This window comes from Malus sylvestris, chromosome 17 (genome assembly GCF_916048215.2).
Source record: "Malus sylvestris chromosome 17, drMalSylv7.2, whole genome shotgun sequence".
Lineage (NCBI taxonomy): Eukaryota > Viridiplantae > Streptophyta > Magnoliopsida > Rosales > Rosaceae > Malus > Malus sylvestris.
The window spans coordinates 23,232,244-23,343,526 of record NC_062276.1 but is presented as its reverse complement, the minus strand read 5'-3'; the positions used below and the strand labels follow the sequence as shown (position 1 = coordinate 23,343,526).

General features: G+C 37.4%; 10 protein-coding genes, 2 long non-coding RNA genes and 1 other non-coding gene across 14 annotated transcripts; 6 read left to right on the top strand and 7 right to left on the bottom strand.

Moving 5' to 3' along the window:
- Positions 1-341: 341 nt before the first annotated feature.
- LOC126611389 (trihelix transcription factor ASIL2-like) lies at positions 342-2,409 on the top strand. 2 transcript variants are annotated; one of them, XM_050279626.1, is made up of 2 exons: positions 342-563; positions 797-2,409. In XM_050279626.1, exon 2 carries the CDS (start codon positions 1,061-1,063, stop codon positions 2,252-2,254), a length of 1,194 nt encoding a protein of 397 aa, XP_050135583.1. In that variant the 5' UTR covers positions 342-563; positions 797-1,060; the 3' UTR covers positions 2,255-2,409. The 2 variants fall into 2 exon arrangements, with proteins under 2 accessions (XP_050135583.1, XP_050135582.1); XM_050279625.1 differs by having other exon boundaries at positions 343-563; positions 1,059-2,409.
- A 1,810-nt stretch (positions 2,410-4,219) lies between these two features.
- On the bottom strand, positions 4,220-7,499 carry LOC126612434 (pentatricopeptide repeat-containing protein At3g16010-like). Its single transcript, XM_050280831.1, has 3 exons — positions 7,069-7,499; positions 4,936-6,783; positions 4,220-4,621 (listed from the first exon to the last, which is right to left on the bottom strand). The coding sequence occupies exons 1-3, from the start codon at positions 7,151-7,153 to the stop codon at positions 4,605-4,607; spliced, it is 1,950 nt and encodes a 649-aa protein (XP_050136788.1). The 5' UTR covers positions 7,154-7,499; the 3' UTR covers positions 4,220-4,604.
- A 2,503-nt stretch (positions 7,500-10,002) lies between these two features.
- Positions 10,003-10,815, top strand: LOC126611895 (uncharacterized). Its single transcript, XM_050280213.1, has one exon. The coding sequence runs from the start codon at positions 10,003-10,005 to the stop codon at positions 10,813-10,815; it is 813 nt and encodes a 270-aa protein (XP_050136170.1).
- Positions 10,816-26,441: 15,626 nt separating this feature from the next.
- LOC126611894 (heat shock 70 kDa protein 15) lies at positions 26,442-27,573 on the bottom strand. The gene is given in 4 exon segments (XM_050280212.1): positions 26,442-26,591; positions 26,669-26,863; positions 27,360-27,431; positions 27,433-27,573. Coding segments are annotated over 4 exon segments (558 nt in total).
- A 4,961-nt stretch (positions 27,574-32,534) lies between these two features.
- LOC126609934 (uncharacterized) lies at positions 32,535-33,855 on the bottom strand. Its single transcript, XR_007618326.1, has 2 exons — positions 33,680-33,855; positions 32,535-33,270 (listed from the first exon to the last, which is right to left on the bottom strand). It is a non-coding gene; the product is annotated as an uncharacterized LOC126609934 (long non-coding RNA).
- A 12,859-nt stretch (positions 33,856-46,714) lies between these two features.
- Positions 46,715-47,468, top strand: LOC126611706 (uncharacterized). The gene is made up of 2 exons (XR_007618927.1): positions 46,715-46,843; positions 46,957-47,468. It is a non-coding gene; the product is annotated as an uncharacterized LOC126611706 (long non-coding RNA).
- Positions 47,469-47,645: 177 nt separating this feature from the next.
- Positions 47,646-48,074, bottom strand: LOC126611892 (uncharacterized). The gene has a single exon (XM_050280211.1). The coding sequence runs from the start codon at positions 48,072-48,074 to the stop codon at positions 47,646-47,648; it is 429 nt and encodes a 142-aa protein (XP_050136168.1).
- A 2,533-nt stretch (positions 48,075-50,607) lies between these two features.
- LOC126611891 (uncharacterized) lies at positions 50,608-53,058 on the bottom strand. The gene is made up of 4 exons (XM_050280210.1): positions 52,869-53,058; positions 51,865-52,013; positions 51,274-51,774; positions 50,608-51,105 (listed from the first exon to the last, which is right to left on the bottom strand). The coding sequence occupies exons 1-4, from the start codon at positions 53,056-53,058 to the stop codon at positions 50,608-50,610; spliced, it is 1,338 nt and encodes a 445-aa protein (XP_050136167.1).
- LOC126612705 (small nucleolar RNA R71) lies at positions 52,402-52,506 on the top strand. The gene has a single exon (XR_007619272.1). It is a non-coding gene; the product is annotated as a small nucleolar RNA R71 (small nucleolar RNA).
- Positions 53,059-56,912: 3,854 nt separating the features above from the next.
- Positions 56,913-72,678, top strand: LOC126612639 (regulator of telomere elongation helicase 1 homolog). Its single transcript, XM_050281098.1, has 25 exons — positions 56,913-57,142; positions 57,689-57,945; positions 58,806-58,963; positions 59,653-59,734; positions 59,891-60,038; positions 60,270-60,426; positions 60,722-61,005; positions 61,188-61,233; positions 62,157-62,298; positions 62,388-62,542; positions 63,061-63,152; positions 63,233-63,331; positions 63,424-63,492; positions 64,335-64,421; positions 65,137-65,196; positions 65,297-65,418; positions 66,523-66,580; positions 66,788-66,884; positions 67,374-67,457; positions 68,719-68,795; positions 68,899-69,495; positions 70,382-70,527; positions 70,894-70,976; positions 71,780-71,860; positions 71,979-72,678. Exons 1-24 carry the CDS (start codon positions 57,041-57,043, stop codon positions 71,785-71,787), a joined length of 3,210 nt encoding a protein of 1,069 aa, XP_050137055.1. The 5' UTR covers positions 56,913-57,040; the 3' UTR covers positions 71,788-71,860; positions 71,979-72,678.
- Positions 72,679-74,272: 1,594 nt separating this feature from the next.
- On the bottom strand, positions 74,273-75,388 carry LOC126610128 (transcription repressor OFP14). Its single transcript, XM_050278109.1, has one exon. The coding sequence runs from the start codon at positions 75,340-75,342 to the stop codon at positions 74,479-74,481; it is 864 nt and encodes a 287-aa protein (XP_050134066.1). The 5' UTR covers positions 75,343-75,388; the 3' UTR covers positions 74,273-74,478.
- Positions 75,389-94,171: 18,783 nt separating this feature from the next.
- On the top strand, positions 94,172-95,993 carry LOC126612625 (uncharacterized). Its single transcript, XM_050281090.1, has 2 exons — positions 94,172-94,430; positions 95,128-95,993. Exons 1-2 carry the CDS (start codon positions 94,280-94,282, stop codon positions 95,796-95,798), a joined length of 822 nt encoding a protein of 273 aa, XP_050137047.1. The 5' UTR covers positions 94,172-94,279; the 3' UTR covers positions 95,799-95,993.
- Positions 95,994-105,538: 9,545 nt separating this feature from the next.
- Positions 105,539-106,933, bottom strand: LOC126609960 (uncharacterized). Its single transcript, XM_050277888.1, has 3 exons — positions 106,183-106,933; positions 105,998-106,066; positions 105,539-105,689 (listed from the first exon to the last, which is right to left on the bottom strand). The coding sequence occupies exons 1-3, from the start codon at positions 106,750-106,752 to the stop codon at positions 105,687-105,689; spliced, it is 642 nt and encodes a 213-aa protein (XP_050133845.1). The 5' UTR covers positions 106,753-106,933; the 3' UTR covers positions 105,539-105,686.
- Positions 106,934-111,283: the final 4,350 nt, after the last annotated feature.

The following is a 111,283-nucleotide window of genomic DNA, read 5'->3' as shown; positions in this document are numbered from 1 at the left end:
CGAACAAAAGACACTAACCCGAAGAGCAAATTTAATACAAATAAAAGCCGCATTAACATCTGCAGAAACATGTCACAAAAGTTAAACCCAATCTATTGCCAATCTCACACTACTAAAAAGGGTGATGCTAAGAAGACTAAATTTATAGACTAAATTTTGTAAATTAAATGATATGAAAACTCTTTTTCTATTAGTGACATATTATTTAGTATGTAAATTTCCAGATCGCAAATTGGTCAAAATCGAAAATTCAGTAAGAAGGAAAAGAAGCCCAAACCCGGAGGGTCCAGCCCACCTGAATAACAACAATAACGCATCTGCACCGAAGAAAAAATAAAGTACCAGGCAGGCAGGCGTGCAGCGTTCAGATGCAGTGACCCTCTTCTTTTATCCTCTCTCTCTCTGTCTCTCTCTCTCTCTCTCTCTCTTCTTCCCGTCTCAGTTTCCTGATACGAGACACAATTGATTGCAAATTCTGAGCAGATGTCGAGTTAAACCTCTTTCGGAAGCTTCAATTTGGCTTTCGACCCAACAAGTTTTGTGGGAACGTTTCGAATTTTGAGGTAAGAGCTAAGGGTTTCGTTCATTTCTCGTTTTTGAAACTCCTGGAATATGAATTTAGCTCAAGAAATTTTTAAAATTGAATCGTGGGTTTGTTTTTAGTTTTTGGATTCATGCGTTTAGGAAGATAATTGGTAACTTTTAACTGAAGGGCTGATGGGGTTTAGGTTTACTTACCAATTCTGTTGACCTAAGTGTGTTATATTATCTGATTGTGATTTTCATTGGAAAATAGGTTGTTTTGAGGAAGATCTTGATGTGGGGTTTGCTGTTTTCGTGTATTTTTTTTTCCGAAACGAAATGCTGATTTGGAGGTAGTTTAGTCCTATGAAAGAGGAGAAGTTGTTGGTTGGATTAAGAAACCAGAGGGGAAAAAGAATAATGGGTGTGGATGGAGTTTAATCCTGCAACGGTGAAACCGGTGATTTTGAACTAGGAACTAGGGTCTTGCAGGATTATCTTCTTCGTTGTGGTTTGTTGATCTTGAGTTTGTGCAGGAATGGATGACACAGAAGATGATGCGAGGTATCCTCCTAACCTGTACGGTGGGAATCACCAGCAGGGTTATGGTTCTTCACAACGTCCCAAGCTTCCTGCTCGTGGTGGTGGTCCATATCCTAGGCCAGTCCGTAATGACTATGCTGATGATGATGAGGAAGATGAGACTGATGACGATGAAGAGTTGGGTGAGGAAGAAGAAGATAACAATGGTCGAAATGGTTTTCCTTCTGTTCACAAAGGTGTTGGGGATGATGATCACGAGGATGATAGTGATGATGAAGATGATGAGGATGATGAAGAGGATAATAAGATGATGGTTAGAAGGCTGGATGATGATGATTTGAAAACGCACCCTAAGAAGCGTAAGTTGAAGAGTTTGATTTCAAGTTATGAATTTGCTCCTCGTTTGCCGGCTCCTCCTCCTGCTGCTGCTGCACCCTCTGCTCCAAAACAATCAATTGGTGGCCGGAATGCGCTTACAGATTGGACTGAACATGAGACTTTTGTGTTACTAGATGCTTGGGGTGACCGGTTTCTTCAACGTGGAAAAAAGAGTCTTCGCTCTGAGGAGTGGCAAGAGGTTGCAGAGAAAGTATCAGAGGTGTCAAAAATTGAAAGGACAGACACACAGTGCCGCAATCGGTTGGATACCTTAAAGAAAAAGTACAAAAAGGAGAGGGCCAAGTTCACAGAGACTGGTGGTGCCACGAGCAAGTGGGTTTACTTCTCAAAGATGGATATGTTGATGTCATCGCTACAACAGCAAGCTGGCCTGTCTTGTGGCTTGGACTCAGGGGAGTATGTTTTCATGAACCCTAAAGTGTATTTGAACCGAGCAAATGGGTTGGATGAGATGAGGGATAGTCCAGGGAATTCAGAATCAGCTGAGGGAGGGGATGACGATTCAGATGGGCTACCACCCAAGAAGAGAAGGTACGGAAGGGAGAATGATGATCGGGGTTCCTTTAGATTGCTTGCTGATTCCATTCAAAAGTTCAGTGACATATATGAGAAGATTGAAAATAGTAAAAGGAAGCAGATGGCAGAACTAGAGAAGATGAGAATGGATTTCCACAGGGACTTGGAACTGCAGAAGAGGCAGATTATGGAGAGAGCGCAGGCTGAGATAGCGAAAATACAGCATGGCGATGATGAGGAGAATGATAACTCTGCCGAAAATGCGAGCGGGTGATATCGGTATCTATCTGTAATAGTAATTGGTTATGATAACTATTAGCTGTTGTTGTAACAATTGGGGGAGACTTTAACCCCTTTCTATTTCTTTTTTGGAAATAAGTTGTTGATTTTATATCAGATATGGTATTAGAAAATAGAAATTTCGAATTACTACTGTGTTGCCTCTAGAGATCTTCCCTTTTGTTCCATATTAAGGGCATATCTAATGCGTTGTGGAAGGGCTGGAGCTAGAGGCAAAATTTAGCCCCTCCAAATGATGATATTGCCTATCAATACTTTTTTTGGTTCTAATGGTGAAGGGTTAGAGATTAAGAATCTTGTACATGCACAAAATCAGGTCGATTTTGGATCAACGTAAATTTGATCGTAAATCACACTTCGCACAAGAATACGACGACATATCGTGGTTTACCCTAAGTTGGGGCTACTTTTACACTAGTGTCGGTTTCACCATGTAGATGCTGGTGACATTGTAAACAGAGGCTAGAGAGGCTAGGGTTTTCCTTTCTTATCATCCTTTTAAAGTGAGGGTGAATGATCTTTTTTATAGAATAAGGGTTTCGTTCCCCTCTTGTATACATCATCGGCTAAGTAGTGAAGCCTAATATATGGTACAACAAATCTATCTATTAAGTGGGCTTCACGCTGCTTAAGGCTTGAACTGGAGCTAGTTTGGCCTCGCAAGATGTCTAGGCTTCGATCTGACCAGGCAGATTTCTTGGGCTGGAAGTTATTTTTTCAATTTTGAGGCAAGATTAACAATTTTCCTTGGCCATAATGCTCCATTATATATACTCTAATAGTTTATTTTCTATATTGATTCCCCCCTGCCAGCATTTTGAGCTGGAAATCATGGCAGTGGACTTTGGAGTAATAAGATAAGATTCCATTCGAAAACAATTTTGTTTTTAATTTATAATTTTTAGTTTTCGTTTGTGTTATGGATAGAAAAAACTACATAGATGGAAAAATGTGAAGGGAACGTATATGTAACGACCAGTGTTTTAAAAATCAGCCTAGGCGGTAGGCGGTGAAGGTTCGCTGCGCTTTAGGGCAAATCGTTTTGAAAAATCAGTTTGAAGCTAGACGAGCTAGGTGGCCAGTTAGGCAGCTCCTAGGCAGTCCTAGGCGGCTCCTAGACGGCTTGGTTTTTTTCTTTAATTATTTGTGTGCTTTTTTCCTTTTTAGTTTCATGGTGGTATACTTATGGAAATGGTGTACCTAATTTGCAAAGGATGAATTGACTACAAGTTCATCCAATTGTGAAATGAATTTGAGGGGATACATACAAAGAAAAGAAATAAACTAGATACAACAAGGTTAAATAATTTAGTCTAAGTCCAATCTTATGCAAGGACCATGAATAAGAAGAATTTAGTCTATCATTCAAGAATATTCCTCATTATGATTATATGCTTACTGTTTTTTAAATATTGAACTTGTTGGATGGATGTACTTTATGTATTCTTCTACTTCTATTTTTGCATTTTATCATTATTTTATTATCCATACAAGTAAAGGTTTTTTTTTTTTTTTTTTTTTTTTTTTTTCCAAAGTGTAAATGGGTATTTACAAGATATATAATAAATGTACATAAATCCACCTAGATCGCCTAGGCGCCAGGCCACTACCTATCGCCCGACTAGCGCCTAACGTTTTTTAGAATCTTGGTAACGACACACAAAACAATTCACTTTCAAATGTTTGTTTTCATATAATTTCTTTAATTTCTCCCTCCTCCCTTCATCCTTCTATATTCTTCATTTCCTTCATCTATTATTTTACATCTTTAGCACAACAAATAAAAATAAATAAAAACTAGAAACAAAAAGTTGCAAATATTCAGTTTGGAGTGTAGATATCTCAAAGACGATAAATTATGATGTAAGATGGCTTGACGAGGAGCGTCAAAATCGCTACCCTGTTCAGCAGTAATGAATTATGGTTATAAGAAACAGAGTTATCAAAAACGTATCAGAATGAATTATTCCTTACAAAAATAGGTGGCGAAATGAACATTAGATTATAACATCCTTTTATATACTACAATTAAAAAGCTACTGCATTTCAGCACTGAATTTGTCCAGCTCCTGGATAAGTTAGGTGAGGCAACGCAAAGACTAAGAAGCCAAACCGCAACCCTCGTTCTAATCATATTTACAAAGTTAGCATTCGAATGGGGTTTTCTATCACTTCCAGGACCATCTTTTCCATTTTCGGTTTAGTAGCAAGTTCTAAAATTCATCACCTTTATAATTTCGTGTTTCTTTTCCTTTCGTTTTCAGCCAAGTTCCAACCTCGACGATACTAGAAATTTGTAGGATGTGATGCTGTTCAGCTGGCACTTAGTAGGGTGTATGACCTGCAGAAGAATTAGTCACTTCATGAGTGAGTTAATTACACAGCAGCAGGGATACAACAGCAACGATTAAAATTTGATTACTATGAAATAATGAGCTCAAATGAAATTACGAAAAGCAATCAATCATATGAATAGCCGATATAGCATCCTTTCACAAGTACATCTTTTTATTTTATGTTTTTTCTTATAAGCAAGTCTCCAACCATCTTAAATCTGAAACAATCATTAAAACCGTGCGTAGGTAGAGTGCAAGAGCCTCGACGCTAAATTATAAAATCAATTTTGCTAGTAAAAGATGAGAAACTACATCATACCAGATCCCCCTGAGGAAGACTTATGAATGTCATCAACCTTGCCGACTGCCTCAAGAATTGAAGAGTAAGTAATGAGATCATATTCAAAACCTTTTGAATCCATCTCTTTCATCAGCTTTGCAGCCTCTTCAAGCAAACCAGCTCGGCTTAGACAACCAAGAATAGTGTTATAAGTAACTGCATCTGGTTCAATCTTAGAATGCTTCATTTTGGAAAACATTTCCAAAGCCTGATTTGGGCCACCCGTCCTAGCCAAGCCGTTCAAAATAATGTTATGTGAGTTTAGGTCAGGAATGCAGCCGTTTTCTTCCATGACTTTAAGCAAGGAATGTGCTTCATCTATCATATCAGCCCTCACCATCCCTGACATGAGCGCATTATAAGCATACACATCTGGACTGCATCCAAGTTTCTTCATCTCGTTAAAAAGATCCACAGCATCATCGAGACGCCCACATTTCCCAAAATGTTTAATCATCACAGCATATACCCTAGCACTTGAACGACCACAATTTTCTTTCAATTCTTGGAATAACTCATTTGCAGCTTCGTACCGCTTTGCTTTTCCAAGACTGTTGATCAGGCTGCAATAGGCAGCTGGACAAGGAGGAAAACCCTTCTCATCCATCTCTTCGAGAAGCAACAAAGCTTTCTCTACTCTATTTGTTTTGCAAAAACCATCAATAAGAATTGAATAGGTAAATGAACTGGGAACAATGCCATTAACCTTCATCTTCTCATACCATGAAGCAGACTCGGAAGCTGGAGCTCTGGATTCAAATAACGCTTTGATTACAGTGTTATAAGTCACCACATTAGGTGTGCAATGCAAAGATGACATCTCGTTGAAAATCTTAATAGCATCTTCTATACGACCATCCTTTCCCAAAATGTTTATCAAATTGTTCATGAGCACAACATCAGGCTTACAACCCTCCTTCAGAAGGTTTTTGTATATAGCATAAGCATCGTCTACTCTCCCGGCTCTGCCAAGCCCCCTTATCAATTCAGTGTAAGTGAAAACAGTAGGCGGGCACCCCTTCTCTTTCATCTCCTGCGCTAAGCTTAAGGCTTGCTCAACCTTGCCTAACTTGAAAAAAATTGCCAATAAGGTAGTGTATATCTTTGCAGTTGGATGTAAACCATTATCCTTCATCTCATCAAACAACCTAATGGCAGAATCATCACGACCCAATTTCCCAAATGCGGATATCAGTGCACTGTATGTAACCGTGTCTGGGAAACAGTTACCCTCGTTACACATCTCATTGTAGAGCTCATGGACCTTGTCATGATGCCCTTCTTGCATCAGCATTAAGATCATGGAGTTGTAAGTATTTGCAGTTGGTTTGCACTTGTGGCCTTTGATCTGGTAAAACACAGATAATGCCTTGTTCACCAACTTAGCCCTGCCCAAGACTCTTATGATTTCGGATAATTCAGCTGGCTCAATAATGCGTGCACTCCGAGCCATTTCTTGGATTGTTCTCCACATTTCACCAAACGCACCAGCCTCGTCCAAGCAGCGGATCAATGCCATGTACGTGGTTGAATCGTGTTGGAAATTCCTTCTCTTCCCAGCCCACTTGAAAAACTGAACCTTAACATTGACATCTACATCAATCTTGAGAACCGCAACAACCAATCGATGATCGACTCTCAGCTTCAGAACTTCCAGTGCCTTTTCTGCATCAGGTCCCCACTTGAAAATTTTCAAAATCTTGGTGAATCTCTCATCCAACATCCTAACTGAAGGGTCCTTCTTTGACATGTTTCTACTCATGGGAAAGTTTCGCTCTTCCCCAGATGCTGCTCTAGGCAACTGGAACATTTTGACTATCTCACTTTCTGCTTAATCACAACACAGAAACAAGTAATCACACAACATTCACTAAGTATATTCAATCAAAACCCAGTTGCTAATATATAGATATATATGACTCCACACACACACATGTATGTATGTATGTATGTATGTAGCAATACAAGTTGTTCACATATATAGCATAATCTTATCAACCCCAAATCAAAAACACAAAAAAAGAGAGAAAACCCATTTGCAGAAAATTGAAAAGGAAGCAAATATTTTGCAAATAATTAAGCTGAAATGGAAGCATAGACAATGCAGATTACCTGTTTGATTAATTCTCCCAAAGAGCTGAGGAGAGGTTGATATGCACCGCTTTAAAGCAAACGAATTTGCAACCAATTTTACCATAATGCACGCTGTTTTTGCATCCGAATTCACACCTCGGGATCAGAGTGGACGAATCCACTCATGCTAATTTATGCAATAATTTGTGTTAACTTACAAATTGTTGTTCCGGCCGGCCTTCAAACGAAAATCTTGCGACAGGAGCTGCTGTTCCGGAGTCAGTTAGCTGATACAAGATACAGGGAAGTAGCAGTTACAAGATACAGGGAAGTAGCAGTCGCGCCGTTGTTCGAACAGGGATAAGAGAAGCACGGAGGACGTAGTAAGGGGAGAAAGCAGAGAACGGAAAGGACGGGAAGAGGGAGACTTTCGTTGCTGTTGCCCCTCTCTCTAATCTCTAATTATTGTTAAGAGTAATGTTATCCATGTTTTCTATCACATTTTTATACCACGTTAAGTGACATTTAAAGTGGATAGCCACTATCATTTGAATTAGAGTAATGTTATTCATACCATGTTTTGTACCACATTTTCATAGCACTTTATGTGACATTTAATATGGACAGCCATATCATTTGAATTAGAGTAATGTTATCCATACTGTGGATTCAAATTTCTTCCTCCTTGATCTTGGACAAGATTGCACCTACAAAACAATTAACACATTTGGTTAAGGTCAAAAGCTTCACGCTCTCACGATGAATGGGGGGGGCTTTGGCCAAAGAACCTTCGATGCCAAAGTTAGAATTTAGAGAGAAAAGTGTTTAGAGAGTTTTTGGAGTTTTGCAAGAGTATGGACTTAAGTTTTTAGAGAAAAATGAGTAGTATTTATAAGGCATGGCCGGTCCCCTTTGGAGAAAAGGTGGCCGGCCTTTGGGATGCTTTTTGTGTGCATTTTGTGGTTTAATGTGTGAGTTATTTGGCAATTAATCCATTAATTAGCCAATTAACACATTTTTGGAATAAATTTTTTGGAGGTTATATAATTTATGTGGAATATTTTGTAAGTTATGGAATGATAGCTAATTGATTAGCTAAAAGAGGGAAAAGAGGTAAAAAATATATGGAATGAAATAGGTTTTGAGAATTACCTTGTAAGAGAGATTTGATGAGATGATTTTTTGAATTGTTACATTTTTTTGGCACTTTTGACTTGGTTGATGGATGACTGCCCGCTGCTCGCGCGTAGGAATCCTATTGTACCTCAAGGGTACTTTTGTTCTCTTTTGTCTAGAAATCCACATGTTGCCTTGTGATTATTTTTGGCTCCACAAATGCCCCCACACCTGTTGGGCTACTCGCAGAAAATGGCAACAGGTGTAGAGATTTTCTTGCACTAGGAAACTTTGAATTGTTTCCTATTTTGATGTTGATTCTCTTTTTTAATAGGAAATTAGATCCTTCTAGGAAAAGGAAATAAATTTCTCTCAAAGCCTATTTAAGTCCACCTTAAGTGGATTATTAAATCAACTTTGGAGAGCAACTTATTCTACCTTACAAGAGAGAGAGTGCCTAGAGGATATTTGTTCCCCCTCCTCTAGCAATCTTCTACATCTTGCCCGTGCAAATGATCGTCTTTCGTTGCTTGCTTCGTCTTCTCGTTGCTTCTAGGTAAGAAAAAAAAATAATTTTCTTGTCTTCTTGAATTTTTGGAAGCCTCGGGCTTGAAATTTGGCTCGATGAGGGTCGAGGATTTGTGAGAGAGTGGCTTGGGAAACCACGTCAAGGTTATGCCTTGTGGGTCTTCTTCTGTCTTGGGTGCTGGGGCGCGAGTGTGAAAGAAAATTGGCTAGGCTGTGGCTCGTGGGGCCTGGCAGCTTTGCTGGGCTCCTACGGCTTTAGGCCTTTACATATTTTTTTTTTTGGGCGATAGGCCTGTTTTTTTTTAACATTAGGCCGTGTGGCTTGTTTGTGTCGAGATGAGAGAGGGAAACCAAGGTCTCTTTTTTGGGGCCACTAGGGCTGCTATGCTGTGGCCATTTTTTTCCCTTTTTTTTTTTTTTTGAACAACCCTCTAATGAATCTTATTTGTACTTTTGTAGAATTCCTTCAAGTATGTCTTCCTCGAGCTACAAGAATGATGATGGTGTGCCGCCGTTGTATCGTCAAGGCGGGTCTTTGAGCAAGGTTGGCTACTTCAAGGCTGCTCACTTCAAGATTAGCTCCGATGATTTGTTTAGAGACTTCCTTGAGGCATATTGGCATGCCATTCCGTCGGGAGTGCGTGTGAAACGAGTTAAGGATGGTAGCAGGTGTGAGCCATGCAATGGGGCTCGGAAAGCCATCAAGTTTCACCCCTATTATTTCGTGTTAGGGTTTACTTTTTATATGCCGCGTTTCTTCTCTGCTCCATTAAATGTGCCCCTGTTCAATGTTCTCCGAACGCGGTCCACGTGATGGTGGGATTCCATAATCTAAGCCAATTCTTCAACTTAGATCTAACTGTCAACGAATTTTGGTATTTTTTTGACATAGGTCACATCGATGGAGTTGGGCAGCTGCGATCTTATCATAGGCTTTTTGATAACTTGAGCAAGGGAGATCATGACTGGGCCAAGGAGACTTTAGAGATAAGTAGAGAATGGGAATCTAATTCTTCCCTTGAGTTGCGTGTACCAACGGTCTTCGTACTTGGTAAGTAGGCTGCTTAACCTTTTCAGCTGCTTTGTTTTAATGCTAAGCTGCTCTTCAATTTTTTGATTATCATCCGCTGCTTTTGTAGATTCAGAATTTGGCTTAACTCCTAAGGTTTCTCTGGACATGAAGAAAGTACATGTCACTATGGGTATCCTTTCCGAATATCGTGAGTGGCGTTGGCTGCTTAGTCCTCTTTGTAGGGAAAATGTGGGCTACCCCCGAAATAAGAGATAAAACGGATCAAGGCAGATGCGTTGGCTCGTCCTATCACTGTGATGGAGTCTGCTACCAATGAAGGTGGGAAGAAGAAACATTCCCCGCCTGCTCAAGAGACGTCTGCTGAAAAGAAATCGAGGACTGCTCGTGAGGGTTCTTTGGCTGCTCAAGAGATATTTGCTGAAAAGAAACCGAAGACTGCTTCCGTTGCTCGTGAGGGTTCATCAATTGCTCCTAAGTTTATGATTAACTTGACTTCCTCAAAGAACGAGAAAGAAAGGTTTGCTGGATCTGTGCTGGTGGTGCCTACCGTTTCGAAGGCTACTAGCTCTATTACTGATAGGATTGCCCAGTGTATAAGTTCTTCCTTACCTCTGGTTCCGAAGTTTGTATTAAAGCATCCATCTAGGGCTAAGTCTGGTTCACCTTTAGAGAGGCTTGCTACTATGAAGAGCGACAAGGTGTCCCTGTTTGCTAAAGTGGCGCCAAAGCTCATCCCCTCTGTTGCTGAGACCAACTCGTCTGCTGAGACGAAGGAGACTGCTTGTGCGGGCAGTCGTGAAAGATCCACCAAGTCTGTTTCTGGAGAAGTTACCGAGATTTGTGCGCTTTTGAAACCAGATTTGCTTGAGGACATGGATGTATGTGCCAAGTTTGTTGATGGCATCAAATGGATTGTTGGCCCGACTTCCTTCGCAAAGCACACGACCGAGCATATAAGGACTGCTATACTAGCCATGATGCAGAAAACAGCGATTCTGGCAGCCGAGTCCATGCTTCTTGATCAAGAGGATACCAAGGCTACCAAGAAGGTGGCAAGAACTGTGGTAACCGAAGCTTATTCTTCGGCCGAGAAAGTCAAGAAATTATAATCTGAGCTTGCTGCTTTGAATAGGTCTAATATCCCTGCCTCCACTTCTCTGCAGCTTGAGACCTCTTGCCAAAAGATTGTGGATTTGAAGACCATACTTGACGCAATCTAAGTAAAGTATGAAAGTGCAGAGAAGAAGATCGAGTGTTACATACCTCATATTCAAGATCTTGAACGATCCATCTCTGAACTTCGCTTCGATGCTTATGCAAAGGATGAAGAATTGATCGCTGCTTACAACCAAGTGATCCACTTCAAGAAAGTTGTTGATAGGCTTGAGCCTCAAGTGTTGGAACTCCAAGGTGCCCTGAAGATCAATGACAATATGAAGAAAGAAGTGGATAAGCTACAGCGGGTTCGTGCTTGTCTGCTCAAGGAGAATGAGCAGTTGAATAGTGAGAAAGCTAGGTTTGAGGGTTCGCTTACTCAGAACCAAACTGATTTCTACAAGTTGGGTTATGTAGATCATCTCTTTGGGTGGCCGTCTGACTTCGAGTTTTCTGGTAAAGACTTCGAGACCTTCTCTATTTCTCCGGAAGACTTGCTTGCCTTTACTTTTAAGTCTTTTATTGGTGAAGTAATCGGAGAAGTTGGTGCCCAGGCTGGGGCATCTGAGGGTGAAGTGCCGGATGATACCGCTGCTGAAGGGATCACGCCTGCTGAAAGTGTGGCGACCGAGTAGTCGTGGGATGTCCAAGTTGCTGAAGAGTAGCCTTTTAGATAGCCTCTAGGATTTTCTTTGTTTTTCCTTGTTGCTTTCACTTTGCTTGAACTCCTTCGATCTTTGTTTATCAATTTTGCTAGCAAATTTAATAAACTTGTCTTCTTCGCTTTTCTCCATTTTCGCTTCTTTTGTTCATGCCCCAACCTTTAAACTTTATAGACCAGTGGCAGGTGTGCTACTTTTTTATAAGCAGACAGGCTCGCGTAGCCTATGCAGCCGTAAGTGTTGGTGTAGAACTTTGCAAAGTTGTTAGCCATAGGGTTGGCAGCCGAATGCCTTACTTACAGAAATAGGTAAGTCCGCATAACCATTAGGCTGTTAACCTTGACTTTCTCCAATTCCATAAGTTGCGTAACAAGTATCACAACACTTTAGGACTTGGTATAGGTTGTTTTGCGCTTGGCAGAGGTGAAGCTTATCGACTACGTAGCATGTCAGTAGTGGATAAAACTTCATATATAACGCTAGTTTGTTTAACCTTTCACAAGAATGTGCAGTTGTATAAGTTTAGCATGGTTTTACTGCTTAAAGGGTAGGCCATAGGTAGTTTTCCGAAAATCGTAAGCTACCTCAGTGCACTCGATAGCAGTTTTAGATTTCCAGGGCAGCCGTCCATCGGATACCTTGCGTAATGTGCCCCCTCCGTCTCTAGGGCCCAGTTCCCTGCGGATTAGGCCTAAAGACCCAAAATCATTCAGTTAGCTAAGCCTTAAAAAGACTATTGTGGCTACTTCTACGAATCCCGGCGCAAGCCATCGTGCATCTAGTTACACTAGGGGGCAGCCAGGCTCATCCACGTATGGATATTCAGAGTGTAAAGTTTATCCTCCCATTTTGGAGAGCATGGTTGGTCCATCGGGGGAGGTGCAATTCCTACAGTAAGTTCCTAAGAATGGTGCAATCTTCTTTTGAAATGCAGGAAAGATAAGTTGTTGTAATCGAGCCAAGTTGTAAATTACTTCTGAATTCCTCATTGAAAAATGAATGAAATGAACGAATAACTTAGCTGTAAAAGCTGCATGACAACTGGATAGTCTTCGTCTTGCGAGGTGGTGCTCGTTGAGCCGCTTAAGTCTTCGGGTCTTGATATAATGGGAGGTCATACATGGTATTTCCTCAAATTGTAGGCGTTCTATTGCTTCTTGATCTATTTGTCATTCATGGTGGTGAGGGTGTAGTTACCATTACCGTTTATTCTGCTCATCTTGTACAAACCTTCCCATATGGGATCTATCTTTTTCGAGCCTTCTCTGTGGGCAGTGATGAAGGATTTTCTTAGGACTAGATATCCGGGTTAGAATTGCCAGATCTTGGCCCTTTTATTGTAGCTGGACAAAAGCTACTACAAGTAGGCTGCGATGCGGGTGATGGTCTGCTCACGTTTTCCTCTACCAAATCTAAGCTTGTGGCCATCTCTTTACTGTTTTGCTCTATGCTTGGTAGTAAAGAGTTGACGCTTGGCACAATAATGTTGGGATGAATGATTGCTTCTGTACCAAATGTCAAAGAGAAAGGAGTTTCACCGGTTGCTTGCCTTTTGGTGGTGCGATACGCCCATAGACATCTGGGGAACTCATCTGGCCATTTTCCCTTCTTATTGGTGAGGGATTTCTTGAGGCAGTCGATGATCGTCTTGTTGGATGCTTCGGCCTGCCCATTGCCTTGAGGATACCGTGGCGTGAACATGTGCTGCTTGATGCCGTACTTTTGGAATAACCTCACCAAATCTTTACCCACAAATTACGGGCCGTTGTCGGTGATGATGGACTGAGGGATGCCAAATCGGCAAATGATGTTCCTCCATATAAAGCGTTCTATGTCCGTTTGAGTCGTGGTTGTCATAGGCTCTACTTCTACCTATTTGGTGAAGTAGTCGGTTTGCACGATCATCATGCCTCTGCCCCCAGCAGTAGGCGACATTGGTCCTACTAGGTCGATTGCCCACTGCATGAATGGCCAATGACTCGTCTGCGGGTGTAGTTCGCTGGTGGGCAGTGCTGGTATCGGTTTGCAGCGTTGGCAGCGGCCTTATTTTTGTATTAACTCCTTTGCATCTTGGTGCATGGTAGGCCAGTAGTAGCTTGCGTTAAGAGCCTTTTGTGCTAAGGATCGGCCTCCGGAATGATTTCCATAAATGCCTTCGTGGATTGAGTTTAGAACCTTTAAGTCATCGAGATGTGCTAGGCAGCGGAGATGTGGTCCGGTGTAGAATCTTCGGATGTGCTAGGCAGCAGAGATATCGTTCCACATATAGTAGCGTGCTGCCTTGATTTGGAGCTTCTTAGACTCCAATCTTTCCGAAGGGAGCGTGTCGTTGACCAGGTAGTCTATAATAGAACTTTGCTAGTTGGGAGTTATATTAACTTGTGACACTTCGGTCGTTGGCTCCGCCTCTATGCTTAGCTTGTCTAAATATTCCACCATAATATAGTGTTTGAATTGGTGGTCGAGGGCGGAGCCTAGGCCAACTAACGCATCTGCGTGGGCGTTGTCTGCCCGCGGGACTAAGTTTGTAATGCCTCAAGCTACTTGCGTACCTTATCTAGGTATTACGCCATCCTTGGATGTTTTGCCTTGTATTCTCTAGTAGTCTGGCTAGTGATTAACTGGGAATCGGAATGAATTGCAAGTTTCTTCACTGCCAAATCTTTTGCCATTCGGATGCTTGCTAGTAGGGCCTCATACTCTGCTTCATTATTGGATGCTTTGAAACCTAAAGTGATTACCTGCTCGAGCATTGAGCCATCTAGGGTGACAAAGACCACGCTTACTCTCGAGCCTTTGTAGTTGGATGCGCCGTTGACATGTAAATGCTAGAAATCTTCATTTGGGGGAGCAGGCACGGCTGAGGTGTGCTTAGCTGCTTCTAGGGTACTGCTAGGCTGCTCTGTGGCGTTGCCTAGGCTAGGCGCGAATTCTGTTATAAAGTCTACTAAGGCCTGGGCCTTTATTACCGTGCGGGGTCGGAAAACTAAGCCGTATTGGCCAAGTTCCAACGCCCACTTCATCACTCGTTAAGATGTGTCCGGACCATGTAAGATTGATCGTAGAGGATACTAAGTCATAACAATGATTGTATGAGCTTGAAAGTATGGTTTGAGCTTGTCTCGTTGTGCCATCTTGATAGCTTTGAAAAAAGGCTTGCATCGATCGGTGGACTGCGAGAGGAAGCGGTTGAGAGCTGTTGCTCGTCCGGTCAAACTTTGGATCTCCTTCAAGGTGGTTAGAGACTTCATCTCTAGGATCACTTGGATTTGCTTGGGATGTGCTTCTATTCCTCGTTGGGTTACTAAGTACCCTAGGAATCGGCCTGAAGATACCCCAAATGTGCATTTAGTGGGGTTGAGCTTCATCTTGTACTTTCTGAGGATGCTGAAAGTTTCTGCCAAGTTGCGGATATGATCTGACCGCCGCTTGCCCTTTACCATTATGTTGTCGACATAGACTTCCATGGTTACCCTAATTTGCTTCTTAAACATGATATTTACTAACCTTTGGTAAGCCGCTCATGTATTCTTGAGGCTAAAAGGCATGACCTTATAGCAGTAGGTGCCCTGCTTAATCACGAACGCGGTTTTCTCCTTGTCGGGCTTATACATGGCTATTTAGTTATAGCCAGAGTATGCGTCTAAAAAGCTAAGTAGCTGGTTCCTAGAAGTTGAATCTACTAACAGATCGATCCGAGGGACAGGATAAAGATCTTTTAGGCATGCTTTGTTGAGATCAGTGTAATCTACACAAACCCTCAATTTGCCCTTCTCTTTCTTCATGACTAGTACGACATTGGTAAGCCATGCCGAATGTGCTACCTCTTATATGAATCCAGCCTCCAATAGCTTGTCCATTTCCACCTCAATGATCGTTACTCGTTCGAGTGCAAAATGTCTTCTCTTTTGGATCACCGGTTTGGCAGTGGGGTCGACATGCAGCTTGTGGCAGGCCACCTCGGGGTGAATGTCGGGCATGTCGGATGGTGAACATGCGAAGACGTCTCGATTTTCTCTAAGGAAAGTCGTGAGTTCTTCCTTCTTGGTTGGGCTTAGTCGTGAGCCAATTCTAGCCGTCTTTTGTTGGAAATGTGCCCTAAAGCCAATCATATGATGATACTTTACGGACATTTCACATGTTAAACTAATCTAGTTTAATATCAAGGGCAAAGATTATTGTTTGAGCCGTCTCATATAAATGTTATATGCTTAAACAATAAGTCCAAGGAATATGTGATTGGGAGAATGCAATCTAAAGAAGTTAGATTCATGAGACCATTCTTTCGTAGACACATCCTAAACGTTCCTGATCATAGGATTGCCAATTGGGCATTGACAGTCCGTTAAGATCAGTACGTGCTGTGTATTCTCTCAGGGAGAGTGACTAGTCTCGAGTCATTGGTGTGTGTGACATCAAGACAAGTACGTAGGTGCTCAATAGAGAATGAGTTCACTGAACACGATCAACGAAGAGTTCTCATATTCATGTCACATGAGAACTCATGGTTGGGATAATGCAAAGTAGTCCTTTGACCTGAGGCATCATAGTTGTCTTGTGGTTAAGTCTTTAATCTTTGATTATGTCAAAGTCACTCCATCAGGAGGGTGTCCACGACATAGTTTGGGTTAAGCCACTTAGCTATGGAGGCAAGTGAATGTGCAACAAGGGATCTCTAACCTTCAAACTATTTGAGGGATAATACTCTATGATATGATTAAGAATCTCTGGCCAGAGTATGAATGAGATTTAGGAAAGTCGTTCCAAATCACATTCAAGGTAATCATATAAGCACACGAATTACATTGGATAGTAGACATGAATAAACTATCAAACCAAACAATGTGGTCAAGAGTATTGTATTAGAGAAAGACCGTATTGCATTTGTAATCCTAAACTGAATAGGTTCTCTACCTCTTCTGATTAGCTTGGGTAACCATGATATGCTGCTAGGTGTCACTCTTAGTTTGTGGAAGCCCTAAACGTGTATAATCACTAAAGGGAGAATTGAAAGTAAGTTTCAATTCACAATCGATTTGAAAGAGTTCTAATCGCCCACTGCCTCGCTAAAAGGAACCTAATGGATTGTACACCGTGTAAGGTGGAGATTGAAGAAACAATGGAGATGAGTAAGAATAATTAAATGGTTTAATTGTTTACGGCAATGATTAATTAATATGTTAATTAATCAAACGAATAAGTTCGTTAAAGACCTCGGGATAGTTTTGGACCTTAAGGCCCAATGGGCTTCGAACGTCAAGCCCATTGACTTAAGTTGTATGACAATTTAATGAATAAAGATTCACAAAGGCCCAAAAGCCCAAATCCCTTATGTGGCCGGCCATGTGTGTTGAATTAGGGTTTTTGGTTCTTTAGGTCATTTAAAGAAGTGACTATATAAAGAACTTTATAGCCTAAAATTCAAAAAGGGTTTCTTTTGGAAATTGGAGAGAACACAAAGCTCTCTTTTTCTCTCTAGGAGGCCGGCCCCCTTGGAGGGTGTATCTAGCAATCCTACCACTCCAAGGTCACTCATTTCTTCTCCAATCTAACCTTGGTGTAGACACTTAGAGGTTCTCAATTTTGGGAACTTGGATAACCATATTCTTCCATCCAAATCCATGGATCTAAGAAGTAAGGAATGAAGGCCCTCTCTTTGGGTGATTAGCCTTTGCTTATGCAAAGAGGAATCTACAAAGGTATAAATTTCTCAACTCACTTTGATTTGAGTTGAGTCTTGGTTCACCAATCTACTAGACTTTGAATTTCATGGGTAATGTTTTGTTTTTGAATGCATGCAAGCATGATTCCGCCTTTTAATTTTTAAATGCATGCTATAGATGTTATTCAAATGAACATGTTTTCACAAAATAATCCTTCATCTTTTCTGGCTGCTAGGGATCCAGAATGATGTCTTCGGCGTCCTCTTCAGGTTTCCATCCTATCTCGTTTGCTTGGGCCCCATCTTCTCGATCTTTCTACTGTAATTGCTATTTGGCAACCTCTCCGTCCTTTTGGACTTCGGTAGCTTCTACGGGGGTATAAGTTTTTTTTTATTCTTTCAACATTTACACAGTGCATCATCGGGATGTGGCATGGTCAGACTTGATCTCTCCGACTCCTCATCCCTGGATGCGGAATCATATTTTTTGATACTTGACGGAAGTGACGGCATCCAGCTTAATCAACCAAGGTCTCCCAAGAATCCCATTGTAAAGAGACGAGTCACTTATGATCTTGAATGTCTGCTTAGAGACAACTGGCAGTGTTTTCACGTCAAATGTGATGTGACTGATGGCAGTTGAGGTGTGTCCGTTGAATCCGGTGAGTACCTCTACTTGGCGTATGATTGTGCTTTCCAGGCCCATCTTCTGAATGATTGAGAGTTGAAATAGATTGATTGCACTTCCATTATCAACCATTATCCTGTCAACTATAGCATGGGCTAGTTGGACAAATACTACTAGTACATCATCGTGTGGGAAATCGACATCTTCTGCATCTCACTCAGTGAAGCCGATGATAGGTCCAGGTTGGGTATCGACTGTTTGGACTTGCGAGATTAGTAAAGTCTGCTAGATCTTCCTCTTTTTAGAGTTATTAGTGGCCCCCAAGTGTTCGGATTCAGCAAAGATGCCATTGATTCGAATCGTCTTAGTTGGTGGCTTTTCATCATCATTTGCATTCCTTCTTGGCTACGCAGCTGACTTGTCCAAGTATCTATCAACCTTGTCTTCTTTCACGAGCTTCTCTAGATAGTTTTTCCAAGTATAGCAGTCGTCGGTTGTGTAACCAGGACCTCGGTGGAATGTGCAATACTTGGTGTGGTCCAACTTGAAAGTATCTCCTTTTGATTGTTTCTGTAGCTTGAACCATGGCTCGTTCTTGATATCACGAAGGATTTGATGGATCAGAATTGAGAACTTAGAATAGCTCTTAGTTATCGGACCTTTTTTGGTTGTGGGTTGGTCCCTACGTTTAGCCTAATGCCTGCTCTTGGTGGGCTGCTTCCTGTCTTTCTTCCTTTGAGTCGCTGCCAACTCTTTTCGAGGCTGTTCGGGCGCCTTTTCTGCTCATCAAGCCTCGTCCTAAAGTGCATGCTTCTTTGCCAAGGCAAAAGAATCTGCTAGAGTTAGGTCTTATTTCATGATTATTTCTTCAAACAATGGGTGGTCTGCTAGGAGTCCTTTTTGGAAAGCTGCACTTGCTATTGAGTCGTCACATCCGACGATCTTTGCCTTTTGTGCTTTGAACCTCTTCACATAGTTGCGGAGCGACTTCTTTGGGTTTTTCTTCGCGTTGAATAAGTGATCGGACTTTTTCTTTATCGAGCGGTAGGATGAGTATTCTTTGGTGAAAACCAAGGAAAGATCATCAAAATTTCGGATGGATCATGGTGGCAATGTGTGAAACCAATCTTGTGCCTTGCCTTGTAGAGTAGTGGTGAATACTTTGCACATAAGGGCATCGTTGTTCCGGTAAAGGACCATCGCGCTTCGGTAGTGCTTCAAGTGTCTCTCTGGATCTCCATATCCTTTGAAAGATGTGAAGTGCAACATGCAAAACTTGCGTGAAGGCTCTGCCTGCTCAATCTCGTCCGTGAAGGGTGATCTACTTAATTGGTCATGTCCCACCGTAGTGCCTCATCAGCCGCTTCGTTGTGTTGAAAATCACGCAATTATTCGTTGAATAGTCTCTCTACCTTTTCTTGGATTTACCTTTGCTAAGGTAGAGGAGCTCTTAGCTGCCATTGATCTTGTCCTACTAGTCTAAGCTACTCTTTCATGCTTCTGGCTTGTTCACGCCGAGGCGACAGTGCATGTGGCTCATCCCTAGCAAGCAAGGGAATTCTTTACAGGTTATAGGTTGAACTTGATTTGGATTGAGTGACTGGTTCTCTTTGTCCGTTATGCTGCTTGCTCCGATGTGATGTGAAGAATGCTCCTTGCGGACCTAACCGCAAATGAACGTTTTACTTAGAAGGCTACTCATGTTGATTATCGGAGCGTGGCCCTAACCGTGAATGTATACTTGCCCGTGGGCCTAATCGAGAGTGCACGCTCCTCCGCACGCTAAGACAGGAGTATACGTTATCTCAAGGACCCAATCGGAAGTGTACATTACCCGAATGCTCAGTTTATGGTTGGTTGAGTGGCTACTTACTAGGACGTTGCTGGAGAGGTTCATCATTACCCTTATCCTACTTCGGGACACCTCGTCCGGGGCACGTTGGATCTCGGTGCGTTGCAAAAGTTGATTCACCAAGGTCATCTGTTGTGTCAGGGCGCTCGTCAACTCCATGACTTGTCAGGACAAGTGTTGTTCACCATTCGGATTGGAAGAGCTTTGAAAGAATATGCCTCATTGAGCAGTGGAAGGGTGGTAGACTCCAAGCGCCAGATTTGAGTTGGGAAATGTCAAATCAGCCGAGAAATATGGTGAAAATGCCCCTGGCTCGATGATTGGTCCGGATGGTTGAGATAGTCTCGGACCAACTTGGGCTGCTTGGGAAACCACTGGAGCTGGCTGGGCTGCAGGAGTAGGCTGGGCCACGAGAGTGGGCTGCTCAGTGCATGATGCATGCGAATACAAGGCTTGGGCTCGGCTTGGTAGCACATTGAGCTTGTGTTGGGCTTGGAGTGACATAGCTTGGGTCATGGCCTTGGTGCAGTGGGCCTTGGATGGCATGGCTTAGGATTGCTTTGGTGGCACGGCTTGGGCCGTGGTAGTGGTGCCATGAACCTCGCTGCGGGTGGCTACTAAGGTAGCCACCGCAGTGGTTCCCGTGGTGGAAACTCGTCATGGTGGTGCCGCTCCACCAATTGTCACATTTAGCCTCGTGGATCGCCGTGGTCCCATCTCTTGAATATTAGAATTTTCACTTGTTGAATTTTCTAAGTTTCTAGCCATTGCACTTCTCTTTTACATTTTATCAAAGAATTTTTGCAAATAAAAAATTCTAATAATAAGAACGTACGAAAAACTACAAGTGGACTAGAAAATAAAGAAAAAACCTTTTTATGCGAGAGTCTTCTACGAGTGTGATTCTTCTCCTAATGAAAGCACCAATTTGTGGATGCAAATTATTTCCTCCTTGATCTTGGACAAGATTGCAACTACAAAACAATTAACACCTTTGGTTAAGGCCAAAAGCCTCACACGCCCACGATGAATGGGGGGGACTTTGGCCGAAGAACCTCCGATGCCAAAGTTAGAATTTAGAGAGCAAAATGTTTAGAGAGTTTTTGGAGTTCTACAAGAGTGTGGACTTAGGTTTTTAGAGAAAAAATGGGTAGTATTTATAAGGCATGGCCGGTCCCCTTTGGAGAAAAGGTGGCCAACCTTTGGGATGTTTTTTGTGTGCATTTTGTGGTTTAATGTGTGAGTTATTTGGCAATTAATGGATTAATTAGGTAATTAATCCATTAATTAGCCAATTAACACATTTTTGGAATGAATTTTTTGGAGGTTATGTAATTTATGTGGAATATTTTGTAAGTTATGGAATGATAGCTAATTGATTAGCTAAAAGAGTAAAAAAGAGGTAAAAAATATATGGAATGAAATAGGTTTTGGGAGTTACCTGAGATGGTTTTTGAATTGTTACATTTTTTGGGCACTTTTGACTTGGTTGAGGGATGACTGCCTGCTGCTCAAGCGTAGGAATCCCGTTGTACCTCAATGATACTTTTGTCCTCTTTTGTCTAGAAATCCACGTGTTGCCTTGTGATTATTTTTGGCTCCACACATACCATGTTTTTGTACCACATTTTCATACCACCTTAGGTGGCATTTGATATGGACATCCACATCATTTGAATTAATCAAATTTTTAAATTTAGTTCATTATTTAATAAACTAATCTACCCTTTAATGTATATCACATGTAAGTAACGTTACTTAACTTGACGAAAAATTGACTTTGGTAGCTTCGAAATTAATATTAGGGATGTAATTGGCAGATTTTTATAATTCAATGACTAATTTTTCTGAAAAAAAAAATAGCTTAGAGACCTAATTTTCACTCAAGTGATAATTCAGGGACTAAATTGGCAATTCACCTTATATGCATGTAGTTCACTTAAGTGATAATTCAGGGACTAAATTGGCAATTCACCTTATATGCATGTAGTACTTGGAATTGTAATACATTTGTGAATTATGATTGCGTAAATCCTAGTCAATGTATTAAAAAGCGTAGGCTAAGGAGAGGATAGCCTTGCCTAAGCGAAAGCCTTGAGATGTGAGGTTAAGCCTCATAGAACCTGTTTTAATACACACACACATACTATTTAGATGGGATATGTGGAGTCTAATAAAAGGTAATGTATAACGTTATATATGTCTTTTCAGTTTTTTTAGGTATATTAAATATATCAAAACGTATAAAAAATATAAAAACATTATATTTCTACTTATCTTTAGTTTTTTTCAATATTTATAAAATAATATGAAAAACAAAAACTTAAAAAATAATATTAAAAGAATATGTTGTAACAACGGTTAGTAAACTGAAGAAAAAAAAAAGATCAGCCGACAAGTTCGCATCTTCTTCATCTTCTTCAAACTACTTTGTAACTCAAAACAAAACCCAGATTTGAACAATTTTTATTTTTTATAATTTTCAGATTTCGACAACTTTTATACAAAACTAACGCCCAATCGAACGCTATGAGGCGCCCCCCGACGAAGTTAGGTGAGTTTTCCACCGACTCCCACAAAACCGAGCCGCAAGCTACCCTCCCGGCTTCCGATGTCGCCTAGGTGCGCCCCTAGGTGAGTATTTTAAAACACTAATCCTAGTAGACTATGTAATCTTATAAGATCTAGAAGATATTTCCTATTAGAGTTTGTAGTACTTTTGAAAACAAGTTTCTGTCTTCCAGTGCAATTCGTGAGGAAATCACACACAGAATTCCTCAAGCCCTTTCTCTCTTTACCGATTTCCCTCTCTCTAAATGTATGCCACAACACATTATCAACACATTCTTAACATCGCACTAAAGAGAGTTGTCCATCTTCAATCCAGTGAGTATTGTGTTTCAATCACTTTTTTGTGATGCACTTTTTATTTATGTTGAACTTGATACTAAGCACTAAAGAATTACAGGGTCTAATTCAAATAGTCCTAGACCACATAACAGCCTATCAATTTGAATGAGGTGTTCATTTTATGGATTGAAACAATATGGGTGGATATGGTTTACTTGTCTAAGTGATTATTTGATCAATTGGGAAATGAGAATAAACTATGCCCTTGCGTGTTAATTAAGAAGTCATATTCCAAATTTGTTAGAGTTGCAGTATATGTCGATGATATAAATCTCACTAAGACTCTGAAGTGCATCAGAAAATTCCCTCGCACTTGAATCAAAATTCGAGATGAAGGTTCTTGGAAAAACTCGTTTTGTATTGACCTAAAGTTTGATTGTTGCTCTGATGATATTATGGTCTACCAGTCGAACTACACCTAAAAGTGTTGCTTTGAGTACACCCATGATCACCCATACATTAGATGCAAATGAGACCCTTGAAGATGTTGTAGAACCTAAAGTTCAATTAGCGCTTTATTGTACTTAGCTCATTGCATTAGGCAAGACATCTCATTCCTAATCGATTTGTTGGTAAAGATAGAGAGCATTGCACGTACACGCCGCCATTAAATTGGCATTAAAGACATTTTTTCCATTGCTATGGATTTGGGCTTACCTCTACGCATCCCAAGTGGATCAAACTCCCCTTATCCTTGGAATGAAACTTGCCTATTTTGTATGCTGACGTAGGTTACTTATCAAATCCGCACAAAGCACGTTCTCAGGCGGTTATGTCTTTATTGTTAAGAATACCGTAATATTTTGAAGGTCCATGAAATAGACCTTGGTTACAAAATATTTGAATCATACCAAGCCTACTACACCTCCCCACGTCACAAGCGAGAGAGATGGTTGAGATTCGAAGTACCTGCGATTTTTCGTTGAGCATATTTGAAGTACTTGCGATTTTTCATTCGTCGTTGAGTCCCAAAGACGATCTAGGGAGACAACGTTGCATGTATTGACTAGATCAAGCAAGGATACATCAACAAAGTAAAAAATAAGCTTATTATGTCTACATCACTTCATGAAAGCATTAGAAGATTAAAGTCAAGCATATGTAATCCTAAGACAACCTTGTCGACATTTTCACGAAGTAACCGTCAAAGTCAACCTTCCAGAAGCTTGTCTGAGGCATTGGTATGCGTAACTAACTCATTTGCAACACTTGTAGTTCTCAAAGGGAGTTTTGTCGAACCCAGAGAGAGTGACTTGATGTATACTCACTTGACCTTAATATACTATTTTTCTCTTAGATCATGAGCATTTTTTCCACTGGATTTTTGCTAACCTGACAAGGTTTTTACTAGGCACCCACATTGGAAATGTCATACCCTTATGTGTGTTTTCTACTACTTGCATCAAGAAGATGTTAACTTACCTTTTTCTCATTGAACTGTGGATTTTGTCCCGTTGATTTTTACTATAGCCATGTTTTGATGGGACTTACGCTTATGTGCAATCCCTATACGAGACTCGTGTTTGCCACTTGTTCCTACTAGACGAGACAACTTCATCAACTATTGCTAATTTACATGAAGATCAGATGCGTTGCCTACTTGAGTATTTACACACTCAAAGGGGAGTGTTGTTAGAATTACAGCACATGTGTGGTTGTGTAATTTCTAGTAAATTACACTATTCTAAAAATCCCTAGCACCGCCTATGACCTGGTCCGCTTAGACGCTAGGCGGCTAGCCACCACCCCGATTAATTCCTAAGCGTTTGAAAATTAAGAAAGAGTGCCTAAACATGCTTAGGCGCTCGTCTAAACCGCTTAGGCACCCACCTAGGTTGCGACTCTCACTTAGACAGAAAAGAGATAACTTTCATTTTGCATTTTATAATTTTCAATAAATTGTACGAGACTTATTGAATATTTAGATGAACAAAAAATTTTTGTTTGATCTCCATGTTTGTATTATGTTTTATATGACATATATGTTTGTTTCTTATGTTTTCATTATGTTTGTTCCCCATGTTTTCATTTTATTCTATAATGTAGCTTTACTAGCACCACCCGTAGAATATGCACTCATTTAAAAGTGCTTTCCAAATGAATGAAGCCGTTTTTAGTGAAATATTTTTGGATTCCAAAAATACTTGAAGTGCTTCATGCAAGAAGCACCGATCATGTGCTTCTTTTAGGAAGCACTTAAAGTGTTTTTTCAAAATTCACCGACTCTATAAATGTTTTCATCAAAAAGCATTCAATCATTCTAAAAGCACTTCTAAACGATATCAAATTCCTTGCCATTTATAGGGTATTGTTTCCTATTGGTACACAAACCTTGTCAAGTTAATCGTCAAATCCGAGATTTTTCTCAACTGTATTCCATCTTCAGCGTTCCTCTTAAAATTCTAAGCTTGTCACTCGGCACTAAAGAAATCGACTTTTCCGCTGAGTGTTTGAAATCCAAACGCCAGGCTCCAAACAAATCCTACACTTCCACGCGGCAATAACGAAAATGCACTGAATGTTGCATCAAAAAGGAACCTTGATGCATATAATCGTATGCCAGAATCTACTACAAACTGTAGAACCCATCCAACAAAAGCATCAATGTGAAATTCACAGAGCAAAATTGTGCAACCTTCCCAAGTCAATAAAATTTTGGAGATAAATTCAAGACATAAGAAGAAAGAGTAGCAATGACTGACGCAAAACAAGACTAGGGAATAAATTCCGATCTCTTTCCCGTCATAAGATGGGAGAGGGACCCCAAATGGTACAATTTCTCTTTGAAACCCCTAACAAAAACTCCAGAATTCCAGAGACTGATCGTACCAATAGTTAAACACTGACAGACCACAAGCATATAAAAGGCTTTAAAGACAGACTCCTAGAAGTATATCATCCATTAAACACACCACGGGCCTCCACCTCGGCGTCCAAACTTTTAAGGCTCAAATTGGAACTGTTTCACGTTTACGAATCAAATCATGGCCATAAGAAAACCATAGAAACGCAGACACTCTACAGAACTACGCAGAACTTTGGGGAGCTTCTGGCTTGTCGATTTCCATTGGTTATGTAGAAGCCTGTGGAGAGGTAGCACTTGGTGCGATGTCAAGTGCCTTCGCCCATGACCGGTAGGTCTCGGGTTTGAGACTTGGGAGCAGCCTCTTCATAAATGGGGTAAGGCTAGCCGACATTCACCTCTCTCAGATCCTGCGTAAAACGGGAGCCTTATGCACTGGGTACGACCTTTTATGTAGAAGCCTGTGGAGCCTCATTGTTATTGTCAGCAGGATTCTTCGTGGGGCTAGCATCTCCGCCCTGAGGTTGCTCACTCTCCTGAGGAGGTGGGGTTGGTGGAGTTTCAAGGGCAGCTGGCTTGGCTAGTGCGGGTTTGCGTTTCGTCATTATCGATCTGCAGAACCTGTTAACAGGAGTGGATAAAAGAAAAGGTTACTAATCATGTTGCTGCTTATTCTCTGTTAACCAGGCCTCAGCTTCAACACACTCGTTCAATACCTAAATAACACAAAGAACATTGTGAGTTGGAATGGTCGAGAATGGAGGAAGGAGAAGAGAGCTCATCGAGACCCTCAACTTCTGTTTATCAGTAATATCAATGTGTTCAAATTTTGCGTCATTCAATGCTGCAGCTTTTCTGTAACTAATAACACAGTAAGCGAGTTGATCAATCACCGTTCCCCTCTCTGTGCGCTTCTTGACCCTCTTTTCAATGGGATCACCTTGCTGCAATTTGACAAAATCACCCATCAGCTCTAAACAATCAAAACCAACAACATCAAGTTCAATCGGTGCCCTCTCATAACAATTTGGAGAAAAACCACCAAAGAATTAAAAGAAAATCCTCATCTTATTGAGTTCCTCAAGCTTGGCAATGTAAACTCCTTTGGTTTCATCTTCACCATCTTCATACAGCCAGTCCTCCACCTCCTAAAGCTTAGCAATAAATGCTTCCCTCTCTGGTTCAATAACAAACTCCTGATACTTGTCATGAGCTAGATATGAAAGAGAAATTTAGTCATAAAATGGTAAAAAACAAGGGAAATGTTCCACGAACATATAAGCAAACTACCTTGTTTCTCATGTCATAGACATAGGCCTTGACAACATTTTTCTTGTCCTTTATTTCTTCCATAACACGGTCTTGTAAGGCCATCTCAAACTCCTTCTCAATTGCCTTTTGCACTTCGCTTGGAGGCATCCTTCCATAAACCAACTCTGTCAAACGAATATTTGTTTTCTTTACCTTTATCTTTTTAGCATCAGTCTGCATAAAAAAAACCAAGACATCAGGAGTGTAGCCCACAAATGGAACCAAACAAACCACTAGTAGCATTTACCATTCCAAAACAAAAAATTTAATTAACTTCTAGCACCGTCCATTATCTCTTCTTTATAATGACATTAAATGTAAATTGTCCTTTGAGTAAAAGATTATAAGGAGCGCAGAATTTAACAAGCTTTCTCTGTAGTTAACATAGCTGAACATGGGAAGATTGATCAGATATAAGCTTAGCACAATGGACTTTTAAGTATATCAAAGCACATCATAGAAACCTGGTCATCTTACACCATTTATCTCCCTTAGTCCAATAAAGTTCACTCAAATCAAGTAGCTAAACACTATAACCAAAATGCATTGTTTGCTAGGTTACTGCCCTCCGGCCCCTCCCCCAAGTTCCCCCAAGTTGCAGTCCAAGGAAAAAGAACAAATAATTCATGGAAAACCCGCATATGAGTATGATAGAGAGAAGACAACTGACCTTCGCATCAGTTTCCATTTGCACAGGCTTGTCCCTTGACTCAGGAACACAATTTTTAGCACCTGGAGCATTAAGCAGTGTCCTTAGCATCTTGCATGTTCACATCAGTCTCATTGGTACTTGGGGGAGCCGCATGAATGAGGGCCTCATTGGTACTTTGTTTGCTCTTTTGTGACAGGAACCTTAAATTCTTCTTCCAAAAGCTACAGCACATGAAGAAAAACAAATAGAATTAGAAAGAATAATCAACTAATAATAGCCAGAAGCACAAAATTCTTTTAACAAACTTATAGTTGCTAAGTCTACAGACACTATCCCATGCAGATTCAGGCGAGCTTTGACCTTTAGTTTTGCCCGCTCACTTTTAGTAGACTGGAAAGGACCAATCTGCACATGTAGTATAGTAGAACGTTAATAAATATCAGCATATAACCTACACGTATAATCATATAAATATTTTGTTTATATTCAAAGTCTGGCAACGTAGACATATATTTAAGAATACAAGTAACAGAAAGAGAGTATCATCTTTTATTCTCAAAGCTATGAATTATTAAGTTTTGACACGTGGCACTAGGGGTGCTCAAAATGATCCTAATACTCTTAGGGTGTGTTTGTTTCCCTTCACTAGGCCTCACTGGACTAGACTGGACTAACAATTAGTCCAATCCCTTGTTTGTTATTTGTGTGGACTAACTTAAGTGGGACTAAGTTTCGCTCGCCCGGATTGGAGGCCTCACTAAACGGTCTTAGCGAGACCCCCCGAAACCTATGGGATTGCTAAGACCGTCTCTCTCTCGCGTTCTCATCCTCACCTTTCGAAGCTACTCAACATCGTCGTCTTCCTAGAGTCCTCAACCTTTATCGGCCGCGATGACGACATCCAATAAATCAGAAACGCCTCTCTCTCAACGCACCTCCCCTTCACGATCTAGCAACCACCAAAAACCCTAAATCCCCAAATCAAATAATCCTTCGAATTACCACTCAATCCCTATCAGACCCTAACCAAATGGTCGAGCCCTAATGTTCAGATGGAATGGCCTCCGCCTATTCTTTCTCCGCATGGCCTCCGCCTATTCCTTCTCCGCTGGAATATCTAAATCTACAATTGGAGAAAAACTGATTTGCATCTAAACCAGAGTAGGAGGGAGAAGATGAGGGAGAGGGTTGATGGGCTCGAATCGGTGGTCGGGTAGACAAAAACGGATTGAAGATTAGATTTATAAATTGAAAATTAGAAGAAAAAAAGGCTTGGAGGAGGAGAGGGGAGTAACAACTCTCCTTTGTTGCTGATGCTTCTAATTTCCAACGAAGAAGAGAGAGTCATGCCTGATTTTGCTGTAAAATTTTGGTTTTGATTGTGGGTCAGTCATGTTGTTATAATTTCTTCTAGGTTCCTTGATTATTGTAGAGGAAGATGGTTCTAGAAAAATAGGACAAAAGATAAAGTAATACAAAATATTAATTGATATATTAAATAAAAAATAAAATATTAATAAATATAGATTAAATAATATAATATTATAGTCCTGCTTCTTAGTCCGACACTGCACCAAACGCTTCACTAAGTTAGTCCAGTTTAGTCTAGTCTAAGCCAGTCCAGCTTAATCCCTGAAGCTAGTCCAGTCCGAGATAGTCCGGTGCAACAAACGCACCCTTAGTGTGTAAGTTAAGCAAACTTTACTCTTCGGGGAGGGATTGCCTAATCCTAGATGGTCCAACATGGCCCGATGCGGTTGAAGGGCCGGTAATCAGAATCCTACGTATTGGTTTGGTATTGAGGTGCTTTTATAAAAAGTGGGTATAAAAAAAAAAACTGAGCTCAAAAATATGTTTGGTAAACACTTAAAAACAACTTAGTTTCGCAGTTTTGGGTGAAAAAAAAAAAAGCTGAAAACGTGAAACAGCAAAAATGAGCTTATTCTCACAGCACAGCAGAAACAGTTTTTTTTCAAAACACAACAATACCAAACTAGGATTGAAGATCCTCTCTTAGATTTTTTTTTTTTTTCCTAGATTCTTTCCTAATTTAGCAAAATTGCTTTCTTAACAAGGATTCTCTATGGATCATAAATATTTTCCCCATATAAGGTATGACAAAATATATGCTCTCAAGCTTACTGCATTAACTTATATAATCGTTTCCTAACTAGATCACCAGAGAGTCTTTGCTTGGTACTAAGGGGTTCGAGCCTAACTAGTTCATCTGATTCAAATAAAAAACTGAAATTCCTAAATTCGAAAAAATCTGGAGACAAAAAGGCTAGAAATTGGAATGTATTTAATATTAAGAATTCCATTCGAAATTCTGAAACTTGCATAACTCTATTACATACACTTAATTATGTAGTTATTGACTTGTAATTTGTAAACAATGTACTCACATATGTAAAATTCCAACTCTCTTAAATATAATATATACAAAAATGAGAATTTGAGGACTATAACATTTTATATTATGTAAAGAGAGCCATGGAGATGACATTTTTTTTTATCTTGGTATAGATGAACGTGGAGGAAAAATAATCCAGAAAATTCTGAAGCAGACTTGTGAACTTTTGTTCACCTTTGACTCATTTCTCCATGGTAAGGAGAAAAGGTATGGAGTTAAAGGGAGATTTAATAACTAATTCCTACATTTAAGCTTTCCTAATTGAAGACATGTTCCTTTATTCAAGAAACACAATCAAATCTAATCAAAGATTCTTAGAAGATAATTCTTAACTATTATTATTTAATTAATAATATCTCTAAGATTATTCTCAAGTATCATAAAGATACTTTCTTACTGCATCCAACGGCTAATTAGACGCCAACTCATAGCATGGAAACATACACATATGGTAGCCCTATACTCTATAAATACCTCATTCTGCACATTTCCCAAGTAAGTTGATTTTACACAGTTCAATATTAAATCACTCTTTTATCGAGTTTCTGACTTAGATATCGAAGTTTCAATGTGTTGGGGCTAGTATTAGTAAATAGGGACAAATAGGTACTTACTAGGTAGTAATGTCCGTGCGTTGCTGCGGGATTACAAATTGATTTTCTAGCAGTGTATAAAATTGAGTTAGTATCAGTGTAACATTAATTAATCTAAACAAAATTACCATAGCGAAGGAAGGATTTTTATTTGCTATAGAAAAAGTATAGTTTTGATACTTACAAACGTAACTTGCTTAAAACGATTGAAAGCCAGCGGCTTTTAATCTTGGCGAAGTGGGGAATGATACCTGGAGTACTAAGAGCATTCCTAATGGGGGCTTTATCCTTCATGAGGCTACTACATTTCCAACCTTAGTGAGAAATTTCATCCCCAATAAGCCGTAAAATGGGGCTAGCAACCTCCTTTATTGGGTAGCATAAAATCGGACTACATCTAATCCCAAAAATTAGTGGGTCCCCCAAAAAAAGTAGCAACCCATGTAAGCAAAATTCTATCAATCTCTCTCCACTTGCGAATACACTTATTTTAATTTTTTTTCTTACTTATTTTTCTTACAATTTGGCTAATTAATGATTGTTTTAAATTCCATAAGAATTAAATTTTCAAATTGATTTAACGTTCATGGGCATTGATGGGTGAAATTTTCAAATAATTTTTTTTCAAAATTGTATGATCCTAATTTACCAATTTGTGCTAGGTAAATTATTGTGTTATACGTGAAAATCAAATTATTTCAGAGGGCGAAGTGGGGGTTTGTTTCTTTCAAATGATGAGTTTGAGATAAGAGAATCTAATCCAACAAACGATTCATAAGTGATGAAATCTAACTTTGTCACAATTTGAACTTTTTAGGTTGAAGGGTTCATAAAAAAAAATTTAAGATAGCACGTCCAAAAATCAACTTAAGAAAAGCTAACACAAAAAAAATAAAAATAAAAATCATTGCTTAATCAAATTACTACATAAATATATATATATATATATATATATATATATATATATATATATATGTATAGCTCCATATAGAGCCCGAAAAATATAACCCCTCATTGGGAGAGATTCTTTTATAAAGCCCCAAAGATTCCTCAGAGCTCTAAAATGAGCTATATTCACTACTTTTACAGCCCGGTATAGATCCCCTCACTGGGGATGCTCTAAGAGAGAGAAAAAAGTAGTTTCATAAACTGCAACTCAGTAGAATTGAAGACAACGAAAATTGAATATTATTTACCATAAACTGACTTCAAAAATTAAATGCAAGAATGGAAATGAAGAGAATTCGTTTCATTGTTGTACATCCTACTAAACTAACAAATATAAGGGGAACACGTACGAGAGGCATGTTATACGACAACTGTAATATAAGAAAACATGCAAACAACACGTGTCCAACAGGATCATGGCCATATGATGTCATGATGGTGAAATGCTCAAGGTTAGAGAGCTCATGCATTACAAATTTATAAACTAAATAACCACCATTTAGAAGTCCATCGATAATGTATTTGCACGCTGTGCCAATATTCTATATATGACAAAAATAAGAGTTTCCAAACTAAAGCATGAAATAAGCCACCAGAGAATTAATTGTCAATGGTTACCTTTCTTGTCAAATATACGTATAAGTATTTTACGCTTAGCTCCAAACAACATACAAAGCAAACAAAAGAGTCAAAGAAACCAAAATCCACTCTATTTTTATGGTCAGATTGACCAAGGCATCAACAATACGAACCGAAAACAATTACAATACACATTTTATACCCCAAGCAATTATTTATTCTTAACAGGATTAATCGTTTTAAAACCAAGCATCTGGTTAAAAACCACCAACAATCATTTCATCCAGGTTGATATGAAGAAAAAAATACATTGGAAAATAAAAAACAACTTAGAGAATAACATGGATTTGCAAATGTTCACATGTCATCTATTTGTCTACAAAACAAAGGTTTCAACACTAACTGTGTAAATAACTGAAAATTACAATTAAGATCAATGTTTTCCTCCTTCTTCTCATTGCCATAAAACGCAAGAAAAACAAAGGTTTCTAAAACTCTAACCAGCCGTCTCATTTCTTTCCAAAAATAAACACATTTTAATCCAACATTCATAAATGTGTGATCAAACAGGGGGGGAAATTACATAAAATATACCCAAAAATAATAGCACCACCAGAGCTATTTGCAAATTTGTGATTGAGCAACTGAGCAACCAAAACGGAAAATATACTCTTTGCCAGGAAAATCCTAACGGAGGACCACAACTGTTGCAAAGGAAAATCATTAGAGTTTGATCCAAATTAACCACTCAAATCTCAATGAATAAAACTAAGCAATGATGCAAGAAATCAATTAGAAGCTTGAGATATACAAAAAATTAAATTAATTGAACAACAAAATTGGAGCTATTCCCCTAAGTTTAACCATTAAAAACGTAAAGAATTGAAAATTACAATTAACCATTATGTACTTGATAATCACAAATGGGGTCATAAGGTAAAAAAATTAACCACTCAAATCTTAATGAATAAAACTAAGCAATGATGCAGGAAATCAATTAGAAGCTTGAGATACACAAAAAATTAAATTAATTGACTAACAAAATTGGAGCCATTCCCCTAATTTTAACTACTAATAGCATAAAGAATTGAAAATTGCAATTAACCATTATGCACTTGATAATCACAAATGAGATCATAATGTCCAAAAAAATAACGACTCAACCCCAAACTATGAAATACCAAATTAAATACAGAAACATCACAACCTCAAACCCACCCCAAATCAATTTAAAAAAATGGCCCTTTCCCCTTCCCTTGTTCTGTCTTCCCACCTATTTGTCTCAGTGTATACTCTCTATGCCTCTGATGAAACCAAAACCATGAACCAACAGAAAACCTGCAAAATACCATAAACCTCCAACTATTTACACCTTGGCATATTCATTTTATTACACCTAGACCTGTAAACGGGTCGGTTCAACCCGACCCGTTAAGTTAACGGGTCACCCGAACCCAACCCGTTAAGCTAACGGGTCACCCGAACCCGACCCGTTAAGCTAACGGGTCACCCGTTATCACCCGTTAACAATTATTATTATTTATTTTTTTGCATAAAGTTTATTTTTTGTTATTAAGACTTTACTAAAATTACTAAAATATCCTCAACTAACGGGTGCTAACGGGTGTTAACGGGTCCTAACGGGTCTAACGGGTTGACCCAAAGTGACCCGTTATTTAACTGGTTGTTAACGGGTTCACCCGTTAGCGACCCGACCCGTTAAGCATCCACCCAAATACAAATATTAACGGGTTGGGTCGGGTTGGGTTAACGGGTTGGGTCCAAAATGCCAGGCCTAATTACACCTATCACTTCAACCAACAGATGGATTCATCTACTAACAGCATAAAAAAAACTTAAAATCACAATTAAACTTAATACTTTATGTCATCATCTCCCTCTATGCTTATGTAGAGGGTTCTAGAAATCAACATATATTACGGAAAATAACAAATAATTTGTGAAGCAGAGCAAAAGCGAGATTTACCTCGATGCTTATGTAGAGGGTTTGGACGATGTCTTCCTCGTAGTGGTCTGTGTGACCAATTTGATAATAAGTACTCTGAATCTTGTCAATCCCAGACGGATTCAAACGTAAAAAGGGCCAAATTTTTGCCCCTCCCGATCACAACTGTAAAAACAGAGACAAATTTTATGAAGCTGGACAAAACACCTATAACCCCACGTTTAAAAGGATCCAAAACCCTCCACAAATCAGATACCAGAAATAAGATCTCTTAAAATACGAAGAATTTTAGAATCGAAACACCACAATATTGAAGAAAAACAAACAATTCGAGAAAAACAGTGAGAATAAGGCACGGATCAGAGAAGAAGCAGAAGAAAGAAAGGTTTAAACGAAATAGAAAACTCTCGAACTCAAAGCTAACATATGAAAGATGAGAGACGCATGGAAAAAGGGCAAAACCGTAAATTTACTGTACAAAGCCGATCACATATGAGGAAAGCAAGGATAAACCGAGGGGCAAAACGGTTTTAGGGCTGGTTTGGTATTGCTGTGCTTTGAAAAAAAAGCTGTTGTGAGAATAAGCGGCTGTGAAATAAATCAGCAGAGTGTTTGGTAAACTTTTTTGTAAAAGTGCTTTTGGAAAAAAAAACAGTCCGATAGTGGGTCTTTTCATTAAATGAGCACTGTAGCAGCTCTGTGTGCTTTGAAAAAAAACCAGTTTTCCAAAGCTGCAAATAGCAGCTTCAGCTTTTTCCTTTGATTTCAGCTTATTCTCACAGCAGCTTCCAAAATAAGCCATTTTTTTCAGTTTACCAAACACCTAAAACCCTCACAGCTTTTTTTCATGGGTGCTTTTTTTTTTAAACACCTCACTCCCAAACCACCCCTTAGTATATATGATTTCTGCCCCTAATACATTTTCTGCCACGTAAGCAAATTTGGTGTGGAAAACAAATTAGGTGCGGATGTTTATAGAATTAGGGGTGATTACTAATACACCCCTCCCCCTACCCCCGGCTTCTATTATATGCATTTACATATACTATTTAATTATATTAATTTTTACTATTTGGTGCTGTAATACCTCGTATTTAAAAAAAAAGATTATATATTATATGTGTGTGTGTGTGGGGTAATTATTTTATGTAATGATTTTATTAGATTTGTTTTATACAAGAATCTATTTTCGATATGTAAAATAGTTTCAATGTAAAATCTTTTTTGCTACAAATTATTTTAAAAACTAGTTAGTAGTATTTTATGTTCATATGTAATTAGAGATATTATTTAGTTTGAATTGGAGAAGGGAATTATAATGAGTTTGGCTTGATTTTTTCTCACAAAAGCAAGGTGTCGTTTTGCCAACCATTAGAGAATAAAGAGGACGGGTTAGTCACTATTCTAGATAGGTTGAGGTGGGATTCTATATCTTATAGAGTATGGATGTGGCCTTTGGGTATTTGTCCACTTTTCATGATAATTTTTGTTTATGACTAACTTAACGCATGTTGCTTTGTCAAATGAACACATCCTATTATCAATGATTAACTTTACATTTGGTGTGTTTCTATTAGAACACATAATAGGACTAATGATTAGCTTAACATTTGTTGTTTTTCTATTGAACCACATTTCATTCTTAATGATTAGGACAACAATTGTTGCTTTGTTATTGGAACACATTTTATGGTAATGATTGGCACCATACTTGGTTTCTTTCTATTGGACACATGGGAGATTTTTTTGGAGAGGAAGATGTCATGCAATTTCTACAAAGGAAGGAGCAAGAACCAATGGAAGAGACATGGAGAGGAGAAAGGAAGAAGAAGAAAAAGAACAACTCCAACAAAAAGCCATCCCCCCTATCTTATTACCTCTTTATCTTTCTTTTACATACTGTTAAGGCTTTAAGCCATCTTTCATTGTATTTGTAAGTTTCTCATATATAGTGAAATACAATGAAAGCAAACCCCAGTGGATGTAGTCGATTTGGCGAACCACTTAAATTTTGTGTTGTTTATACTTTTACATTTTGAGATTATTGTTATGAGAGCACTCCCACCAAACCATCAAAAATATCCATTTACTTCCCTTGAGAATGTTGTAAAATAAGAGGGACAAATCCCAGAAAATGCATGAGAGCTTACCCAACAAAATTGCTCTATGAAACTCAAATGGAGTCATGCATCAATATCACCTAGAGAGAGATGAAGTAAAATGGTAAAGTAATATTTCTCAATTAGATTGTTGTGTGTTATCCATACTATATATTATTGATAATATAATACAATTTTGGCTACTAACAGTTTGATTAGTGTTGTAGATGTTATAGAGCATGCGATTATTGATATCCTTGTTCATGGCATATACATAAGCATTCTTGTATAGTAAGAAAAAGAGTTAAGTTGTGAGGATATTCAAGGGCTGAAGTTTGCCTTGAATATAAAGTAATGAACCTTGTACACGTCGGGAGAAAGGCTTGAGTATACAACCGGTTGGTTATAAAATAATGAAATCTTGTATATGTCAGGCGTCGGGGGAAGTGCATGTATAATAAAGTGGAAACTGAGAATTTAATTACAAATTTGGGTTTAAAGGTTGAATGGGAGTTAACTCATATTCTAAGGTATTTGGAGCCAAGTGGTATAAGCATGATATAAGATGTGAAGGCTTGGGTGCCTTAGGTATATGTTAGCAGGATTAGAAGGGAGTGAGTACATTCATGCATCTCACTTGCATATATGCATTTGAAATAATTTAATTAATGTAGTTTTTGTTGTGAATTAATTTGTACACTAGAGTTATTTCCGATGCATATTCAATCAATTATATGTGGTAAACTCAAGCTTTATCATGTAAAATTTTGTGATGTGATGTATTGTGTCTTGGTTATTAATTAATTTCATTTTAATTTTCCACCATATATTGGTTGTAGAATTTATTTCTATAGCTAAGATATGGGTCACATCCTAGCTCGTGTATAATCTTTATTCAGGGGTCAGGACATGACAGATGCATATTTATTCGCCTGAAATAAAATTTAAATTAAAAAACGTCAATATTATTTTAATTGATTTTAGTAACCACATTTAAATCATATTATTAAAGGTAAATTCATTACTACTGAAATTTAATATTAAATATATTACACAAAACAAATGTATCAAACTTGTCTTAAAATACATAACACAGAAGTTTCAACAAATAGGACATATATTATAAAAGTATCCAACATGTCCCAAAAAGTTAATAAAAACTTATTCAAGCACCACAAATAGTACGAAATCAAAAGCACTAACTCTGATTTGTTGATTTGTAGGAACTCTCTAATGTGTAGACATGACTTGTTGCAAAAAATTTGTATCATTAAGCATTCTTGTAAACTCTCTAGGATGTTGAGACACATGGTGGAACAATTATGACTAATATGGCTGGGGATGATAAAATTGTGTTGATGGTGTATATGGATATGGTGGAAAGTGTTGATAAAGTATATTTTGACGAGAAGTCGAAGTGTGTTGGGAAGGTGATTAGTGATGGGAGAATGATTGTTGCGGATAAGGAGATTGACGCTCAACGACTGTTGTGGAGAATGAGAATGATGCTTAGAGGGAGATTGTTATTGGGAAGAAGACTCATGTTGTGAGTGTGGAAAATGTTGCCCTAGTGAAGATATAACCTACTTCAAATTCTAAACCTCATTTCAATTTTGTTGAGACTCTTCACATTGTTGCGCATAATTTGCTTGAAGCTGTAAAATCTGAGATTCCAAACGGGCATAATCTTGTCCTTTACGTGATTGACAGTAAGAGATGAAGATGTTGGTTGAGTTTGTACAACCCAAGGCACCATATCCGGGGTTACCCGCGCTCCATAACCACGAACTCTGTCACATCTCTCAAATCTCATTGCCGATACATATGCTTTTTGCCTTAACTTTGGTGTCTCGTCGCCATTGGTAGTAACTAATTGTGTTAATTCCTAAGATATCTTATCCTAAAAAAAATAAAGTTATAATTATACATAATCTGCTTCTATATACATTGTCATGTAGTTACATAAAATATGCTTCTATATGCATGCCATGTAATTATACTTATACATAGTCTGTTTCTATATGCATGTCTTGTAGTTTATATAAAATCTGCCCAAATATGCATGCAAAATATGCATGCAATGTAGTTGTAATTATATATAATGTACTTGTATATGCATTGACGGGTATTCATCATCTGCTTCTATATGCATGCCATGTAGTTATATAAAATAAACGCAAACTTCTTATCATATATGTCACTAGACAATATCTAAATAGATAGATATATCTACATCGAATAAGATTCAAATTTCCTATGACGCCAAGCAGAATGCTATCTCCAGGTTTCTCTTCCTGCTTCTCCGAGTTTGTAGTGTAGGTGCTAGGTGTTATATTACCTCATACATTGTCGAAGAAATGTGAAAGGTAAAGGCAAAGTTTTAATTGGAAGCAAGGAAAACAGGATGCAAACGAAAACCTGGAACAAAGGCTAAATAAGTCATCTGACAGTTTAGTAAATAATATGCAATGCAGCAAACGTAAAACATACAAACATGTATTTTTTGCAATAAGCATGCTCGTTTTGTAAATATTTAAGCTCATCCAAGTTAGGAATACTATTTCTTAAGCAGAATGTAAAAAAAAAAAAAAAACATAAAAGTTTATACATTATTTCTACTAAAATACGTAAATTTAAAACTTACCGCCATTTGCTCTAATGCATTATCAACCCAACTCTTCTTTTCATCACGTCGACGACGTGCACTGTGGCGACCCGTCCCGAATAAATATATATTTTCTCCCCGAATGTATGTAAAATGACGTTTATGCCCTTGTGGGCTTGGTGATGTGGATGTACGTAAATAATTTTTAATTATTTTTCTAGCTGACGTAATTAAGTTGTACTCAACATCACGAGAGCATTGATGCGAGTTAGGGCTGAATTGGGTTCATAACGAAAATGTTATGAATAAACGAGTGTGTAATCGGGCTAAGGAAATGGTCCAATCACCATATCTCCTATTTTCTTGTGTCCAATTAGAAGCACTGGTTTGTTTTGATTTAATTGTTAGCCCTAAACCTTATGGCCCAATCAAGGCCCTATTCCTTCTATTTCTGCCCAATCCCGTGACCACATATACACCCATACACACGTGCACACCTTTCTCCCTCCTCTCTTCTCGATCTTTCCTTTTCGTCCGTACAACCAAGTCCTTCAACCTTCAAACACTACAGATCGAACTTGTAAGGACCACCTTTTAGTTCCTTGCAAGCCTACGAACCTAACCATACCAGTTGTTCAAAGGAAGGACGCCGGGAACTCGAGAACTTGCGAGCTTCGACGAGGTACTCTGTTACTCCGACGTGATTGTGGGCATTTCACCAGATTTTAAGGCTCAAAAGGGTCCTAAACGATTCTATGAGGATCCTAGGCTAATTTTGGAGTGGTTAGAACGTCGAAACACTTGGGTTGTCGAGTTTCAAGTTGGGCTGGTTATGTCGAGCCATTTTCCACTGTTTCTCGTGGGTTTTAGGACCTCTAAGAGGTAAGAGCATGTTCTACTCGTTCAGGGCTTCAAATTGATTAAAATTTGTGAAATTTGGTTGAAAAACGAAGGAGATATTCAAGTTTTAAATTTTTCCAGAAACCGGCGACGCAACGGCTACTGGCTCCAGATTCCGGCGAACCATCGGAGAAGGAAGGAGAATATTCCGTCAATTTTGACGGAGTATACTGACGGCATCAGACAAAGTTAACGGTATATGCTCCTATTTAATGGAATATACCCTAACGCCGTTAGAGATTCTATCAGTGTGCCAGGCACGTGCCTGAGCTTGACAGAAGCGTGGGACATCGGAAAATTATTTTAAAAATATGAGGATGCTCGTGGTGTTGAGTAGGCCATGATGGTATATTCAAACACCCCAATTGAGCAACGTATGAGAAGTTATTACACGGTTTTGGTTATGTGCTTAAAATTAATGTTAAAATAGTTGTTTCACATATAGGTGAGACGTTTTCGGAGGACGAGCGTAGCCAGGCGAGACTCGGGGGTTACGACCCTACTACATACTAGTGAGTGGGCTTTTGGTTTTCTATATATACGTATATATGCTTTGCGTTTTCCCCAGAAATTTGTTTTAAATGGATTTACGATTTTAAACGCCATGTCAATTGCATTATGCTTTAGAGTATACATTAGTATAGATATGCATATTGTTGTTTGATGCTCCGGATGCCCAGGTAAGCTTCAAGTGAGTATATATTGATGATAGTAGATGCATTGTTGTGATTATACGTAGAAGCATTTAGAGCTCATTATCCTGCACTGCGGTATTAGTGTTCCCGCCCGTGGTCAGGGCACAGTCTTTCACATGATGTTCACCTCCCGCACCGCACCGCACACTCACCTTGGATCCCAGTTTGGTGCACAACCCTGTCATATAGACCACAATAGGTGGTTCCGACTCGTAGGTGACTCGCAATTTATCTCACAGCCTTCACGTGATCATAGTACTTCAGCGTACTTATTTACACTCAGCCTTGTCTTACAGACCACAATAGGTGGTTACAACTCGTGTGCATGCATATTTGATGAGTTATAGGTTCAGTCGTACATGTCATGTTAGGTGACTCCGGCTGACATATTATTTATATTGATTTATTTCACCTGGCTTACTTATTTTATTGCTGAGATACTTGACATGGCATATACTTGGTTTTCATTACTCTTGAGCATGATTTCTACAAACGTACGTATTACTATTTTATGGGAAACTATAAGGGTTTTACGATGAGGGGTTATTACTCTTGGAAAGAGAAATGGTTTTGAAAAGCTTTGCTTTTGCCCACTCACGTTTTCTGTTTTGCGCCCCTCCAGGTTTTAGGTAGAAGTTCGTGTTGGTGACTTACAAGGATTCTACGACGGTTCTGATAGACTTCAAATAATGTAGGAACTTTCTTTCTTTCATGTCTTGTATAATCAATACTTAGCCTACTGGATTGCACTTAGGTTACCTATGCTCTGATTATGTGTAGCTATACTCTAAACATCTCTACTCGCACTTATTTACTTGTCTAGTGTGAATTAGCTAATTGGTTTTTAAATTACTCACATTTTCATATCACTGTCACTTCCGCACTGCTTATGGCTACGTCACCCTTACGTGACGGCCAACATGTCTCGATTCCGATCGGGGTGTGTCATGCACCATATAAAAATTCTCAATAGAATCAAGCTTTTGATCATGTTTTTTCTCTTAACATTATAATACATCAAATAAGAATAGTTTAATACATATAATCACATCTTGTTTATATTTTAACAGACTAAATAAGAATAAGCCATTTACTTACAACTATGTGTCAGGCGGAGCTCTTTGTGCCGTCGGTGTGATTAATCTTTTACTTCTTGCTATTTATAACATTCATCTCAACAATAATTTGTTATTAACAAAGTAATATATATATCATAAAATTAATATATTGTTTAGAAATAATAATACTTATTATTTTTATCATTGTAATTAACCATAGTCTACCACTGGCCCAGGTCTACAAGGTCATCTCACATGAAACGTTCTGGCATATGCCAACATATGGAGAGTAGTAATTTTCTTTTAATTTGGCCTTGTAATTACGCCACCTAGTAGCCACTTTATTCAACAATTTAAACGAATAATAGGAATATTAAGAATATCTTCTGGTCGCCAATAATTAGTTTAACGAGAAATCTCACTTATTAAGGAAGACGCAAAAAAGAACTTTAAGTTGAATAAATCAACTTACTCTAGAAAATGAGACAATTTAGGGCAATTGAACAAAACACATAGGTGACATTGTTCCAAAAAACTTCTTTGAATATCTACACAACTGCCTTTATATCACGAGGCGTAGAAATATCGACATTACGACCAAGTTGAGTACGACAATTATCGATATCTCGTAAGTACATTGATTAAAACAATGCAGCCTCATGAGTAAGATACCCTATGCAAATGCTTCCTTTGGGGTGATTCTTATTTCTAACATATCTTTTCAATGTTTGTAAGTACCTTGAGTGAAAGTAAGATTTAAATGAGTTTATGAAACATTTAGAATGGGGAAGCAAATTTAATGAAAAAAAATTATTTACCTTTCTTTGTATACATCTAACAATATTGAATTGGTTCTGCAATTGAGCCACATAAGCTAGATGAACGGATAGGTGAACAGTTGTATCAAAGAACGAAATAGGAAGCATTTTCTCCATTTGACAAAGAGCCAATACAATCCTATTTTCCAACTGCTTGAAAGATGCTACAGGTTCTTTTTTACTACATAACCGTCTTAAAATAGCACTCAACTCAAGAAAAATAAGGGTAATAGGTCTCGGTAATACTCTTTGTATCACAAGCCGGAGTAAATGTTGCTTTATAACATGGTCATGACTCTATAACCACATATCTTTCTATCCTTGACATTGACACATCGAAAAATGTTTGATGAATATCCATCAAGAACACGCACATTTGACAACGCTTGACAAAACAACACCTTTTCTTCTCTTGTCATATAAAATATAGGAGGTAAGTATTTCCTATTTCCTTGCCGAATAAGATGAAGGCTCTTCTTATTTTTAAACTTCAAGATCGGCACGAGCTTCAAGTTCATCCTTTATTTTCTTTCCAGCCCCCAACAATGTGGAATTTTTTCGTGAAATACATTTCTCAATGTGCATTAGATCTAAATTATGACGTATCAAACAAATGTTGTCAATATGGTAAAGAACAGAAAATGCTTTTTGATAGGATTTTTACTACTCATGTAAACGGGCTTAAATCTCCTATTTTACTTGTAAGAATCACAAGGTTATTGTAGTATAAACGGATCTTGCAAGGTCGTCTCCACATGGACTATTAAATAATTCGAAACTAATCAGAGTCCATTTAATTATTGTAAAATAGAAGTTGAGGTGATTGATTTTATAACCTAATTAAAATAAAAACGAAATTAATGAATTAAAATAAACAATCTGCAATATTAGAGCTAGAGAGAAGAAAACCGTTTTGGAAGAATAAAATTAAGAAAGCACTAGGGTTCCACCATCACCTCGCAATCCTATGAATTTTTACCAATTACTTACGATCTACACATGCTACTTTGAAGGTTAGATTTTCCTAATTCATATTCTACTTGGAATCTCCAACATAAAACGTATATCTAACATGCAACCCGTCCGGACTTTCGGATCAAATCTGAACATGAAAGACTCATTATGCTTTATGAAAATCCTTTAAAAAACCATGCAATCCTTAAGACGTGATATTCATCCTAAGTGAAATTACAATTATTAATCACAAGAAGCCAGTGTCAATTTCAGGGAACCTTCCAACCAAAATTGCATCAAATTACTTTTCTAAAGATCCTAATGGTGATCAGGCATTAAGACAATTAGATAGTTTTTATCCCGGTGATTAACAATTCAAAGTATGCATGCAATCAATCATAAGCAATTAAATAAAAATCACATATTCATGCTAAGGCTCAAGGTTTCACCCTAGCAAAAGAAATTAGTTCCGCATATTCATAATTGAAATCATAGAAAATATATTCAAGAAAAGGATTGAAAGCACCTTCAAGTAAAAAGTCTTCAAAACCCTAACAATTCTCTCTGTCTCCAAAGTTGCATAAAATAAAGCGTAGCAAAATATGGTAGACGGCCAAGCAATATATCTGCCAAGCCTCCCCCCAAACCCTAGGAAAACTCCAATTCATAAAAAACCAATAAAATAGGAGACATAACCCTAAATTAAATGGTAAAATTCGCCTAAAATCTGAACAGCCACGTTTTGGACCCATAAGCTGCTCCAAAACTGGCCCAATATAGCTGGATTTAATGTTTGGAATATTCTAAACACTTTTCCAGAAGGTCATGAATCCATCCGAGGTCATCTTGGGCTCCAAAAATGCAATTTAAGCCCAAAAACATCATTTTCCAGCACTGCGCACTGCTTCTTTATTTCATCGCCAGAAAATAACCGCTTGGTGGAAAAATCTCAAATTTTGATACGATCAAGCTAAGTGACTCACAAATGTCTTCCAACTGGAATTACTCCAAAATTCGTCCATTTGATCCTGTTTTGCTCCAGAGGAAGTCGAAAGTCCTATATTGAAAATACAATTCAAAGTATCAAAATTCTTCCAAAATATTTACCAAAATATACTAAGATTAGGGTAAAATATATAATATAAAATCTACTCATCAAATACCCCCAAACTTAGCTTTTTGCTTGTCCTCAAGCAAAACAAAAATAAAAAAATAAAAAAATAAAAAAAAACTTAACAAACTAGACAACTAGCTAAAAATAACTAACAAAAATTTTCACTTTCAAAGTTGCAATCCATAGAACATTTTAAAAACTAGAACATCTTTTCAAAAGTTCCAACCAATCCCACCACAGAGTCTAAGCCATTTAGAATCAATTAGAAAATAATTTACAAACTTCCTTTGGTGTAAAGTGAACCAACATAGTTAAGGAAACTCGACTAAAACCCTTACCTCTCGTCCTTCTTTATTTCACACATACTAACATTAAATATAACTATTTTTCTTTTTCTTTTTTTTTCTCTTTTTTTTTCTCATTTATAACAATTTTTTTTTCAGTAACAGTAGTGGTCGTGCAATGTTGGTTCACTTAAGCTTTCGATCCAATCCATGTAGCGAGCTTTAGGTCAATGACTCCCAAACCACTAGGGCTTTAGGGCACTAGGTGTAGAACACCCCTAAGGACTTATTAACCCGAGCTGAAAAGGCTACGAAACCAACTAACCACCCTGCCCCATGCCAAAACTCTACCGTTTGACGCGAGAATCACTGCTGATTAGGCAGGACTTGCCCAGTTACTAGGCAAAACCTCGGGTGAGACAATTATTACTTTTTTCACAATAATAATTGACTTTACTTAAAACAAAAATTAAAAATAAACTTCGACTAAAAGCAAGTGTTTCAATCTCACTCCCCACAAACCATGTTGGTGTGATGTGCAAAGTTCAAAGTATAATTCATGAATTAGTGTCTAAGCAACGATAAATAACAAAGACTCTAATGTGGGATTAATCTTCACCATGTCCATTTGTTCTAATGTTTAAAATAATATGTGGATATTAACTTAAGAAGAATGAAAATTTTAACCTGACACAAAAATTAAAAACCTAAAATGCTATTTCCCACCCCCAAACTTATTGCACACTTTGTCCTCAAGGTGTGGGAAATAAAAGAAAACTAAAAGAACAATAAAATAAAACACAAAAAATAAACAAAACCGATCACTAAAAAGAACCGACAAAACTAAAAGAAGAAAATAAAATGAAAATATAAAATAAAACAAAAATAAAAATGAGAAAAACATCTGGCTTTTGATTGGAAACCAGCATGGCATGTCGACGTTGGGCCTTGACAACCAACCCATGTGGCCGAGTAGACCCACTTAGCAAATCCTGGGCTGGAAGAAGAAACGTGTTGTTTGATAAATGGGTGGCCGAACAAAAAGCCACGAAGAGCCCATTCATTGAGAACCGGCCCACACACTAATTCCATGTACACGGCACATGTGCACCAACATTTGAAACATTGGATTCCCTGCTTTAAAAAGCATGCAGCAGGCATGCAATTGTTTTAAAATAAAAAAAAATGTCAGTCAAGCCAACCACGTGCCAAGTCCATGTGCAAAGCAGGCGTGCACCAAAAACCGAGCACCAGTATGTGGACATGGGAGTCTCTGCGAGTTTTGATGGGGAAAGTAATGGTGTGCAGTGGCCCATGACAAACACCACCAGTGGTCTAGGAAATCCACTTAGCAAATGCTAATTAAATATTGGATTCCCTGCGATAGGAATGGGATGCAGCTGGCATTCTCGAGCACCGAGCTGAACGGTTCTTCTCCCCCTTTAATTCAAACCGAGTCAATTGAACAGGCATAGGAAAAGTACACGTGGCGCGCATCACTACATTAAGCGTCTTAGGATGCCAAAAGAACGGTCAGATCACTCTCACTTTTCTGTAGGCTTGTAAACCGCATGGCTCTTGCATGTCAATAGAGACTAAAAGAAGTCTTTCATTTCGCTCGGCCCCCATTTCATCTTTGCTCTCTATCTGTTCGCTCAGACCCCATATCTCTCTAACATGAAAAATGGTCATCCGCCCCTCACATATTTCTCTCAGTGCTCTCAACCCTCGCAGCCCTTTCATTTCTCAAATCTTCTCTGCCTGCAACTGAACAACGTACCCCCCCCAGCAGTGTTTCAATAGCCCATACGTGGTAGAAATCGGAAAAACTGAAAGCCAAAGGTAAAATCATCCTCCAATCCTTTGGTTTCATTGTCAGACGTATTTGTTTTAGAGAAATGGAACACGGTCTAACACATGCATGTGGTTTTATCTGTGTGAGGACCCCCAATAGTTGCAAATCCGAGACAGACAACACAAGGAAAATACCCCAAGTCGCCATCTCTTCTCAACCAAACCATATTGCTCCCAAGCCTCACGCCATCACGGATTCGAGTTCTAAGCATGCAGATCGAGACCATTTCGCACATGCAACGGTAATCATCTCCCACTTGGTTCAATATACATGTCTCTCAGCTTGCGAAAAATCTCTCAAAGCTATATTGTCGTGATGAGTCTCTGTGCAAGCTTACACGGATGCGTTTCTGTATTAGGTACCCGAGATTGAGAAAGATACTGAAGAGACTAACTCAAAAAAAATTCCCAAACTCACGAATCTGCAAATTTTGAGGTAAAACCTATAACCCTTTTGATGGATTGACGATGATCTGATATTTGAAGAATAACCACTACTGTGACTGAAAAATAACACTCAAATCCAGCGTACAACCGAGAGGCAACAACCTTGAGCTTCCAGTCCAGTGGTCCCTGAAGGCAAAATGAACGACCAATGTCTTGGCCGCATCAAGCCATGAAGGTAAAGATCGCATTCTTCTGCAGTTGCTAAACTCAACATTTACATGTTCAACGACAGTTCATTATAATGCCATATTTAACCTGTATGTACTCATATTTTTGCTCTTTATGTAGGGGTATACGGATCCATGATAGAGCCAAGGAAACAGAAGTAAACACACAAGCTCAACGGATGAAAACAGCACAGGCTGTATGACCCAGATCGGTGCATCTGGGAGGTAAAATTCGAATCCCTGCAAGTGTAGTTGTTGTAGATCTGGTAATAATAGCTGTACTCAGTTCTGTGGTGTATGGATCTGTGATTTAATTGTGCTTCCTCCATGCATCGCAAAATTGAGCTGCAGAAAATTAACTGCTCTAAATTCTGTTTCTGTGCTGGATCTGCAACAATCACCCCCAAACTTGCATCTGTGAATGACTTTATGTTGACTGCTTTAAATTTCCAGCATAGGGTAGATGTGGTTGATGTGAACGTTAGACTTGCTGCTGGGTGCAGGATTCCAGCATAGGACGCGCTTTATTTTTCACGTTCGCAACCTGCAATTAACCAATATGCGTTAAAAAAATTAAAATAAAATTAAATAAACTGGGTAAATAAAATCAACCTGCAATTTTCCATTTTTGAATTTTTTTCGTTTTTTTTTATTATTATTATTTTTTTATTTTTTATTTTTTTTGTTTGTTTGTATTAAAGAGAAAATCAAACGAAAATTAAAATTAGGAAAAAGATTAGAAAAATTGGGTTGCCTCCCAATTAGCGCTTTATTTTAAGTCTGTAGCTAGACGTTGCAGAAGTCCGGTGGCTAGATCACTTGTTCCTTCAGAGTCAAAGACTCGTATGCAGTATCGAACGGTGACTCCACGTATGGTTTCAGCCTGTGACCATTCACCTTGAATGCGTTGTCTTGAGCCTCATTAGTTATTTCAACTGCCCCATGAGAATAGATTTTAGTAACCAAATATGGCCCAGTCCAGCGAGATTTCAATTTCCTTGGAAACAGCTTTAGCCGCGAACTGAATAGCAGAACCTTTTGCCCTGGTTGAAATTTTTTTCGTAAAATTTGACTATCATGAAACGCCTTAGTTCTTTCCTTGTAAATGCGAGAACTTTCATAAACAGCCTGACGAATTTCCTCCAGCTCATTGAGCTGCAATTTACGTTGTTCCCCAACTGAGTCATACGAAAAATTTAACTCTTTAATTGCCCAGTAAGCCTTATGTTCAAGCTCCATAGGTAGATGACATGTTTTCCCATAAACGAGTCGAAATGGTGACATCCCAATAGGAGTCTTATAAGCTGTCATGTAGGCCCACAATGCATCATTTAATTTTGAACTCCAATTTTTACGTGTTGAACCAACTGTTTTCTCCAAAATACGTTTTAATTCTCTGTTTGAAACTTCCACTTGACCAGATGTCTGTGGATGATAAGGTGTAGCCACACGATGATTAATCCCATATTTTGCCAACAAATTAGCAAATGGTTTATTAATAAAATGTTTCCCCCCATCACTAAGAATAACGCGTGGAATTCCAAAACGCGGAAATATCACCCCTTGGAGGAACTTCAGGACCACTGATCCCTGATTAGTTGGTGCTGCAATGGCCTCGACCCACTTAGAAACTTATTCCACAGCAACTAAAATATAGTGGTTCCCATGGAAAGATGGAAATGGTCCTAAGAAATCAATACCCCAAACGTCAAACAATTCAACAATCAAAATACTTTGTTGGGGCATCTTATTCCTTTTGGACTGGTTGCCGACTCTTTGACACCTATCACAAGCCTTGCACAAAATATGTGCATCTTTAAAAAGTGTTGGCCAAAATAACCCACTCTGCAAAATTTTCTCTGCGGTTCTTTTTTGGCCAAAATGTCCCCCGCAAGCAAAATGATGAGCAAACTTTAAAACACTTTCATGTTCGGCTTCAGGAATACACCTGCGAATAATCTGGTCTGGGCAATACTTAAATAGGTATGGTTCATCCCATAAATAATGCTTGACATCAGATAAAAACTTCTTTTTCTACTGAAACGTTAAATCTGAATGCACTACACCTTTAACCAAATAATTAACAATATCAGCAAACCATGGTGTACGGAATTGGACTGCAAATAGTTGTTCATCTGGAAAACTCTCCCTTAATGGTAGGGAATCATCTTCGGAAGCTGTGGGAATAATTAATCTAGATAAATGGTCAGTCACCACATTTTCACTACCCTTTTTATCTCTGATTTCTAAGTCAAACTCTTGCAATAAAAGAATCCAACGAATTAATCGAGGCTTAGCATCTTTTTTAGACAACAAATATTTCAATGCTGCATGATCTGTATAAACAATCACTTTAGCCCCAACTAAATACGAACGAAATTTTTCCAATGCAAAAACAACTGCCAACAATTCTTTCTCGGTGGTTGCATAGTTTAGTTGTGCATCATTGAGGGTTCGACTAGCATAATAAATAACTTGGGGAAGCCTATCTTTCCGCTGTCCAAGAACTGCTCCCACTGCATAATCTGATGCGTCACACATCAATTCAAAATGTAGGCTCCAATTAGGAGCTGCAATAATGGGTGTTGTAGTAAGGAGTGTCTTTAACTTCTTGAAGGCCTCCAAACAAGCCTCATCAAAAACGAAAAGAGCATCCTTAGCCAATAAATTACACAATAGTCGGCTAATCTTGGAAAAATCCTTGATGAACCGTCTGTAAAACCCGGCATGGCCAAGAAAAGATCGAACACTCTTAACAGTTGTTGGTGGTGGCAACTTCTCAATTGCATCAATTTTAGCCTTATCAACTTCAATACCCCTGTTAGAAATCAAGTGACCTAGGACAATTCCTTGCTTAACCATGAAATGACACTTTTCCCAATTTAAAACCAGGTTGGTCTTAATGCACCTTTCAAAAACTAGAGATAAATTCTGCAAACATTGGTCAAAAGAATCCCCAAAAACAGAAAAGTCATCCATAAATACCTCAACTACATGTTCAACTAACCCAGTAAATATGCTCATCATGCAACGCTGAAACGTGGCAGGTGCATTGCACAAACCAAAAGGCAATCTTCTATATGCGAAAGTGCCAAAAGGACAAGTAAAGGTTGTCTTTTCTTGATCCTCAGGGGCAACTGGAATCTGGTTATACCCTGAATAGCCATCCAAGAAACAATAGAAAGCACGACCAGCCAATCTTTCCAACATTTGATCAATGAATGGCAATGGAAAATGATCTTTTCGAGTTCCTGCATTGATCTTTCTATAATCAACACACATACGCCACCCAGTAGTCAAACGAGTAGGCACAAGTTCATTATTATCATTCTTCACAACTGTAATACCAGAACGCTTTGGCACCACTTGAGTTGGACTAATCCACTTACTATCTAAAATGGGATAGATCATCCCAGCATCTAAAAGCTTCATAACTTCATTACGAACAACTTCTTTCATAATTGGATTCAAACGACGTTGAGCATCAATGACAGGCTTTACTCCATCTTCCATCAAAATTTTGTGCATAAAAATTGTAGGGCTGATCCCTTTAATGTCAGCTATAGTCCAGCCAATTGCATCTTGATAACTCCTTAAAATGCGCAACAGTTTATCTTCTTCTGTTGATGATAAATCAACAGCAATAATAACTGGCAGCGAAGAATCTGCACCCAAATAAACATATTTCAAGTGCTCTGGAAGCACCTTTAACTCCAGTTTAGGTGGCTGTACCTTAGAAGGCTGCAACAGCTTTTTGGGTTCCCCCAAACTCTCAAAAACATGCCCCCCAACGTGGGGGTTGAAATGAAACACTTTCCAAAGCCGAAACATACTCAAAAACCTCTTCATCTTCTGTATTTTTCTTCTTAAACCCATGCAACACATTTAACAGTGGATCATATGTCAAACGTGGCATAATTTCAGCATGTAATATGCTGTCAAGCACATCAACACGCATACAGTCTTGCACATCACCTGGCCTTTTAGTAGCTTCAAATAAACTGAACATAACAGATTGATCTTGCACTCGAAGTGTAAGTGTTCTAGCCTCTACATCAATTAACGTTCGAGCAGTTGCCATGAAAGGACGTCCCAAAATAATCGATGTTTGCATATCTTCATCCATATCCAAAATTACAAAATCTGCAGGGAGATAGAGATTATCCACTTTAATAATTAGGTCTTCAATAATTCCCCTAGGATAAGCAACTGATCGGTCCGCAAGTTGTAGAATAACTGATGTAGGCTTGATTTCTCCTTGTCTTAGTCTCTGAAAAACAGAAAAAGGCATTAAATTAATACTAGCACCTAAATCAATTAAAGCACGTTTAAAATGAGAATTTCCAATTGTGCATGAAATTGTAAAACTCCCTGGATCTTGTTTCTTTGGGGGCAACTTGTGAAGCAGAACAGCGCTGCACTATTTTGTAAGAATCACTTTCTCAAAATCAACGAGCTTCTTTTTCTTTGTGCAAACATCCTTCAAAAACTTGACATAAGACAGAATGTTCTTGATGGCATCAATTAACGGTAAATTAATCTGAACCTTAGACAAAGTCTTCATAAAATCTGTCAATTGTTGATCTTTAACTTTAGGCTTCAACCGTTCGGGATAAGGCATAGGTGGCTCATAAACACGATCCACAACAATATCTGCACCATTTTTTGAACTGTTCAAATGTTGTTCAGAATCTTTCAAATTGGCTGAATTTTCAACATTTCCCGAATCTGTTTTTGGCTGTGAAGCCACCCGCGAATTTCGAACACAATTTTCAACTCTATTATCAAAACTTTTGCCAAAACGCAAAACTCTAACTGCCTTGCAATCTGCACCTCCCCTTGGATTTGGTTCGGTTTGGCTAGGAAATGTACCCGGTGCCATTCCAGAAACCTGCAAAGCAATCTGCCCCATCTGTTTTTCCATGTTTTTCACTGTTGCCTGTAGATTTTGAATTTCTTGAGTGGTAGTATTTGCCAATTTTTCAATTGCAACCTCCCAAGTAGCCTTAGGGGCAGCAGGTTGTTGTACCTGCTGTTGAAATTGAGGCCTAGTGTGCTGTTCCTTGTCCCACCTTAGATTAGGATGATCTCTCCAACCTGGGTTGTAGAAATTAGAATACGGGTCATATCGGGGGTGCTGGAAATTGTTAAATGCATTAACCTGCTCTGTTGTAAAATCTGGAGAAACATCTTTATGCGGGCAGTTCATAAAATCGTGAGTTATCATGTTGCAAATGCTGCAGGCAACTTGTAATGGCTGCTGTACATCAACCTGGGAACTTGGTATTCTCTATAATAACATGTCAAATTTTGCATCAAGCATTTTCTCCATTTTTTCAATTTGTGCTGTAACATACGGAGAGCCGTTAGACATCTCAAAAACAGACCTAGATTGTGGCTGCTCAACTGCCCACTGCTGTGTATCTGCTGCCATTTTTTCAAATAACAAACAAGCCTCTTGTGCATTTTTGTCTTTGTACGAACCTCCGCATGAAGCGTTGACAAGAGTTTTTGTAATCATATTCAACCCTCTGAAAAATATGTGCATTTGATTAGTAGTGTTAATACCCGAATGTGGACATTTTCTAATCAACTCTTTAAACCGCTCCCACGCCTCATGAAACTCCTCATTTGGTTTTTGGGCAAAAGATAAAATCTGAGTTCTCATATCAAGAGTCTTAGAAGCCGAATAATACTTGTTTAAAAAATTTTCACTGAGTTGGGCCCAAGTACTAATGCTTCCAGATGGGAGTGTGAGGAGCCATCTCCTTGCTTGATCTTTTAGTGTGTATGGAAATAAACGCAGCTTAATAGATTCGGCTGAAAATCCCCTCACCAAAATGTTTTTGCACCCCATTAAAAATTCTGCAATGTGCATGTTAGGATCATCAGATGATAACCCATGAAACGTAGGTAGAATATTCAACATGTGCTACTTTATTTCAAATGCAGACCCTTCCTCCACTGCCAGATAAGTAATGCAACTTGGTATATTTGTGGTATGGGCTGTCAGTGAATCACCTAGGGGCAGACCTGCCTCTGGAATTATAAATGCCATTTTTTCTTTGCTGTGCAGGTCCCCAGAAAAGAATGATTGCATAAAAGTCTCCTGTAGAGGACGAACCCTCTGCAACGTTTGCTCCCTGCGTTTCCTCCTTAAATTCTGCTTAATTTCTGGATCAAGTGGAATCAATTTCTGCACTGTTGAACGGGTGCTGACCATGCACAGATTTCCGAAATCTGCACTGCTGTACTGTTGTAATATGTAAAAATAAAATAAAAACGAAAATTAATTTTTTTTTTATATGTATGAACATCAATAACTAATTGAAAATCTGAATAGTAGGGATTATTTTAAATAGTCCCCGGCAACGGCGCCATTTTCTTGATATGATTTTTACTACTCATGTGAACGGGCTTAAATCTCCTATTTTACTTGCAAGAATCACAAGGTTATTGTAGTATAAACGGATCTTGCAAGGTCATTTCCATAGGGACTATTAAATAATTCGAAACTAATCAGATTCCATTTAATTATTGTAAAATAGAAGTTGAGGTGATTGATTTTATAACCTAATTAAAATAAAAACGAAATTAATGAATTAAAATAAACAATCTGCAATATTAGAGCTAGAGAGAAGAAAACCGTTTTGGGAGAATAAAATTAAGAAAGCATTAGGGTTCCACCATCACCTTGCAATTCTATGAATTTTTACCAATTACTTACGATCTACACATGCCACTTTGAAGGTTAGATTTTCCTAATTCATATTCTACTTAGAACCTCCAACATAAAACGTATATCTAACATGCAACCCATCCGGACGTTCGGATCAAATCTGAACATGAAATATTCATTATGCTTTATAAAAATCCTTTAAAAAACCATGCAATCCTTAAGACGTAATATTCATCCTAAGTGAAATTACAATTATTAATCACAAGAAGCCAACGTCAATTTCAAGGAACCTTCCGACTAAAATTGCATCAAATTACTTTTCTAAAGATCTTAATGGTGATCAGGCATTAAGACAATTAGATAGTTTTTATCCTGGTGATTAACAATTCAAAGTATGCATGCAATCAATCATAAGCAATTAAATAAAAATCACATATTCATGCTAAGGCTCAAGGTTTCGCCCTAGCAAAAGAAATTAGTTCCGCATATTCATAATTGAAATCATAGAAAATATAATCAAGAAAAGGATTGAAAGCACCTTCAAGTAAAAAGTCTTCAAAACCCTAACAATTCTCTCTGTCTCCAAAGTTGCATAAAATAAAGCGTAGCGAAATATGGTAGACGGCCAAGCAATATATCTGCCAAGCCTCCTCCTAAACCCTAGGAAAACTCCAATTCATAAAAAAACCAATAAAATAGGAGACATAACCCTAAATTAAATGGTAAAATTCGCCTAAAATCTGAACAGCCACGTTTTGGACCCATAAGCATCTCCAAAACTGGCCCAATATAGCTGCATTTAATGTTTGAAATATTCTGAACACTTTTCCAGAAGGCCACGAACCCATTTGAGGTCATCTTGGGCTCCAAAAACGCAATTTAAGCCCAAAAACGTCATTTTCCAGTACTGCACATTGCTTCTTTATTTCATCGCCAGAAAATAACCGCTTGGTGGAAAAATCCCAATTTTTGATACGATCAAGCTAAGTGACTCACGAACGTCCTCGAACTAGAATTACTCCAAAATTCGTCCATTTGGTCCTGTTTTGCTCCAGAGGAAGTCGAAAGTCCTATATTGAAAATACAATTCAAAGTATCAAAATTCTTCCAAAATATTTACCAAAATATACTAAGATTAGGGTAAAATATATAATATAAAATTTACTCATCACTTTTCTTTTTCTATAGATTAGTAGCACGAGTTCTTGATTCTTTTGGGACATTACAATGTTTTCTTTGCCTTTCCCTTGAATTATCGGTTTCGGGGTTGGTGTTTACCCCAAAAGTAAACGTCGAAGTAGACAATTGAGCTAAACACTCAGACCCTGTTGACATCCTTGGTGCTGCATTCCTCTCACAATTGCTATCAAATAATGTTGCCATGTTTCGAAATCTATGCGTAATAGAATTGTAGAGACTATTAAAATCTTTTAAAATTTATCATTTAAAAAAAATCTTTTGAAATCCTTTGAAATCCAAATTGATTACACCCTTATTGTTTTATTTTGTATAAGAAGTAGAATATTTTAATTTTTTTATCATTCTAAATATGTTTTAGGATAATTCTTACTTTACTACCCTACAAGTATCGTGATTTTCAAACTTCATACATTAAATTTTTTTTATCCCAATATCATACCTAAAGTGAGAATTGTGAAACACTTCCGTTAGTTTTCCATGAGAACCTCCATTAACTCGTGATGGGGCACCCACACCAACAATGATTGAGTGCCGTGGACATGTTAAAAAAAAAAAAAAAAATCAAACCCCAATCATCTCTCCAAACAACTATCAAACCCCCAAATCCTAATTCCTACAAAACCCCAACTCCCCTTTTATTATCATCGGCGAAGGACTCGCTAGCCTCTCCTTTGCCACCCACCTCAACTCCTAAAACACCCTTTTCCTCCTCCAGCCTTCGATGCAATCGACGCCCGTGTCCGAACTGACATTGTCGACGGTTCACTCTTGACTGCGGCTTCCAAATCTTCATCACCGCCTACCCTACTCTGAAGCTTAGAAACTTCTCGACTTATAATCCTTGACCTCCAGATATTCTACTTCGGCGCTTGTACATTGTATGGTGGTAGTTTCCACACTGTCGCCAATCCCCTCTGAGGGAACTCTGTCAAGTCCCTCACCTACCCGATCCGATCAATTCCATAATAGAGCTGCTGAGGGGAATCAGATTCTCCGATTCGATCGTCGCCCGATTATTTTAGCTTTTTTTGGATGACGTTTTCTTCGACAAAGAGCTCGAAACGACATCTTCAAGTGTCTTTCCCAATTTTATTTTTAATTTTTAATGTCCACTTGGGGCTTAAATTGACATGTGGCATCCAATCATTGTCCATGTGGGTTCCACATCACGAGTTAAAGACGATTGTCATGGAATATTTAACAGATGTATGAAAGCGTCTCACAATTCTCACTTGGATATATGACACTAGAATAAAAAAAAAAGCTCTTGATGTATGAAAGTTTGAAAACTACAATACTTCAAGTAGTAAAGTGAGAATTGCCATGTGTTTTTAATTGCCGATTCCTACCGATTCCAAATAGAAAAATTTTGAGTTTTCACCTGCAGAATCCCCCACTCGGGCCACCCTGCTTCGTTAGAGCAACTTCACCCTTGGTGGTTGCTCGGGGGATAGGTGAAGGGAAAGGGCCCGAGGGCCGGTGGATAGGGCTCCAGTGTTGGGTAGCCCGAGTGAAGGTGGGAGCCCGAGGGTCAGGCCCGTGGAGGATTGCCAGCCCTGCAGCCCAAGGTAGGTGTGACGTCAGGCTAACACCAAGCCTGGCGTCGGTCCTTTTTTTATTTTTTTTGTGTCAGGCGCATGCCCCTCACTCGCGAGTGGGGGTGCGTCAGTCGACAGCTTTATAGGGCACGAGGCCCGTGCGCTAGTTTCAGCAGGTGATCGTTGGGAAGCCACATGGCTTTCCACGGTCCGTTCGATCTCAATGGCTCTTTAATATGAGCCGTCCGATTTGAAACGGTAATAAAAAAAGACTGATTTAATATCAACCGTTCAATCTGAGACCAACTGTTGATATTAATCTGCTTTATAAATTAAAAAAAAAAGAAAAAATAGTTTTATAATATCTTATCCGAAATTACAAATAGTCGTTTTGGGTAAATGACGCGTGACGCAACGAGAACGATTTAAAATATCTTATCTGAAATTACAAATAAATTTATTTAGTATTATTTTGTAAAAAAAAAAAAATTTATTTTATTGCTTATTTCCAGGGTTATTCAAGTGCAACGATGAAGGTGCAAAATGTAGTTACTGTTCACATGAAGGGTGGAGTTGCTCTTATCCGTATCAATATCCCTCACGTGTCACGCACGTGAAGAGACCCGTTCACGCAAACAGAGCAAGATGGCGGGAAAATACGCAGTCCCTCGCTCTACCTGACTTACTATATTTCCCTCGCTTCTAGGGTTTGCAGATTTTACCTTTCCGACCGAAATTCTCATAAAAATCCCTCTTTTGTCTAGCGACTAGCGCCGGAGACGGAGGCGATGCCGACGTACAACATCAGAGGCATCGATGTCGATTTCCCATTTGAGGCGTACGATTGCCAGCTCGTTTACATGGAGAAAGTCATTCAATCTCTCCAAGAAGTAAGCTTCATTTCCAAAGTTCATTTCTTTCTATTGAAACCACAACTTGTTGTCTGTTTTTTTCAAATTTTGTTTTTTTTTTGGGGGGCATATTTTGATTTTCAGTGAAGTGTATAATAATATATTTGGACCGATTTAATGTCAAATTGAAGAATTTGGTAATGAGTGTAGCTCAAAATCATGTAAGATGCTCACCTAAGCATACAATTAGAGCATATTCGAGTCGATTAGGATAATGTGGTTACTGGGTAACAAGATTTTGGTACTCTAATAGCATGAATCCACTTGGTGCGGTGTTCTTTGTATCGATTTTGGTCATAATTACTTTTTGTTTGATACTTTTTAAGCCTTGTTGACATCATTATCATTGTTGTTTTCGTGGGAGTGCTTGCCCCAATTGACTTGGCAGTTGGGAACAACCTATCAGGAAACACGGGTAGGGCTGCTTATGGCCTACCCTTTCTAGACTCCGCACTGGTGGGAGCCTTGCCTTCTTCGAATAATTGGTATAGTTTGTGACTTGTTTGTGCATGTAACATGCTGCAGAAAAGTAATGCACTGCTGGAGAGTCCCACTGGAACTGGGAAGACCCTTTGTCTTCTGTGCGCCACATTGGCCTGGAGGAAGAGTTTGGGCCCTTTCTCAACTGGTCCTAATGTCAAGATGAGTGTGATCACAGGAGATGCATCAGGTGGTCCCTCGTCACAGTCTGTGACAAAAGGTTTTCCTACCATAGTATATACGTCCCGCACTCACAGCCAGATCCGGCAAGTAATTCAAGAGTTGAAAAGAAGCGCTTACAGGTCAGTCATATTATGGATTTACAATTACTCAATATCGGTTGACCTTGGTTATCATTATTACTTTTGTTATTGTTTTTATTGCTCACCTTATCTAGTTCTTGTATCTTTGCCACCTATTGATGCGCAGCTATAGTGTGATCTCCTGATATTAAGGAGCCTCGTAGATGAATGTACAATGTGCCTTCCACAATTTGTTTTCTACTCAATAGCAATACACCATTTTGCGATATACCTCACCTTTTGCTGGTCAAGACTTGCAATCCTACCCATGCTATTGTAGTTTTTATTTAATTGTATTTTCAGGTTTAAATAGTTAGTGCGGTCTCAACAATGCTACATGTATTTTTTATTATGTTGCTTGCTATGCTGATGTGCTGTGTGCACTGAAGCCTGTATTATTTGACATATCTTTGAGCTTCTGGAGCAACATAAACTTTCCTAAGCTGCATTGTATTTTACTTTCCACGAGTCACTTGTTTTTGTTGATGGGTACCTAAGGACTGCATATGATTTCTTGTCATGAAAGTTGCATTGGACTCAAGTTATGGTTAGTTTAACTTATTCATTAACATTTGGTTGCTTAAAAATAACATATACTACTATGGGATCAGTCTTCATACTGTAATTAGTTGAGTAAGAGTTGTTGTGATTACCAACTTATCCACTCCAATTATGAGCTGTTGAAATCAGTATTGAGTCATTGATACATTGTTGAGGATTTATTTGTTCTCAACTTTTTTGGGTAGGATTGAATTATTCTCTTTTTGCTTGACGAATTGTTGTTTGTACTAAGATTTCTCTGTTTTCCTTTTGAATTTTCAATATATTAGAAACTGAACTGAGTGTTTGACAATCTGCAGGCCAAAAATGGTAGTGTTGGGATCTCGAGAGCAATTATGCATTGATGAGGAAGTGAGTTTACTTCGCGGAAGAACACAGACAAAGGCTTGCCATGTCCTCTGCAGAAAGCGCACAAAGGATACAAAGCGTCGTTGTTCTCATTACTCTCGTGGTTCTGGTAAATTTTATGCTTGTTACTTTACTTAGACACGTATGTGGTGGCTTGAAAGAATAATTTGGTTGTCCTTTCTTATAATATTTAGTTGTCTCAACTTCAGTATATGTTAAGGCAATTTTAATACAGAACCTATTCTCTATGAGACTTGGAACATATTAGCCATTTCGAGTATTACCATTTACTCTCAAGAACTTTTGGGTTCGGCTGTAGCATTGCTTTAGATTTGACCCTGACACTTCTTCTGAAATTAGCTATATAAGATGACTATGAAGTTCTCCATTCTTCATACCAAAAGGAAGCTAACGGTGCCTCATTGCTTTAGTTTGTTGTGAACTTGTGATTAAAAGTACTTAATTATTTGTTTGGATTTACAATGGGCTAAATTTATGCTTGGTGTCTTTATCCTTGATTCATGATTTGTTTATACTTCTTTACTTGCTTGAGTGACTGAAGTGAACGTGAAGATGAGTTATTGAGTTATGAAATTGCTTAGCCTTATGAGCTCAACTAGGTTACTTATTAAAATAACCAGGAATGTTGTTGATGATTGATCTGCTCAGGAAGGTTGATAAGTTTATTTCTGTGTTATGTAACTGAAGTAACTTGACTGGTTCTTCTTAGGTTTTATTTTGATGCGATGAACATTTAAGAAAACTTAATTTTTATGTATGTTTGTGCTTCTGTTGTAGGTTTCTTGAAGAGTAATCCTCATCTTGGAGATGAACCTGTTGATATCGAGGATTTGGTCAATACTGGAAAAAAATTGGGGCCGTAGGTTCTTTTATCTGTGTTCTTTCACTATGTTAATGGCAACTTACACCCCCCATCTCTTTAGTATCCCTGGAAACCCATTGTTATGGTTGCTTAATGTGGTTAGCTTGCTTTTTTTTAATATTTTTCTAAAAACTTGTTAACACTTTCTTGTAGGTGTCCTTATTATTTATCGAGGGAGCTCCATAAGGTTGTTGATATATTATTTGCACCTTATAACTATCTCATTGATCCTGCATTTAGAAAATCGCTACAGGTTGATTGGAAAAACAGTATTCTGATATTTGATGAAGCTCACAACCTGGTAAGCAAAAGTGATAAGCTTTGCTATTATTTCTGACAAAGGAAACTCCAATTTTCTCAATTATCTGAAAACAGCATATGTTGGTTTTGAATTTTATTCCTTGTTCTCTCGTCCACTCTTAGGACTTAACACAACTTTGAAACAAATACGCATCTCATATTAATGCAGATTGGTAATTTGGATTATTATCTGAGTTTTTTGCTTATCCAACCGAACTTAAAAATGATGCAGGAAAGCATATGTGCAGATGCTGCTTCCTTTGACTTGCCCTCTTGGCTTCTTACAACTTGCATTTCTGAAGCAAAAAATTGTATTGACCTTTCTTCAAAAAGAAGGGAAGACTCAACTGATAAATCACAGAATCCAGATGACTTTGCTATCCTCAGAGGTAAACCTAATTGGTCTATTTTCAGGTTTGAATGTTTACCGAACTTGCCATTTCTAATCAATACTATTCCATCGCATAATCTCTATACTGGCGATATTTTGTTAAGGGCCACTTGGCTTTCAAAAGACAAAATCCCATTGAAGTGGCTTTTACAATTTGCTACCCCCCCCCCCCCCCAAAAAAAAAAAATTGACATTAAATATACCATATTTATACTTCGTGTTGAACCCTGCTGTTGAGCAATAAAATTTTATGTGGTCACACATTTTTCAAGTTAATGATGCATATCTTGCAGCGCTACTATTGAAGCTTGAGAAGCGTATTTCTGAAGTACCTATCGAATCCAAGGAATTGGGATACACAAAGCCTGGGCCTTATATCTATGAACTCCTGGCGGATTTAAACATCTCGCATGATACTGTCCCTAAGCTCATTGCAATACTTGAGGACGCTACTGTACTTATTGAGGAAGATAACCAGGACAAGGCGAATCGAAATGCCTGCCGGCTGGAAAGCATTAGTGACATGCTTAATATAATTTTCAGAGATAAAGACAATAATCATGCGAAATCCTATCGTGTAAGTTTGGATATTGGTTAGTCATGTGAAATCCTATCTGTATAATGTAGGTTTCGGTATTGATTTCCTAATTGTTATCACCCAGGATTAGCAAGAGCTTCCTTTTCCAGTTTTGTTTGTCTTGCTGCTTCAGATGTTAATTGTGGATGCTAGTTCATTATCCTTATTTTGGTTCATTATAGGTTCATGTACAAGAAGTTGAAGCCAGTGCAATAGATGGTTTAAAGGGTAAGTGGAGGCTTACGTTTCTCATATTTTGAAAGAAATTCATTGTTTCATCTATGTGACTACAGTAAATATGTTTTTGTGCTCTAATACTCCAATACGAGTTTAGTATCACACGCCATGTGTTTATTCAGAAAGATACGCATGAGGGCTACATCTCAGATGTTAAACTAAATTAGATCAAAATGGGTGGGTCTGGCCCTCTGGGCTTCAAATTTTAGGTCATTTCACAGGTCATACAACATGATTTCTCTAAATTGTTATGTCAAACTTGTCACTGAGTAGCTCAAGAACGTACCTTCTCATTACCTGAATATAGAACTGAGAGGTCTGGCCAAATCGAGTGTAGTAGGAAACATCAAAGGGAAGTGGAGGAGATGCCAATATTTTAAGATATGATAATGGAAAGAAGGTTCAAGTTGCGGTTTCTTTTGATTTTATGAGCCCTCTGCTGTAATTGGTGAACACAAAATTTGGTTCTGCAAGATCACTTTTTAGTGCTGTGAGATGTATTTGACGATTTTCTTGGTATGATGGTGAATCAATGTGGAGTAAATTAGTAATATCTCAGTAAATTTCAGTGAAGTGGAACTAGAGTTCGGGGCAAATCAAATGGATGATGCAAAAGAGGAGTTTTGTTTAGATCCATAGTTACCGTGGTTTTGTCTTCTAAGCAACAAAATAGAGCATTAGAGAGGTTGGTTTTCAATCGTTTAACGCTATTGTATTGTGTTTCAGAGTGGGAGAGCTGTGATGACCTGATTAGTTTGCTATTCAAGCTTTCTTTCTTATGAGGGGATCTAATCTGAACTCTGTATCAAGCCATGTTGCTTCACCTTTTTAGATTAATCTTTTCATATACTGATATACGATTGGTATTCTTTCCTATAATACTGACCATTATATTCCTACCCTTCCGTTTCCAGGGAAGGCTTCTAGGACACTTAGCTGGTGGTGTTTTCATCCTGGAATTGCAATGGAAGAATTTGCCAGGATAGGTGTGGGCTCTATTATACTGACATCTGGCACATTATCTCCCTTGGATTCGTTTGCACAGGAACTGAAACTGTAAGCTACTTTTGTGCTGTTTATTTTCCATTTGGTTTTAGTGTGGCTGACTTGAGTTCTAAAAAAGAGAATGGTTTATTGTGTCTCAGAGAGTTTCCTGTGCGGCTGGAAAATCCTCATGTTATTACCCCGAATCAGATATGGGCTGGAGTTGTACCAGCTGGCCCTTCTGGATTCTCTTTCAACTCCTCTTACAGAAATCGTGATTCTACGGAGTACAAGCAGGACCTTGGAAATGCTATTGGTATTTTACATTTTTTGGTTGCTATTTAAGCCACTGGTCTGGATAACACCTTTTGTTGATAAATTAATAGCTTCGTTGAACCCCAGTCCTTCAAAACACAAAATTTGCTTATTTCATATTTCAGACTGTTGGGAGGAATGATTTTCTAAATTCGTAATTCATGGGATTTCAGATTTGCCAAATACGTCAAAGTAGTGCAATGTAATATTGCCATTCAAATTTTCTTATATGCAGCTGATGTAAATAGGTATTCTATTAGGCTTAGGCATTGAATAGATTTGCTAGTTAGCAATTAAAATTTGGACGATTTGTAATTGATGTATTTGTGCTTTATTCCCTAAGATTTAAAAGTTATGTCCTCTTAATCTTGATCTTGTATAGCGTACTATTTTTTTGAGAATGGTAGAGCTTGGTACGCCGAGTCAAAAGACAAAGCAAATTGGAGTGTCCATATTGTATACTGGTTATTATTGAGTATCACTTAGAAAATCTATAATGTTCTGACTTTCTTGTTTCAGTCAATTTTGCTCGAATTGTTCCCAATGGATTGCTAGTATTCTTTCCGTCGTACTACATTCTGGACCAATGCATTGCCTGCTGGAAGAAAATGGTAAGGAATCAAGTAGATTCTGTGAAGAGGTCAAATTGGTTTGCTTTCGTCCCATGACACAGTATGTTCAATTTATGCAGAGCCATGCCAATTCAACTACAACATGGGAAAGAATCTCTAAACATAAGAAACCTGTTGTGGAACCTAGACAATCTTCGTTGTTTCTTTTGTCAATTGAGGTGATCAATATGACCTACAAACAGTTAGAAAATTTTCTTATTTATAAGAATGTGGTCTTTCTCATATGTTCCCTGGATTATATTTCTGGTAGGATTATATGGCAAAGCTGAAGGACACCTCAGCTTCTGGTGCAGTATTTTTTGCTGTTTGCCGTGGTAAAGTATGTCTGGTTCCTTTTCAGAATCACTCAAATTTTGTGCTCTGGAAGACTCCTTGTACTGATTTATTAAGACTAAAATAATCTATTGTGAACATTTGACTGTTATACAATAGGGGGTTTTATCCTACATATTTGCTTAATAAGTGGCTTTACAACTAAACCTTTTTGTGTTTGTCTCGTATCACTATCATGGATGCTTTATTATTTAATTTATTTGATAAGAGCATTTGAAGTGCTTGATTTTCGGTGGCGACACCTTTTTGGGTGGCTCCAAGAGGGGAAGTAGAAACTTAGAGATGGTGACAATATGAAAGTTTAGAGCATCAATATGTTGCACGAGGCATGATTATTGTATGACGCTATTTGGTCATATTTTATGAAAGGGCTCTCTTATCTCTATTCTGCCACAAAAAACCTTCCTTGAAATGTGTTATCATTTGGACTCTAGTTCAAAAGCAATACGTCTCTTGTGCTGAACACACTCTTTTATGGCCTTAATAGCACCGTACAACTTTTTTTTTCCTTTTTCTGACAAGCATTGTGAATGTACTGTTTATGAATAACATGTTTATTGGCGTTATTTACGTCTAGCAGCTCTAGAGTCGAGACTGCCTACGTTGCTTTAGAATTTAATGCTGCTGAATAGCTAAATTTCAGGATCTACCCTGATTTTAAGAGTCATACTGTATAGGTTCTTGGTTTATGCTTCCTATCATAATGTTAATGAAACTTTTGGGTGGCTATTGACACTGTTGTTCTACACTTCTACTATTTATTTGCTCTAGACCTTCTTGCTGAAATCTTAAGCTAGTGATCACAATTGATTGTCAATAATGTGTCAGGTAAGTGAAGGACTAGATTTTGCTGATCATGCTGGAAGAGCTGTAGTCATTACTGGTCTACCATTTGCCACAAGGAATGATCCTAAGGTGATAATTTCCCCCATTTTACCTTCAGAATATTTTTTCTATGTGTATATTATCAAGGTCTTGGCTGCTTAAAAAAGTTGAAATTGAGACCACTAACAAAGAAGTAGAAATGGAGAATGGTGATTTTATCAAGCACTTCTGATTCTGTTATTGACAGTAAGCCATGCTGATACTTTGTGATTTTATTTTTGACTGCTACCATGATTGACAGTTGTTGAAGATAGTACTATGAAAGCTAATATAAATGTTGATTTACCCGAAGCTACCTCTCACATGTGATGCTGATTGAGGAAATTGTTGATATTGAGGCATTAGATAGAAATCTTATGCACAACTCTATTTATGGAAATGAATATGGTGATTCGTGAACATTCACTGTGAATAATTATATATTAGTATACATACATGCATACAAACATATCTCAATTACATCGCTCGAATATGAATTTGTGAGTATGAACTTATGTTTCATGATAATGGCTAGTATTAATATAGATATAACCAGTTTGACAATCTCATTGTATATTTAATACATTACTTGGGTCTCTCAGTAACTTTTTACTTTCATATGGTGCTTTGGTTTGATGATGTAGAGATAATCAGAATGTCCCTTAAATTCTCTTTTAACGTTTTCCATTCGTTGGAATGCTTACTTGTATAGTTGCTGCATCTTATTCAAATTTCGACACTCATATCAAATGACAACATAAAACAGGTTCGACTGAAACGTGAATACTTGGATCAGCAGGCATATTCCCAAAGGCAAGCATGTAAGGTAACATCTTGCTTGGTGTGAGATGCCATTTTCAACTAGCAGGTGCTTTTCCTTATTCATTTTGCCAGTTTTCCTACTAATTTTTATCAAAACACTGAAGTTGAAGGTTCTAACTGGAGAAGACTGGTACAATCAACAAGCATTACGAGCTGTGAATCAGGCTGTTGGGCGCGTAATCCGTCATCGTCATGATTATGGAGCAATTATTTTTTGTGATGAAAGGTTGTTTCTTTTTTCTTTTCCTATTGTTATGTCATGACTTGCTAGTTGCTATATATTAAAATGCATGAATCTTTGTTTCGTCTAAAAGAAAATTGATGATTTGGTTTAATGTAAGATCAGATTAACTTCTTGTAACCAGATGCAGTTTCAACATGTTGTTGTAACTGTAAAGTTCTGGTTTTTACCCCACCCAGCCCTACAAAACAGGTTGAAAAATTTCATAAACTTCTAATGTGTTTTTTTTCTTGACAGCAAAGTTCAATATTACCTTGCATGTGGTCGATTGCCTCCATGGTTAGGGCCTTCGTATTAATCCCACTGCACCGGGGTTCAAACCCTCCCCACTCCCCTTAGTGTACCTTTTATTAGATTTAGAACTACTGCTTGTAATCAAAGAAATTCAATAGTACCTTTAAATAATTCTCTATATTTGACTTTAGTTTTCCGTTCCAAATGTCCCACAAAAATGTTGAGCTCTTTTTAGTTTTTACAACCTGATTTTTCTGTGACGATCGAAAGTGGAGAAGGTCAATTTTTGGGTTGCTTTTTGGCTCATGTATCTCCTGTTTTTAGGAACACATCCCTATCTGATAATATTTGACAGTGGAAAGCTGTAGTGTCAGACGAAAATAGGGTGACTTAAGATGGATGTAGTTTGTTGAATTAGTGCTCTCTCTTCTGCTCATGGGGAATTGCTTGTCTACTTTTCTATACGGTTTCTATTTGAAATAAATTTCATCTTGTGAACAAAAGAACCCCTGATTTTTCTGCGACCATGGTTGAATTCATCTGAACTAGACTAGATTCTATGACAATTTATTTATTTTACCTCTTTAATATCTTTTAGCAGAGATATGTAGCTACTTTGGATGATCTTTAGTGTTTATGGGAGTTGTTTTATTTATAAACTGTTATCAAAAGCCAAGTTGGTTTTAGATTCACAAGCTTGTAGTAAAAAAACAAAATTCTGCTCTTAATCTGTATTTCTCTACGGATTTTGTTTTCATTGGTTTTGTAATCAATCATATGTGGTTTAATTAGCAACACTGATCTCTTCAATTGTATGTACGTATGTACTTTGTTTAACATTGGAGTTATTAACAGGTTTGCACATTCAAACCGTCAATCTCAAATATCGCTCTGGATACAACCTCATATCAAGGTGCTTTATATTTAAGAGTAACCTTTTAATCTATAAGAACTTTGTACTTATATTGTCTTTTCAGTGTTATCCCAACTTTGAGGGGTTAGTTTTTTCATTGTTATCAATCTCAAATCTCTCTCTGGATACAACCTCATATCATTTTGCTTTACGTTTACGAATAACTTTTTAATCTATAAGAACTTTGTATTCATATTGTTTTTTCAGTGTTACTCTAACTTTGGGGACGTAGTTTTTTCGTTGACCCGATTCTTTCGGGATGGAGATCGGGGTCCTACTAAGCTGCAACAAACTGAAAAATGGGGTAAGAATAGTGCGGTTAAGGGATAAACTTCCATGAGTCTATTAGGGTTTTATGGCTGCTCCTATCAAATGATGTTTTGAATGGCACATCATGTCTACATTCTTATCTCATTATAAGTACAAATTAATTAGCTAGGTTCACAAGTTTTATCTTTTACGACCAATCCTTGAATTGAACAGGAAAAGTTTCATGCTTTTTTCATGATAGGAAAACAAGTTTTTTTCTTCACATCATTTAACTGGTTTTGAAGTTAGATAATTTCAAACTATCGGCTATCAATTTAAGTGTGGAAATCTGGTAAAGGTATCACTAAAGGCATCATTTGAATGGAAGTAGGAGAAGAAATCATTAAAGTATTTGGGGGAGACTCTTCCACTAGCTTTCACAGTATTACTGGTTAAATAACTTTATTTATTGGCTGCTTTACATAATCTTACGAAGTCACCTCATCATACACCAAACTCACCTTTCTGTCATACTTTTCTGTAGATGCAATTTCTACTTCAAAATCAGTACTCCATGAGCAGCCCGATCATAAACCATCTTCTCTAGGTTCATCAACTTCAGATCATGGTAGATCTTTCTTTCTTGACTGAACTTTCTGTTTTTGTTATCCTCTTGACTGCACTGGCCTATTATTAATTCACCTTTGTTAACTATATGAATTCCCTTCCAAATAATGTGGTCTAGGGAGTTCCACTAATCAAAAGATAATGTATATGCGATGATGTAAAATGGAATGTGGTAATGTTATTCATTGCTTTGAGGTTGTGCTTTTATCATACTGGAATTTTCAACTGAATTTCCATGTCTCTCTTGTATCATTACATCAGGTTTACCATTTTCGTTTTATTAACAAGGGATAAGTTGTAACATATGTCTAAAGAGAATCCAAAAGTTGTTGTTGTGACAATTAAGTAGAATATCTGTTAACCTTGAATTTGTTAGATACAGATATTTTGGGCCACGACGTTGCATGAATCACTTTTGGGATGCAGTATAGATCATAAGATATTGATTACTTCTGTAGATATATTTTTCATGAATAATAATTATTTTATGAAATTGGTATGATCTGAAGAGACATATATGCTCAGGTCAATATTTAAAATCCCAGAAAGGTAACCTGGATAGAGAAAGAATAACTAAAGTTCATTACTGTTTATATGGGTCAGATTGCATTACTGAAATATTTTTAGCAAAGATATGTGTTGGCTGGTAAAAGATAGAGGAAAAGATTATGGTTTCTCTTATCTTTTATCATTTTCTCCTGTGCATAAGAAACCAAATTTCATTAATTAAAATGGAGGAGAATCAGAGGATAAAGATTCTAAGAATCTTATTTTCTTAGGGATAAAGAGTCTAAGATTGTTAGACTAGGTCTTACATTCTCAGTGAAATAGATCTGATATTCTAACGATTTAGGAATGGAGATTTTGCAAGTACTAAACTTATCCCATAAAACATCATCCCTTGGACCTGTAAAATTTGAAAAGGAAGGTGTTCTGAAATTTTGTAGAGGCCATCTAAAACAAGGAAGATATTGCCATTGTTTTCAGATGTTTGAGTGGTGATCGCCAGTTCATTTGTATTGTCTTGATTGGATTGAAGAAAATTCATTTACTTGAAGCCAACTTTAAGATGCAAATTTAAATAAAAAGTTGATGTTATTATCTTTAGTTTTTTCTTTTCATCTGTTTCTGAATTTCTTTGCTGTAGTTTGAGCTGAACTCAATTGTCATTCCATTTCCAGTGCTGCTGTTTAAAGCATCTTTTGTGGTGCGACAACCTTTTAATGCTGTAGTTAATTTGATTACCTTTATTCATTTTGTAGGAACCCCAGGGAAAATATATGAGTTGAAAACTGAGGAACCACCAGAAATATTTTACTTGGACCAGTTTCTACCTAAGGTAAATCCTTTATCAGTACCTCTGCAGACATTCATATGAATGATATGTCACTAGTTTTATTTTGTATTACTGCAATCTGCTTCTTAGTTATTTGTACTTGTAGACAACTGCAGTTGGTCAAGACCCCGCTGTAAAATCGCCTTCTTTCCTACTTAAAGCTAGAAGGGACAGAATATCAAGCCTGTTAGGCGAAGTCCTTCCTGCCAACCGCTCATCTCTTACTTGCTGTAAGGATCAGTCTGTGTCATTAAAGTGTTCAAATGATCTATTTCAAAGTGAGAAAAAGATGCGTATGTGTGATAGGGGAACTATGCAATGTCAAGAAAGTAAGGTTCTTGGGTTTCCTGGGAAAAATGAGAAACGAAGTGAACAACAACTGATAGCACCTTGTTCCACAAAGAAGTATAAATTAGAGCATGGTGCAGAACAACATGACAGTTCTAAGCATTCATCTCTTGCAAAAGATGCTCACTCATATGGTCTTTACTCCACTAATAATTCAATGAGAAGTGAGAGTTCACATAGATCTGACAGTGGAAGTGCACAAAATGCTCAAGTTGGTTCAGCTCTGCTGTGCAAAGATACGAGGATCATACAACAGGGAGATGCTGAGTTTCTGAGCAAGAAAAAAACGAGTGCAATATCCAGCCCTGTGCCTTCTGGTGATGGGGAAACCAGAGGATCTGAGTTTCTAGTTCAGGTAAGGTTTCTGACGAACGTAAATTCTTTTTATCATGGCTGGCAAACATTATAAACTATAAGGTCTTATTTTCTCATGGCTTTCATTCAAAGGACCATGAAAGGAAACTGACATAGGTGATGGGCCTCATAGAACATATATAATATGTTAATTGCCACAAACAACTTAAGCTCACATGCTTCTTGTTGCTATAGACTAGTTCTATTATATATACAAGCTGGTGTGCTTGATGCTTAATTATGCCCTTGTTGCCTTACTTACAATGATTAGGACTTGTTATCCTGAATGGGATAATAAAGGAAATGGGATAATAAAGGATTTACCTGGTGGCAGAAAATAATGCAGAAACTGTTGCGATCTACTGTTCTGTGTATGCTTAAATTTCTTAACACTTGGGGAAGATTCGTTTTCCGGGCAGTTTGGTGGGGTTACTGCGATGGGATGAGGGAGGACTATGGAAATTTATATACTGAAGAAATGAAGTAGATTAAAGGGTATTGAAATTACCGTGTGGTTTACATACAGGGAAAAAAAGTAAACATCTGGAATTCTTATTTGGAGTAGGGAAAAATAGCTAATGGCAAATATAAAGAAATGAAGATAAAAAAGTTCACACTTTTGAAACATCTTCCGTGAATTTGAGAAACATAGATTTTTAGTTTACCATTTGTTCCTTTTGACATTTTCAGAAATAGCCCTTCCAACTCCTAATGTCATACCTGAATTCTTCGTGTGAATTTGTTAATTCAGTAACAGGCATTTGAAATTCTTAGAACTGCTCTCTCAGAAATGAGTTTGATAGTGTTTCTTCTCTGGAGTCACACAGTTTTTCTGTTTAGTACTCAGAGCAACTTGGCGTTTATGACGTTTTCCTTATGCCTTACAGGTTGAGGAAAAACTTAGTGCTTTGGAATATAAAGAATTTGTAAATTTGATGAAGGCACTTAAGTCCAAAGCTATGAAGATAAATGAGGTTTTGCAATCCATTGCGAGCTTGTTTTCCGGAAGAGAGAGGCTTCCTCTTCTTAAAAGGTAATCCTCCCATCTATATTTAGATTTTGATGTATATACTCATGATATCCAGCTTGGTGAGCATGAAAGTGTATTTCAACAGTCACTGTTTCAAAAACCAATGGGTAACATTTATAAAGAAAGTACTTTTTTTGGTGAATATGAAAGAAAGTACTTTATCAGAGTTTAAACATGAACTGCTGAATTTTGGTCCATTGTTGATGATCATGAGTTTGTACTAGCGGATGAGTAAATGATAAAAAATTGTGTATCTTTCTGCATGTCTCTCTGTCTCTCTCTGTGTGTATAAATATAACTAATGAATATACACCAAGAGTTTTGCATCTCATATTCTAATTTCACTATTTCTGTCTCGATTTTCAACAGATTTAAGGACTTTATCCCTGCAAAGTATCACTCTATGTATGAGAACTATTTTCAAACAAATGACGGATCTCTTGATATCCAAGGTAAGAAACTCTAGTTTACTTAAAACCTGAATTATAACATTTGCTGTGAATGAGATATCAAAATATATATACACCGACAAATTTTGGGCAAGATCAAGTTAATTTCATATACATATATATAAAGGGAAAATATCTAGATAATGCATTTTTTTTGAAGAAAGGAAAGGATCACATTGTGGGACCTCCCTACAATGTGGTCCAATGGTCTAAGCCATCTATTCATTTGTTTCATGTTCACAATCTAGGGGGAAGAACATTTTCACACACACACACACACGAGTTGATTTAGTAAGGACCTAAGTTACAGATGTGATGCACTCTTAAGTGTTTTATCTATATGCATCTTGGAGGCTTTTGTAGAATTTTATGGTTTACTTACCTTATTCTGTATAGGAACTTTCTAGGACAAAGATCTAATTTGATCTCCTTAGTCCTCAAGCAAGTAGATCCACTACTAGAAAAGAATAGGAAACATCACAATTAGATGCTAAATCATATTTAGGTTTCAAAATAATGTTTGGAAGTTTTGAAATTTTCATGAGATGATAGTTTATGGATGTTGAATTCAGATTTCAAAATAATACTTGTTGCCTATTTATTCACATCCTGAAAGTAATTTGAAAGTTAAAATTAGACATGCGTCAAGATTAAAAGTTGATTCTACTTTATCTTTGAAGTTTAAACATAATAAGGTGCTCCAATTTGACAGGGTGGTATATCCTTACATGTATTTTAAAGCTTAAACACATAAAAAAAAGTTGAAGAAAACGTCCCCTTATTCTAATAAATTACTTGTCATGCAGGAAAGTAAAACTCTTAAGAGGGTTTTTGTGCGTGTTTGGCTCCATAAAACTTCATGAATATATCTGGAGCAGTTGGGATGCGTAAGTACTTGTATCAAGAATCATTTGTGGATTCAGTATCGTACTTGAAATTTATTGTTAGTCCAACTTAATTTCTGATTGGTAGCTTTTTGCTTGCTTTACCTCACTGTTAACGCAGATAAATGTTGTTTTCTACCCTTCATATGGAAGTAAAAGAACACACTTTTTAAGGTCAAACTACACCCAGTGATCCCATTCTACTGGTGTTCAAGAACCTGCCTGGTATTTCAGCTGAGGTCTCCCACAGGTAGGACACTTCGAAAGGATGCTCTGGGTCACGAAGCTACAATTTGTTTTCTGAAAGAGTACAGGACTACTTTCTCTAGTTGTACAAATAGTGTAGAGGAAGCTTTCACTCACTCTTATTAGCTTCTGCAGCCTTTCACGGTGAACGGAATACGAATTATTATAGAAGTAGTAAACTGCTGTAGTGACCTGGGTGTTGTAGCATAGAGGTGGCGAGTGAAGGGGATGCATTTGCACATCCCGGATTCTCTTCTTCAGCAATATTTGTCTGTAGCTGCTGTTACAGCTTCAGAGGCAGTGTATTGCCAAACCTTTGTTTATAGTGTTAGAAAAGTTGGTTTTGCTTCTCAATCTTTGGTGATCTTTTTTTGGCTTGACGTTGTAGTGCTTCTCAAAAGGGCAATATACATTGAGTGATGCCTGGGCTGGCACAAAGTGGAAGGGGAAGAGTGGAGAAAAAGGGCTACTGTTAGGACAAGAGAAATGATTTCCGCAACTTTTTTTCCTTTATGCACTCCTATTTATTTGTCTGTTGATTTTTTTATTTATTCAATTTAAAGACTAGGAATAAACACGTGATCCATGTCAACCATTTTTGGTTGCCATGGCTCCGTCAGCCATGACAGGTGCCATGTTGATTTTAAGTCCAAGCCCAAATCTTTGGCGCTGACGTCAGGTGTCTTCCTCGAGTCCTTCACATTTTTTTCACCAAGCACGTGAGCCGCACAAGCCCAGCTCGGAGAGTGGTGCGACATATTTTGTTGCATGATTCCCACCACAATGGTTGTCAAGACACGTCTAAATCTTAGATGTCTACTTCAAATTCTCACTTTAATCTGGGAATTGTTATTGACATTCTAAAAATCTTATTCTACAATTCTCATAAGTGTATTTTTCTTTCTAATTATAGAAAATTTGGAGTACAAAATAAGATTTTTGAAGTGCCAATAACAATTTTCTTTAATCCAATTCTTATTAGTTTATGTAAAAAAAATCTAAAAAAAAAGAAGAAGAAATAATCAGAATAATAAAATAATAAAATTTCCAACACTTTGAATTTTTTCACTAGACACTAAATTAATTTTTTTACTTCCCACACCAAAAGTCCATACAATTTTTCATATCCTTATTTTTTAACATTCTTATTTCATTTTCTGCATTCCTATTTTGTTTTGTCCTTACAAAATTGGCATCTCCCGTTGAAGGTGAAGTCAAAGCCGGAATCACATGGTTGACTGTCGAAATGTACTCGAAAATTTAAACAAAATTTTGTATAGACATGAGAGTTACTATTCACAATGGGTGGATCGTGAATAATAATCGTCATGGTAGTTACTCCAATCCTAAATCAAAATCCATCAAAATAGATGGAAATGCTCTTTGATATGACTTTAATATGACTTGGTGCGATGCACTTAGATGAATTTGTAATGACTACGTGAAATGAGATATTTAAAATTTCTTTATTTAGTGCCTATGTATGTTCATGTAATACATTTTCAAGCTATCTATCTAATATTTTGTGGTGTATTTCTTATTGAAGTAACTTAAGTTCCTTTGAGCCTAGAAATCTCGCATCCAAACACACTATCAATATTATTGTGCAAGCATAAATTGTAAGTTCATCTCTAGCCAAGAGTTATAGACCATTTTTAGTCCGAATTGGTGCAAAACTCGTCTCCAACTAGGCCAAAATGAATCTGATAAAAAGAATCAGGGCTAAATTTAGTCTAGAACTAGATACATATAGTAACCCTCAAGCCATTTGGCGGGCTCAAACATGTGCATCCCAAGCTAAATGGAAAGATTTAGCCCTGTGTGACTTCAGACGGAAATTTTTTTCTTTATAATATTAATTTTTAAAGAGCTAAAATATAGTGAAGGACAACGTTTAACCTCTATGAATGAAGATAGACATGACCAAAAACTTTCTCGCGTTCCTATACACTACTTTGTTCAATGTGCTATATGAGTCTGACACCATAACATCTGCACTCTCCTGGTCTTACATACATCGATCATTGGCCACTCCTAGTGTATGCCAGAATAATGCACCCAAAAATAACTAAAGACTTTTCAAGTCCTATATATCCGAGTACCGGGGAACATGACAAGACCTTATTCAAAGTCCATAAAATCTTACCAAAAACCACAAAATTACAAAAATTAAACGATTAACAAAGAGTCTTATTTTCTTGAAAGCTACATCTTGTTTATATTACAAGCAAAGCATATTGCATGTGATTAAGACTACCGAGAATAAATCCACAAAATTAACAATCTTAAATTGCATTATTAATTTTCTGTAGCACCAATAATCTTCATGTCCAATTCTTTGCTGAAATCCACGTACGATCCCTTTTCCTTGAGTTTCAAAATTTTGAAGACGACGACGATCTCTCCGAAACTCTGTCTGAATTCTGACGCAAATCCACGACCAAATCAGCGAAGGCGCTTAATATGAACCTGTAAGACTTCTTCTCGTTGAGGTTGAGATAACAAAACAGAAGCTCTTCCATGAAATTCCAATCCACCTTTGCATGATGTCGAAGGCGGGCTTCAACCACCTCATGCATGGATCGCTGGAAATCGTCGTATGGGCTCGGAGAGTAGGTCAAGACCGCGATACAGTCGTTGGGAAGCGTGACGTCTTTCGCGTCATCATTGTTATTAGAGTTCGACGTAGTGGCCGAATCGTTTAGGGTTGGAGTTGAGATGGAGCTTGAGCCCAAGTCCTCGAATGTAGTGGTAGTACTTGTCCGAGCTTCCTCCATGACCGAGCTTGATGCTCGGCCGGGGGACACAAAGAACCTGTGGGAGCCACAAAGATCCACGGCAGGCGGATCAATATTGAATCTAGGCGATTCGAACAAAACCCCACCTGAGTTTTGATCAGTTTCATTGTCCGGCCGACGTTCCTTCAGGTGTAAGGTTTTATCCCAAAAAGCCTCAGCATGACGATCTTCTTTAACCCTTCTTTCATCGTTGTCATTGCCGTCGTCTCTCAAGTAGAGTGATCTGAAATTCTCAAACAAAAACTGATCAATATCGGAGAGGGAGGCTGCATCGTCGTTGTTATTTGCTTCCTTCTGGTCCCGATTGACGGCGAAAGAAAGGGTTTTCGGGTGCTTACAGCCTGATCGGATCCATTTTCTGGAGGGGAGTGGGATCTGTGGGGGTGGCTTTTTTATCTTGGAGAGGTAATCTTGGAGATACTTTTGGAGTTTATTGGGCATTTTCTTGCTGATATGAATGTAATGGGATTGAGCGAGAAAAGTATGGGGGGTGGAGTGGTTTATAAACAAACAAGCAAGGAAAGTAACATATGATTCAATTGTTTTTTTAAAAACGTTTTTTTTATAAAGCATTAATTTTTATATATAAACATGGAAGAAATTTATAGGGCGTGGGGATTTCTTGACAATTTCTCCGAGATTTTGACCATTTCTGAAAATTGTGAACATGGTAACTTTCTAGGACTATTTTGGACGCATCATGATGAGTTTTGCTGTAAACGTTATTAGTACATAATAATTATTTGGGTTTTTATCGCAAATGGTTCCTGAGATTGATCAAACTCATCATTTTGATCCTTAATTTTCAAAATCAATCAATGTCGTCCCTAACATTCACTACTGCACATCAATTTGGTTCTTATGTTAAGATTCCATCAGCTATTCTATTAGTTTGTATATAGGAACCACAAATCCAATAACATTGTGACACATGGATTACACAAAATAAGGGTTTTAACGCAAATGGTCCCTAACATTGATCCAACTCCTCATTTTGGTCCATGAGTTTCAAAAAAAACGATAGATTTGGTCCCTGAATTTCAATACCACACATCAATTTAATCTCACATGAATTAACTATAAGAAACGATTTTTTTAAGATTTAAAACTAAAAGTAAAATAAGAAACTAAAAGAAAAAAAAGTCATTGTCGTCTCCATTAGGATATGCTCAAAAAGAAAAGAAAAACATCATGACACCACTAAAGTTAGGGCTGGAAAAAAAATCCTGAAAATCCCGAACCAAACCAAAAAAATTCGGATCCCAAACCAAAAAAGTCCCTAACCAAAATTCCCGAAATTTTCAGGATGAAATATTTAACCGATCCTAAAATTTCGGTACGGGATTCGATATTGTCTACTCAATCTTTCGGTAATCCCATATTGAACCAAAAATAAATAATAAATATATTATTATATATGTATATATGTATTATTATACATTTGAATTGTTGTTAACTACTAGTAGCAATATAATTGGTGTGGTCTAAGATAGTAACCATAGCCCTTTATCGCCACATTTGTCCGTACGAACCTCCCACAAATGTGTCTATTTCTTCAACATGAAATCAAAAAATTGTATTGTTAGTTTTCGAATATATTAGGTTTGTAACTTATTTTTTCGCTTTTGGGTTTGTTACTTATTTTATTTTGGTTGCATGTTAATTTAACTTGGTATGAATGATTGCTATTTCAATTTGTATGAAATTTGGAAATATCAAATCATTTCGAAATACCGAAAATATTTTGGGATTCTTGAAAATTAGGAATACTGAAATTTTGGTTTGGGATTGGTCTTCAAATTTCTGTCCCGAAAATTTTCGTTTTGGGATTCGTGATCCCATTTTCAGTTTGGGATGCCATACCGAACCACCCCTAACTAAAGTACTTGGCCTCCTGAACTCACTCCTCATTCTCTCTAGTTGGTTATAATCCCATCCAATTTGAATTGAATTTGGATTTGATTTTATCGAATTTAGATTGAATATTTTTCCAATTGGGGTTGTGGGATGCGAGAAAAATGTCAGCGCAGAATACTCATATGTTGGTTCACTCTTAAAAAAAATAGTTTCTTATAGTAAATCCACGTGGAGCCATATGATTGCATTAATGGGACCACATCAGAATACAAACTTAAAATATTGATGAAATTTTGACGGAAGAACTAAATTGATGTGCGGTAGTGAAAGTTAAGGACCAAATTTATCGATTTTTGAAACTCAGGGACCAAAATAAGGAGTTGGATCAATGTTATGGACCATGGGCGATAAAACCCCTTAAGTTGTGCAATCTACGCGTCACCATTTATTGAATTTGTGGGTCCCACATACAAACTAACATAATAGTTGATGGAATCTTAACGGAATGACCAAATTGATGTGGGATATTAAATGTTTGAGACGATATTGATTAATTTTGAAAATAATGGATCAAAATGAAAAGTTTAATCAATTTAAGTGATTATTTGTGATAAAAACTCTAATTATTTTTTTTGGTGTGATTGTAACATAGCAGATGTATTTTTTTTTTATAAAGAAAATACGATATTCATTCATTCATAAAATCAAATAGGTGTTAGAGGAACAAGAATCACGTGTTTATTCACTATTAACCAGAAACACGCTTTTATTCACTAGCAACTAGAAACAAGTATACACCTTAAATTGTACTCTTTGATATAAAGTATAAACCGGTTACCTACCACGTGCGTTATAAAGATTTTCTGTTTTTTTGGTCAATAGCACGTTATAAATACTTAGGTGAAATAGTAACACCGAATTAAAATGTCTGGTGAGATTACAGTCGCACACTAAAGAATTAAAGTGAGACATTAACGTCATTGATTGGAGTTTTGGATTCAATGGTATAAATTGGGTTGAATTAACTTACCTTATAAGTCGATTCAGTTAATCTTGCTCATCTATTTTAACAAACAAAAAAAAATCTTGCTAATCTATACACGTTTTCATTTGTTTTTTCTTTATATTACGAATAAATGTAATATATCCTACGGAATAGTAATATTTATTTTTCCGAAGTGTGCTATCCATTTTTTTTTAGTACATCGATATATTTTTACATTAAGAAGAGGGAGGTTTCGGCTAAACTACAAAATAAATAACCTAATTTGGTATCGAATTCGTCATCCAAAAGATTCGAACATAAGACCTCTCACTCCTAAGTAAAGAAGAATAACACTAAACTGTAGTACTGAATAACATCTATCTTTATTTTTTTACTTTTGGTTTTTCCAGCTTGAAAACTTTTTTTTTTAAACAGTTGAACCCAATGATTTAGCAGGCCTCATTGAAAGATATATATATATATATATATATATATATATATATATATATATATATCGACCCAAAAATGTACATTGGTTTGGTTCCACAACATGCCCCTTGCTGGGGAGGGGCAAGACTCTTTCTAAAAGGCCCTGTCCATGCCAACCCCAAAGATCAAATAAGTTTTTTCTCTTTCTATTAAATCAAAGGCCCTGCTCATGCACCCAATATGTATAATAGAACTCAAGTTGAAAATACGCGAAGAACAAACAAAATATAAACTATGAATTATACTAAGGGATGTGATATCCACACACCCCATTTTACTTCTCACACACCCTTCTAATTTTCGGCCGTTGGATAAGATGAATTGAAGAAGATCAACGGACATAAATTAAAAAGGGGTGTGTGAGAAGTAATTTGGGGTGTGTGGATAGCACACCCCTTATACTAATTAACAGAAAACAAATTAATACTATAAATTAGTTAGACTGCTACATAAACGAATACAATACTACTATATTATAAAAGAAAATTAAAGTAAACTTTAATGTTTAACGAGCAAGATAACCTAATGCTAGGGCTAGGCTCACAAGAAAACTAATACAACAACAACAAATTCTTATCCCATTAAGTGGGGTCGGCTGTATAAATCCTAGAACGCTATTACACCTGGTTTTGTGTCATTTCTTCTGCTAGGTCCAAGTATGTAATGACCTGTCCTGGATTTTTTGAAACAAAAGGGCAATTTTGTAATTTCACTTTAGTTGGGTTTTTTTTTTTTTTTGAAATTTTGTCATGTTTGCTTTTGGTCTTAATTGGTGTGCCCAAGGGGGCCCCACCCTTTTGGTTTTGTCCCCGGCCTACTTTCCCTTTCTCTCTCTTTCTTCCCTCTCGCTGTGACTTCTCTCTAGGATCTATTTCTTCTCTCTTCACTTTCTCTCAGCTCACCCCCATTTCTATCCTTTCTTCCTTGGCAAGCACCAAGAAGGTGCAAAGGAGAACCTCACCTGAAACCACCACCACCACTCACCATTCTGGTGAGCACCGTCGCTAACCACCACCACCACCACCTTAAAACCTTCCCAATTGAAATCTTAGGCCAGGTTAGGGCCGTTGCACTCCAACAGTGACCGAGGCACTGTTCACCCTCTCCCTTGACGAGTCACGACGGAGGGTAAGGTTCTAAACCTTTTTCATTGTCCTTCCCTTGTCTTAGGTTGAAGACTAACTCATTTGTACATGTTTTGGACGTCGAAACTACGAAGAAACTACTCGGGGACACTTTCTTAGTTTTCCAGTGAGAACCCGCGCCTTCCAAGCCATTTTTCGGCCAACTCCGACCACCACACAGCTTCAAATGGGTACGAACCTCTTCTTCTCTTTCTAAGCTTCATTTTCATAGCTTGTACGTCGAAAATGGTGAAGAAATGAGCTAGAACGAAGCTCGGGAAATATTGCCCATATTCCAGCCAAACCCACGGCCTGAAAACAGGTTGACCCAACTCGAACCCTAAACCGGATCCAAAACTAGGTCTGAATCCGGCCCAGACCCAAATAAGCTAGCCCAAAATCTAGCTACTGGCCCAAACCCAAAAACATGGCCCAACCCAACAACCCTTTACCCAGATCCGACCTGGGTCTGACCGGACCCGAGCTGGATACCCAGTTCCATGGTTGGCGCGTAGGCCGCGTGTGAGTTGGAGCGTGGGCGTTGCCATGAGTCGGGGCATAGAGCACACACGCATTCGTCACCGGCTACTTTTTCGACCAACTTTCTGGCGACTCAACTCTGCATGTGATGGCACATGGCCTCCCGGGCCGCCGCCCCGTGACCTCGCGTAAGGGTACCCGAGGTCCCCCCTTAGGTTTTTTGACGTCTTGAATCCATTTATGACATCAGTTTTCCCAAATTCAATCGTTATAGTATAGTTTTATTAATTGGTCTCTTTATGTGCTTAGGTGCATTAGCTTGTGGCGTATCTGCTTTATTTAGTTGCACGGCCTTTTGACGGTGGGGTATCTGTGAGTGGACACCCTCTAAAATGTATGATTTTATTACTAGAAATGCATACATGAAAAAGGTGATTTTATGACTACGTTTTATGAAACGTGTATTGAGTTATTAGATTTACCTTTATGAAATATCATGCTTTATTGAGTTCTACATTACTGAGATATTTATGAATATGATTTATGATATGATGTTTAAACTATTGAGCTCTGATGAGATATATTTTGGAAAGATTATGTTTATGATTTTATGTGCTTACCTAATGGAATGATACTTATATATGGCTTCGGCCGGGTAATGAAGTTCCTACAGGTGAATGATATTTATATATGACTTCGGTCGAGTGATGAAGGGTATACGGGCGAATGATACTTATATATGGCTTCGGTTGGGTAACGAAGGGCCTATGGATGAATGATACTTATATATGGCTCTAGTGCGGTGATGAAGGGTCTTCCGGCGAATGAAGATTTATACATGCCTTCAGGGCGGGTGATGAAGGGCCTTCGAGCGAATGATACTACTGCTAAGCACACTATATATGATATATGTTTTACGAAGGTTTTATGGCAGGCTAGGGTTTTCGGAAAACCTATTACTTATTATGTTATATGAGTTTTCTAAACTAGGGGTTAGTATGTTAAAGAATAATTGTTTTGGTATTACTTATATATAAGCTTGATCCACTCATGTTTTGTTTTGTGCCCCCCTCAAGACTTAGATTCAAGACTACAATCCAGGCATCAAGGCACTCCCGCATCGGTATCTTCGAGTCATTTCGTTGTATGACCCATTCCTCTATTTTTTACATTTTTATATTATTCATTCTACAATGTTCTAGATTAGATGTATGCTCTGAACACGTTCCACAATTGCATATTCATTAAAGTTAAATTTACTAGTTTTTATTTATGTTTGTTCTTTCATCATAGTTATCATGTATGTTAGTATGACTTCGTCACCTTCGGGTGTCAGCCAACACGTGCCTACCCTGGTGTTTGGAGGATATCGGGGTCAGGGCATGTCAATTTGGTATCAGAGCATGGTTTGTTCAGACCATACTTAGGATCTTTTGTTATTGTAGTAGTGTGTCGGCCTTGACATCATTTGGTTGTCATGATTTCTGAATTTGTTGCCATTCGTTGTAGTTGTGCAAACCTTTTTTTGTCTGAATTGTCACATTCTATTTGAAGTACAAGAATTTGTGTGGGATTGTGCCTCATCGATGATGAAAGGGAATGATGAACGACTTTCAACAGTGGACCAATACTCTGCGACATGCATTCCCTAGGAATTGCGGGCAAAGTCGGTTTTACTCCAACATTGAGGTCAAGTCCATTAAACATCGATAATCAACTTTACACCAAATTCTTTAAGCGTTGACCTTGTTTAGATTAAATACTTTTCTTGGGAGACTCTTTTATGGCAGAAGCTTATCTCATCAATTTCCAAAAGGGTTGCGACCATTGAAAATTGAAAATCCTCACAAGGTGTTGTGAAATACGAAATGTCCTTGGTCTCGTCACTTTCTATTAGCAGTTCTTAACGATTCTTTGAGCATAGCCTTATTTCCTTTTTGGCTAAGAAACCGGTCATTTTTTTTTTTTTGCGATGCTGATGGTGAACGAAGTTTCTGACAACTAAGTATTGTCTCGCTTGATCTTTGTTCATACACTTTTCAATGACATCGATAAATTTTGAATTTTACGGTGATATGATATTGAATGTTTGGCTGCACATTGATGCAGCATGACCGAGTATCATGTGTTCATCTTAACGGTTGGAACCGTATGAAGTGAACCATCCTATTTACGACCTTGAGCCAACGGTTACCGTCTTACTTGAAAACCTAATAACACATTTCCTTTGTAGAATTTATATGGGACGAAGTGGAGAACGTAACTTTTTGGAGTTTGGAACATCATCTTACTCATGCTCCTATCCCTGCTTTTCTTGATGTTGGTGGTGAGTTGTAAAGTCTCTTGTTTTGCATCCTTGTTACTTTCGGGGTTGTTTTCTGATGTAGCATGGGAAGATCGCATATGCTTCTGGACATTTTTAACCTCATGGAAAGAATTATCCTATTCATGACCTAGAGCTAGTAACAATCTCCCTTGCTGTAAAATCTAGTGACGTTTTCTCTATAGCGAGAAATGTTGCATCCTTTCTAACCAAAGAAGTTGTAGAGTGTTTTGACACAGAAATAATTGAGTTTTAGATAGAAGAGGTGGATGGAACTTATCGATGATTTTGACTGCACTTTTGAGTACCATATTGGTCAGGAAAATGTCGTAGCAGGTGCTGTTAGTCAGAAATCCCATGGACAACTTACTTCAATCCGAGCTATCCATATCCCACTATTGTTTTCTCTTCAAAGAATTGACTTTACTTTGGCATCTGATCTATGGTGAGAAGTGTCGGCTCCATTCTTAGCCAAACCTGTATCAGTAGGTTTCAAGTTGGAAGCCTAAAAGTTTAATTAGTAATGTGCGAGTTTGAAGAAACAAGTGTCGGATGACATGAGACGGGATTTGAAAGTCCAAGGAGTTGGAACTTTGTTAATAAGAAACGAATTGCTTTTGCCTAAAGGTAAGGAAGCTGTGAAAAAGGAAAATTCTTGATGAGGCTCACATTTCAACGTATGCCACGCTTGCTGGCAGTACTAAATTGTACCACTGCTTTCGTCTATTTTATTACTAGTATTGTATGAATGGGATATCGTTGAATATGTGAGTAAATGTTTAATTTACTGGTAAGTGGAAACGGTGAGATAGAAGCCATCAGGCTTATCTCAATTTCTTTATATTCCTGTTTGGAGATGGGAAGAAATTCCCATGGTTGTTTCTTTTTTGGGTTGTTGGGGACCCACTGGGGATGCAAATGGAAATGGGTGAATGTCACCATAGATTTCCTGTACAAACCATTTTTTACACGTGGAGAATATGATGACGTTTTAGTATTTGTTGATCAACTCGCCTCAGCGTATTATCCACCAGTCCGTGAGGACAATACTTTAGACTACTTGGCATAATTCTTCATTTTAGACTTCGTTAGACTGATGTCTCAACTTACATCGATTTCAACCGTGATCCTAGTTAACCGTGATCCTAGTTTCACCTCATGGTACTGGAAAACATTCTAGTCAACTTTGGGTTCATGCTTACCCTACGACACTTCGTATCCTTTCTAAAGCAGACAAACTATTCAGGAAGGCCACTCAAGTTCAAAAGTTTTTGCTAAGACCATTAGTCATTCAATCACCCATTATCACCCTATCGAGCGAATCATTACCATTGGTGATTGAATATCCCTGAGGTTATCGTTGTAACAAGTTGTTGTGAATATTGGATTGGGAAAAAGTCTAAGTTCCCACCTATCAGATTACTTTAGACTACCAATCGAGTCGAGTCCGCGCTCAACCATCTCAACTTACCACCACATAATCAAGTTAGGAACTTACACGTGTTCACTACAACAAAATTGGTCTTTTTGGTGCACACAAAAGGCGCCGTAAACGGTTATTCACGGTGTGAGCCCCTAAGCAATAAAAGCCCATGTCGTAAAAGATTTTTTGTCAAATACGACGTTCCCTAGTAGCCGTGAATAATTTAAGCAAAACACGTCGTAAATGCTCTTTAAGGCATGCCTTGCGCTCCTTAATTGGTATTAGATACGACGTTAATGGAGTGTCGTAATACTATAAAAGCAATTACGGCATACCTGTGTGCCGTAATTTATATTTGATACGGCGTTTATTGAGTGTCGTAATACTGTGAAGGCAATTACGACATACGGCCTACATCGTAAAAAAAGACTACCATCAACAATTACGACTGATTTTGCATGCTGTAATTTACATTTATTTTTATTTTTATTTTTAACAATTCATTTTAGATGGACCTCACTTTATAACATCTAAATTAATATTGTAAGGAGTACAATAGAAAGATAACAATAATCATCGTAAATGCATTAAACTCTAAATACTTAGATTAATTAGTAAAAATTGTCAGTTACATTACAATTTGAAGTTTACAAAAAACCTGAGTTGTTTTGTTCCTCTTACAACTTATGCACATCCTAAAGATAACAGAGGAAACTAATGATGACCATAAGGCAACATCATACCAAAAAGCAATATCCCAAGCACACCCTCCATCTCCATGTTCATGGAGCAACTAATTTCATCACAAAAGAGCACCATACCAAGAAGGAAGCTTTGGGCTAATTCTCAAATATGTAGGACCAAAATATAAGGCAACATCATACCAAAAAGCAATATCCCAAGCACACCCTCCATGTTCATGGAGCAACCAATTTCATCACAAAAAAGCACCATACCAAGAAGGAAGCGTTGAGCTAATTCTCAAAACTGTAGGACCAAAATATATATAGCTAGTAAGTGAGAAAAAACCAAGAAAAAACTAAAGTAGAAATTGATATAAATTTAGTGAACCATCACAACCAAAATTAGTACCTTTTAATCAAGAGCTAGTCAAAGGAGATAGATTCGATAGTATCTCAAGGACCCAAACTTTCCAATGATTTGATCCAAGTGGCACAAAATGCACCAAATCTTGAGGATTTGTGGATGCAATTTCAGCAAGTGCAACAACTTCTCTAGTCCCTGTCCAATTTAGTAATTTGCACTTAGTCCCTTAAGGTTTAGGAGAATTATGATTTAGATTACCAGAAAAGGCATCAAGGTTGGAAGATTTAGCTTAAGGCTTGGAAGAAGTAGCATCATGGTTTGCTGAATTAGCATGGTGATTGGCTGAATCATTTGGTAAGTTTCCAGATCCTTGATGATTTGTGCTAACACAAGGAGACTGCCATTAAAGTAGACTATAATTTATGAGTTTGATGCTAATTTAATATTTAATAATAATAATAAAGTGTACGAAAAATGTACTTACCGAGGTAGCATTTTTCCCCATCCGTCCAACTAGTAGGGAATGGACAATATTTTTCAAATCTTCCAACTCTTTTTCCAGCATAATAACTCTCTCACGATTATATGTTTGAACACTCACTTGTGAAGGTGTTGCACCAAACCCAAGTCCCTTTACTCTACCTCTACGTTCAGGTCCAAGCGCTTTGGCAAGAGCATCATTTTTAACAGAGTTTTTATCAACATTTGTTACATTCTTATTTGCTTCTTGTATTTTTTTTCTACGATGAAAAAGCAAAATGTTAACTTATAAAATAAAGACTATAATACCAATACAAATTAGTATAAATTGTTCCATTCATTACCGCTACAGTTGCAACCTGTTCGTTTAAAAATTCACCAGATTTCCTTGTGTGCCCACAAATCCATACATCTCCCCTTGTTATTGCATCAGGTATTTCACTTTCTCTTATCTACATCATTAGAAATTAAAACAAAAGTACTAAGAGAGAAAATTAGATCATAGTCTTCCTACAACAACACCACTCACAATTATGTTAAAAAGTTGTTGTGATGCTGCAACTACTGATGTTGTATATGACTGATATTGCATCTACTGATGCTGCATATGGAGTCTACTACCAAGTGACCCCTAGGATAAATCTATAGGGGAAGGCTCATTGTAATCTTTAGGGTAAGGGTATGTAAATCACCTTTCCCTTGATTTAAGGGAGGAGACTGATTGGGGTAATGTCTTTGTGTAAGGTTTAGATTAGGTAGGCAACATGCCTTCTTCTTTCTTGTTGGCTAATTGCTGCAGTCATCATTCCCATCTCTTTTCCCTCTCTCTTCTCATATATACCCAGACAAACTTCCATAGGCTGGAAAATCACTTATTGTCCACATCAGAATAGCCTTCAAATTGAACATAGACTTACCAAATGCATCATACACTTCAATACCATTGTTCCATAGCTTTTTTAAATCATCAATCAGTGGCTCGAAATAAACATCTATATCATTTCCTGGCTGCTCCTTCCCAGGAATTAATAATGACAATATCACATTATCCTTGGACATGCATAATGATGGAGGAAGATTATACGTAACTAGTACCACTGGCCAAACACTATATATTGAACTAAGATCATCAAAGGGATTAAACCCATCGGATGAAAGGGCAAATCTAAGATTTCGTGGATCTGATGCAAAATTAGGATACTTACGATCTATTCTTTCCCATGCCGATGAATCAATTGGATGTCTCATCTTTCCATCTTTACTTTTATGCTTCGAATGCCATAACAGTTGCTTAGCCTTCTTGGGTGATCTAAACATCCTCCTAAGTCGCGGTATTATAGGAAAATAACGCAAGATTTTAGCAGGTATTCCTTTGTGAATCTTTTTAGTGCGGTCATTAGTTTTCCACCTTGAAGCATCACATGTTGGACAAGTCTCCAAATGCTCTCGGTCCTTCCAAAATAAACAACAATCGTTATTGATCTTTTCATAACCTAGATCAAACGTCTTTAATAATTTTTTTGTCAAATTCAAGGAATAAGGAAGTGTGTCCTCATCTAGCAACATATCGCTCAAAATTTGAAGTAAATCATTGTAGCCACTATCAGTCAACCCATGCATAGTTTTAAACTTGTATAAGACAACAACTGCTCTCATATTTGTGTACTTAGTACAACCAAGAAATAAAGGAAGCTTGGCATCCTCCAACAAACTTGTAAAATTTGGCTTTATTCTTTCGTGTTCTGGTTCTACAACACCATCATCTTGAAAATATGCATCCCTATACATTCTATAAACATCAGACATTTCATGTTGAAGAGATGCATTCGATTTTTCTCCATGCCATATCCAATTATCGTAAATAGGGTCAAATCCGTATTCAATTAAATGATCATACTAGTATGGAAAGTTGGAAGCGCATGTTAAGACAATCCTTGCAAGAACATATTATTTTTTTTGGATTACCCCCCTTAGTCAGAACATCCTTCAAAAAAATACGTACCCCATTTTGATACACTGCTGAATTTCTACAAGGGAAAAGTACAAATTCAATGTGTGTAGAATATAAATAAGAAATCTTAACATTTACCCACATAGTTCAAAATATAACCTTGGAAAGTATGCCCATTCTTTATCCATTGTACACCAATTAAACTCTACATTCTACATTGTTGAGTTCTCTAGTTCTAGCAGTCAACATAGTAGCTACTAAAATATATACAAAAAACAAAATCAAGTTTAAAAGCACTGTAATACAAAAACTTAGCATATTAAAAGGCAAGACACCAAATAAGCCATCAATTACAATAATGAAAATAAATGACTGCTCATTTACATAATTTGTTATACTTGAATTTCTAGGCATGCATTGACAGTGATGAAACCTTGATAAGCCAAATAAGCAACGATGCAGGCATATTATCAAACCTGTAATAGCCAAATAGGTAGTGCTTTAGGAGATTATATACTCTCAAAATAAACCACAACTATTTGTAAAACATATCAAATCTTCCCTAACTTGTCATCCAATATCCAACTTGTATCAGCCAACTGTCAAGTCTTAAGGAGTGAAGACATGAAAGATGCATAACTTTGTCACATCAACAAATGCATCTAAAATCTAGAAGATTAGACCTAAGTCCTAACTCCTAACCAAAGGAATTGTAATCTCTTTTTCCTCCAAAGGTAATTTGAAGTTAATGCATTCAAATTCTTCTTCTTTAGTTTTCCTTGGTTATCACAAATCACAATATCAACATTCAAATGGATTACATAAATAAATCATCAATCATATATATTATCGGTCGTTTTATGCTTTTTTTGGAAACAGACACACTTGTAAATGAACAACCCAACAGTAATCAAATACTTTATAATGATCCCACGTAGAAAACAAGTCTGAAACCTAACAAAATTACTAATAATGTTGCATTAAAAATAAAAAAGATTCATAACTTGTAATTGCACGGAATTGTCGTGCCAATAAACTACTTTTCTCCCGAATTTAATCATCTTCTGGTTGCAACAAAGACAAAAAAAACAATTTTCTTGCAACAAAGACAATAAAACAACCAATGAAAAAGTGGTCAAGAGGACCACTAAAGGAAAACAGAAATGCATGAGGGAAACAAAACCCTCCTAAAATTTGAAAAATTAGCAAGCCTACAACATCATAAACTCCTCGCCAAGTTATCCCATAGCTCCTTAGCCCTTACTCCACCATACCTTCAAAAGCCCTTTATTTCTTTTTGTCCAGACCACACAAATTACAGCAAGAACCAAACACCCCCATATAACTATGACCTTCTTGCCCCTACTAAAACTTAATAAAAGGCAGCAAGTAGAGAAATTTCACCATTTCACCTTCATTAAAGCCATATTCCTTCAAATACTCACAAATGCATACATAGCACCAGACAAAAGATTGAAATCTACATCATTTTTCATAATTACAAACTCAACATTTATATCATTGAAAAGGGTAAAAACCAAATTGTTAAAAATACAAAAGTTTCAAGAAAAATATTGAAATTTCCTTTTCTAAAAAGAATAAACAAGTGAAAAAAGAGAGATGTGTTGGATTAGGAAATCACCACGGCCGGCCGGGGAGCTTGATGAGTCGTAAAAGCTGGGGACTTTGGAGAAAGAAAAGAGAATCAAGCCAAAAAGCCAAAAAGCTCCTTTTTGAGCATTGGGAAACTGAAACAAGTCTAATGGTGCTAGGAACCCCAAAACACATGAATTGGTCTGATAAAAAATAATAAAATGTGGGTTGGGAAAATTTTGGCGGGAACTAAAAAAAAAATTTCGGTGCCAAATTGTCTATTGATTGACTAGAAAAATTTGGCTTGTTTATAACATAATAATTTTCCGAAGTTAGAGTCATTATTTACAGCGTGTCATTTGTGTCATAAAAGGTAGGGACACAAATATATGAAAAATTCACATTACAACAAAACGTGAAGCCTTAAAAGAGAAGGAAAGTGTGTCGTATAAATTGTCAAATACGACACATAACGCTTAAGCCGTAAATATTTGTGTTTAACGACTTGCACAAAAGTACTGTCGTGAATGTGAGATTATGCACAAGTATTACGACATGAACTTTATGAATGTCGTGAATGATATTATTTACGACACACCAGTACTGTATGTTGTATTTGCCAAGTTGTAAAAGACCTAAACTGTTGTAGTGGTTCTTGTATCAAAATTACGCATTCACTCCAGTTATCTTGTACTCTAGATTTGATGGACTTAATTTGACCCTTAAATTCTTGAGTGTTCTTTTAGCCTTTTCAGCATATCTTTTCGCTAAACCCGAGAGAAATTTTCAATGAATCAGCTCGTTTAGGTTGTGTGAATCACATTGTTCAGTTATGGGGTGTGCCGTCACTATTGTACCTTATCGTGATGCACGCTTCACTTCCAAGTCTGGTGAAGCTTTCTTGAAGACCCTGGGTATTAAGTCGTTGTCCAATACTGCATTTCTTTCTCAAATTGTTGGATAGTCTTAACGAGCTATCTAGACCTTGGAGGACGTGTTGTGTTTATTCGTTTTATGGTTTCACATGATTAGAATTTGCACCAATCTTTTTTAGAGTTGTTTACGACGATAGTTTTTATTTTCTGTTTGGGTATGGCACTACTGGAGACATGGTATGAGAGATTCTGCATGCAACACTAGTTAGACAGAAGAGTATTCTTTTCGTGATTACTCAATGGCTTGGATCTTGCAAGTCCCCAACCGAGGAGCTTCCCTTACTCGGGAACTTAGGGGAACACTGTTTGTACCATACTTGACCAATCCCGAAACTACTGAGCACCGGTCAATGTTATACCGTCAAGGACCCAGAAGAGTTTCCCTCTAACCAGGAGGCCAATCACAGCGCGACACGTGTTGACATCAGAAGCCAATCATAATGCGACACGTGTTAACATCAGAAGCCAATCACAACACGACAAGTGTCAATGTCAGAATGAAACTATAAACTATCTTCTATAAATAGAGATCATTCTCTCACAATATTTCCTAATGTCATTTGTACTAAATCATTCACTTGTACTCACTAAAAGAGAGCTTGAACCTATGTACTTATGTAAACCCTTCACAATTAATGAGAACTCCTATATTCCGTGGACGTAACCAATCTGGGTGAACCACGTACATCTTGTGTTTTCTTCCCTGTCCCTATCCATTTACTTACTTATCCACACTAGTGACCGGAGCAATCTAGCGAAGGTCACAAACTTAACACTTTCTGTTGTACCAAAGTCCTCGCTGATTTTGTGCATCAACAAAGTGCATGTTTGAAATGTGGTTGGATTTGTATGTTTGGCTTGATGTGATGAAATGTGAGGGCTAGTAGTGGACCACGAACCCATTGTCATGGGGTTTGTTGCTTCGAGACTTGCTTCACATATCATATCATTATTTCATTTCTTGTTTCGTTGAGCCGTTCTAATTGTGTACCTTGTGCTTTGTTTCATTTCTTGTTTCGTTGAGCTTTTGTATTTTGAGCACTTGCTTCTTGTCTTCTTCTTCAAGCGTTGCTATATTTCTTGGACTTCCGCTCAATTCCGTTGAGTGAACCGGAATTGGGTTTCCGTTGGGGTTCCGTTAAGTGTTTTGATTCCCTACTCCATCTAGATTCATTTGAGAGGTCCAGAATCCCTCGTGATTTGTGATTCCGTTGAGTGGTTTGGAATCGTATCCAGCTTGGATTTCATTGAATGGTTCAATATGCATTGTACTCCATGATTTCGTTGAGTGATCCAGAATGGTATCCACTCGAATTCAGTTGAGAGGTCCGGAATCCCTTCCACTCCACGATTCCGTTGAGTGGTTCAGAATCGTATCCTGGTTTGTTATCTGTTGAATGGTCCAAAATCCCCTTTGGTGTCTTGGTTCCGTTGAGTGGCCCGGAACCCAATGTTGATGGATTTCGTTGAGTGGTTCGAAATCGCATCATTTGACTTGTTGGTTCCTTGGATTCGATTTCAGCTTCAAAGATGTAGGCTTCGGTCAGAATGTGACGATCTAGCCCTGCATTACGATGTATTGTATGTGTTATTGATTGGTGTGATTATTGGATGGTGTTGGAATGCATATCTGTAGGTGAATGGCAAGATGGCTAGAGAATATTATTGTGCTTCATTGAATGTTTCTTGAGGTGCTACATTCTTGAATTGTGGTATTATGATGAGATATAGTGAGATATGCGATGAATGTTCGAGTATAGTGAAAGATGAACTACGAATGACTTAATCATTGTTTAGGGTACGTAGGTAGTCTAACAACGAGGTTAGATGCAACCATAAAGTGTACTGAAAATTACTAAGCAGTTGGATCGTGAGTTGTCTTTTGCACATGTCTCGGAGGCGGGGTATGTTAGATATACACGTAATTGGTGACATCACATGTCGATCTGGGGCGTGACAGCGTGAGTCAACGCGTGGGCGTTGCCATGAGCCGGCACATGTAGCACACGCGCCTCCGCTGAAGGTACTGTGCTTCTATGTTATCCATGGTGGCGTCGGCGACTTTTTCGGCTAACTTTTCAGGGAGTCAACTCGGCGCATACGGTGGCACGTGGCAACACGTGGGGGTATCCAAGGTCCCCTCTTAGATTTTTCAACGTCCTGAATCCATTTACGACGTCTATTTTTCCAAATTCAATCGTTATAGTATAGTTTTATTAATTGGTCCCTTTATGTGCTTAGGTGCATTTGTTTGTGGGGTATCTGTCTTCTCTAGTTGCACGGCTCTTCGACGGCGGAGTATCTGTGAGTGTACCCCTTCCAAAATGCATGATTTTATTACTAGAAACGCATACATGAAAAACATGATTTTATGACTACGTTTTATGAAACGTGTATTGAGTTATCGGATTTACACTTTATGAAATATCATGCTTTATTGAGTTCTACGTTACTGAGATATTTATGAATATGATTTATGATATGATGTTTGAGTTAGTGAGTTCTGATTAGATATATATTGGAAAGATTATGTTATGATTTTATGTGCTTACCTAATGGAATGACACTTATATATGACTTCGGCCAGGTGATGAAGGGCCTACAGGCGAATGATACTTATATATGGCTTTGGTCAGGTAATGAAGGGCCTACATGGGAATGATACTTATATATGGCTTCGTCTGGGTGATGAAGGGCCTACAGGCGAATGATATTTATATATGGCTCAGTCAGGTGATGAAAGGTCAACGAGTGAATGATACTTATATATGGCTTCGGTCGGGTGATGAAAAGCCTTCGGGCGATTGAAGATTTATTATGCCTTCAGGCGGGTGATGAAGGGCCTTCGGACGAATGATACTACTACTAAGCACATTATATATTATATATGTTTTACGAAGGTTTTATGGCATGCTAGGGTTTTAGGAAAACCTATTACTTATTATGCTATATGAGTTTTCTAAACTCAGGGTTTGTACGTTAAAGAATAACTGTTTTAGTATTACTTATATATAAACTTGGTCCACTCATGTTTTGTTTTGCTTTCCCCTCAGGACAGATTCGAGGGGTACAATCCTGGCATCAAGGCACTCCCACATCAGTATTTTCGAGTCCTCTCAGTTTAGGACCCATTCCTCTATTCTTACATTTTTTATTATTCCTTCTACAATGTTTTGGATTAGATGTATGCTCTGAACACATTCCACAATTGCATATTCATTATAGTTAAATTTACGATTTTTTATTTACGTTCGTTCTTTCTTCATAGCTTTCATGCATGTTAGTATGGCTTCGTCACCTTCGAGTGTCGGCCAACACAAGCCTACCCTGGTGTTTAGAGGATATCGGGGTTGGGCATGTCAAAGTAATTCAAGTCTTTTCTTAGAGTCACTTTCCAAGTCTTCCTAGGTCTTCCCTTACCCTTTTGGCCCTGAGCCTCTGTCTCATAATCGCATCTTCTAACTGAAGCATCTGTAGGTCTTCGTTTCACATGTCTAAACCAGCTTAACCGATTCTCTCTCATCTTATCTTCAATTTTGGCTACTTCAATTTACCTCGAATATCCTCATTCCTAATCTTGTCCTTTCTCGTGTGCCCACACATCCAACGAAGCATTCTCATATTCGCTACACCTTTTTTGTGTGCATGTTGATGCTTTCCCGCCCAACATTTCGTGCCATAAAGCATAGGTGGCCTTATTGCCGTCTTGTAAAATTTTTCCTTGAGCTTAAATAGCATACACGATCGCACAACACACTTGATGCACTCCTCCACTTCATTGACCTATCTTGTATTCTATGATTGAGGTCTCCATCCAATTCTCCGTTATTTTACAAGATAGATCCAAGATAGCGAAAGCGTTTGCTCTTTGGTACTTCTTGATCTCCAATCCTCACCTCTAACTCATTTGCACATATGTTCACATTGAACTTGCACTTCATATACTATGTCTTTGACCTACTTAGGCGAAGTCTTTTAGATTCCAATGCTTCCCGCCAAGGGTTAAGCTTTGCATTTACTTCCTCCTGAGTTTCATCTATCAACATTATGTTGTCCTACGAAAAGCATACACCAAGGAATATCATCTTGGATATGTCCATTAACTCATCCATTACCAATGTAAAAAGGTAAAGACTTAAAGATGAGTCTTGATGTAATCCTACAATTATGGGAAAGCTTTCGGTTTGTCCTCCATGAGTTCATACAGCAATCCTTACTCCATCATACATATCCTTTATACAAAAAAACAAATATAATAATAAATTAATTTTCCAACAACTCACGTTTAACGGTTGTATCGTCATTTAATATTATGGTCTAGTGATATCCTTTACTTATACAAAAGGTCTGAAATTTGACTTCTCTAAATGACGAGTCCTATACGTAAACCCTAATAATAAACACGTTTTACGTCCAACCTTGGTCTCTATTTCTTTGGACATCGCTCTTAAATTTCTTAATAGCCCAACTCTACCCCAGCCCAGCCCAAATAGGCGTGTCGATCGATAATGACAAGTAATGATTTTGTTCTTTTCTTTGAGATCGAAGCTGATATTTTTCCGTTGACCAACTAAACGACATCGCAGAGGTTTGCCCTGTAATTATATGGATCTCTCTCTAACGGAAATACCCGACCGACACAAAACAGTTATAAACTCAGAAGCAAGAATCATTCATCAAAGGCGAAGACAATGGACAACGCCAGCAGAGAAGAAAGAAGAAGAAGAATTGTAGAGAGAGGGTCGGATCGTATGGCTCTGATCACGGGTCGGATTCAATCTCTTCCTCCTCCGTCACCACCACCGTCACCTTCAGTACCACCACAATCCCACCGTCACAACGGTATATGAATTCCATCTCAAAAAATTGAAAAAGATGTTTAATTTACGACACCACTACTTTTGTTGTTTGATTATTTCTGTTAATTTGATTATAGATATCATCATATGTAGGGTTCATGTTATTTTTTGACAACAGATTTCATCAACGATTGTATCTCTTTCATCACATCACATGATTAATTACTCATTTTTTTTCAAACCATGATTGATGACTAATTAGATAATAAGAATGATTAACACCTAAAAATCTCTTCAGCTTTTGTTAATTTATAAAATTAATTGAATTTTTTTGCATGATTCAAATAGTCTTTTATTTATTTATTTATTATTTATTATTTATTTTGTGCTAGCATATATTGATTTCCAGGGATTTGGTTTTTAAGAAAGAGAAGAAAATACATAAGCTAATTCCGTTTTCACTGCATCATATCACAATCAAGGAAGTGCCAATTCAAACCCAAAAGTTTACATTTTTACAATTGGTGGCCCATTCCCTCTCTTGGTTCTGATAAAAGTTTGTGTGTTTTAGATGTCCGATTTTGGGTTCGATAGATCGCTCAAACAACACAGAAAACTAACCACCTTGCTGACACACTGTCTAATTCACATAATCCCAACCGACGTGGGATTAGTGCTGAACAAAAATGTTATTACTAGCTAGGTGGTATTTATTCTTATCAATTTCCCTGGTTTTGCAGCTGGTACTGAGGGTAAGGTTGACAATCGTGCGGGTTCCCCATTGCAAAAAGCACATGAAGCTAGGAGTGAAGACGTTTCAAGGAAAGACAATGTTGAAACTGGAAGCCAATTAGATGGACCTTCATCCTTCAAATGTGACACAACAACTACAAGCACTATGGAACCGCAAGGCGCTGGTGACACCACCGCCAAAATTCAAACACAATTAGGCACATCAGTAGTTCAAAAGGCATCAACCGATACAGAACCTGCAAGCAGGCGGCATACGAGGGCAAGGTTTTTCTCTTCGAAAAGATTAAACTCCTGCATAGTAGAATCCGAGTGCACACGAGTTGTCTGTTCTCTCATAATAGCATTCTTGGTAGTGTTGTCTTTTGCTGATTACGCATTGTTTGGGATGAACTTGGTTAATTCGGAGAGCGTTGTGGCCTCGAGGCCTCTGTACATTATACTGCTGACTGACGTAACAATTGTTTTTGCACGGTTGTGGCTTGTGAAACGAGAGGAGGTAGAGGAAGAAGGAGCGGCAGGGCCTCAGGATGGACATAATTGGGTTGAAGCAGTTAAGCTTTTGGAGAGGGGTTTGGTGGTTTACCAAGCCATTCGAGGTATATTCATAGATTTTAGTGTTTATGCAGTAGTTGTAATTTGTGGCCTTTCTCTGGTTTAGCCTTGGATTCCAAGAAACAATTTGGTTTCCGGTTCTAACTCAAGTGTCAATTGCAAATTGTTGGCATCATATTTGTGTACCTTCATTACTATCCCTACAGAACCATAAAAAAAAAATTCCATGCTGGAAATTGAGATGGCCTTGTAAGTTGTAACATGCTATTTTCTCACAATTCATACAAAGCATTAGCATCCATTAACTTAGTGTTATACAGAAAGAGCTTCTTCCTAAACATGTGAGTTGTGATTTGTAAGCCATGTGGCATATTGTCACACCTCAAAATAAAAACGCACTACACAGAATATGAGCGTTAGTAACAAGCCTCAAGAAATGCTTTTAGAAGATATGGCAACTTTTAGATCGGCACCACGATAATTTAAGGGCAAAGTGTTACAAAACTCAGATTTCGTGTCTTTCTATTACAATAATCAAAATTGTGACTTGTGTCCCAAATTTTTATCACTTTATTTTCTTAAACAATTGATTGAATTTGATTCTATGTTCTCCGGTTTTTTACTTTTTTTTTTTTTTTTTTGAAGAATCTCGGTGGCATGAGAGAATTTTATTGATATATATATAATGTAAAATAAAAATGATTACACCTAATCAGGGGGGACATAAATTTTACCTTCATAAAATAAGAAAATTAAAAACAAGAAAAAAAGGAGAGGGGAGACATTAACCTTACCCTTCTTTAAAAAGAAAACACAAGAAAATGAGGGAGACATAAACCTTACTCTTCTCGAAAAAAAAAATACAGGAGGGGGAGGGGAAGGGGGGCATAGGACCAAACTCCTATAAAATAGAACCTAAAAGGTCAAAACATGCAAGAAAAGCTGCAAGGTTTAGGTAAAAAAGAAAATGGTACATCAAGAAGGAGAGATAAATCTGCATGCCTAAGAAATCTAATTGCAGAAAAAGAAAGGGTTGTGATTTTCACACAACCTTAACTACTTTTCCCACACCCCTCCCTATTTTTTAATAGTTAATTGGTATCCTACTATTTAATCTTCCATATATACCCTTCCTACTTTTTTATGGTAATTAATGAAAGATTAAATAGGGAGGGGTATATATGGAAGATTAAATAGGATGATACCAATTAAGTACTAAAAAATAAGGAAGGGTGTGAAAAAAGTAGTTAAGGGTGTGTGAAAATCACAACCCAAAAGAAAAACCTTAAGAAGAGAATCTGCATGTCAAACAAGAGAAGATGAGAGGAACCTTAAATTAGCTAATTTGTCAATAACTGCATTCCCTTCTCGATAGTTACAGCATTCGTTCCCTAAAGTTACAACTACAGATTCCAAGAAGTTGTTAGCATTCAAAATTTGACATATATCATCCTATTGATTCAATGAGAGAGAAGTGTTAGAACATAAAATTATGGCTTTTTAGCCAAAATGGTCTCTGAGATTTGCATAACTCCTCACTTTGGTCCCTAAGATTTCAAATCAATAGAAGTGGTCCCTGAGATCGTCCACTATCCATCATTTTGGTCCTTCCGTTAAAAACTCTATTAAGTGTCCCGGAGCTTTTGACCGGAAGTTTGGGCAATTTTCAAAGCTTCGTAACTCGATCGTTTCTTATCCAAATTTGACCCATAATATATCAAAATGAAGATAGGAAAGTATAAAATAAGATTATACCATTTGGAAGCCCAATGGTTGCCAGATATGGTCGGAAAATAGCCTCAAAGTTGATTGGTCCAAGAGAAAACTGGAAAACTCGCCGGAAACTGGGCAAACTTTAAACGTTCATAACTTCTTCAATACTCAACGAAATCAAGTGATTCGAAAGCGAAAATCATACTTCTCAATGAAACGAAGAGACTGATACTTTTTCAGCGGCTAAATCACCATGGTTTGGCCAGAAAATAGCTCGAAAGTGGATGTCTTGGTCTCGAGTTGACCATTTTCGAGCCGTTTTCCGGCCAAAGCACGATGAGTTAGCTGCTGAAAAAGGTACCATTCTCTTAGTCTTGTCGAGGAGTATAATTTTAGTTTTGAATCACTTGATTTCGTTGAGTATTAAAGAAGTTATAAACGTTTAAAGTTTGTCCAGTTTCCGGCAAGTTTTTCAGTTTTCTCTTGGAACATTCAACTTTGAGGGCTATTTTTCAACCATCTCCGGCAACCATTGGGCTTCCAAATGATATAATTTTATTCTACGATTTCCTATCTTCATTTTGATATATTATAGGTCAAATTTGGTTAAGAAACGATTGAGTTACGAAGTTTTGAAAATTGCCCAAACTTCCGACCAAGAGCTCCAGGACATTTAACGAAGTTTTTAACGGAATGACCAAAATGATGGATGGTGGACAATCTCAGTGACCACTTCTATTGATTTGAAATCTCAGATATCAAAATGAGGAGTTATGCAAATCTCAGATACCATTTTCGCTAAAAAGCCTAAAATTATATTATTGGTTTACATCTTAACAACTTTTTAACCTTTTCAAAAGTTCCTAACTTCATACCCACTATTTATGGCATCACGCTGCACATATTATCAAGTCAGTCGCAGCAAACCGTTGGAGAACAGAAAGAAGAGTCGACATCCATGAGATGAATTTAATATAGTTGGTCGGATTTGGTGAATAATTGATACGTAGTCTGGTAAATTGGTTGGAACTGTATCAATATATATATATATGCTTTCCAGCATTTATTTTACCGAATGAGAACATAAGGATCTTTAAATCGTGTCCGTTTATTGTGCGATCAGTAATCATTTTAAATATTTTTATTTTAAATTAAATCTAAATAGTACTTGACAAAAACTAACCGTACGATATATGATAAATGGACACGATTTGAGGATTCCTACGATCCTCATAAAGAGGATCCAGAGAGGATCCTCCTGGTATTTTACCATCTTCTTCTTCTTCATGGACTAGAATTATCTCCCCTCATCTTTTCATCCCCTTCACTCCACTCTTCTTACACATTATTTTGTCTTTCTCTTTCTATAAAAAATTAATATAAAATGTTGAAGTGGTTTAACCGTAACTGTTTAAATAAGAAGGGAGGGAAGGGAAGAGAAAAAAATAGTGAAGAGAATCCTACTCTCTTCTTCACACCTTTCAGATGAGAATCATTTTGGTTCCTGGTGCCTAGCTTCCAAAATATTGAATGTCTTTTTTTCCCTTCGTGAGATTTTTTTTAGTATCCATCCAGGGTATTTTATGCTTCAGAATTTTTAGCCGTTAAGTTCTTGGTTACAGACAGGCTTTTTAGTCAAAATGATCCATGAAATTTGCATAACTCTTTACTTTGGTCCCTGAGATTTGAATTCAATAGAAGTAGTCCATGAGTTTGTCCACCATCAATTATTTTGGTCATTCCATAAAAATCATTAAATAAGGCTAAAATGACAAAATAACATTCTTAATTTTTGTCAAATCATTTGGCCCATTGTTTATTAAATTAAGGGTATTTTTTGTTATTTTGTTCTTTATTTAATATAATTTTTCATTGAATGACCAAAATGATTTATGGTAGACAAATTCAAGAACTATTTCTATTAATTTTAAATCTTATGAATCAAAATAATGAATTATACAAATCTCAATGATCATTTTAACTAAAAAAAATCTTTACAGATACAATGATCAATATTTTTCGACCAAAAATTCCAAAATATAGAATACTCGAGATCGTAATAGAATTTTCCCTGTAGTGTTTTACAGATGAAACATTAAATGTGTTGACTGTTGGGGACCAATGCATCAACATACATTATGGACCATTCATGTCTAGTCTACGCCATGCACTATTCCCAATAAAGCATGCATGTTGTAAATGATCCGAGAGTGCATTGTATTCCCTTGTTCATCTACACGTACTGACTCTGAGTCTTTCAGCTACTCACTGGTAACCATACAACTGAAAAAGGTGAAAACACGAGAGATATAAAGAGGGATGACATTATGAGGTTTTTCTTTTATGTACACTGCCGGCCAAATTGTCTGATGCTTTAATTGTTTGGGATTTTTCTTTCATATACTCTGTATCATTAAATGATACAGGTAGTCGACGGTCTACATTGGAAGACCTTATTAGATATCATTTAATGGTACGGAGCATGAAAGTCGAACTCAAGTTTTGAATTCAAAACATCTTCGTTACATGGTTTTATTATTTCTAGCAAGATGAGGCTGCACCAGTTTTGACATTTAATATGTCTCTCCACTTGCAGGATCGAGTTGTAAGTGAAAGAAAGTGTTAACTTGATACACATTATTAATTTCTTAGTAATTTAAGCTTTTCCCACAATAAGGATGTTCTTCTTGTAAAAATAAATTGTAATCATTGGTCTTAGGGCTATCCCACTATGTAGTTTAACTGTTGAAATCACCTATGTTTTATGTCCTTATTCAACGATCATCTCAACAAACAAACAAAATAATTCAAGAACCAAATTTATTTGGTCATTTAAAATGTGTAAACTGCTAAAACCTGGTTGAAATGTAATAATGAGCATATAATAAGGTAAAAGCTCTCTCTCTCTCTCTCTCTCTCTCTCTCTCTCTCTCTTCTGCTGAAACACAAACCCAGAAGCTTCTTTGTCGCCGGCCCTAGCCTTGGGCTAGCTCGAGTGCCGGTGGCAACCCCTTTTTCCCTCCTCCCAGCCGGCTATACCCTTCCTATTTCTTTCCCATCTCCTATGCCCTTTTCCTCTCCCAACAACCCCCTTCTCCTCCTTCCCTCCTCACAACCCGCTACACCCTTCCTCTTTCCCTTTCATCTCCTTTGCCTTCCTCTTCTTCCTTCCCCCTTTCCAGTTTTCCTTGAGCTTGGTCTCAATTTCCCTAAGCTTGTCTTATATTTGGCTTCATGCCCCTTATTCGAAGTTTTCTCCTATTTTTACTGCTTTCTGCCCTTTACTTTTCTTTCCTTTCCTCCCTCCTCCTTAGCCGTGATATTCCATCCCCACCCCCATCGTGTGCTCGGATCTGCAGGCTCTGACCAAAAATTGGATATTAGATCCACTTCCCTCCCTTACGTCCCCTCCCCCAACCGGCATGTTGGATTCCCATCGAGGCTAAGTGTTATGTGGCCTTCGCTATAGTAAGAGTATTTTACGTACCCCTTAACCTAACCCTCTATCCATAACGTACTTTGTTTGTATATATTTGCAGGTTCGGGAAATAGACTTAAATTTGGTGTCTACTTTTTCAGTTCATAATTTGGCTCCTTTTGAGGATGTTATGGCGGCAGCATTTTGGTCTATGCTGCTTGAAACCATGATTTCCAATTAATGCAGAACATCCTAGCTAACTTCTCTAAATTATATTGTCTATTCAAGCCTAACCGTTTGAAGCCTTAATTTTGTTTTTATCAATAATTCCATTCTTTTTTAAATTGTCCGTAAAAATGATAAAATCAAAATAAAAGATTTAACAATTATGATAATTAAATCTAATTCATAACACTAAGTGATACGTAATATTGAAGCTATTCTGAAATCTTTAGAATAACAGATGTGCCAAATTGCATAGATGTGGTTGTGGCAATCAATGCCTTGGATTCCCTACTTATACTTTTGGTTTGAACAATTTTGAGAGAAGAAACTCTTTTTTTTTTCAATTCAACAGTGACCACATTGTCAAATTCAGCTGTAAAGAGAAACTTACATGAAATTAATTTACTGTCATACTAACATTTCAGTTCAATAATATATTAATAAGTAGATAAATTTTTACAATGCATTATTTAATCGGAACATCAAGCGAAAGTAAACCCCTTGTATATAAATCATTCTAACAAATAAATGTATGTCTATATTGGACTTGGATTCTCTGCCCTCCCAATTCGGTGCCCTCCCCGTGCCCTCCTGTTTGTGTGGTCACGGTTAAGCCACGTCAATATTTTATATTACTATTTTTTTTTGTCTTATTATTTTTATAAAAAACAATATAAAATGTTAGCATGGATTAACCGTGACTACACAAAACAGGAGGGCACGAGGAGGGCACCGAAATGGGAGGGCAGAGAATCCAAGTCCGTTTATATTATATGTATATCTATCTAATTTTTGTACTACATGCATTAGATGTTGGTAGGTGCCACACAAAGTAAGAAGCCATTTAATACTTTTGTTGGTTCTTATGGAGCACCCTAGTGAAAAGTAATTCTGTCAGCAGTCCACAAAAGCAGCAGCAGGTTTGCAATCGCAAAATTCTTGGTGCTCGCGTACTCGGGGTGTTCCGGATTTTTTTACAGTTAAATTTTTATTTTTATATTTTTAATTGAAAACCTGACAGTTAATTAACCAGAGTATTCATGAAAGAGGTGTGATATTTACATTTTATTTTTTATTTTTTACATACTATTTTAATTTTAATAATTAAATTGAAGAAAATTAAAAAACATAAATTAACAAGAGGTGCATAAGAAGTAAAAAATTGTGCGTGAATAGAAAAAAAACAAAGAAAGTACTAGATGCAAGAGCATCAATAATTCAAACTGGAAGATTAAATATATTATTCCCAATTAATTAACAGCATGTATATCATGCTTTTTAAGGGGTAAATAAAGTTTAATAAGTTTGATTTGATGAATTATATAATGCGAAGAAGAACTTAAATAAGTTTGATTTAATGGATTGCTTCAACTTCTCGTGTTCCTCTTTTAATGAAGTTTCTCTTAATAATAAATAAATAAACCATGAAGAGAAAATGTACTACATTCTCGAGATTAAGTAATCACAGTAAAACATCATAATATCATGCCTAAATGTGTGCTAAAAATTATCAAGCTCGGATATGCTTGACATTGACTAGTAAATTTACCCGATGATTTGTTGCACTAGTTTGACACCACGAAACTAGAAAATCTTAGTAAGATGTAACAACAAAATAACTACATATTTCTTATATTTCTCAACTCCAAAGCTAATACAGTAATTAGAAGCAAAAACTTGAGAGAGAGAGAGAGAGAGAGAGAAGCAAAGCCAGCTGAACCAAACTAGAAGAAATCAAACACCAAACCACAATTTGTAATTTTCCATCAGCCAACGTTCTGAGCAGGCTGATGGAAAACTTGACAAGGAACAGCAAACCTAGCAGAAAAAGACCTCGAAAGAACGTCTGGATCTGCCCAAGCCGCCGAACCCTGATCGAAATTCTTGGAATACGTATAAGGATCGTAAGGAACATGCACGACCTGAGTGCTAGTCGAGCAATCAAACAGCTGCAACGTCCTTTTCTTCTCCTTCTTTATTCTTTTCCACAAAACTCTCCACTTAATATTAATCGGCATGTTAATCTTGGTTTGATCTGCACTAAGTACCAGCTCGCTGAGGGACACCATGCTCCCAGACCCAATTTTGGCATCGGTTTGGATGTTTGAAATCACTGAGTTGCACCAAATGTGAAGGTCCATCGAGAGAGAGAGAGAGAGAGAGAGAGAGAGAGAACTGAAACTAAAGCTGGTGGTGTCTTGGTCTTTTTATAGAAGGGTTTAAGTGCATGATGATATCTGGTGCTATTTATGGTGGAGGGGGAACACACTCTGAGTCTGAGGCTTTGTATTTATCATGTTTTTTTGCCAGCATCCATTAAGCCATCTCCGGCTCAAAGGTCCAAAAGCCAAAACATGGTCTGATAAATTTGCCTAAAAACTCATTACTGAATGTTGGGCTATAGTTCTATGGAGTCTATCAAACCATTATTTGGTCAAAAGGGTATCAGGCTGGCCAAATATAGCTCCCTCTTAAGCCATCTCCAACCGAAGGGTCCAGAGGGCCAAAAATAGCCCGAAAACCATCTCCAACCGAGGGCTCGTGAGCCCCATGGAATCTGAACGGGCCAGAGGACCCCACTTTGATTTTTTTTTTTTTTTCTTTTCACTTGCTCAGCTCATTTTAGGGCCCTCAATTTTTTGTGTCAACCCTTTTTTTTTTTTTAATTTCTAATTTTTTTTCCTACACCATTTCTCACATATTTTTTTACTATTTCATACTGTCTTACCTCATTTTATTTCAATTCTTCACATTTCATACTATAGTCCTTTGATCCTCGGTTGGAGATCATTTTTTGTGACAGGGCTAAAACGAGCCATCTGGCCCTTTGGCTGGAGACAAATATGGCCATGTATTGTTCATTAAAATATTAATATCTTAGAGGGCCAGATGGCTAAAACGAATCCTCTAGCGAGCCTTCGGTTGGAGATGGACTTAGCCCCTTTTCCCGAGCCCAACTCCTAAGTTGCAATAATTAATTCAAATTGAACGGGTAGATTTTAAAACATTCAAATGTAGTTTAATCAAATTAACTAATAAATTTAAAGTATAAACTGAAAACTAACAAATTATTGAGGGGACTATATTTAGCTTATTCGGTTAGAGATGGTATATGAGTAGTGCTTGACACGGTTCATTTAAAAATAATATTTTGCACGGCTATAATTCTGGCCATGATTATATTTAATTATTTCGGTTGGAAATGGTTGGACTGAAAATTAATTAGTAGAAGTAGAAGTTCCTAAAAGAGTGAACGCGTATTTATTGTGTTGGCACATAAAAGGGCACCTCTTTGCTCAGAGTATTGAAACATGCCTTTGCATTTGCTCCTCTTGTACTGAAGTGGAATACTAGATCAGCCACTAGTCAAGAACCAAAGGATAATAGAAGGTCCAGCCCAATCAACACCCAATTTCTTTTATATATTGAGATAGAAATGCAACTTAGGATGGCCAATCAATACATATCCAAATTCAATTCTACTTTTAAACTGATCAAGCAAGTTCAGATTTCAAATTAGATAAAACATTGTCTCAAGTTAACACGACCTCAACTTCATCATTTTTAAGTTGGATTAGGTTGAGGTCTTGGCCGCCTGAACCCATCTTGATTTGTAATTCGAATTCTGATATATATTGTATATGTAAAATTTTGGCCTTTATTACGCTTATGCTAAATTAGACTCTACAAGTAACATTATTTGTATTAAGTGGTTGTTCATATATATATATATATATTATGCGTACTTTACTACGACCCAGATAATTAACCCCAGCTCGCCTTTGGTTGGGTTAGATTCACATTTTTTCCAAGTCGATGAAATCCAAACACAAATTGTGAATGATGAGTTAGAGTTCTTTAAAAAAAAAAGAGAAAAAAAAGGATGAGTTAGAGATTAGTTGACCTTCAAATTTGCCTAATCTGCACGGGTTGCACTCCTATTTGGACTTTCATGTTGGTTTGTGCACCAGTGTAGGTTGCTTGGCCCAATAACTGTTACGAAATCTTGTGGAAGGTTGTTAGATAGAGATATTTTCACTCCAAAGCGTAGAAGGCTAAAAGAGTAGTGGTATTCCTCTTCACTTGTAAATGAGAGTTTTTAGATTCGATTCTCGTTAAAGGAAAATTTGAACCATATAATTGCTAGCCTATTGTGAAGCTAAGCTCCCCCTCCCCCTTTGTAGATAATATCATTTCTTAAAAAAAAAAAAATGTGTGCTAAAAAGATCACTAACCATGTTTTTAGGTAAGAGAGTTCATATCTCAAAGAGAAGCTATCGAGTTTAAGTAAGGATTTGAAATGCAATTCAATTTAACCTAGGGTATCTCTACCTTTTCTTATCAAAATAATTCAACCACAAATTTTCATCGAATTATGAATGACGTAAAAATGGAGAAATCTCTTTCTTCCTAAGTGGTTGGAGTGGAATTTCAGTCAGAAAATTTGTCAACCAATCCAAGTTAGTCCGTAGCCAACTAATCGAAGCAAATAAAAAGGGTTTATACTTTTGAATTGCAATAGAGATTTATTTTACACACAAAATTATAACTCTAGCTAATGCTATACATATGTACATTCAACATATAAACACTGACCCATTGAAACTTCTTGTGCTACAAATGCATATATGCGATTCATCACTGCGGGAATAAATAAATATTGAAGATTAGAAGATGTACACACACACACAAAAACACACATTTTATGATTTAACACTACTCCAAATTGTTGCAGACCTGAACGAACTAACGAGAACTTTTTCGTTCTGATTATAATATTGCTTATACTTGATTGATCAATTCATTCATTTTATAACATATGTATATTTATCGATTGATGTGATAAAATTAACATAAATTAGTAACAAAAGAACTTCAACTAAAAAAAAGTTCAAATTAACACACAAATATTTCTCCTCTATATAAGATTAATCAAATTGCATGCTCACCTCATAGCAATTATGACGAAAAATTGTCTGATTTACTGTATTCACCATAACTTCACACGAAACTCTTGCCTGTCAATTGTGGCAAACCAAAACATCACTTCAAGCCTTTCTCTCTTTCCTTAACCATGAATTGATTAAATCTTAATCCACAAAATTAATTAATTAACGTTACCTAACATACGTACCTGCAAGGGGAACTGAAAAAACAAGAAGCCGAGCCGCCCTTGGACCTCCGTGACTGTGTCAAACGGCACCGTTCCCTTAGCCAAGTCCTCAAGCAGGAGCACCACGTCGGAAAACACCCCGACCTCATTAAACTCCACCTCCGCGTCCAAGTACGACGAGCCAAGCGCCCGCACGTAACCCTGCTGGAACGTCGCGTGCCCCAGCCTCCTCCCTCTGTACCCAACCGCCACCTCCAGCGCCTCGTAGTCCATCGCGTAAACGTCAACGTTCTGGACCTTAATCGTCACCGACATGGACACGTCGATGGTCACTCGTGGCCGCGTGTGGACTTGAACCTTGTTAAGCCGAAGCCGTACGATCTTCAGGGAGGGTTCGGACGGCCAGAGGAGGAAGGCGGAGAAGGTGGCGGCTAGGAGTGTAAGTATGAGAGTAGTGGCTAGGATAGTTGTGCGCCGTCGTTGGGAGTGAGAACAAGATGGTGGTGATAGAACGACGTAGTTTTGGTCGGCGAGTAATGGGGTGCATGGTTGGGGTGGTGGTGGTTCTGAGCGGGGGGTGGCCATGGGCATGGGGGTGGTGGTGGGGAGCGTGAAGTGGAAGATGAGTTGTGGGGCTTGTACCGTTTGTTTGTTTGGTTGCTCTTTTGAGGCTTTTCGTTTGAATGTTTGGGAAACTCAGGTGGGGTAGAGTTGGTGCTTCCTAGTTATTTCTCAACCGTCCTTTTTATTTTATGCTTTGTTAGAGCATCTCTAAAGATTTTAAATATTTTTTTGAACAAACGTATTATCTTCATTAAAATGGTGAATTAATGGGTTAAACTTTATAATAAGATAACAATAATATGATTTAAATTTATTTTTTACGAGAATTGAACCTAATAACATTTACTTATAAATAAAGAAGACTACTATTAGACTGTATCACTAAGTAGTTCAATTAAATTTGGTCTACCACCTAAGCAAAACTTGGCAATTCAAACTCGAATAATTATTGCATATTTGGGCGATGTGCCCCAACCTCTACACAGAAGTTTGAAATTTATCCCACCAACACGGAAATGGCTTTTTCCGGATCTCTTCCACCTGAGTTAACTGAGTACAAAATTCAGGCTCTTAAAATTTAATTTAACGATTAAAGTTATTATAAATTTTAATGGAACTCCCTTTCTTAACCATTAGATGAAATTTTAAGAAATTAGATTTTATGCTCAATTGGCTCATACGGAAGGAATCCAAGGAGGGCCCTTTCCCACCAACACAATGGCGAGGGCATTGTTGCAAGCTTTCCCCAAAAGCCCACCCACCGACACAAACTCGGATCCTTTCGATTTAAGCTCCATAATCCGTTAGGTGATGAACTTGGCATTCGTGTCGGGGAGGCTTTAAAAGAAGAGATCTTCAAATTGTTTTTTGAGTAAATTATATTTTACCTCCTCAAATTTAAATATAATTGCAACTTTATACAACATTTTAAATTATTTCAGTGGAACACTCCGAAGGGTCGGAGAACGATCTCCTCAGGCAGGCCGATTCACCCATCTCGGAGAACGATCTCCTCAGGCAGGCCGATTCACCCATCTTAGTGTTCTTGCTTTCTCTGGTAAAATCCCTCTACTTGGGGTCGTTGAATATATGGCTAGAAATTTTAATTGTGTACTGGAATCCAAGAAATGCGGCTTATTGTGTCCATTCCATGATTGGTTTTACAGTTTTTACCCAAAAATGTGCAGAAAATATGGAGCTTTTTAGAGAGAATGAGGGCCTCTGGGTTTTTTGTTTGCCTTTAATGTTTGTGGTTTTAGTTTGCTTGTTGATTTTCTTGGATGGAGATGTCTCTCTCTATTTTTTTGGATAAATTACATTTATCAAAATCAAAGAATGCCGAATTCGGCCGGAGAAGAAGGTGGTGGGGGAATTGGTTGTGGTTCTGGCGGTGAGGGAAGGAAAAAATGGGTGGGGGAGGGGACGGATGGAGTGGGAAGAAGAGTGGGGATGGTTTAAATTATTTTACTTTTAAACGATTTTATTTTATTTTATTTTTTTTTTTTTTGAGTTTTGAGTTTTTGGTTTTTTTGGCTTATGTGGCATCCATGTTAGCATAAAAGTAAGTTTCAGATTTGCCACATTACCACTTAATAATCAAGTTAACGAATTGACTAACGGTTATATTATATTGAAATAAAATAATAATAAATGTATGATATTGAAATGTTTTAAAGATGTTGTATGAAGTTGCAATTGGATGCAAACAAGGGGGTAAAATGTAATTTACCTTTTATTTAATTAATAGGGATTAGTTGTGGGGCTCAGACCACATAAACTTCAATGATCCAAACCGACTTTTTTTTCAAGTTACATCTCATAGATCATCTTGTAAGATATTAGCCTAATTGGAATGATTTAAGACATCTAATTGAGTTCCAAGAAATTAGCGAATGTTTTGTTTCATATGAAACAATGAAATTTCATCGTGATAATTAAATAGGCAAATAGTTTCAGATTTAATTGCATTTTTGCAATGTTAATCTATTAATCGAGACTTACAAAATAGATGGTTCGAATAGTTGAAGTTTGATGTGGAGTGGGTCCCACAACTAAAAAATGAGGATCCCTTTACATAAAGGATTCATGTCGTGTTTTCTATGTTCGTGTCATTTTTGTGACATACTCGATATCTTAAAGAGTCGTGTCGTGTAACACTCGTTAAAATAAATATGTAATATGACTCGACCCGAAATTTACCCGTGAATATTAACATGTAATATGACATGATCCGTTACTCGTTAAAGAAAATATATTTTAAATCAATAAATAATCAAATGAAAAACATAATGCTAAATTAGTATCTACATACCACATTGTCACATAAATATTATGTCAAAACATAAAAAAATACATTTGTCTTTCAAGTATTACATACGCCAAAATAACAACCTAATGAAAAAACGTTAGATTAGTACATTACTACAAAATATCAAATGTTCGAGGATATGCAAAATGAAGGGAGTTTTTTTGTTAAGGTTGTGGAACCTTTCTCAAAAGTCAAAACATTGCCAACAATACTCAAACCTTGCACTTTTTTTTGACAAGAAAATCCTGCAATTTTCATCAATCACCAAGGAAAATGTTATTGGAACTTTAGCTTAATCTCAGTCTTCATCAAGCATCAATCACCAAGGGAAAGAATGAAAGAGAGATATCAGTCATATCAGATATAATCATGTAAGTGAGATAAAAAATTCAACGGTAAGGATTTATTCTCACATAACTGAGATTAAATCCTGTGGCTATTATTGTAGTGACGTTTTTTTTTTAATAGTTAACCATTGATTTAAACTTAACCATTGATTGTCGTTTACGTTTACGCTCCATTCTTCACAACAAATTTCATTTTTCAGATTTTCTCTTTTGAAAACATGACCTTTTAGCATATGTAAAAAGATGAATGGTTCGAATCGTTGATATCACGTTCATATTTTTACGGTTAGTGAAAATATTGCTCGAAGATCATAAACTCTCTAGAAACTATATAACATTGAACCATATTTCAGTTAGATGTAAACATCGGAACGTGATAACAATGATCGAAACTGTTCATTTTTCTGCATCCGCTAAAAGATGATGTTTTCAAAAAGTAAGTTTGAAAAATGAAATTTGGTGAGAAGAATAGAGCGTAAACGACAATAGACGGTTAAATATAAATCTAGGGTTTATGTATTATCATGTCGGATTTCGGAGTTAAGCCATTCACAAAAGTTGTAGAGCTTGTCATTATGAGCGATTATATATTCTTTTTACATTTTGCACACTTCTACATGAATTATTATGAAACTTTTATTAATTTTGCACTCAATTAAAAAAAGTATTCATGAGATTTTGGAGGGTTTTAAAAATTTAAACGATAATGTACACATCGTTAAAGCGTAGAAGATGCAATCATGAGTGTGTGCATATTCTATTCACATTTTTCACACTTGTAAATGAATTTTTATGAATGTTTTAATGCGCTTTGGTATTTTTAAATTGCTTTGTATTTTTAAGGGAGATTTATATATAGAGACAAAAAAATTCATTATATTTCAAGAAACTCAACTAGTTTTTAAACATGTTAATGAGAGACAAAAACATAAAAACAACTAAAGCTCAGCCCAAAAACATCAAAACAATGTTTTAAAATACTAGTCGTACCCCTAAGGCTTTAGGGTTGTTATAGAACCCAACCCACACAACTCCAACAAAATTAATATGTACTGTAAGCTCAACCCATCCTTGACTATTTGTGCAAAATCAGTTCAATCAGTCTTCGACCATTTTCGCAGAATTAGTTCTACCCGTCTTTGACCATTTTTACAAAATCAGTTCAACCCGTCCTCGACCTTTTTTGCATAATCAATTCAATCAGTCATCGACCATTTTTGCATAATCAATTCAACCCACTTTTTTCACATAATCAGTTCAACCTGTCCATCATAATTTTTGCAGAATTAGATCAACTCGTCTTCAACTTTTTTTGCAAAATCAGTTCAACCCGTTCTCGACCTTTTTTGCAAATCAGTTTAATCAGTCATCGACCATTTTTGCAGAATCGGTTCAACATGTTCTCGACCTTTTTTGCAAATCAGTTTAATCAGTCATCGACCATTTTTGCAGAATTAGTTCAATAAGTCATTGGCCATTTTTGCAGAATCAATTAAACCCACCATTTTGTAAAATCAGTTCAACCCGTCCTCTATCATTTTTGCATAATCAATTCAACTCGTCTTCTACAATTAAGTATTAAAAGTATAATCTATGTATAATTTTTCCTATTTTTAATCTCACTTATGTAAGATGAAGTACTATGGTTATTGTAGTAACTAGTACGGTTTTCTTAGTAATTTAAAATTATCAAACTAACTTTTTTTCTCAACTGGTTGAAATGGGTTACCCACGTGTAAAGCCATTAAGTACCCGTTATTAACAGGTTCATAAGAAGAAACCTGATAACGATTCAATTAGTTGTCATGTTAACCTAAAACTTGTTATTTCGTGTTGTGTGTTGGAACCAAATTCGCGCACAGCCATGAATTGTGGCTGTGCACAAACTCGAGCAACTTGCAAA

Excerpts from the sequence above, each read along its gene's own strand:
- LOC126611389 (XM_050279626.1), top strand. The coding sequence starts at position 1,061 with ATGGATGACACAGAAGATGATGCGAGGTATCCTCCTAACCTGTACGGT.
- LOC126612434 (XM_050280831.1), bottom strand. The coding sequence starts at position 7,153 with ATGGTAAAATTGGTTGCAAATTCGTTTGCTTTAAAGCGGTGCATATCA. Across the intron at positions 6,784-7,068 it reads TGGGAGAATTAATCAAACAG|AAAGTGAGATAGTCAAAATG; the intron begins GTAATCTGCATT and ends GTGATTAAGCAG.
- LOC126611895 (XM_050280213.1), top strand. The coding sequence starts at position 10,003 with ATGGAGTCTGCTACCAATGAAGGTGGGAAGAAGAAACATTCCCCGCCT.
- LOC126611892 (XM_050280211.1), bottom strand. The coding sequence starts at position 48,074 with ATGGAGCTTGAACATAAGGCTTACTGGGCAATTAAAGAGTTAAATTTT.
- LOC126611891 (XM_050280210.1), bottom strand. The coding sequence starts at position 53,058 with ATGGTCAGCACCCGTTCAACAGTGCAGAAATTGATTCCACTTGATCCA. Across the intron at positions 52,014-52,868 it reads ATTTATAATTCCAGAGGCAG|ATTTTACAACAGAGCAGGTT; the intron begins GTCTGCCCCTAG and ends ATGTTTCTCCAG. Across the intron at positions 51,106-51,273 it reads AGCTCGTTGATTTTGAGAAA|AGACTAAGACAAGGAGAAAT; the intron begins GTGATTCTTACA and ends TCTGTTTTTCAG.
- LOC126612639 (XM_050281098.1), top strand. The coding sequence starts at position 57,041 with ATGCCGACGTACAACATCAGAGGCATCGATGTCGATTTCCCATTTGAG. Across the intron at positions 58,964-59,652 it reads TCATTACTCTCGTGGTTCTG|GTTTCTTGAAGAGTAATCCT; the intron begins GTAAATTTTATG and ends CTTCTGTTGTAG. Across the intron at positions 70,528-70,893 it reads AGGCTTCCTCTTCTTAAAAG|ATTTAAGGACTTTATCCCTG; the intron begins GTAATCCTCCCA and ends GATTTTCAACAG.
- LOC126610128 (XM_050278109.1), bottom strand. The coding sequence starts at position 75,342 with ATGCCCAATAAACTCCAAAAGTATCTCCAAGATTACCTCTCCAAGATA.
- LOC126612625 (XM_050281090.1), top strand. The coding sequence starts at position 94,280 with ATGGACAACGCCAGCAGAGAAGAAAGAAGAAGAAGAATTGTAGAGAGA. Across the intron at positions 94,431-95,127 it reads ACAATCCCACCGTCACAACG|CTGGTACTGAGGGTAAGGTT; the intron begins GTATATGAATTC and ends CTGGTTTTGCAG.
- LOC126609960 (XM_050277888.1), bottom strand. The coding sequence starts at position 106,752 with ATGCCCATGGCCACCCCCCGCTCAGAACCACCACCACCCCAACCATGC. Across the intron at positions 106,067-106,182 it reads TTTTTCAGTTCCCCTTGCAG|GCAAGAGTTTCGTGTGAAGT; the intron begins GTACGTATGTTA and ends CACAATTGACAG.